At 45.3% G+C, this 144,179-nt stretch overlaps 1 protein-coding gene and 1 pseudogene across 2 annotated transcripts; both read left to right on the forward strand.

The window, feature by feature from the left end:
* Nucleotides 1–47,890: 47,890 nt before the first annotated feature.
* LOC142446037 (THO complex subunit 3 pseudogene) lies at nucleotides 47,891–49,554 on the forward strand (annotated as a pseudogene).
* Nucleotides 49,555–61,302: 11,748 nt separating this feature from the next.
* Nucleotides 61,303–119,646, forward strand: RET (ret proto-oncogene). Of its 2 annotated transcripts, XM_075546755.1 has the most exons (20): nucleotides 61,303–61,519; nucleotides 91,074–91,337; nucleotides 93,244–93,531; nucleotides 95,275–95,516; nucleotides 96,440–96,635; nucleotides 97,367–97,566; nucleotides 100,455–100,713; nucleotides 101,509–101,634; nucleotides 102,161–102,271; nucleotides 102,716–102,835; nucleotides 103,433–103,689; nucleotides 106,308–106,455; nucleotides 108,024–108,131; nucleotides 109,249–109,463; nucleotides 109,561–109,683; nucleotides 111,426–111,496; nucleotides 112,907–113,044; nucleotides 114,185–114,284; nucleotides 116,021–116,168; nucleotides 117,470–119,646. In XM_075546755.1, exons 1-20 carry the CDS (start codon nucleotides 61,384–61,386, stop codon nucleotides 117,625–117,627), a joined length of 3,408 nt encoding a protein of 1,135 aa, XP_075402870.1. In that variant the 5' UTR covers nucleotides 61,303–61,383; the 3' UTR covers nucleotides 117,628–119,646. The 2 variants fall into 2 exon arrangements, with proteins under 2 accessions (XP_075402870.1, XP_075402869.1); XM_075546754.1 differs by lacking the exon at nucleotides 117,470–119,646 and having other exon boundaries at nucleotides 116,021–117,469.
* The last annotated feature ends 24,533 nt before the right edge of the window (nucleotides 119,647–144,179 follow it).

The raw sequence follows: 144,179 nt of genomic DNA on the forward strand, positions 1-144,179 counted from the left end.
GTAGTTTTCTTTTTATGTATTGTTTTCTTGCTTGCTATTGTTGTTTGTTTTGGATATCTCCTCTTTTTGTGGAGAAAGCAATCTTGCACACATTTCCCAGCCACATCTAAATCTCATGAAGCCCCACCCATCATACAAAAGCCACCAACCATCCCTGCATAACCTAGTCAATGATTGACAGCAGCTAACAATAGCCTAACTTTCCTTCTGTGATATAAAACACCACACATAAACTGTGTGCACACTACCATCCTCTATCACACCCACCAGGAAATAGGAGATGAGCACATAAGAACACACCAACATACAATGGTGCTTCAAAAACTTTGTGGAAAAGACTATTATCTTTCCATTGCATTTTCCCCGTGAGCTTTTGGAAACACAATAATAACTTAGAAACAATAGACCATTTACGTTCTCATATAGAAATAAGACAGTGTGGCTCAAGAAAGTGAACAAAATGCAAAGACAGAAGACCTTCTTGAAGAAGAAATGGCATTGAAACATGTAAAGGAATTTGAAAAGGATGGTTTTTAGGTCCCTTCAAGGAATTGAAAAACACTTCAGAAAATCAAGAAAAACACGGACAAAACTTTATAATAATTCATGAAAACACTACAAAAAAGTTACCAGCCAAGAACTATAGATCCAGAAAAATAGTCCTTCAAATATGGTCACATTAGGACATTTTCAGACAAACACAAGTTAAAGGAATTTGTAAAACTAGACCAACTTGATAATAGGTGTAGTTCTTAAAACAGTGAACCAGAAATGGTAGAAAAATAATTTGTGATTAACATACGTGGCAATATCACCCAGAAGTAAACCCAGACACAAAAGTATTCAAATGGGAAAAAATTAAGATATTCAAAACTAAAAATATGGAGCCACAGATAACAGTTGGTAGATTAAGAAAATTACAAAATAAAAAGGGAAATATAAAGTTAGGAAAATCATATGCACATTTTAAAAATAAATGGTAACCTTAAGAAGTAATCAGTAATATTAGAAAAAGATAATTACATTTAAGAATTCATTGTATAACTATCTTATGTCAAGCAATAGATTGATCTTTAAGAGGATCAATAGCACTAGGGAGGTACACGATTTTTATGCAATTAGCGTTTGAGGCAAATAAAGATAGAATTTATCTAAGGGTAAAATTTTTTTTTAATTAGGGAAAAAGAAAGAATGGAAACAAGAAAATCAGGAAAAAAAGATAAATTATGTTACATTTTAAAGATTGCAATCAGTAACATGAAACAAAATGTGTATGAATTATTGAATAGAAAAATTATTTTCTCTGTCAACCTTCACCCAATTCACAATAAAAAGTTTGTTTTTGAATCTTTTACATGGACTATGTGGTTTCTCCTAGCAATTTATAATTAAATATTATAGTAAATAGATTTAACTTGAAAATAAACTATGCAAAATGAAAGCTTTCAAGTCTTGGAAAATGCTGTTGTACAAATTAAGGACACGTCCCAAATATCCATTAATAATGTGTTATATAATCTTTTGTTAATGCGATTAAGCCTATGGATGCCAACGGCAGTCTAAAATCCATTTTCAGGGTCCCCATGTGGATTAGGACTCTGGTGAATCCCTTCAGACAGGGTCGTGCAATCTTTATGCATTAGGCTGTGATCTACAAAGGCAGCAATTCAAAACACCAGTCACCCCAGGGGAGAAAGACTGAGCTTTCTACTCCCCTGAAGAATTACAACCTCAGAAACCCCCGGGCACTCGTCTACCCTTCTCCTATGGTTGGCATCAACTAGATGGCGGTGAGAATTATCAGAGAGCAATGTAAATTCATATACGGAAACACAGTTTAAAATGTAACACCTTATCATTTGCTCTCCCTTATGACCCATTTTAAAGTTGTTTCAATATGTAATACTTTCTACTTTCATTTTGATTGAAACCTTTCTGTTTCACTTGGTCGTTGTTGGGTTCTTGTTATTCCTTCTGAATTTTTTCTATGATAATCTGTACATGAAATCCAGGATAGATAGATCTACAGAGACAGTAACTGGATTAATAATTACTGAAAGGCATAGGAGGAGAGTCTGGGGAGAAATGAAGAGCTAACCACAATAAATATGAGAAAAAGGAAAATGGTATAAAATTGATATGGTGATGATTGTATAACTCTTCTTAATATGATTGATCTATTAAATTCTATGATACTTGAATTATATTCAACAAAACATTTTAAATGAGAGATAAAGCCTGAAATTAATAGATTTAGACAACCACCCCAGCAGAAAATGAGCCTGTTGGCTTAGACTGGCAGGGACATAGAAAATGAAAGGAAAAGATGCTATCAGCCTCTTGGAATTGTAAAGCTGAAATGAGGCCAAAGTGCTACGTCTCTTTCGCTCCAAGAAAAGATAATAATCATTTCATTCCAATGTATTCCATCCATCAAGCGGCACGTGTATTTAATGTTATTGAAAAAAAGCATTCTCAATGAAAAAGTTGTTGGTCTTGTGAAACTCTATCGTTTCAACCACCAAAGTCATGTCTACCAAGATTCGTTACTTCCAGTGTTCTCATTCCAATTACCAGCTATTATCAAAGCATCATGGTTACACATTTAAACAATTTCAGACTGCAGAAGTTGGCAAAAATTTCTTCAATTTCAATTTCATCATCTTTAGCATTAGTGGTTGGTGTGTGAGTTTGAATAATGTTATTACTTGGTCTTCTTTGTAGGGATGTAGATATCTTAAAATATTCAAATTATATACACATATATTTGAAAATATTTGATTGGCATAATTCACATATCATCTAGCTTAATCATCCAATCATATTAAGAAGAGTTGTGTAGTCATGACCACAATCAGAATCAGAACATTTTATGCTCATACTCATTGTTGTTAGCAACCTTAACCTCCCTACCAGTTAGTGTCTCTATAGATTTACCTATCCTGGATTTCACATACAGAAAAGCATACCAAAAACTTACAAAAGAGAGAAAAATATCAATTCCAAAGAAAGCAGAAAGCACTAAAACCGGAAAGAACTTTAAAATGGATCACAATGAAGATTGAATGATAAGGTGTTACATTTTAACCTAACAACATCTGCCATACTTGACAGTGCTTGCTGTCTGACGCAGCAGCTATTCACATCCCTGGTCAATGATCAGAGGGAACTCACAGGACATTTAACCCATGGGGGACCCTGCAAATGCATTTTGGCCTTCCACTATCATCCATAACTTTCTGCAAACCAGCAGTTCAGAATTTAAGCTCTGACACCATTCCCCACCCTTTGCTTTTGGCTTTTGTTATTTGATTATTAATAATTCTTGGCTCACATGGGCTAGTGTGCTTCTTCCATGTGGACTTAGTTCATACTTCACTTAGATGGCTGATTATTTGAAGACCTGCCTTTAAGAAATTAGATGCAATTCTTTCTGATAGCTGGGCACCAGCAGGCTTCTTCACCACACTTTGCTATAGCACTCATATGTTCAGTGCTCACGTCATGAGGGCAAGTATTAAGTAGGGCTAATTAATGGAGCTAATTAATGGAGCTAGAATTAAGTACAAGCCCCAAATCCTTTGATATGTTTCATGTATGTCTCTGGGTCACTTTTAAAATATCATTATTATTTTATGATAGAAAACTTTATAAAGCATGTCCCTGGGGAATAAGATGGTTCTATTGATATTGTCATTAATTTGGTCAATGCAATAGAATTTTAAAACACTGGTAAGGAAAGGACATTCTACATTTATAGGAAAACCTTTAAATGGTAATACATGAACTGTTGACTTGTACAGTTTAAAGTTTTACATGACTGAACACTATTTACATGAACAATGGGAATTAGTGGTAGGGAAAACTTTCAAAAACACTCATTCCCAGACGCAGAATCATGCCTATCAGACTAATATGTTACATAATACAACAAGGAGGGCACTTTCAGCATACAGCATTTCAGTCTTAAGTCCAAGGGAGTATACCAAGTCCATAACGCTGCTACAAGTGAGTTTGAGATGAAGTCCAGGTTGTTAACTGGGGTTTCCTTGTTATGATGTGGCCTAAGAAGGATGCTACATGTTCAGACTTGAAAGGACAGATTCTAAAGTCCCAGTAGTTTCTAGCACAAGAATACTTCAAAGAGCTCCTATATTATTTACCCCATTGATGAAACTGTTCACATTTTGCCACATTTGTATTATTTTCTCTGTAGATGATATAGATGGGTGATGGATGAACAGATAGGAATGCAAGGTAGATAGTAGGTAGATAGCTAGGTAGCTCGGTAGATACCAATTGCTATTCACTCTGACTCATAGAAATCCTGTGTGTCCAAGTACAACTGTGTTAGAGTTCTCAGTGACTCATTTTTTTCAAAAGTAGATCACTAGGTCATCCTCCTGAGTCACCTCTAGGTGAATTTAAACCATCATTTTCAATTAGCAAGTAGATGAGTACATTAACTGTGACTCTCAGGAACTACAGATAGATTTTTTTTCTAGGCCACTGGACAATGTTTCCATATTCTTAAATTCTTACACCTTTGTCTTCTAGTAGCAGGAACATTTTCTATTTACCCATAGTACATCTATCAAGTACAAGAAAATAAACATTGATATAAATACTACTGTCCAATGTTTGGTCAAGGAGCCCTGATGGTGGCGTGGTTACGTGTTGGGCTGAGATCTGCATGATTGGCAATTTGAAACCACCAGCAGTTCCAAGGGAGAAAGAGTGGACTTTCTACACCCGGAAACAGTTATAGTCTCAGAAAGTCAAGGGGTCACTGTGAGTTAGCATTGCCTGGATGACAACTAGTTTGTCTTTTTGTTGTTTAATGATTGGTCATATACCAATTGTGTCAACTGCCCTGATGTTTTTGCTACTTATCATCAAGTTGGTTCTAAATCATGGCAACCCTATATATACAGAATATAATTACTCCATAGAGTTGTCAAGGTTGTGATGTTTCTGAAGCAGATTGTCAGACTTGTCTTCCAAAGCACCTCCAGGTGGTATGAATTGCCAATATTTTGGCTACTCGTCTAGTATTTAATTGTTTTGTCACCCAACGATTCCTAATTAAGCTAATAGTGTTTCTTAAAATCATTTTTTCCACTCTGGGATCATGTTGTATATCTGGTTACCAAGCCCTCTTAGTCCCCTTGATATGGCATAATCGCCATCTTTCATTTATTTCATGACATTGACAATGGCAAAGGGAACCAGGCTACGGAATATACCTCAAATTGTTTTACTGATGCTTCCTGGTAGACAGATTAAATGATACATTGTTGACTAGAAAATCTCAGAGTATCTTACCCAATACATTACTCAATATACAAATCAGTTTGTTCCATTATGGATGATAAGAACTTACCGTATATACTCGAGTATAAGTTGAATTGAATAACAACCAAGGCACCTAATTTTATCACAAAACTGCACTTAAAATGTGCTGAAAAAATTTGATTTATGCACAAGAATATATAGCAGATCATTGGATTAGGTTGATAGTTACAAATTATATCAATTGTATAATTGATACATTTTTCTGTTTTATAATTAAAAAATAGTTCTGTGTGTAGAAAGTTTTGACTCTATGATTCAACTGGTTTTTTAAATCATTTTATTAGGGGCTCATACAACTCTTATCACAATACATACATACATCAATTGTGTAAAGCACATTTGTACATTCATTGCCCTCATCATTCTCAAAACATTTGCTGTCCACTTAAGCCGCTGACATCAGCTCCTCATTTTCCCCTCCCTATCCATTCCCCCTCCCTCATGAACCCTTGATAATTTATAAATTATTATTTAGTCATATCTTGCACTGTCCACCATCTCCCTTCACCCATTTTTTTTTTGTCCATCCCCAGGGAAGAGGTTATATGTAGATCCTTGTAATCGGTTGGTCCATTCCACCCCACCCTCCCAGGATTGCCACTCACACCACTGGTACTGAAGGGATCATCCGCTCTGGATTCCCTGTGTTTCCAGTTCCTATCTGTACCAGTGTACATCCTCTGATCAAGTCAGATTTCTAAGGTAGAATTGTAATCATGATAGTGGGGTGGGAGGAAGCATTTAGGAACTAGAGGAAAGTTGTATGTTTCATTGCTACTACATTGCACCATGACTGGCTCATCTCCTCCCAAAGACCCTTCTGCAAGGGGATCTCTAATGGCCTACAAATGGGTTTTGGGTCTCCACTCCGCACTCCCCCCTCATTCACAATGATATGATTTTTGTTCTGATGATGCCTGATACCTGATCCCTTCGACACCTCGTGATCACACAGGCTGGTGTGCTTCTTCCATGTGGACTTTGTTGCTTCTGATCTAGATGGCAGCTTGTTTACCTTCAAGCCTTTAAGACCGCAGATGCTATATCTTTTGATAGCCGGGCACCATCAGCTTTCTTCATCACATTTGCTTATGCACCCATTCATCTTCAGCAATTGTATCAAGGAGGTGAGCACACAATGAGATGATTTTTTTATTCTTTGATGTCTGATAACTGATCCCTTTGGCACCTCATGATCACGCAAGCTGGTGTAGTTCTTCCATTTGGGGTTTCTTGCTTCTGAGCTAGATGGCCTCTTGTTTACCTTCAAGTCTTTAAGACCCCAGATGCTATATCTTTTGATAGCTGAGCACCATCAGCTTTCTTCACCACATTTGCTTATACACTTGCTTTGTCTTCCGCGATTGTGTAGGGAAGGTGAGCATCATAGAATACCAGTTTAATAGAACAAAGTATTCTTGCATTGAGGGAGTACTTGAGTGGAGGCCCAATGTCCATCTGCTACCTTAATACTAAACCTATAAATATATGCACATAGATCTATTTCCCCATTGTTACATATATATATATATATATATATATATATATATATATATATATGTACATGCCTTTATTTAGATCTCTGTAAAGTCCCTTTGACTACTAGTTCTTTCTTCTATTTCCATTGGCTTTCCTCTTGTACCACTATTATGCTTAGCTCTCATCTGGATTTCAGTAATTCATCTTGGCTACATTACCCTTGAGTCCACTGAGGTAAGCTTTAAAAAAAATGCAAAAGTGGAATAGGGAAAAAGTTACTATATACAAACATTCCTGGGGTGAGGACCAGGTAGCATGGCAGGGGCCAGACTAAATCCAGGGATTCATATGGTAGCCAACTAAAAATGAGGTGGGGAAAGGGGAAAAACTAAAAAAGAAATGGGTATTGGGGCACAGGGCACTAACCCACCCAAGGGGAGGAGGATATTGTTTATATCTCTACAGAGAAAGGGGGGCCAGACTTCAACCCAGTGCTCCAAGATGTGACTACAACATACCAGCGTGGAGTAGGAAACCAGTGGAGAGGTCTATGGGGCTGTGCCCAATCCCAACTACATGGACACCTGCTCTTCAACCCAGAAGAATTTATTTCAGAGGATAGCACTGAATCTGTAGCTCTGAGCGAGGGACATGTCTGATCAGAGCATATGGGAGCAAATAAAGGGGAGGAAGAGAGAGTCGAGTACATCCCTGGCCCACCAAGCCATGAGGACAATATTCCCACTCAGAGCAGCCAATCCACAGAGAAGATCACATGGCCAGACCCACTATGAGACATGACATCCCTCACTGACCCATAGCCCTACAAGGGACAACACTAGAGACACAGTGTGGGTTCTGCCCAATCTGATCCCACCACGCCGAGGTAAAACACTAAGGGAATGCAACAGAACAGCAAAGGAACAGAGCAATGAAGTCCTCATGGAATACCAAAATTAGACTTTGGGGCCAGGGCTTGGTGCCCCAAAAGACTCGACTGGAAAATACTCCTAAAGGCCAACAAACAGTCCTTGAACTAACTACAAGCTTTTCTTTCTTGTGTTTTGTTTTGTGTTTGGTCATTGGTTTGTTGTTGTTGTAGTTTTGTTTGATTTTGTGCTTAGTTTTTCTCTGTCTTGTTTTTGTGCATGTTATTATCTTCACGGTCTGTCTAAATAAGATAGGCTGGATGAACAATCTGGAGGAGAAAACAACGGGACCGACAGTTCCAGGGGAACATGGGAGAGAGGGAGGTGAGTGGAAAGGTAGTGGTATTAACAAACCCAGGGACAAGGGAACAACAAGTGATCCAAATCGGTGGTGAGGAGGGTGATTCTACTGTTCTTGATTAAATTTTCATCCACAAATTTAGTGTATGTTGATGGTTCATATCAAAGTTGGTTCTTCTCATAATTGTTGCCAAATGAAGATTTTTCTAAATTCCATCTATATTTATTAGCTACTTTTTTTATTAGCTATTTTAAGAGCAAACTTTTTTCATTAGCTATTTTAAGAGCAAACTTTTTTCTTCTTTTTATGTAGTTCAGATCATATGGATTCTTGTTTTTTTAATTTTATCAAGTGGTTATGGTTCATTACTGCTGTTATCCACTTTGATGATCAAATTATCCTTCGGAGTGTACTCATCATTCTTTAAGCACTTTCTTATTTTTGTCACAAGCCATCCTAAAAAGTTTATTTTGTCCTTCTCTATCTTTTTTCTGGAATCAGTCATTTTCCCAAGGAGTTTTAGTTTCTTGTAGTGGAGGCAGTATTTATAAGCAAGAATTTGACACTGTAGATATACAATTGTTACTGAGATATTGGTGATTATGTTAAAAGATTGAAATTTTGCAGAATCTATGCCACTTGAAGAAAGTCTCATTCTTAGCTATAGGAAAGTAACTGTTCAGAGAATATGAAGGAAACTTTGGTCAAGTCAATCAAATGTTTGAATGTGCCGAATAGAGCAAAACTGTGGGTTGTGACCCTATATGGGGTCTCATAATGTAACATGAGGGTCATGGAACATTTGGTAGCAGCAATAGATTTCTGACCAAACAGTAACTAAAATTTAATTCAAAAGAAAACGTGTAATGAATCCAAGGTGTTTCTTGCACCACATGACTTCACTGCAGTCTTGCTTCTGAATACACAACCTGTGTAATTTGCATTGTGCATACCAGCATGCCACATAGCACCAACAAATGCTGACAGAAACACCTTGGCTCAGACTCAGGACTATTGTATAATGTGAATTATTGTGTTTTACTCTACAGTTAAATTTGCTACTCTTACAGATACATAATAGTTTAGTAAAAGAAAGTAAAAACTTAATATTTTCCTACCATATTCCTCTGCATATAGAAGATTGGTTTATTTTTAGATTGTAGTGTGCTGGCAAGTTCAAATTTTAAATTTGCTGAGATTTCCTTCTTTTACAGAAGCATAAGTGTTCAATTCAGCACATAAAGACAAAAGCCTTGAGGGCAACACGCCTGCATGAAGCAGCTAACGAACAGAGAGGTCTGTGGGGCTGGTCCCAATCCCGGGTCTGTTGACCCCTCCTCAGAAGATTGCAATACAGAGGACAGTACTGAAGATACAGTCCAGGGAGAGTGGCAAAGTAAGATGCAGCCTCGGGACCAAAATGAGAGGGAGGGAGAGAGACCCATGGAAGAAACTCCTGCTCAGAGAGGACTGAAGGGTCAACCCCACCAAGAGGCTCAGGTCGGGTCTCCTCACTGACCCACAACTCTGCAGGGGCCAGCACTGGAGACACAGTGTGGGAATTGTGCCCAGTCTGGCTGTGGTAGTTATATAATCTGGTGTCAATTTGAGGATCAAGAGTGTAGGGGTGGAGTGTAGCATGTCAATCAGGATATAGCCAATGAGCCCTCTGTGTGGGCATCACCTTCTCCTGAGGATTCTGGGAACTCCTGTAATTCCTGCCTGAAGGTGAGAGACACACTCTTTCTCTGCTCACTCCTTGGGAGACAGCCCTGTCAAGAAGATACATGGAGAGATGCTGAGGGAGCCAGACCTCTGGAGCCTAAGAAGCCAAATGGAGACCACTGCTGGTACTGAGATGCTTACAATGCCACTGGATCCACAAGACTTCCCACCCACTGGCCTGTGATCTTCCTGCAGTTGGCATCATTACATGTGTTTGGTGAGTGTAAAGAGGACTTTATAGATTGGTATCAGACATATGCGCTAATATTGGACATATGGACTTGATCTGGACTGGGCTGGGATGTTTTCTCAATATTCAACTGCTCTTGTATATAAAGCTCTTTCTTATACATATTCTTGGATGTCTCTGGATTTGTTTCTCTAGTCAACCCAGACTAACACACCAACCCCCACCACACACACACACACACACACACACACACACACACACACACACACCAGGGCAAAACAAAAAGGGAATGCAACAGAGAAGCAAGGGAAGCAAAGCAAGAAAGTCTCCAAGGAATCCTGAAAATAGATTTCATACTCGGAGGGCAGTGTGTGACACCTCATCAGGCTCAATCCGAAAACATACAGAAGGGTCAGCAGAGAAACCTGGAACTATTTATAGGCTTCTTCTTCTTCTTCTTCCCCATGCTCATCCTTCTTCTCTATATATGCTAGGCAAGATAAACAATCCTGAGGAGAACACAATGGGACCAACAATTCCAGGGGGTAAAGGGGAGATGGGAAGAGTACAAAGGGAGAGGGGAGCCAACAAAGCCAGGGACAAGAGACCAACAAGAAATCTAAAATCAATGGTAGGGAGTGTGTACACCCAGTGAGGTTTGATCAAGTGCAATGTAACCAAGAAGAATTACTGAGAGCAGAATGAAGGTTGAACATGATAGTGTGTCAGGAGGAAAGTAAAGGGAAATAGAGGGAAGAATTAGGAGGCAAAACTTTTATAGAGGTATAAATATAGGTGAGTATATATGTAAATATATGAATAAATAATGATAGGGATATAGGTCTATGTACACATATTTATATGTTAAGTACCAAGGTAGCATATGGACATTGGGCCTCTACTCAAGTCCTCCCTCAAGGCAAGAGCACTTTGTTCTAAAAACCTGGAATTCTGTGACACTCACCTTCCCAACACAATCACTGAAGTTAAAATGGGTGTAAAAGCAAATGTGGTGAAGAAAGCTGATGGTGCCCAGCTATTAAAGATATAATGTCTGGGGTCTTAAAGGCTTGAAGGTAAATAAATGACCATCTAGCAGAGAAGCAACAAAGCCCACAAGGAAGAAGCACACCAGCCTGTGTGATCACAAGGTGTCAATTGGATCAGGTATCAGACATCAGAAGACCCAAACAAACAATCATATTAATGCAAATGAAAGTGTCAGAATGGAGGCTCAAAGCCCATCTGTAGACAATTAGAAACCCCCTCACAGAAGGGTCACAAGGAAGGGATGAGCCACCCAGGGTGCTGTATAGCACTGACAAAACGCACTACATTCCTCTCGTTCTTTAATGCTTCCTCCCCACCCACCCCCACTATCATGACCCCAAGCTCTTACAAATATGACTAGACTGGAGCATGTACACTGGTACAGATAAGAGCTCTCGACACATGGAATCCAGGACAGACAAAAAACTCAAGAACAATAATGGGACTAGCAATATCCTGAGGCTCGGGGGAAGGTCGGGGGAGAAAGGGAGAACAAATCACAATGATGTCCAACAGAAACGTGGGTGAAGGGAGACAATGGTCGGTGTAAGATATGAAAATAAAAATTATTTTCATATCTCAAGGGTTCAGGAGGGCAGGAGGGTGGGGGAGGGAAGGAAAGAAAAAAGAGGAGCTGATACCAAGGGCTCGTGTAGAAAGACATGTTCTGAAAAAGATGATGGCAACATATGTATAAATGTGTTTGATACAATTGATGTATGAATTGTGTAAGAGCTGTAAGAGCCCCAATAAAATGATTTATTAAAAAAAGTCCTTTAATATTTCGCTACCATCATTGCGGTATGTATTCACAAGTGTGAACATCATTTTTAAATTTAAGTACCAGCAAATGTAAGTTCATAAACTTAAGCTAGTATTTATTTGAGAGATTATTAACAATATTTATTCATATTTTAAGTAACATATTTTTCAGTTGTGGGTAAGCACTAAATTTAGATTGAAAATATAAAAGTACTGATGATAATGGGATAGAATTTTGCTTCCAAGTTACAGTACACCTAGTTTGACAAGAAAGATAAAATAGGTCTCATCATTTCTGCAATGTTGATCTCCTTCAAATATGATGGTGTCAAAAACCTTTTTCTTAATTTGGAAAGAAGATTTGGCTACAGAGAGCCTGAAACCAGCCAAACTAAAATACCAAGTATGCACTATATTGCAATAAACCAAAGGAATGTTTTGAATGACTTTTAAAATCTTAAAATAAGGAAATACAATGTTTTGAGAAATTTGTTACTATCAATAAAAAGTATTTTCTTTCATTTTATGAAACTTTGTGTTTAATCACAAAAATTGAAAAGCCCTCTATACATGAGGAGAAAAATCTCATGTTACCACTGTAATTAAAATGTCAGAAACAGTTCATGGGAAAACTATGGGGGTGAAATTCATCATAATTTTTTTACCAATGATACTGCTTCCAAAAGAATTTCTGAGATTAGTAATTACCAATTTCAGCATTTATTACCAGGCTTAAGGGCAGCCAAAGTTTGAGATTCAGATGAAACAACTTGTATTTCTAACATGGCACAGAGTTGTTACTTTATATAAGATATGTTTATGAAGGAGGCAACACAAACAATTGTTGGTCACCCTTTGGAAGGGCACTCAAGAGAATAAGTAATATGTCTTAAAACTGATTTCCCCCCACATTGCATTGCACTCTGTACAGACAGTGCTGGGTCAATGATTAACAAGAATGTTGGCCCTGCAACAAAAGTTGCAGCTGGTGGAAATGAATGTCTCACTTTTCCGAACTGCATAATCAGTTGGGATGTACCTAGAGCCTCACGCGCCCCCCAGGCCTGCCAAAAAAATGACCATGGTTAGATACTGTGCTTCACTATATTATCAAAATCTTTAACTTTATTAAAAGCTGTGTTCATAATAGTGACTTGCTTTTTAAACTTTTGCAAAGACACGGATTCCAATTACAGAAGTTTTTAGTGCATCCCAAGGTAAGGTGGCTCTCAAGGGGATAAAGATTAAACAGATTAGTGAAATTTTAAAATGAAGTTGTTATATTTTTGAATGAGTAGAAAGCCAGTTTTGTTCATTTTTTCATAATGATTTATGGTTTTCAAAGCTGTGCTTTTTCCCAGACATATTTTAAAATCTTGATTTAAGCATGTTTCTTCAAGGAAAAATTTGTCACATACAAGGGGGTCCCTACCCCCCAAAATGGAATAAAGCTCGGCTGGGCCAAGCTTTCATAGTATACATTTTTCCCGCTAGGTGAGCATCAAGCAACTTGCTCTGAGTTAGTGCACACAGTGGCATCACCACAGTGAATTTTTTTTCATAAAAACAGTTTCTCTGGAACCTTGTTTTTCGTGATGGCTGATTTAAGAGTAGTGAGTAGCTGTGAAATTTTGTTTTCTATTTAGGAAAAATGTCACAGAAACTGTTGTGGTGTTGAACACAGCTTACAAGGACAGTGCTATGGGAAAAGCTCAAGTGTATCAGTGGTTTTCTCATTGCAAAAAAGGTAATGTGTCGATTGATGATAAACCTCATTCAGGACATCGATCAACTTCCTAAACAGATGAAAATGTCAACTCATAGTGCATTTGGAGTTCATTCCACCAGGCCACACTGTTAATCAAGCTTTCTACTTAGAGGTTAAAAAAGATTGTGTAACATTGTGTGACAAGAAAGGCCTGATTTGTGCCACGTGGGGGACTGGGCTTGCCACTGAGACAATGCTTTCTTTCCTCTCTTGCCCCACATTTCTTACTCACCTGACCTTAGGCCTTGCGATTTCTTTTTGTTTCCACGAATAAAGAGAGACATGAAAGGATCACGATTTGATATTGTAGAAGAGGTAAAGTGAAAAACAGGGGAGGTGCTGTCAGCCATCCAAACAGATAAATTTGAAAACTGTTTCCAAGAATGGAATGGCAGATTTGACAAATGTATTAAAGTGTAATGGAGAGTACTTTGAAAGTTCTAAAGTTTTTCGCAGAAAAGAAAATTAGTACATAGCTTTGAAAAAATCAATTTTAGGTACCCCCTCGTATTTATGTTCAAAGATAAAATTGAAAGTTTTACTAGAAGAGTTAATATACAGAAAGATAGAATGTTCACACTATACCCTCAATGGTTGGATTAACCATTGTCAGACTTCAAAGAATAGAGAAGCATTTTCTCCCTCTGGTCCAGATATCTGGATGCTGCCCATGGGTCTCAGGGTTGAACCCATCATGTGAAGGTGCCTTATAGGGAATCCCATAAGGCAACACTGTAACAACCAATGGACTCTTGTGGGAGGGAATATTATGCCCAGAATAAATAACCCCACACTCAAAAGAGTATAAGTGATGACCAGAGAAGTGACATTTTCTGGATGCCCTATCTTCAAGCAGCACACAGACTCATTATGCAGTATCGCTAATTCTTCTGTCTCAGAAACACACCAGTGAAAAAAGATTCCATTCCAGCGTGTGAATTGGACACCCCCTATCGCACCTATCTATTTATCCTGAATTTTGGCAGTTTTATATGTATTTTACCTACCCTATAGTATATACATGAAAAATGTTTTGTGTTTATTGGGGAGTGGGGTGGATACTTGATGATTCATTTATTTAAGATACTAATTATTTAATATATTACCCTTAGGATACTGCAGAGATATATCCATTAGGGTATCTGTCTCTTTGAGCATTGGCAAGGAGCCCTGGTGTCTTACTTGGTTACACATTGCACTGCCAACTGCAAGGCCAGCAGTGGGAGACCACCAGCTGTTCCATGCAAGAAGGATAAAGATTTCTGTCCCCATGGAGACACACAGTTCTGCCCTGTCCTATGGGGTTGCTATGAGTCAGAGTCGACTTGATGGCTACAGCCAGAAGTCATTATGAAAGAAATGTGAGACCATATCTCAGGTTACTTTCCACATCAGGTTTGGGGATGGAGTAGTTTTACTTTATGGGTCTTATGGGAATTTTACAACCCTATAATGATCATCTTTATTGGACTAACAATTTTCATAAATAGCAGAAGCCGTGCAAGAAAATCAAGGAGCGTCTTCACTCTAGCATAAAACAGGATTCCAAGGCTGCCTTTCCTGGTGGGATCTCTGGAGGGTCAGGAACTGGCATGAGTGAAAGGGGTATTTGACAACACATTTCCATGGATCCTTGGTGACTCCAGAGGGATGAGCACTCTTAGAATGATGAGCCTATGAGCATAGGCTTTATGGCAGCAATCCCCCCTCCTTTGACTCCTACACCTGCAGGGAATTTAGCAATCATCAGGAGCTAACAGCTTTTAGTGTCTGAAGAGTGAGGGAGAAGCCACCCAAAGGGAGAGTTTATTCGAGGTATGGAAAGATTTTCACTTTGAGCAGATATGTTTTGGCCTCATGAGAAGTGGGATGAAGTATGGTATGGGTTGGTATACACAGAGACTGGATAATTATGAAAATTCAGGCTTGGAGAAGGTACGCCTTCTCTGAACAGGCTTATGACATGGATAAAGGAACAGAGGACATGCAGACCTCTGTGCCACACTGTCCTTGGCTCTCTTTCAGTTGGGAAACCAAAATTCAATACCTTTGGACATACTTCTGGGATTCATCCTTAAAAACTAGGACAAGTTTGATCTTCAGATCCCAAAAGGAAAATTATTAATATTCTTTTTGCAACACGGCTTGGCCTCAGTAAAATTTAAGCAGTGGGGAAATATGGCTTGAAAATAGTCATCTAAATTATGATATCATCTTACAACTAGATTTGTTTTGCAAAAGGCAAGGAAAGTGAACAGATGTACCCTATGTGCATGCTTTCATGGTTCTGTGGAATGCTCACCAATTATGCAGGGATTATAAAATTAACCCTGCCTTCTTGCAGATCTTGGGGCAAAATAAAACATAACTGGAATGCATAGATGCCTGTTCCCAGTCTCCCTCCATGGGACCCCAGGAGCCAATGGCTCCATCATTCCCAGAGCCAATAACTCCTAATTCAGAACCTCTATGCCCCACTAAGAACCAGGTGGGAAGGTAGATGGAGCCTAAACCAATGCCCAAGACCAGGTGCCCTCAACTCTTTCATGTACAAGAAAATCCAGAGCCAGGTGGCATAATCAGGGTCCCAGCTCCATTTGTCATACAGATCTTAATAAGAATTAAAGATAAATTAAGGAATTTTACAGATTATCCCAGCCAATTCATTAAGGAATGAATAAAGATAACTCTTACTTTTGACTGTCTTGGAAAGATGTCAATCTGATCTTCCAGGAGGTTTTAACCATCTCCAAGAGTAAGGGTATTAAGGGAAAGACCTTGACACACACCAATAAAGTACATATTCAAAAAGATAACTATCATGCAGGGAAAGAAGCAATATAATTTGCATATTCCCACCAGGATTATGATTCAACAAACAGGAAGTAGTCAAAAGACCACAAGCTCTTCTGTCTTTTATAAGGAATGAACAATGTCCAACCGAAACCAATCAATTATAACAACCTAGCAACCATCGACCAAGGGCTTCAAGAGAATCTAACTGGCTTCTTAGAAATGATATGGGAAATGATAGTTCAACATACTGACCTAAACACTGAGTCCCATGGGAACAATAGTATTAAAACATAAGTTTACAACTCAATCTTCCCCAGACATCAGGAAGAAATTTTAAAAGTTAGGAATGGGTTCAGTGACCCCCATGAAAGATAGATTAAAAGCAACTTCCTCGATGGACTCTAATAGGGATACAGAGGAGGAAGAAACGGCACTGGAGAAGGAGAGGCATGAGGAGAAAAGACATACCCAGTTAATATCTTCCCTACAGGGATAGCAACCTCAAGGCTTATTAAAGAGAACATTCAGAGATGCCCCCATTGGGGACTGCTACCAATGAGGGAAGCCCAAACACTGCAGTGAGACTATCCGGGGTCAAGGAATTCCCAGAATCCCTGCCCCCTATGCCAGAAGTTTGGCCACTGCAAGAGGGACTAACCTATGGGCCAGTAGGACTTTGTGTCAGCAACTTCAAACAAAGCGCTGGCCTTGGTGGAACCTGTCACTCCAATTAGCACCTGCTAATCACATCCCCATCAATGGGACAGGGTCTAGGGCAAACCGTGAAGTAGTCAGGAGGCTGGTTAATTTTCTCTTGAACACAGGAATTGCATTTTCAGTTTTGACCTTATATATTGGACCTCTCTCCCCTCAAAATAACACTAACCCCAAAGTTGAGTCTGTACCCCCTCGAAATATCAATAACCCAAAAGTTGAGTCTGTAGTTCAAGCCCACCAACCGATCCACAAGAGAAAGGAGAGACTGTCTATTCCCAGAAAGATTTAAAGTCTCCACAATTAAAGGGACAATTGTATCTTGCCCTTCTAGGGTTCTTACGAGTTGAAATTGGCTAGGTGGCAGTGAGTGAGTCTGGTTATCAGAATACATACAAGTTCATGACCAAAAAGGACCTCACCTATCCTGTTGTGAGACTGGCTTATACTGGGCCCTCTTTGTTTTCATTTCCCTGCTTTCACTGAGGGTGTCCAGTAAGAGCCGTGAGCTACTCATCTCACAAGATTATAGTAGATGTGCATTTTGTCAACAGGAAATTTTCCCTCCTCCTAGATCTTCCTTCAGGAAAAATTTAACAGCTTCTCCCCTCCCCCAAATATTTTCAATTTCCCAGAGACTAAATTGCGTGGAAGAGTTTTGTCAAGGGAGGGCTCCGGGAGGAATGGGCAGGCACACATTTTCCCTTAATAGCAAACTGTAATAGGGAGGTATAACAGACAAGTTTCCCCTAAGTTCTAGTAGCTTAGGGGAGGGGGGAAGAAGCCTTTATTCACACTATTAGAGAGTTCACATTTGGGAAGATTTGCATGAGACAACTACATTCATAACACCACATCCAGTTTCAACCCTATAACTGCAACTTCCTTTGCTAACACTTATTTTTGAAAATATATGTCTGGATGGAGTGAAACAATTAAGCAGCACTTAGCAACATACCACACATCAGAATGTCTCCCTTTTTAAAAGGGAATTTATTTTTTCTGCAGAATGTCAATTATATCAGTGTTTACCAACCAAGTGGACAGGGCTTTGCATTCTGGGATATGTTGGCCTCTAGAATTGGTGGGGCCTAGACATGCTGGCAGCAAACTAAGGCGAAATTTGTGCCATTTAGCTAAACAAAACAGGCCAAGTTTACAATCACATCTGCCAGTTCCTGAATAAGAGAACTACAGGCTCAAGCAACACGTGGCTGGAGCTCCTAGTCCGATGTTTTGTCATACGGCTCCTTGGTCACTACCCTTCCTGGGCCACTTGGCATCTATTATTCACCTCTGTCTTTTTTAACCTTATTTTTTTATTTCCCTTGTTTTGTTTCTTCTAAGTTGGAAGCTTTGTGACTACAAATGATTGTCCAGCAAATATACTCTAAACTTCCCCTTATACCCCTAGATTTGTATGCTACCCAATTCTATTCAGATGCTTTCCCCTCAACCTTTTGCCTAGTTCCCTAGATAGGGACTAAAAGTGGTGCCATCCAAACCATCTCTAAGTTTCTGCCCAGCAGGAACTAGTTCCAAATGAATAATCTTTATCCTTCAATTTTCAAGAGTTCAGATAGTGTTTCTTGGTGGGGGAATGGGAGAGTAAGGCAGGGGAAATGCCAGCTAGACAAAACCAGATAAGGGGAAAAGGTTGACATTGGAAGGAATTTTTAGCACAAAAGTGCAATGGATAGTAGTAACCAGGGAGCCCCAGGAGCAAACATCAGAACAGCAGCTCCATTGACTTTCAGCTTGAACTTCTAGTTCTTTTGCTCAGTCTATGAACTGGCAGATATGTTTTTTGAGATTGGCCTGTTTGATTGACCAGAAACAGCACAAAGGAAGTTGAGCTGATAAGACATATTTCCTTATCAATGGAAAAGACAGAAGGTAGTGAAAAAGCGTGGTCAGGGAAAGATGCGCTGTTCACACTACCCTCTCAATGGTTAAATTTGACCCTGGTTTCAAGGTTTCAGTTTTAAAGACACAACAGAAACGCCAGGGTGCATGTACCTGAAAGAGGAATTACACTATAGAAAGACAGCCAATAGCAAAAGACCCACCGGAAAGCCAACCAATGGTGAAAGATGCACTGCCATTAGTAGAATGAAAACTTGGCTTCTGATTCCACGGCACCCTCAGATTAGCTGGGGGTCCCTTGGATGTTTCTTACTGAAGTACCTCCATAATAAACACCTTGTTAGGTTCAAACTTTTTCTCTTACTCTGGTCTGCCTCTTGTATGAATATTTTCTTGCAAGTGAGATAAGAACCCAGAAAGTAGAAGCTTAAAACCTTAAGCTTCCTCTCAGTAACATGCTGATAATCTCCTTCATACAGATTAGTTTTTCTTTGTCTTGTGTGTGTCCTTGTTTCAGACTTAATAAAGGGATCTCTATAAAATATATTTTAATTGGAGATCTTGTCCCCTTAGAATGCAGGAACAACTAGGAAGACACATTCTGATTGCCTAAGCAATGCTTTTTTTCTGAGTTAGGGGCTAGAGGGTGGTGGAAGTTGAGAAAATGAGAATATAAAATCATAATTTTTATTTTATATACTTCGGAACTATAGGGTAGTAAATTATGTGTTAGGCTGATAACCACAAGATCATCTATTCAAAACCACCAGTAACTCCTCAGGAGAAAGATGAAGCTTTCTGCATCTGTAAAGATTTACAGACTCAGAAACATACAGGGGCAGTTCTACTCTATCTTACAGAGTTGCTATTAGTCAGAATTTACTGACTGGTAGTGAATATTTTGAGTTATTAAGCACTTTGAAGGTTTTGCAGTGCTGCATACAGCACTTCACCTACACCAGTCATCTCCAGGGATTCACACTGCTGGGGGAAATCTCTGCCTGACGTCCATGATGATCTTGCCGATGAGGGAAATCCGTAGGGTTATACACCAAGGCAGGCACACTCACCTGCCACCTTGGGGCAGGGTTTAAATCTCACCAGCACCCCAGTCAGGAGATCGGGACTCAGCTATCTCTTTACTTTTTTTTCTTTCTTTCTTCTCTATCCCCTCTCTCTTCCCCACCAAACAGTCTCAACAGGCCCAATTGTTGTTGTCGTTTTGCTTACTTTCTCTTTCTTTTCTTTTTCTCCTTTTCCCCTACCTTTCACATGCCACTGCCAGCCTACAGGCCACTCCCCTCTGCCTAGGGCAATGCTGCCTACCCAGGTTGGGAAGCTCCCACCCATCCATGGTGGCCTTACATGTGGCTGGGGAAATCCTGTCCACCTTCCATTGCACCCTAAATGGCTGGGAGATCTCCCCTTCTAATTCCTGGGGGGAATTCCTGCCTGCCCCCAAGGCATTATAAGTGGCTGGGAGAACTCCTGCCCACCCTTTGTGTTGCTCCACTATGCTGATGAAACCTCAACCCAACCTCCGCAGTGATCTCGCCAACTAGGGTAGTCCCTGATGCCAAGTGTGGTGTTCTACAGCATTCCTGTTGCAGTGGGAACCACAACACACCCTCCACGGTGCTCCAAGCCACCGTGGACCCCACCACCATGGTTTCATGGGAGATAAGCCAGTAAAGCACCATCCTCATGGGTCCACAACCAACTGACCAGCATCCCCTGAGAGGACCATCCAACTTGCCCTCCAAATGACAGAATACTGGTTGACAAAAGTAAGAGTGAAAACACAGGAGGATAAACTGGTAACCTGACACACACACCCCTCCCAGTTCAGTTAACTGCAGATAGTTTGAAGAAGCACTCCTGGGAGTCTCCCAAAGAGAGAGCCCAGTGCTCTTTGACTCTCTGGAAAATGGTGCCAGATCTATAAAAAACAACACATAAACACTAACCAGCCACAACAAACTCAATGAAAAAGTAGGAGAAACAAAAGACAATTCAGGAAGAAATCGTGAACCTATACATGTGCTTAGAAGAAGCAGATATTGACCTGCCACAGAAAGAAATCTTCAGAAGGCTGCTTGGAGTCATACGGGATATGAAGGAAGCAATACAAAGAAAGGATGAAATGATAGAGGAAATAAAGGCCACACACCAAAGGGAAACACAAGACCTAAGGGCTGAAATAACAAAATCTAGTAGCAAATTCACAGACTTCACCAACAGACTTGAAGAGGCAAGAGAATCAGGACAGTGACGTAGAGGATAACCAGGCATATTTTAACAAACGCAAGAGGCAGTCAAATAATGTAATCAGAGAAGCTAAAGAAAACTGAGAGCCATGTCTGATGTGATGAACAGGAACAATGTTAGAATAATTGGACTACTGGAACAAGACACAATGAAGACAATGGCAAAATAGTGAGGGAGATCTTATAGAAAAATTTCCCCAGCTAAACAAATGAAAATCAGGAGGCTGAAGGAACACCAGCTAGACAGAATCCGAAGAAGTTACTACAGCATATAAATAGTTAAATTATGCAACTTTGAAGAAAAGGAGAAAATCATAAGAGCGGTAGGGAAAACAAGCAGTCATCTATAAATTTGCCCAAATAAGGATACGTTCAGACATATCAGCAGACAGGATGAAGAAAAAAAGAGAGTAACATATTCCAAAAATTGAAGTAAATAATAAAAACCCAAGAATACTCTATCCAGCCAAATTATCTATTAAAATAGATGGAGAAGTAAGAGTCTTCCAAGACAAGGTAAGACTCAAAGAATACACAAAAAGAAACCCAGCTGTATAAAAGATCCTTGCCAACACAGAATGGACAGAAGAACAACACTCACCAAGCACAAATAAGAGACTGCCACTTAGAACAACTCCATCCAGAGGGCAAAAATGAGAAAACAGTCCACACGATAATAATAGCTTAATGGTGGGAAGAAGGCAAGAATTAACCAACACACACACACTAACACACACGTACAACACACTGCAAGAAAAGGAGGCAAGAAAACACCCAACACAAAAGGTACACGATGATATCACAGAATCCACAAATGGATGTACTAACCCTGAATATCAATGGACTGAACGGAGATATTAAAAGGCAGAGGCTAGCGGACTGGCTTAGAAAACATAACCTATTGATCTGCTGTCTACAGGAGACATAGCTCAAGATTACAGACAAAAACAGGCTGAGAATCAAAGGCTTTAGGAAAATATATGAACTAAAGGGCAATTCAAAAAAAAGGAGGGATTTCAAACCTAATCTCCGAAAAAATAGATTTCAAGGTACAAGTCATAACAAGAGATAAGGAGGGGAACTATACAATGCTCAAGGGAACAGTAGACCATGAACCAGTGTCCATAGTAAATATATACACACCCAATGAGAGACCTGCGAATTTTGTAAATCAAACACTCCAAAAGATGAAAAAGAAATCACAGACTCAACAATTAAGTCGACTTTAATACATTAAAAGACAGATCACAGGGAAAGAAACTTAACAAGGATTCTATAGATCTAAACATTACAATTGGACAACTTGACCTGATACTTTCGGAAATCTCAAGCTGAATGCAATGAAGTTGACATTCTTTTCAAGTTCACATGGTACATACTCGAAGATAGACAACATGTGAGGGCACAAGTTGAATCTGTGTAAATTCATACTCATAGAGATCATGCAGACTACCTTATCCAACTACTATGAAGTTGTGTCCCAATTCCCTGATTAATGGTTTAACAACAAAAGGGTGATTAAGAAAGCAAGGAAAATCATTAGAAAATGAATAACTCTATATTGCAAAAGGAGTGAATATTGACCAAGATAATAGATGAAATTACTAAGTTTCTAGAAACAAACAAGAATGAAAATATGACATACCCAAAACTTTGGGACACAGCAAAGGCTGTTATCGGAGGAATTTTAATAACAATACATGCACACATGAAAAAGGAAGAGAGACTTATGGTTGATGTGCTGGTACAAAACTTACAGAAATTAGAGCAGAGTCAACAGGACAATCCTACTAATATCAAAAGAAAAGAAATTATAAAAATCAGGGCTGAGATACAGGAGAGGGAAAACAAGAAAACTATGGACAAAATGCAGCTAAAAGTTGGTTCTTTGACAGGATTAAAAGAATCGACAGCCCGCTAGCGAACCTAACCAAAGAAAGGAAGGAACCAATTTGAACAGCAAGGATGAGGGATGAAAAGGGGACATTACAACAGACCCCAATGAAATCAAAAGGATAATAACACAATATTAATAAGGCCTGTACTCCAATGAATTCAACAAGTTGGAAGATGGAAAAATATCTGGAAAAACAATCCCTCCCTAGACTATCCTAGACGGATGTCAAGAGTCTCAACAGACCCATAGCAATAAAAGAAATAGACCACGTTATCCAGGCATTACCAACAAATAAAAGTTCCCCAGGCCAGATGGCTTCACAGGAGAATTCTACCAAGCAATCAGAGAAGAACTGACACCAATCCTGCACAAACTCTTCCAGGACATTGAAAAAGACGGCAGACTCCTGAACTCTTTTGATGAAGCTAATATATTTCTGATACCTAAAGTGGGCACAGATCCCAGAAGAATTGAGAGCTATAGACCAATATCCCTAATGAATATTGATGCAAAAATCCTTAACAAAACACTGGCCAATAGAATGCAAAAGTATATAAAACAAATAACTCATCATGACCAAGTGGTGTTCATACCAGGGATGCAGGGATGTTTCAACATACAAAAGACCATTAGTATTATTCACCACATTGACATGAACAATTAAAAGAACCACATGATAATTCAATAGATGTGGAAAAAGCATTTGAAAACATCCAACGCCCATTCCTGTTTAAGACACTCAAGAAGATAGGAAGGGAAGGGAAATTCCTCAATATTATACATGCTATATATGAAAGACCAACAGCCAATGTGGCAGTCAATGGAGAAAAAAAAGAAACTGAAATAGGGAACCAAAGAAGGACCAGCCTGTTACCATTCCTATTTAACCCTGGAGGTAATCCCAAGTGTGGCTTGGGGTAAATGTTAACTGTCAGAAGAAGTTTATCATACCTGGAATGTCTACTAGAGAGATTAAAATGAGTAATTTCTTAAGAATTACAGGCCTACAATATAAAACAACAAATTTTATGTAAAACAATGTACCACTTTAGGTACAAAATTACTGACATAATTAGACTGCCAGGGAGGTTTTAACATTGTATTAGAGGTCCTAGCTAATAACATAAGGCAAAGAAAATACATCAAAGGTATTCATTTGTGGAAGAGGTAAAACTAGCGTTATTCACAGATGATATGATTTTATATATTGAAAATCAAAAAAACTCCATAAGTGGAGTTTTGAAAGTGATAGAGGAATATGGCAGAGTGGCAGGACACAAGATCAAAAAGTGGAAGTCTATTGGTCTGCTATACACATCAGACAAGATCACAAAAGAGGCCATCAAAATGGTAGTAGCCTTCACAATAGTCAAGCACAAATTTAAATATCTAGGGATATATCTGACTAAAAACCAAAATATTTGCAAGAGGAAAACTACAGAACACTATTACAAGAAACCAAGAGTGACACCAACAGAAAAATATCCCATAGTCGTGGATCAGAAGACTAAATATAGTAAAAATGTCAGTTCTACCCAAAGCACTATATTGGTTTAATGCTATCTCAATACAAATACCATTATCTTTCTTCAAAGAATTGGAAAAACTGATTCCCAACTTCATATTGAGAGGGAAGAAGCCTAGAATTAACTGAAAACTCCTCAAGAAGGACAAAGTGGGAGAGCTTGTTTTACCCGACTTTAGCATCTATTATACAGCCACAGTGATCAAAACAGTGTGATACTGGTATAAAGACAGATACTCAGACAAATGGAAAAGAACTAAAAACCTTGAAATAAAAGCATCAGCATACAGACAATGATATTTGTTTTGATAAGGGCCCCAAAAATATCAGATGGGAAGCAGGTGCCCTCTTCAATGAGTGTTGTTGGGAAAAATGGATATCTACCTGCAGAAAAATGAAGCAAGACCTCACTGCATGCACAAGAAGAAACTCAAGGTGGATCACAGACCTTGAAGTAAAATCCAAAACTATTAGCATCATCAATGAGGGAATTGGACAACCCTGACAACTTTGGCACAGGGAATACGTAGGTTATTAGAAATAGGGACGGACACAAATCCAGAGGAGGTATATACTGACAAATGGGATATACTGAAGATAAAACACTGTATACATTGAAAGAATTCACCAAGAGAGTAGGAAGAGAGTCCACAGACTGGGAAAACATCTTTAGCAATGACACATCAGACAAAGGCCTTATTACTAAAGTCTACAATATTTTGTTAGCTTACAATAAGAAGAAAACTAATTGCCCTCCAAGGAGGTAGGAAAAGAACCTGAACAGAATTTTCACAGGGGCAGAAATCCAAATGGTCAATAAACATGAGAAAATGTTCCTGATCACTAGCCATAGAGAAATTCAAATTAAAACAACTATGAGATAACACCTAACACCCTCAAAGATTGCCCAATTCAAAAAATGAAAAAGTAACAACTGTTGGAGGGGTTGTGGTGAGATAGGAACACTCGTCCACTGTTGATAGACCTGAAAGTATGTACAACCAATATGGAAATCGATTTGGCTATATCTAAAACTCTTGGAAATCAAGCTGCCACATGTCCCAGCAATCCCCCTTCTGGACATATACCCAGAAGAGGCAAGAAACAAACCATGGCCAGGTATTTGTCCAATGTTCATTGTGGAGCAGTTCACAATCATGAGGAGTTGGAAACAACCCAAATTTCCATCAATGGACAAATGGATCAAAAATGTGGTGATTATATACAATGGAGTACTATACATCCCTTAGAAACAGCAATGAACACATGAAGCAGATTGGCATGTGGGAAGAACTGGAGGAGATCATGCTTAGTGAATAAGCCAAGCACAGCATGAGTCCACTGAGGTAAGCTTAAAAAATACAAAGGGGACATAGAAGAAACGCTACTATGTGTACACATTCCTGGGGTGAGGTACAGGTTTATGGCAGGGACCAAACCCAATCAAGGGATACATATGACAGCCAACTAAATAGAAGGGGAAAAGAAAGCGAGGGAACAAAAAAGACATGGGTAGCGGGGAGCAGGGCACTAACCTACCCAAAGGGAGGGTATGTTTTTATCTCCACAGGAGAGGGAGAGAGAGACCAGGCTTCAAACCAGTGTGCCAAGACATAAATACAACATACTAGCATGTAGCAGGAAACCAATAGAGAAGTCTGCGGGTCCGGCCCCAATCCTGACTACATGCCCACCTCCTGCCCTCCACCCCCTGACCTGAAGAATGCACATAAGAGGGGACAGCACTGAAGCTACAGTTTGGGCAGAGGGGCATGTCTGATCATTGAACACAGGAGCAAACAAAGAAGGAAAGAGCAAGAATGGGACACATCCTGGTCCACCAAGGCTGCGGACAATATTCCTGCTCAGAGCATCCAATGCACAGAGAGGACCATAGGGCAGGCCCCACCATGAGACACAACATCCCTCACTGATCCATAGCAGTATGGAGGACACACTGGAAACACAGTGTGGAAATTGTGCCTGATCTGACCCCATCACACTGGGGTGAAACACTAAGGGCATGCAACAGAGCAGCAAGGGGAGCAAAGCAATGAATTCCCCAGGGAATAACAAAAATACACTTTGGGGCCACAGCATGGCATCTCATCAGACTTGGCTTGAAAACACTCCTAAAGGACAACAAACAGAACTGGTACTATTTATAGACTTTTCTTTTTTTGTCATTCTGTTGTTATTTTGGGGTTTTTGTTTTATCTTCTTTTGTTGTTTTCTTAGGCTTTGTCTTGTTCTTGTGCTTATGATTATTATGTCTATCTAAATAAGATAGGCAGGATAAAAACCATATGGAGGAGAAAACAACGGAGCTAATGGTTCCAGGGGGACACAGGATAGAGGGAGAAGGGAGAAAGGAAGGCAGGATGTCAACTAACCCAGGGACAAGGGAACAACAATTAATCTAAAATCGATGGGAAAAGGGCATCGGATGTTTGGTGGGGCTTAATCGAGGGCAATGTAGCAGGGAGGAATTACTGAAACCCAATAGAAGGCCAAACATGATAGTTGTGCAAGAGGAAAGTAAAAGGAAATAGAGGAAAAAAAGTAGGAGGCAAAGGACATTTATAGAGGTCTAAATACAGGCATTTATGTATGCAAATATATTTATGTATAATCATAGGAAAATAGATCTATGAACTCATATTTATATAAGTATTAAGGTAGCAGACAGACATCGGGCCTCTACTCAAGTACTTCTTCAACACGAGAACACTTGGTTCTAATAATCTGGCATTCTGTGATGCACACCTTCCCGACATGATCGCTGAAGACAAAATGGGTGAATAAGCAAATGTGGTGAAGAAATCTAATGGTGCCTGGCTATCAAAATATACAGCATCTGGGGTCTTAAAGGCTTGAAGATAAACCAGCAGCCATCTAGTTGAGAAGCAACAAAACCTACATCGAAGAAGCACACCAGCCTGTGTGATCACCAGTTGTCGATGGGATAAGGTACAGATCCAGAACAAAAATCATATCATTGTGAATGAGGGGGAGCAGAGTGGAGACTCGAAGCCCATCTGCAGACAATTGTACATCCCTTTACAGAAGGGTCACAAGGAAGAGATGAGCCAGTCAGGGTGCACTATAGCACCAATGAAACATGCAACTTTCCTCTAGTTCTTCAATACTTCCCTCCACCCCCACTATCATGACCTCAATTCTACCTTACCTGACTAGACCAGAGCATGTACACTGCTACAGATAAGACTCATGACATAAAGAATCCAGGACAGATAAACCCCTTGGGACCAATAATGAGACTAGAGATGCCAGAAGGGTAAGATGAAGGTGGGGGGAGAAAGGGGGAACCGATCACAATGATCTACATATAACCCCTCCCTAGGGGGATGGACAATAGAAAAGTGGGTGAAGGGAGACAGCGGCCAGTATAAGACTTGGGGGGAATTTTAAAAATAAATTATCAAGGGTTCATGGGGGAGGGAGGAAATGAGGAGCTGATATCAAGGCCTCAAGTAGATACAAGATGTTTGAAAATGATGATGGCAACATATATACAAATGTGCTTGACACATAGGATGTTTGTATGGATTGTGATAAGAGTTATAAGAGCCCCCAATAAAATAATTTTTAATTAAGTGCTAAGAAATAAGAGGCTAAAAAGAGACATTATAACTCCTGCAAACTCTACCAGTATTGTTGAACTATGCTAAAGTAACTTTAAAAGTTAAAGGGTCAATCAGATTTGGAAGCAGGGACAAAGAGAAGAGTACCCATTCATACATGCCTTAGAACAGAGGAGCAGCCTACGGCCAAGGTCTTAACTCTGTGGCAGGCACTTCCATCCTAAGGATTTGGAATATTCCAGGCATTGAGTTCCCTGCTGTGACCACGGGGTCTGCTCCCTCCAAGGTTGATTGGATTTCCCTTCGTGGTAGATAGGCGATAAACTACTATAGTTGCAATGAGTAAAGTTAAAAACAAAAAATCAAACCCACTGTCCCCAAGAGATCCTCAAATATAGTGCGAAATGAGTTCCTTCATGTGGCATTTTGAGAGATCTTACCCTTGACTTCGTTTTCTCCCTAGAGAGTTTGTTAGTGTTGTCCAAATGGATCGTCATTTCTTGGGTAGGTCAGTTTAATATTTTGATATGCATATACAGAGATTAAAAATATGCTATGCAAATTAAGTGTCTGTAGGGCATTGAATCCGTTTGTGCGCTCCCTACAGCAGGGGCCATGCCTTGAAATTATCAAGTTGTATATATGAGAGTTAGTGTAAAAAAAATGTTACTAGTGTTCCAGTTCATACATGCTCGTGTTTATTCCAAACAAAACATGTTTACACATGCCTTTGTTATATGTGAATAGCTGCAGACATGTACTCTCAAAATTAAAAGTTTCAAAAAGTTTGTGGAAAATTCCATTTTTCCCATGAAAATTTTGAAGCCACTTTGAACACTTATCTTGGTTTTATATCTTGGTTGAAGTCACTCTGAACACTTATCTTCAAAAAAATTCAACATTCCCTTTATAATTTATAGATGCCATATAGTTAGCCTCATGGCTGTGAATCTGATGGCCACTTTTGGCTTCGTGTTCATGGTCTCCCTCATCTGCATGATTTGTCTTTATCCTATCTTTGTCATTTTTAAGTGGTCTCTACAAGATTAAATAACCAAAAAAGACCCCATCAAAACAGTGACTTCCAAGGCAGCTGCTCTGTTAGTTCAATTCAAGGCAGAGAGCGGGAGGGTAGCAGGGAACTAACAACTAAGCACGAAAAGAAAATGTGCTGCAATTGATCGTGGTGAAGACTGCAGAACTCTTTTTCTATGGCTGAATGATTAAATGTATATGTGAAGCACATGTCAATAAGATTTTTTAAAGTTATGACAATGGTTTTTGAGGACGCCAAAGGCGTCATCTTGTTCAATTTTCTCACAGGGCAGGGGACACTCACAGGGGCTCATTATGACGAAGGCTTGAGAAAATTGGAAACTGCCTGGGTGAGAAAAAGACAAGAGAATTGTGTTGAGGAACTTTTCTATCACAACAGTACAGCTTAGCATTCTTTGAGGGTAGCAAGGAATATCCTATGAGAGCTTTGTTGGAAAATCTTACCCAACCCATCCTACAATCCCCATCTTGCCTCTTCAGACTTCTTTTTGTTCCCCAAACACAAAGAACATTTCAAAGGAGCATGATTTCAGTACTCAGAGATAATAAAACTGCCTTGTTGACAAGAGATATATCAAAGAATATAGGATTCTTTGAGCAAGGGTTAGAGATGGGAAGTGTCTCCAGAAGTGTATAGACCTAGATGGAAGATATGTTAAGAAACAGTAGGTTCACATTTTGAGAATTTTGTTTATAACATTTATTTTCACTTACCCTCATATGTGCAGCCAGTCCCATGGAGTTGTTTCAAACAGAACAAAACGAGAAGAAGCGCAGCAGAAAGAAGCAAAAGGGAAAAAAAGAACACAAGGCAAGAAGCAGAGGAGAAGAGGCGAGAAACTTCCAAAGAGAGCTGTCACATAAGACAAGGGCTGTACACCGAAGACAGCATCCGGCCTGAAAGCAGCCCGGCAGCAGCGCCATTCCTAACTGATGGCACAGCCAAGAGCCGGCCTCCTGTCGCCAGGGGGCTGAAAGGAGGCAACGAACCCAAGAAGAGCTGGGAAAACTGTCCTGATCCTATTTGTAGCTTGTTGATCTTGATCCTGGGTGGTGTAAACAGGTAAGCAATGGAATTACTAGCTGAAAGGTTGGCAGTCAACTGCACCAGAGACACCTCAGAATAGAGACCTGACAATGTTTCTGAAAAGTTTAGTCTTTAAAATCCTATGGAGCAGTTTCGAGCTACAGATGCGGAGACACCCTAAGTCAGAATCAGCTGGATAACATCTAAGGACAGCAACAATGATCAAGAAAACAAAGCTTCTCTAAATCGCCAGATGACTTCCAGGTATGTCTCACTGACCAGACTGTGACATTTATCATAATGATCTCTAGGCTGGCTTGGAATACGTATATCAAGAGAAAGGAGATTGAGAATGACCTCATAGAGCCTGTCCCATTAAGGAAAAATTCATATGACCTGTGTTTTATTGCATCAGGAGTGGGTAGTAGAGTTCACCAAACACATCTTTAGTAATATGAAGTCATTCTTGGAGCCCTTATGATGTAGATACCTGCATATGACGAAAGAACAACACAATGTCAGATATTGGTACCAGGTGGAAGCTAGCATCCTGTTGGGGACTTGGCAAATCTGAGAGTTTTGATATAGATTCAGAGCTTCCAGAACCCCTGGATGATCCAACTTCCAAACTCAGTCACCTATTTTTGTCCCAAACAGTCCACTGCTGCCAGCTCTGAGCCTTAGGGGTCGGGGATGAGGAATGGGAGGGACAGAAGTCGTCAGTTTGCTAGACTCAGCCCTCAGCAACAAAGGCATCTTAGGTTATTTCCTCCTGCACTATTTAATCAGTTTTCTAACTTCCCAGTCCTGAAATCACTGGACAGGGTGGGTGGGGATCAAGCGGTTCCTGTCTGTAACTCTTACCTTCTGGGCGGGCTGGCCTGATGGTATCTAGTTCCTGAGACCCTGCAGTGAACTCAGACACCAGATATTCATTCTTGATAACAGCTTTTCCTTTTCATTCTCTTTAACAATACCAACTCCTGGCTTAAACCCAAAAGTTCCTTTGCTGCTTCCCCGAAATGAGCTGGCAAAATGAAATAGAAGGGAGAGCAGGCACTGTGCCAACTACTTACTGTGTGCCCTGGGCAATTGGATGTCCTTCCCAGTGTCCCACGCACCAGAAAAGCTTCCGGTCCTTCCTCTCCTCAATGTGTGCCTGCCCTCTCTCCCCCTAGATCATCCACTTATCATGGAGCCTGGGCTCTACATTGCTGGAAACTGCTCCCAGGACCAGTACACTTATACTGCCTTTGGTAGGCAGGTTCATGTTATGGCTTCACAAACATGTTTCTGACACAGCAGACTGAGTGCATGCTGTCCTGGACCTTGCAGAAAAGCTATAGGATTATGTCTGATTTTGTGAGAAGTGTACATTTGTATTAGTGGAGGAAATCATAGCTCCCCTAAGAAAAGAGAAAATTCAATTTACTGAAACATCAAGTCACAGAATCTTGTCTTTAACCACCTGAGTTTCTCAGTCATCAAGGCAAGAAATCCTCCTGGGACCAGCTGATGTGGGAGAGAACTGAAAGCTGTATCAAATAAGGGTCGTTTCCTCTTCAACTCAGACCACGTGGATGGTGTCAGAGTAATTGTGGGTTCTGCATACGGAAAGATACCTTGGCAACCGAGGCACTCTTTGTGGTGTTGGTGCTACTGTGTACCCTGTCTCGGCACACTCTCTTCGGAATCTGTGAGATGGTCACGATCAGCCCAACAAGGCAAATGGCCGTACCTCTCGCGCTGCTCCTCATGCAGTCTGTGAGGGTGTGCTGGCTCCACTGACAGGGCGAGGGACCGCAGGTTAGAGAGGCCTTCATTGCCTGGGGCCTACAACTGAAGCCTGGACCCAAGCCCGGTCTTCAACAGTGACTGGCGACTGTGCCTGAGTGCATGCCCTGCCTGGCCCATGGAGAGCCCATCAAGAGTGTTTCCAGCGGGCATGCCCTCCCCTATCTAAATCGTATCACTCCCAAAGGAAACAACACCGTAACTGCAGCATGAGGTTAAAGGTGAACCTCATCTTAATCAGGAAGTACTACGTGTCGTCTCCCAGCATAACAACTCTCATGTTCACCCCCCAGGTGCCCTCCAAGGAGCTCAGTTCTAGCAGCCCTGCACCTGGAGAGGATGTGCAGGGGACCAGCACAGTGTAAGATGCCTGCAGGCCCTGGGACTTCCTGAGGACCAAAGCAAGGATTGAGAGAAATGCTTTGATGTCCCAGCCCTATTTGGCTCAAGCCCCCTGTTCCTACAGCTCTACCCTCTCCTGCACCAGGGCATTCCCTCCCCAACTCACTCAGCATTCATTGGCACATTTTTCATTCTTCCTGTTTTTAAATTCCTTCAGCAGACACATATCTCTTCAGCAGACTCATATTTCCCTCTAGCTTTTGCCCAGTTGCTTATTCCTCTTTGCTGTAAATATATTTCCAACATGTATCACTCTTTTTTCCTCCCCTTGCACTCTCCGAGCCCAGCATAGATATGCCCCACTTCACAATAGTCTTTGTGGGTCTATGTTTAGCCTTCACAGTGCTACAACCAAGATTTACTCTGGATTTTATCCCACTTGACCCCCAGCAGCTCCATTTATGACTCGACAGCCCAGTCCTTCCTCCTGCAAATACTTTTCATGTCTGTATCCTAGAGGCTTAGAGTGCCCTGCTTCCTGTGAGAGCTGCTCTCACCTCCCTACGCAATCCCCACCCTAGTGCTGGAGGCCACTGTGTGCCCTTGGTACTGGTTCCCTCTGAGAGGTGAGGAGGAGATACTGATGACCTGGTCATTTTCTAACACAGTTGGAAGCTGTGAGAAGGTGGAGGAAAAGGAAGCCAAAGCAAAGGCAGGTCTAGAAAGGGTAGCAGCCTTGGGCCAGGTTGCTGTGCTAGAGGAAGAAGTAGGTGAGGTCCTGAAGAGAAAAACCAGCAGAATTTGCTCTTGGGTCATATTTAAGGATTGGGTGACAGAAAGCAACTGCATATGACTCATTTTGTCCAGAATAAATGACTGAATGAATATATAGATTTTACTAAAATGGGAAAACCAGAAGATAAGTAAGATATGGAGAAATTAAGTTTTGGAGACATTAAACATGAGGTACCTACCATGTGTCAGGTGGCAGGTTTTAAGGGCAGCATTTCCATAGCAGAGCTAGAAAGAGAAATGGGTTGACCCAGGAGGACAGGCCATATGTAAAGTCAAGGGTCTAGATGACGTGGATGGGAGTGGGCATGGGTTAAGATAAGGAAGAAGCCATACAAATGAGCAAAGAAAAGCAGGGGAGGGTGTGCCCAACGATTGGAAAGGCCCAGATGTGGGAAGGTGCCCGTGTCAAATGCTATGGAGAGTAGGGGTGGCTGGAGATGTAACCTCAGGTCCAGCCAGGCAGAGGTCCTAAGTGGCATTGGCAAGGTGGAGTCCAGAAGGAAGACCAGCACAGGTTGGAAGGCGGGGTGAGAAAAAGAAGTCAATGAAGACAGCATCATTACAATTATCTATAAAGAAAAAAATAGGTGACGTCAAGAAAAACCAAGGGTCTTGGGTGTCAATATGATGTTTTCAGATGAGTAGTTACAGCACATTCATTTTCTGTAAAGATACTTACAAGAGCCCAGCCAGTGAGGAAACCTGTGCCTGGGGCACAAGGAGGAGATTCTGGTCAGACAGTTGCTCAGGAGCAGTGGCTGAATGTGGCACACACATTAGTGGACAACGAATTTCACGGGACATACCAAGTCCTCTTCTTCCAAATTCTCTGTTTCCAGGAGGTGACTAGGGTCTTTGAGAGGAGGTGAGGGTCATGGGGTTGGCAAAGTTTCTAAGACGCAAGAGTGGAGAAAACAGCAAGAGAGAGAGAATTACAATGGTAGCTGTAGTGTTGGAATCCTGAGCAGGCCAGAGAGGATGGAGAAAGCATGGTGAGTAAAGACAGACTGAGAAAGAACATAGCTGAGTGTATAATCTGTGAGAGAGAGATTGGAGAAAGAAGGCATATCTGCTGAACATCCCTGTGACCATTTAAATCTGAAACACTTGCCAAAGTGAGTGTCACCTTGTATTGTCTGACGGCCTTCTAACCTAACCAAACATCCTGGCCTCCAGGGGAAGAGGACCAGTTTCCCTTTGGGGCAAGTGGGTTTTGAGAGACCCCTCTCAGGGAGTGGAGAACAAGCACAACCACACTTCCATCCATATGTGATCTTTATCATATCACCTTTTATCAGAACATCAGGACTGATGATAGGATATCCCTCCTGCTGTCTAGCTGTTACCAATGTGATTAGAGTTTCCTAGGCATTGGAGAAAAGATTTAAATGCCTCAGGCATAACAAAGACACTTTTTGAGTAGGTCACCTCCTAAAGGAGAATCCACTATGGCTAATAATGGTTGAGTCCTGACATCATAATTTTTCCAAGCTGAAGGAGTTTTGAGACAGGCTCAGATCATCTCCATCTATGTTGGCGGGAACAGGAGAACATAACCAGAGGAACATGTACGGGCTATGCTGGTGGGCAGGCACAGAACGGTTGCCCTCATTTGGGGGTTTTGTTCCTGACTCCTGATGGTAAATTACATTTGAGACTGGCTCCTCTGCCCACTGCTTGTCTTTTAATTTGTCATACTGTGATGACTTGTGTGTTGCTGTGGTGCTGGAAGTTATATCACTGGTATCTCAAATCCCAGCATGTCACCCAAAGTGAACAGGTTTCAGTGGAAATTCCAGACTAAGAACAAACTATGAAGAAGAACTTGGCTCCTGATTTCAGAGGAAGAAGCTACTGAAACCCTTATACACAGCTTCTAAACATTGTCAGATACTAACAGCCTAAATTATGGAAGCAGAACCTTGTCAGAGTTACTACCAGAAGATGGGGCCCTAAGGTACAAAGTACAAGGGCACTCAAAATGTGACTGAGGAGGAGCTGATTTCTTGAAATGGAGTCAACCAAGGCAACTTGAACCAGGTAAAACATTTGGGAGTGGACCTTTGGGGTCTTCGTTTGCTGAAGGCGTACAATTCAATTTAAGGTGAAACTGCTGCAAATGTCTGCTAATGATCAAAACTTGAATGTGTGAAGTATGAATATAAGAAAATTGTGGACTGGTATTAACCATTTTAAATCAGGAAATCAAACTATTAATGACAGGATCGATACAATCGAGAGGCAAGGTGTGGCATTCATTGTAAATAAAAAGTACATTACAAAATCAATCATGAAGCACAATTGTCTGTGATAGGATTATATCTATCCACCTTCAAGGAAATCCAATCCATAAAACTATTATTCAAGATTATGCACCAAACACAAAAACTAGTGATGAAGAATTGAAGAATTCTACCAAAAACTTCAGTTGGAAATTGATCAAACATGCAAATGAAGATGCATTGATAATTACTGGAATGCAAAATTTGCAAGCAAAGGAGAAGGAGCAATAGTTGGAAAATATGAACTTGGTGAGAGAAAATAAGCTGACGCTCTCATGATAGAATTTTGCAAAACCAACGATTTGTTCATAGAAAATACCTTTTTTTAACAACACAAAAGGTGACTATAGACATGGACTTCCCCAGATGGAATACACAAAAAATCAAATTGACTACATCTGTGGGAAGACGTGATGAAGAAGCTCAATATCTGCAGCCCAAACCAGACCAACGGCCATCTGTGGAACAGACCATCAATTGCTCATATGTAAGTTCAGAATAAAGCTGAAGAAAACTAAAGCATATCTGCAAGAGCCAAAATATGACCTTGAGTCTATCCCACCTGAATTTTGAGAATATCTCAAGAACAGATTTGCTGCACTGAACACTAATGACAGAAGACCTGATGTGCTGCAGGAAGACACCAAGACCATCATCCATGAGGAAGCTGGAGAAATCAAAGGGTCACTAAAAGGATAGGAAAAAAGAAGAGAGCAAAGTGGATCTCAGAAGAAAATTCGAAACTTGCCATTAGTCATAGAGTAGCTGAGGCAAGTTGATAAAATGATGAAGTCAAGAACTGAACAGAAATTTTCAGAGCAACTTGAGAGAACAAAGTCAAATATTATAATGGAATGTGAAAAGATGTAGGATTAGGAAGGAAGACCACTCTTAGCATATCTGCAACAGAAAGAACTCAAGAAAAAATGTAAAGCTTCAAGTTGCAATATTGAAAAATTGTACAGACAAAATATTGAATGATGCAGAAAGTATCAAGAGAAGATGGAAGAATATACACAGTTACTGTATTAAAAATAACTAGGCAACATTCCACCATTCCAGAAAGTAGTATATGAGCAAGAACCAATGGTACTGAAGGAAGAAGTGCAAGTTTTACTAACAGCATTTGGCAAAAACAGGCCCCAGGAATTGACGGAACACCAAGTGATATGTTTCAACAAGCTGATGAAGCACTGGCATCACTCATAGTCTACGCTAGGAAACTTGGAAAACAGCTAGTGGGTCAGCTGACTGGAAGAGCTCCATATCTGTACCTATTCAAAAGAAAAGTTAACCCAACAGAATGTTCAAATATAGAACAACACCATTGGTATCCCGCGCAAATAAAGAGATTCTCTAATTGCAGCAGTCCATTGAAAGACCATAGGTTCAGATCACATTCAGAAGACGACCTGGAACAAGGGATAACATTGCTGATGTCAGATAAATCTTGGCTGTAAGCAGAGAATACCAGAAAGCTATTTACTTCTGTTTCATTGCCTCCGCCAAGGCATTCAGCCATATGGACCATTATAAACTATGACTACCCTGGAGAAGAATGGGATTTCTGAACACTTCGTTGTGCTCATAAGGAATGTATGCATCGATCAACATGTGAAAAGAACCCGGGAATGTCGCACGACTAAACCAGGAAAGGTGCACAGCAGATTGTTTCTCCTCCGACACTTGTTCAATCCACATGCTGTGCAAATCATCAGAAGAGGGGGATTATATTAAGAAGAATGCAGTATCAGGATTAGAGGAAGGTTTATGAACAACCTGAGATATGTAGACAACAGGAGGACTTAAAGCTCTTGCACACGAAGATCAAGGTTTCCAGCCTTCAGTGTGGATTCTGACTCAATGAAAAGAAGACCAAAATCCTCACGCCTAGACCAATTATGTTCGCTGGGGAAGATATTGAAGTTGTCAAGGGTTTTGTGTTGCTTGGATGCACCATCAATGTTCATGAAAGCAACAGCCATGAGAGCAAAAGATGTATTGCATTCGTAAATCTGCAGCACAAAACCTCTTTAGAGTCTTGAAAAGCAAGAATATTACTTTGAGGACTGAGGTGGGCCTTACCAAGCCATGGTATTTCTCATTGTCTCTTATGCATGTGAAAGTTAGACACTGAATAAGGAAGCCCAAAGAAGAATCAGTGCATTTGAACTGTGGTGCTGGAGAAGAATATTGAAAGAACTATGGACTGCTAAAAGGAAAAATCAATCTATGTTGAAAGAAGTATGTCCAGAGTGCTCCTTAGAGGTAAGGATTGTTAGGCCAGGTTGACTAGAGAAGCAAACCCAGTGACTCTCATATAAGTGTAAGAAAGAGCTTTAGGTCAAGAAGCAATTGTACATTAGGAAAACACCCCAGCTCAGTCCAGATCAAGTCCTTAAATCCAATACTAGTCCATACATCTTACACTAGTCCATAAATCCCTCTTCAGACTCAAGCAACCACACCTGAAGATCAGCAGCCGGTGAGTGCTATGTCTTGTGGACCCAATGGCAGAGGACACATCTCAGGGTTCTGAAAGGTCTCTGAGTGACCCGATGGCAGGAAGGTGAGGGCAGAGAGAGAGGGGGAGTTTACCAGTACTCTCCTTATGAGGAAGTCACACCCACGAGGAGGTACCATCAGGCTATGACCTGATTGACATGCTAGACGCCACCACCACAGTTCAAGTTAACAAGAAATTATGTAAGTACCAAAAATGGCAAGACTTTGTCTTACATATTTTGGACATGTTGTCATCAGAGGCCAGTCCCTGGAGAAGGACATCATGTTTAGTAAAGTGAGGGAGCTGTGAGAAAGAGGAAAGCCCTCAACAAGACGGACTGACACCATGGCTGCAGCAATGGGCTCGAGCATAGGGATAATTTTAAGCATGGTGCAGGACCACGCAGTGTTTCCTTATGTTGTGTGTAGGGTTTCTATAGAACAGAACTGATTTGATGTCACCTAACAGCAACAAAAACCTCTGGCCCATATCTCATGGTGTGACCTCTGGCCCTGGCGTGTCAAATTGGATTTTCCAAAGGTAATCACAGCAATTTCCCCAGTCCTACATGTTTATTAGAAGCTTGCTATTCTCCATCAAAATGTGGAGTCTACTTCTCCCCTTCTTGAAACTGAGCAGGTCTTTGCAACAGCTTGACAATCGGAATATGGCAGAAAGAATGCAGTTTGACTTGAGGCGGGGTCATAAAATAACCACCTGTTCTCTCTCTCTCTCTCTCTCTCTCTCTCTCTCTCAGACACAGCTGTCATCTTGTTAGAAAATATCAGTCATGTGGATAGGCCAGGTAAGGTCTCAACTGACAATCAGCATCGCGTGCCAGCTGTGTGAGTAAATGAGCTTTTGGGGTAATGCCATTCCCCAAGCTTCAATCTATCCTAATTGATGTAATATGGAGCAGAGCAGAGCTACCCCAACTGAATGCTACCTAAGCTGTACACTCAGGAGCAAAACATTATCCTCATTTTAAGACATCCACTTTGGTGTTGGTTTGCTATTCAGCAATAGATAACCAGAACAGTGTCATTCTTTGGCCTTTGTCTGGAAATTATGTGTTCCAGAATTAGTCATGGAAGAATTCTTGTGCTCTGCTGGTAATTGACTGATGACCTCAGGGGAAAGACAGGTCTTGAGATGGAGGATGTGGATGGTTCCTCATCCTGGATTAACTCAAGTCTAATTGGAATTGTACCCTGCAAACCACAGATTTGTCAATAGATGATGTCTTCTTGACGGAGATCTATAGGGCATATGAGGAGGGGAAGTGCTACCTGCGAGGCAGCACTTTGGGGGTTTCTTGTTTAACGAGGATTGTTGCACACGGGCCTTCTAGGAGGAGGAACTGACTCAGTGGCACCTGACAACAGCAACAACTTTCACAGCAGAAGAATGGTAACTATTAGCATTCCAAAATTAGGGAAATTACATCTTCCTAAAAGCAGTGAGGTCCTTGTATCCTTCCTGTGAATTTGTAGAAAGCAGAATTCGGGCTTGTGGAGAAACATTTTTTTTTAACTCTCCATTGGAAAAGCTGCAGTAATAAGGATACTATGAGAGCAACTTGGCACTGAGCCAGGAGATCCATAGGACATTAAATAATACAGTAGCTTTGTCTGGGATCATCTTTGTCTTGGGATTTCATTTAAAATATGTGTTTAATGTTTTCCCCTAAACAAACACAAGTAATGCTCACAAAGATGTTTTTTTTTTTTTGGTTCTTCATTTTGGTGACAGAACAAAGCAATGCATGACAGTCCTTTCCCTATCTCTTTGCAGGGTAGTGATGCCCTAGTTGGCCACCAAGAGTGTTCCTGAACAACACCATTGCCATCAACAGGGACAGAAAAATCTCAACCTCCCATTCTCCGAGATGAGACAACTGGCTGCAGCAACGTGGTTTCTGCGGCAACCTTGTCCTCAGTGGGAGACAGGGCTGTCATATCCTGAAGCCCAACCCAGAGCTAGCTCGCATACTCCTCTCCAGGAGCTGGGACAAAGCCCCCGTTGAAAAGTTCCTCCTGTACCCAGATCTGAGCAGCGCTCCCCACACTATCCACCCTGCCCCAGCCTCTCCTTTTAAAACGAACACAAATCCCAATTTGTATATTTGCCAAAACAAAAGAAACTAAAAGCACGAATGTTATCAGAGACACCATCTGTAGTGTCATGAGTTTTTCCTTTTGTATGTTTTTTTCTGGTTCTGGGTTAATAGTTCTACCAAAGTAATTTACTAGACCAAAATCTAACAAAGGGTTACATCATTTACTGTCGGAATAAAATACACCAAAACCTTTCGGGGATTTGAAAGTTTACTTTGCAAATAAGGTGACTGTGGCCTACCAACAATAGTGCTCAGGTTATGGTCACGGTGGGAGGAGTAAACCCGTCAGAGTCCCAATCTCACAAAGGTTGAGGAGGACCTCACTATTCTCAAGAAAAAGAATTGGGAATGGAGTGTGTGCTTTGGATCTGGACCCGTGCACTGGGAACCCAGGAGACAGATTCACTCTATTGAAGATAGTGAGGGAAGGCAGGACAGCAGCATAAGCAGTAATGGGGAGGGAAAGTGGAAACCAAGACACACACCAGCACAAGACGGAGATGGTGGGCTTTCTGACCCAGGGACACAGCGCGGGACACCTGCCAGCAAGAGGCTAGCTGGTGGAGTGAGCACATAACGAAAGAGTCAATAACACTGTAGCATTTGCCTGACAGCAGTAAAGGTCAGATAAAATTGGGCCCAACAACAAAGCCTGAATCCTGACTAACAAGCACAGCCAAGAAGCTTAAAGCTGTCTGGGGTGAAAGTTGCCCTGATTAACAAACTGTACTCTGTCTGCTGAGTTGGTCCTGTTACTTCCACACTGATCTTAGTTAATACTGAATGGTAGCCTGCTAGTTCTTTGATAAAGCACATTATCATGAGTGTGGTCTGTGTCATCGGGAGGTCAGCTGCTGTCAGAATTGGTAAAAAAATTGGAGAGTGGAAGTATGTCTGACCTTCACATCATGGGAATCAGCTTTCGGTGGATGATGCTTTTTCTGTTCCTTCCCTTGGTACTCTAAGTTAACAAGGGGGTAGCCAAAAATTATTTTTCCCTGAAGCTATGTATTTAATTTTTTTTTTTACAAAACAACCTTATCACCTTCAAAATACCCTCCATTGCACTTAATACATTTGTCAAATCTGCCGTTCCATTCTTGGAAACATTTTTCAAACTCATCTGTTTGGCTGGCACCTCCCTTGTTTATTTCTTCACCTCTTCTAGTGGCTAAATCTCTGTCTTTTTTTAAAATTTTTTTTTATTTTAACAATTTATTGGGGCTGATACAATTCTTTTCACAGTTCATACATATACATACATCAATTGTATAAAGCACATCTGTACAGTCTTTGCCCTAATCATTTTTTTCTCTTTTCTTCTTTTACATTTTATTAGGGACTCAAACAACTCTTACCAGAATCCATACATATACATACATCAATTGTATAAAGCACATCCATACATTCCCTGCCCCAATCATTCTCAAGGCATTTGCTCTCCACTTAAGCCCCTTGCATCAGGTCCTCTTTCCCCCCCACTCCCTCCCCATTCCCCCCTCCCTCATATGCCCTTGGTAATTTATACATCGTTATTTTGTCATATCTTGCCCTATCCGGGGTCTCCCTTCCCCCCTTCTCTGCTGTCCCTCTCCCAGGGAAGAGGTCACATGTGGATCCTTGTAATCAGTTCCCCCTTTCCAACCCACTCACCCCCCACTCTCCCAGCATCGTCCCTCACACCCTTGGTCCTGAAGGTATCATCCACCCTGGATTCCCTGTGCCTCCAGCCCTCATATGCACCAGTGTACAACCTCTGTCCTATCCAGCCCTGCAAGGTAGAATTCGGATCATGGTAGTTGGGGGGAGGAAGCATCCAGGATCCGGGGGAAAGCTGTGTTCTTCATCGATACTACCTCACACCCTAATTAACCCATCTCCTCTCCTAAACCCCTCTATGAGGGGATCTCCATTGGTCGACACTTGGGCCTTGGGTCTCCACTCTGCACTTCCCCCTTCATTTAATATGATATATATATATATACATACATACACATATACACATACATACACACACTTATATCTTTTTTTTTTTTTTTTGCATGATGCCTTATACCTGGTCCCTTGGGCACCTCGTGATCGCACTGGCCGGTGTGCTTCTTCCATGTGGGCTTATTTGCTTCTGAGCTAGATGGCCACTTGTTCACCTTCAAGCCTTTAAGACCCCAGACACTATCTCTTTTGATAGCCGGGCACCATCAGCTTTCTTCACCACATTTGCTTATGCACCCATTTGTCTTCAGCGATCCTATCATGGAGGTGTGCAGTCAATGATATGATTTTTTGTTCTTTGATGCCTGGTAACTGATCCCTTTGGGACCACTCGATCACACAGGCTGGTGTGTTCTTCCATGTGGACTTTGTTGCTTCTGAGCTAGATGGTCGCTTGTTTGTCTTCAAGCCTTTAAGACCCCAGTCACTATCTCTTTTGATAGCCGGGCACCATCAGCTTTCTTCACCACATTTACTTGTTCACCCACTTTGGCTCCAGCCGTTGTGTTGGGAGAGTGAGCATCATAGAGTTCCAATTTAATAAAAGAAGGTTTTCATGCATTGAGGGAGTGTTTGAGTAGAGGCCCAAGGTCCTTCCGCCACCTTAATACTTGACCTATAAATATAGACACATAGATCTATTTCCCCATCCTCCTATATATATTTGCATGTACATGTCTTTGTCTAGACCTCCATGAATGCCCTTTGACTCCTAGCTCTTTCCTCCATCTCCCTTGACTTTCCTCCTGCCCTACTACCATGCTTCATCGCCACCTGGGCTAGAGTATACCTCTTCTCTAAGCAACCTTACCCTTGATCATTTCCCACCAGGCCTGCCACTCCCCCTTCTCTACCATTTGGGGTCCCATGTTTTTCCCTTGTCCCTGGGTTTGTTAACACCACTTCCTTACCCCCCCTACCCCCCCACCCCAAGTGCCCCCGGAACTGTCGGTCCTGTTGTTTTTCCTCCAGATAGTTCATCCAGCCTGTCCTATTCAGACAGACCTGTGGAGTCACTAACATGCACGAAAACTAGACAGAGGAAAACAAAGCAACAGTATACAACCAGACAACAAAACAACAAAAACAAACCACTGACAAAGAACAGAACAAAACAGTTCACAAGAGAAAAGCTTGTAGTTAGTTCAGGGATCGTTTGCTGGCCCTTAGGAGCGTTTTCCAGTCCATTCTGTTGGGGCACCACGCCCTGGCCCCAAAGTCCACTTTCAGCATTCCCTGGGGACCTTGCCACTCCATTCCCTTGCTGTTCCACTGCACTCCCCCAGTGCTTTGCCTCGGTGTGGTGGGATCAGGTCAGGTGCAATTCCCACACTGTGTCTCCGGTGCTGTCCCCTGTATCGCCCTTAGTCACTGAGGGGCATCCATCATGTCTCATAGTGGGGCCAGCCATGTTGTTCTCTCTGTTGACTGGCTGCTCTACTCAGGAACATCATCATCACGGCCTGGTGGGCCAGGCTGTGCTCCACTCTCTCCTCCTGCCCCTTCATCTGCTCCCGTGTGCTCTGATCAAATATGTCCATCTCCCAGAGCTGCAGAGTCAAACAACCTTATCACCTTCAAAATACTCTCCATTGCACTTAATACATTTGTCAAATCTGCCATTCCATTCTTGGAAACATTTTTCAAACTCACATGTTTGGCTGGCACCTCCCTTGTTTTTTTCTTCACCTCTTCTAGTGGCTAAATCTCTGTCTTTTCATGTCCCTCTTCATTCACAGATACAAAAAGAAGTTGCAAGGAGGGAGGCCAAGTGAGTAAGGTGCATGGAGCAAGAGAGGCATGCTGTTTATTGCCAAAAACTGGTACACCGAGATGCCTGCATGAGCAGGTGCATTGTCACGGTGGCAAAACCAGTCCCCCATCAGCCACAAGTCTAACCTTTTTGTCACACACTATTACACTATCTTTTCAGAACTGCTAAATAGAAAGCTTGGTTAAGTCTGACCTGGTGGAACAAACTCCAAATGCACTATAAGTTGACATTTTCGTGCATTTGGGAAGTTGACATACATCCAGAACAAGGTTTGTCCTCAATCGACATTTAACCACTTTTGCAATGAGAAAACCACTCATACACTTGAGCTTTTCCCATAGCACTGTCTTTGTAAGCTGTGTTCAACATCAGAACATTTACTGTGGCATTTTTCCTAAGCAGGAAACAAAATTTCACAGCTGCACTGTGTTCTCTTAAATCGGCCATCACAAAAAATGAGGTTCAAGCAAAACTACTTGCATGACAAAACTCCCTGTGACCGTAGAGAACCTTCCCAGGTGACGCCACTGGGTGCACTACCTCAGAGCGAGCTGCTTGATTCTTGCCTAGTGGGAAAAATGCATACTATGAAAGCTCCACCCTGCCTAGCACAATTCCAGTTTGTTTGGGGTACCCCCTTGTATTTTACTTAATCTGTTTGTGGTTCGAAGGATATTTGGGTCTGTGTTTATTTCTTAGAACGATTCATAATGACTCTATCTGAGCCCGGACCAACATTATCAGCAGCCTATGACCAGGTCCAAGTGCCTGAAGAAAGTGAGCATGGTCTTGTTCTGTGATGTTGACTAGACTTTGAGTCTGTTTCTCTATCTACATTGGGGCTTGGACTGGGTATCCCTCTGAGATGACTCAGAGTCCATATGCAAATTGTCCTTGGCTTTAGGCCATAACTACCAAGAGTCTTCCCTGAGGGCTGCTTAGATTGGGTGTGTGGCTACCAGAATCAGAGGGCCATGGGCTCCTTTCCAAAGACTGCTCAGTATAAGACATACAATGGAGACACCATCTGAGCTTCAGAAGGGTCAGGATCCTCAAAATAGAGGATGAATCCTCTCCACATGTCATCACATATACTAGTTCTACTTGTATGGTCAGAGTCTGGCAGAAGCCAAGGGACACCCGGAGGGTGATTCCCAGAGTTCAGTGTAGGAACAAACTATGGGCAGGAGGTAAGAACCCCATAGGAGGGTAAGAGGACAGTAATAAACGGGAGCTGTTACTATCCTACCCTGATGAAACTCAAGAACTGGGAAAGCCATGGCGGTGGGGAGGGCTGGCTGACAGAACCAGGTCTTGGGAGGGAAAGGGCTCAGGAAAAGTACCCAGTCCAACCTCCTCTCATCAACTCCAGGTCCTCCAGGGGATCAAGGACTGAATGACAGCAAGTTCTTGGGCCTTTTAGGGGTAAGTGGGAACAGTGTGGAATAGGGTCAATGGATTAGGAAGAGCTTATAGGAAGCCAGAGACATAAGTTTAAGCTGGGAGTCATGTACACAATTAGGTTGGTTTCACTATAGCCTTGGTGCTGGTGGCTTATCCCCCTCTGATTAGGGGCTGGGTGGGTACCACTCTGCTCCCTCCTTTGAAAGAACCTTCTAAAGTGTGGAACATGAAGGTAGGAAGCCAAATGTCAGGGCCACCAAGCCAGCCTCTGTGTGCCCAGCCCTAATGTTGGTCTTACCAGAAATAGCAATGTCAAGACTCTTATGCCACAGAAGTTGGAGCTACTGAAAATCTAATTCTTGGTGCCCACAGAAGTCACCTGGAAAGATGGGGACCTGTGGGTCTTATTTCAGTTCCTCCCTGAAATTGCTACTAAGTCTAGCATACTGATGGATTGGAGCATCTCTGCCTCCTGCCCGCCAGAATAGTGCAGCTACCCTGCCCTTCTCTTCCAGCGCCCAGTCCCAACTCTGCTGGCAGGTACACGAGACTCCTTTCACTTCAGCCCGCATGCTTTCTGTGGTGAGCCTTCCTACTCCTGTCTGACGTGCCTGTGGCCCTACCCAGTCATATCGTGCTCAAAGGAAAACTTGTTCCAACCACCCTGATCTGGTAATGCCTACCTAGGGATGCCCACTGTCATCCCTCACCCCCACCCCTGATTCCCAGATTTGTAGCACAGGGAACCTAGTGTGTTAAGTGCTGGCTTTCTGTGAGCATGGAGTTTCAATTCAAGGGAGATATAACAAATCTCTAATAGCCCAGTCCCTGTATGGAGGTATAGCGCTCAGGGTAAAGCAGCACATATGTGAGAAGTGGAACCAATTCCATGCTACTCCGGCCAGAACTGTGCAGGGGGCTACAGGACCCCTGGGGTCCTTGGAGGTCCTAAGCAACAAGTCCTTGTGGAGGCGGAGTCCAGGACAAGGAGGTGGGAGCCTGTCTCAACGCAGAAAGGACAAGTTTCCAGACATGATTGCATCTGACCTTCTCCTCATATCTCCTCGCTCTGGCTTGGAGCCCATAATGAGCTCAGCTCTTTCATGCTTCTGGGCTTAAGCTTGAGGAACTTTGTAAAGTTTTCAGTCTGTAGGAAACAGCCAACTACCGAAGGCCTCAAAAGTTTGTCCTTTCAGGAGCCAACACAGTTCAGGTCCTCTACAGGGGCCAGAGGACATCAGGTGGTGGCTTTAAGCAGAAATCCTTCAATGTCAAGTTCCTAAGAGGTCTCTCTATTTGGTCTAGAGCCATGAGGTTTTCAGAACCTTTCTGGACATTTCTCAGTTGAGCAATCCTAGCCCTGAGAAAATCACAAGGGAACCTGGAGATGGAATCCCTGTTTGCTGGGGGGATCTTATATCCTTATGTTGAAAGGACCACAGGGAAGAGATACTGAGATTTTTAGAGAAAGTCTCTTAAAAAATACACTTCCTGGTGCTTGTTAGACAATGAAAACTTATTAAAATCATAAGCTTCTACTGCAGAACACATCTCAAAAGTGCATTTCTCTAAAGGGCATTCATGTTTGGTCTCAAATTCCAGCATTCCAAATGTCAAGCCCCAAGTGATGTATTCAAGGCTCCCTTTTCTATCCCTGTGAGTTGCTCTCTAGCTCAAACCCCTTTATCATGTCACTCCTCCTGCTGAATTTTAGAAATGGCTTAAGTTCACAATGAGAAAAACAGCCTTGAGGATGACAAAATACGGAAGCATTTAGGGATGTAAGCATGTGTGCATGGGTATGTGTGTGTGTGAGCATATGTGTATGCATGAGAATTGAGTGAGCATGTGTCAATAATATGTGCATGCACATATGTGGGCCTCTGTATGCACATGCACTTGTACGTGTGTGAGGGCATGGGCATGTGGCTATATGTATGTGAACATGTGTGAATGTGTCAATGGGTATATATATGAGTGTGGGGTGTGTATACACGTATAAGTGTGTGAGCATAAGTGTGTATGCGCAGGTATGTATCTGTGTGCGCATATGAAGTGTGTGTATGTGTGAGTGTGTCTGTGCTCCAATCTTAAAGGCGGGGAGAAAGCTTGCTGGTAAGCAGGTGGCTGGGGTTCCTACTCCTCCTATTGTTCTGGCTCCTTTGGAGCTGAAGCGCTGTTGTGGAATGCCGTCAGTCGGACTTATACCCCATTATCCTGAGATGAAGACCACACAGTAGCTGTGTCCGTGTAGGAGTGGGGAAAGGGCGGGAGACTATGAAGCAGGGAGGAAACAAGTATTAATGGTTTCTCAGCAGGTGACCTCACCCCTGCTGGTATTCCAGAGTCTATGTCCTTGTCTTTGCCCAGACTATTCTCTGCTGCAAGCACAATTTCTCAAACTAGGACATTTGACAAATATCTTGTGAACCTTTACTGTTTCCCAACACTGCACCACTTTCGAGAACTTCAGCAGTAAACAATCCAATCCGCTGGCCACCAGACCTGCAGATCAGGAAAGGAGACTGACAAGTCCATGAAATGGCAAGAAGACTGAGAGTCAACGAGGCATGTGGAAGGTCACCCGCTCAACTCGAATAGGCAACTGGGATCACTTCTACATGGATATTGGAGCATCGGTCAGGAGAAGGGATGATTTCTTAGTGTTACACAATGGGTACACAGCAGGGGAAATAGAAAGTCCAGGCAGAAGAAGTAGCAGATGGAGAATGCCTAGGAGTCCAGGATCTCCGGAACTTGGAGCTAATGTTAAGGGTAAGACTCCAAGAGAGATCTTGAACTGAAATCCAATCTTAAAAGCAGGCCCTTGACTCTCAGGGGCAGAAGAGTCTCCTGACAGCCTGTTAACACTGCCTCTGAATATGAATGAGTCTCTCAGGCCCTTTCCAAAGAGGCCGCAGGGAGCAGGCTCCTGTGGGAATTGAGCCCTGCTTGACTCTGCCAGCAAACTTCCATCAGGGAGCAGGACTTCAGGAGCATAGTGAGGCAGGGGCTTGAAGTCTAGACAAGCAACAAAAGATCCCAAGGACAAAGGTGGGGTGCCAGGCTGTACCCCAGCTATGCACGTTTCTGCTCAAGCTATCAACCACACACAAGTAGGAAGTCGAGGAGCAGAGTGAGATTTCATTGAGATGGCAGGTGTACCCCGGTTCCTGACCCAGAGCTCAGGGACAGCAGCCCCTAAGGTGGCCTTGGGGCCTCAGTGCTGGGCCAGCGCAGGCCTGGTTCTGTGGCTTCCTGGTGCACAGTGTCCAGGGGCCATCACACTACACAGTCAGCACGCAGGAACTTTTCCAGGGCCACAGCAAGACTCGTGACCACCCAGCACACAGAGCTAAAGGGCATTTGGTGGCCTGGAGTTGAGCAGGGTGACTTCTGGCATTCCGCTTTTTGGCAAGATGGCAAGCATCTTCTTGCTAGAGAAAGAGTTGTTGGTTAAAAAATATATATATTATTATCAGGGACATGGGGACAGTGTGAACCAGCTTCGTTAGCATCTCTGTCATTGCGTCTGGAGACGAAACCATTTGTCTCTGGAATGGGAGGACTAGGAACGGTATTGCCCCTGGACACTAGTGGGGAGAACCTGAGTATCTGCTGGAGTTCTGATGGGCAGACCATTGCCGTAGGCAACAAGGACGATGCGGTGACCTTCACTGATGCCAAGACACGCCGATCCAAAACAGAAGAGCAGTTCAACTTTGAGGTCATAGAACTGTCCTGGAGCAATGACGAGAACATGGTCTTCCTGACAAATGGTAATGATTGACTCAGCATTCTCGGTTACCCAGAGCTGACGCCTGCGCAGTCTATCACGACCTGATTAGCCTGAAAGGAAAGTGGTATGTATACTTTCTTAACTAGATTGGCCTGTGGGGATCCTCACTTTCAGCCCTGATGAGAAAATGCTGGCAGTATCAGAAGACAATTTTATTGACATTGCTGAAGGAGAGACAGGAAACAAGCTATGGGATGGGGCAGTGTGAGTCCCAGCTTTCCCCAAGGCGTGGCACCCCAAAAGGCCACTGCTGGCTTCGCCTGTGATGATGAAGATGGCAAATATGGCAGCAGTGAGCGAGCAGGGCCTGTGAAGCTGTTGGGGCTCCTCATGAGGCCTAGGAGGAGGTCCTGGAGAGGGGAGGAGGCGCTGGGGGGGGGAGGGGTTGCTGTCGGGAGTGAGTTTGGCCTGTGCCTTATAGCGTATTCAGGTTAAGAGCATAGGAGTTTTTTGCTTGTAGTCAATGGGCTTCTGGTGTATTTGTAAACTGATAGAAACTATAGAAGTCTTTTCTCCAGCCACCCATCCCAGATACCTTCCTGTGTGGGACAGCAGGAGCCTGCTTGCCTCCTCCCCAGCCCTCCAGTTTGAGAAAGGTGGCATAGTTACAACTGGCCAGTGGCCTCTGAAGACCCCACTTTGTGTGGCCTTTGGATATTCTGGACTTCTTGAGATTTCTAGAACCCAGGGCTTTGAGAGTAGTTCCCCTCTCAGCTCATGTTCATGGCCCTAAACTCTTTCAGAGGTGGTGGTCCACAGACAGATTTGTCCCTGCTGCCAGGGGTTCCCTGGCATCAAGAAGCCTCTGGGGTGGGAAACCAACATCCCACCATGTTCTCTGAGGACTTCCTGGCTCCCCTGCTCCTGGGTCTACAGGGACTTTGTCAGACTTGCTACTATTAGAATAATAATAAGTTGAAGGAGTGGGCAAGGCAGGGTGAGGTGGGAATGGAAATTTTTAAAAATGAGAAATATATATAATTTTGAGAATGGGCCATTTAATAAAACTAGCTTTTTGCTCATGGAATTTAAGTTTTTAGGTTTTTTTATTATATTTCTTTGTCAATGTTATTATAAGGAGATGCTTCCATTTTCTTTTTTTTTTTTTGAAACTAAAAACCTTTAAAAGAAAAAAGAAGAAGGAGGAAATTTGATTTAATTTGACACAAAGCCCTTTGGGGACAGGCAGGGCCTGAACAGGCCCCAGGATGTGGCTTCCAACACTCTTGGCTCCCATCTCATTTTTGGAACAGGGGAGGGGAGGGAGTACATGAGTCTCCTCCCCCAGGAGTCCAAGGAGGGGCTTGGGAGCTATTTCTTAGAGCTTCACTGCCCAACCAGTCTCCTGATCACATGTGGCTATTTAAATGTGCGTTATTCTATGCTAAGTAAAATGAAATCTTCAGTTGCCCATTCACATGGCACATTTCCAGTGCTCAATTGACTAATGGCCATCCAACTAGATAGCCCTGAGCTGAGCATTTTCCTCGCGATAGGGAGTTCCAACGTGATGTGCCAGGTCAGTGGCTTGGTAGGCAGTTTCAGTGAGTAGAGTGAGGGGCCTTAGCCGAGCTGGGAAGCCCCTCCCAGACCCGAGGTTGATGGCTCTGGGAGTCAGATGAACGTCTGTGGTACTACCAGTTTCGGGCCTCAGCGATGCTCGAGAGGGGACATGGAGGACTCCTGTGATTTCCCAACAAAATAAGCCAAATTGGTTGCAATCAACTGAGTTGATTTAGACGCAGGAGGACAGTGTAGATCTGTGTTCCATAAGGTTGGTTGTTTCTTTTTTTCTTTCCAAGTAAATTTTATTTTATTTTTTAATTGTGTTATTAGGGGCTCATACAACTCTTAGCACAATCCATCCGTCCACCCATCAATTGTATAAAGCACATTTGTACATTCATTAAAACCATAAGGTTTTTAAGAAGCAGATCACCAGGCTTTTACTTGCAAAATGACTCAGGTTAAGTTCCAGCTGCCAACCTTTACTTGGTAGTCAAGTACTTAACCATTTGTGCCACGCCAAGGCAGCGCAGGGCTTCCAAAAGCAGTGGTGTAAGAGCTGCATGGGGGCTGCGGGCCTGTCGTTGGCAAATGGGGAGGGAGTGTGACAGGCTGAGTACTTGCTCTGTTACTGGACTTGTCTGCACACATGATGTGTCCTATGCTCTGTATCTGTGATCAGTTACCCTTTCCTCTCCAGTTGTGGACAGCAGCTGCCCGCAAATGGAACCTGCAAGACCTGCACCTCCAGGTTCAGGCTGGCACCACCCAGCCCAGACGGGAGGAAGAGTAGCCTGCAGAAGCCATCACCATTGGGCATCTTTTCCATTCAGTACCCCACAAGCACAGCAGGTCTGCTCAACTCCAAATGCCCAGCCCAGATCATACATAAATCCTCTCCAGGACAAAGCTGGGCCTTCGCCTGGGCGGGGGAGGGGGGAACTGGCGCAGACAAGCTGCTGAGGCAGCTTTCAGGGGAAACATAAAGGATGCCTGCACTGGGGCAGTAGAGAAACAATGAGTTTCTCTGCTGCCCTGGTGTCTCTAGAAGCCCTGCCCCAGGCCTTCCTGCCCCCTGCTTCCCTCACCAGCTGTCTCTAGTCACTCTCTGATGCCTGCCTGGGTGCTTCTGTTTTAGTGAGTTTCTATGAGGAACACCACAGGGAAGAGGCTGCTGTTTTGTTCACTGTAGCAGCTCCATTGTTGAAAGCGACGCACAGTACATGGACAGTAAATTAAATGAGCGAACCTCTTAAGAAGAGCAAAGGGGAAATGTGTAGATTGGTTGGAATGCAAGCTAACGTGTGTAATTGGGGATCAAGTTACCCTGGACTTAAGTCTCAGTCGATAACTTTAGTTCCCAGATTGGGGTGGTGAAACCAGGTCTGTTGTACCCCTCTTTCTCAGCCACAGTGTCGTTCCTTCCAAGCAACCCCTCCAAGCAACCCCGCAGGTCTTCTCTGACCTTGTGGTTCTGCTGCCTCTTACCCGTTCCCTGCCACCCACACACTGCACGGCCGGCCCTCCACCAGTGACCTCACTGTGGGCCAGAGACCAAAAGGAGATGCATCATCCATTCCACCAGGAGGCTTGGTCATTTGAGTCTTAAAACGAGAGAAGTTGTAAATAGGCTTTATGATAGCAAAGGCAAGCTGTATGTTCCATTCACCTCTGGTTAATAACTGATAGGAGGTGTTCCTCTCCTTCCAGAAGTAAAACAAAAAAGAAAGGGCTTCCTCCCGACAGGATAATTTGTCAGGAAGTTACGAGTGAGCACGGCAGAGCTGTGTAGGAAGTGTATATTGAACAGTATGACACATCAGCTTCTAATTGCTACTGCCGCTCTGATCAATAATACATGTTTTCAAAAAGCCTTCTGTTTGCATTTACACAATGGACTGTAACTACTGCAAAGGATCCATTAAGATCTATTTTTAAAAATGCATTCGTAAAAAAATTGTCTAAATCTGCATTACAAAGCAGATTATGAGATTGCCCTGGGAGATGTCTTTCTAAAAGCATTCAGGCCACATTAGCTGGACATCCTGGTTCCAGCTCCTGCTGTTTCCCAGCTTGCTTATGAACCAGAGGACAAGCCTTCTCCGTAACACTCAAATGCAGGTGCTTTTAGGCTGGCGAGAGGCCACACTACACCTCAGCCGGCTGCTGTGTGAGCAAAGCCCCAGGAACCTCACCGCTGCCAAGTGTGTAATTACAAACTCGGAAATGCACTCTGCTGCGTGTACCCCACCCAAAAGGGTGCTATGCAGTTCAAGGTACTCTATTCCACAAAGAAGCTCATGGCCCAGGCCTGGGGCACAGAGTCGGGTATGTGTTCTGGTGTTGTTGTTGTTGTTAAGTGCCATCAAGTTGGTTCCAGCACATAACAGCCCTGTGCACAGCAGAATGAAATGCTGCCGGGTCTAGTGCCAGCCTCACAATGGTTCTGTCCTGAGTCCATTGTTATAACCACTGTGTCAATGCATCTTATCAAAGGTCTTCTTCTTGTTCACTTCCCTTCTGCTTTATGAAATATGATATCCTTTTCCAGGGACAAGTCCCTCTTGATAACATATCCAAAATATGGGAGACAGAGTCTCACCATCCTTGCTTCTAGGGAGCATACTGGCTGTACTTCTTCCAAGACAGATTTGGTTGTTCTTCTGACAGTCAACATTCTTCATCAATTCTTCTGTGGTCTTCCATACTCAATGTCCACCTTCCACGTGCATTGAAGCAATTGAAGGTTCAAGCATACCTCAGTCCTCAAAATGACCTTCTTGTTCTTCAGCACTCTAAACAGTTCTTGTGCAGCAGATTTGCCCCAAGCACCATGTTGTTTCATTTCCGAATTGATGCTTCTATGGACACTGATTGAGGATTCAAGTAAAATGAAATCCTCAGCAAGTCAATCTTTCCTCCATCTTACATGGTGTTATCTATTGGTCCAGATATGAGAATTTGTGTTCTCTTTACATTGAGTTGCAATCCATTCTGAAGGCTTTACTCCTTGATCTTCATCAGCAAGTGCTTCGAGTCCTCCTCATGTTGACTAAGCAAAGTTGTGTCATCTGCCGCCTATCTCCGGTTGTTAATAAACCCTCCAATCCTGGTACCACACTCTGCTTCATGTGGTCCAGCTTCTCTAATTATTTGCTCAGCGTAAAGATTGAGTGAGTGCGATGCAAGAATGAAAGTCTGATGCACACCCTCCTGATTTAGACCACACACTGGTCCCTTGTTCTGCTCCAATGATGCTTCTTAGTCATGCAGCAGTCCCACAGGAGCACATTGAGTGCTCTGGAATCCCCTTTCTCCTCAATATCTAAAGCTATGCTTTTAGTCATTACATAGTCCATAAAAGATAAGTAAACTTTGTTTTGTTTTGTTTTCAGCCAAGATTCATCCAAAGTCATCAATAATATCCCTCATTCCACATGCTCTTCTGAGTCTGGCTTGAATTTCTGGCAGCTTCCTGTCAATGTACTGCTGCCACCATTGTTGAATGATCTTCAGCACAATTCTACACTTGAGATTAAGTGTATTGTTCTATTTTTGAGCATTCTATTGGATCACCTTTCTTTATAGTGGTCACAAATATCAATCTCGTCCAGTGGGCTGGCCAGATAACTGTCTGCCAGATTTCTTGGTTTAGGCAAGTGAAAGCTTCTAGTGCATCATCAGCTGGGTAAAACATTTCCATTGGGATCCCATCCATTCCTGGAGCCTTGTTTGTGGCTAATGCCATCAGGGAATCTTGGACTTCTGTCTTTAGTAGCATCAGTCCATGATTATATGTTAACTCTTAAATGGTTGCCTGTCAACCGGCTTTTTCTGATACAGTGACTTTGTGTATTATTTCCATCTTCTTTTGATGCTCTTCCTGTATTACTCAATGTGTTGCCCATAAAATCTTTCAATATTGCAAATCAAGGCTTGAATTCTTCTTCTGTGCTTTCAGCTTGATGTATACTGTGTTCTCCCCCCCCCCCCGCCCCAGTGAACCAACTAAATAAACTAGTAGATCCTTTCTTAACCTCTCAAACTGAAACAGCGAAAAAGAACCTGTACTTAGTGGGACCGTATTTAAAAACACAGACTTATCCAGCTTCATATTCCTTACCATTATCCTGCATCCTAAAAAGCCATGCTCACATATATTTTCCAGGTTTCTGTTTGTATATATTAGAAAAATCAAACAGGTATTTTGTAAAGGGTACTTCTTCCAGGGTCACACTTTATATGTCATTTTGGAGACTCGCTGGGATTTAAGTTTATTTATAAGTCTAGAAACAAAAATAGGTGGCAGGTCATGGCCTGGAAACATTCAACCATATTTGCTGAGGCGTGTGCCTCAGGAATGTCCCAGACAATGCCAGATCAGCCAGCACGCACTCACTGCCACCAAGGCAATTTCGACTCCGAGTAGAACCGTCATATGGGTTCCTCAGACTTCAAATCTTTACAAGAGCAGACTACCCAATATCTCCCAAGGAGTGGCTAGTGAGTTCAAATAGCTGAACTTGCGGTTAGCAGTTCAATGCATAGCCCACTACAATGCTGGAGCTCCTCAGCAGGCACCGATGGGTTAATTTCATCCAATGGCCATGGAAGGGATACTGGTTTTACTGGTAATGGGTTGACAGACAAGAATAATGTCTTCCAATGGGAACAGTGGTACAGTTGGAAGGAATTACTTGACAGAACTTATGGGCCGAATGTCTTCATTTGTCTATCTGGGTTTCCATATGTCCCCATCCTAAGTTTCAGGATCCTATTTCTTCCCAATCAATGGCCTTTCTTTAACTTCAGACATTGTTGGATTCAATTAGTATTGCAATTTAGTCACTTTTATATTAAGACTGAGTGCAATTTCCAGCAACATCAGCTCCATTACTACAAGAAATAAGGCATTCTTCCAAAGCACAAGTCGAACCTTGCAGATACTTTGTGTGGTGGCTGAGCTGTGACTCTGACGGTCTGAGCTCATCTCTTCCTTCCACCACTGAATGTAGTGAAAGCAGGACCAACCAACCAGCTTGCTTTTATTTCTCATTCTGACAAAATGTAGAAAAGCATTCAATCTGCAATCACCTGAAGCCTTGTTTATCACAAATATTTGAACTATTGATAGTGATATTTTGCATATTGGTATTGTCACCTCATGCCATGGAATAGCAATGCTTTCTTTACTACTGGAATGAGCCTTGGTGGTGGTGTGTGATTGGTACCGTGGGCTTTCTAACCATGAATTCAGCAGTTCAAACATACTAATCACTCTGTCTTAGAAAGATGAGACTCTATGCTTCCAAAAAGAAGCTCAATGACCATGGGTTGTTTTTTGGGGTTTTTTTGTTTGTTTGTTTGTTTGTTTATACTGGGGGAAGAGTCACAGTGCCTTTAAGTCTACCCAGACATGAAAAACAAGTTAGTCAACTTTACTAATTTTTGTATGTAGAACCACTCTTGATACCATGTGTGTGTGTGTGTGTGTGTGTGTTTGTGTGTGTGTTGGTTGTTTAAAGGAAATTGTTCACTTGGCTGTAGAGGCTGGTAATCTCAAGTCTATGGATCAGCTATTAGGCTGGAGACTTCTCCTGTCTCACATGGCTGCAGGGACTTACAAACCTAAGGTCAGCAAATCAGACAGTAGCTGCTAAATGACAAACAAGTCAGATGATGAGATCCAGATGCAAGATCCAGAGCAAGCAAAAGGCTGGAAAGCTTTGCCAGCATGCCCATATAGATTGGATACAGGTTACCCCCAAGAAAATTCTCTTCCAAATGATTAGCTGTTCAGAGAATAGTTCATTATAGGGGATGGCTACATCATAACTGCCAAACCAGAAAAGCATGGCCCAGTCAAGCTGACATGTACCCAACCATAACAGTGTTGAGTGGCAATGGTGCTAAGGCTCCCAATGCACCATTTGACTTTATCCTTAAAACCACAATGATGTGCAACCATTGTGGAATGAAATCTGATGACACCTAAAGCAACTGGCAATCTATACCACAGGCCCTAGAAATACCTCTGCTGGGCACACACCCCAAGGAAATAAGGTAGAACATGAAGAGCTGTATGCTTCCCCATGTTCACTGCAGCACAGTTCACAAGAGCAAGAAGCTGGAAATGGCCCATATGCCCATCAGTAGAATGGACAAAGAAATGATGGTACACACACACCATACAATTCTATACACCCCTCAAAAACAGCTTTGACGGGACCCAGAAATCATTACGCTGAGTGAAGTAAACCACTTCCACAAAGGAGTGGGGTCACGTTAGCTGGGGTCAGTTTTTTAAGATGTGGGAGGGAGAAGATCTTTCAGTGGCTGCCATCCAAATTTATGCTAAGGTCACCCCAATTCAACAGACACTCCTGCCAAAATGATATGGACACCTTACTGGATATTCAAGCCAAGATAGAGGCATGGTATGTTTCTATTGGTAGGAAAACAGGGAGGAACAATCTCCCATCAGGAAAAAATACTTACAGAGAACTCAAGGGGAGTCTATGCCTGGTACGAAGTTCCTCATTGAACACTTTTGACTTAGTTTCTATGCAGCTCTTGGTTTCCCACTCCATGTGATACAGACTTCTGACTCTGCTCTTCTGAGGCGCACGTCCTTCATAGGCCACACCTATGAAGGAGGACTCAGTGTGGAAATCCCACTAAGAGAACTGGGCCTTACCTCAATCTCACCTGTACCCACTTGACTTACGACTGAAATCTCCTGGTGTAAGAAGAAGCAGATGACTCCCAGCCCAAGGGCATAGAACTGGCAGACATCTGACTTGGTTCAAATATCTTACCTTGAGGGGGGAGGACCACTGAGTGGTGGCCCAGAACTGCCATATACTGACTAGTTTAATGCCCTCCTTGTTTCATTATGACATATATTTGTGTGGTAGGTGGGACTCTGCCATTTTGAATTAATGTTATTAAAAGATTTGCGCTATCACCAACCTCCGTTTATTATGAAAAGAGTTGCCCTATCACCAACCTCCATTTTTGTGTGTAAATAGTGTCCAGTCACTTAGGAGTTTAATCTGTAAAAGTCAACAATTCATGTCTTGTGATTCATACTGCCCTATACTTGTATAATTTCCTTTTCTCAACAGTGTTTTAAATTCTATACCAGTGGTTAAATTAGTGATACTACCAATGCATAGGGTTAGGCATTGGGCTGCTAACTTCAGCGTCAGCATTTCGAAACCAGCAGCCAGCTCCTCGGGAGTAAAATGAGGATTTCTATTCCTATAAAGATTTATAGTCCCAGAAACTCATGGGTGCAGTTCTACCCTGTCCAGTAGAGTCACTTTGAGTCAGCATTGAATCGATGGCAATGGTACTGCTCCAAGGGAATGATTGATAATGTTCATAAAATGATATTGATGTTTCTAAGTTGAGTCAGAGACATATATAAATCTGGATCTATTAATGAACTTGGGGCTTGCACTTAATTCTAGCCCCATTCTCTGAACAATTCTAACAAGGCTCTGCCTGATGCTCGTGCTCATGAAGAGATCACTGAATATATGGGTGCTATAGCAAAGTGTGGTGAAGGCACTAGATGGTGTCAGAAGGAATAGTGTCTGGTGCCTTAAAGTCTTGTCTTCAAACAAGCAGCCATCTAAGGGAGGCATCACTAAGTCCACATGGGAGAAGCACTCCAGTCTGTGTGATCCAAGGATTACAAATAATAAATTCCAAATCTGAAGGAAGGAATGGTATCAAAGCTTAAATTGTGAACACCTGGTTTGCTGGCTTTGGATGATAGTGGAATCCTAAAACCTATCTGCTGGGTCAAAACAGGGATTAAGCCTAGTGAACCCCTGGACTATAGTAGAGAGATGTGAATAGTCTTATAATCAAACAGAGAATATTGTAAAATCAATTATGGCAGATGTAGTTACATTAAAATGTAAATCTTATCATTTGATCTCCTTTTGACCCATTTTAGAGTTGTTTCAGTTTTTTGTTTGTTTTTGTTGTTGTTGTTGTTTTCAAGGAGAGGGGAAATACTTGTGGATTTAGCCTCTAGTGAATCCCTCTAACAACAGACCGGGACTGTAGCTACCCTTTCTGTCACGCAGAGGGCATTGGAAAGTGAATTATTGCAGACGCAGTTAGGTTAAAATTTAGTACCTTATCATTTGATCTTCATTTTGATCTATCTAAATTTGTTCATTTTTAATATTTTCTTCTTTGTTTTCAAAGTTTCCCTTTGTTATTGTCATCAGTTATCTTATTCGTGTTTTTCGGTATGTCATATCGAGGATAGGTAACTCTAGAGAGACAGTAACTAATGGTTCCTTGGGAGTGTGTCAGGGGAGGTTGAAGGGAAATGGAGAGCTAATCGCAATGAGTACAAGATAGAAGAACGTGTTCTAAAACTGATGGTGGTGATGATTGTACAACTCTTCTTGATGTGGCTGGACTATTGAATTGTATGCTATGTGAGTGAGATGCCAATAAAACTGTTAACAAACAAACATTATAAACATCAGTCTCCACAACCTTGAGACTGGAAGAACTACCAACTGCTCTGAAAAGCATTGCATTGGAAGAGCTCGACAGAGTAGAGCAGGAGAAAATTCACAATCATCAAAAAAGACCGGGCTTGGATAGACACAGATGGGATCCCTGATTCAGTGGCTCTCAGTGGCCCTTCAAGGCTGGACTTTAAGTCAATCCTGTGGTCGAATAATCAATCATTTAAGATCCAAAGGGCACCATTTGGCCAACTACAAAGTTCAGAATACTAGAAAAGAAGGAAGAAAGGAAACCGGGAGAAAGTGGAAGAAAAAGGGGATTGTAGTGGATGAATCAAAACCATGTGTATGAATTGTTGAATGTAAAACTCATGATCAGCTCTGTGAACCTTCTCCTGAATCACAATATAAAGTTGTTTTAAATGTTGCAAGGCAGCTTAAGGAAAACAAAACAAAGAAACATCACTATCAAGTCAAGTCAAAGCTGACCTTTACTAAACACTACTCTGGTCATGTTCCTGGGTTGCAGGTGTGGGAAGGTCACACTGTAGGCATGTTTTGCACATCTTTGAAAGTCACATAAGTGTGTGGGGGGTGGTGGTGTAGAGGGGTACCACATATAAGCACCCTCCAGCCCCAGACCTTTTTCCAGGGAGAGAAAGGATAGTGACTCACCATGGTGGTAGGAGGCACTGTGCGACCATCACACAGAAGCCAGCCAGGCAACAAGCCAAGGCTGGATCAAAGTTGTCCTGGGAGTGGTGAGGGTAGTGTTGTTGGAGCTTGAACCAGGACATCCCATCCCTCTGCCTTTTCCCTGGCAGGCAGCCCCTGGAGTCTGTCTGTAACCCAAAAGTGGTCCCACCCCAGCCCTCCTGGCAATCCATCTTTAGGGTATTTCCTGTGCAGGAATGTGAAGAGCACTCAGTATAGGGTCCTGCCGGCAGCCAGCACACCGGGGTCAACGCCAGGCTCCTATACCCCTAGACCCAGGGTCCTTAGGGTGGGCAGCAGGTAGCACAGGCTCCGGGGGAAGCAGGGTGGCCCTCTTGGGCTAGCACTCCCTATGTCTTGGCCTCCCATCAGCAGGTCAGCTCTAGTCATCTCCGTTGGCCAAGCCTCAGAGTCAATCTCTGTTTTGTCAGCTTTCTTCTGTGCACGGGAGTGACTTCACTTTGATGTCATATCTGCAGAGTGATGGGCATATTGCTTATTCTGCCTGAGTGCAGCCACGCTCCGCAGACAGTCCATCGAGAAGCAGGAACAGGGACACTGCTTCTGAGGCTTCTGAGACACCTAATTCTACCACCGCTCTTGGGGGGGGGGGCTCCAAGCAATCCCCCAAATCTTTCATCCTTTTGGATTCCACCCCTTTCCTCCATCTCTCCGTGCCTGGATGGGAAGGCCGGACCACTAAAGCTGAGGGGAGGGGGAAGAACTCTGGAGCTAGAACCTATGCTCACCTTTACCTCTGACTCAATCTTTCCCGCTTTAAAGGTGGGTATGTTCCTGGAAAAGAGGTCCTGGCGGCGCAGTGGTTAAGAGCACAGCTGTTAATCAATGGTCATTAGTTCGAACGCACCAGATCCTCTTGCCCTTGGCAAGCATCGTCGTTTCCCACCTCGGGCTCAAAGAAAGGCAGAACTCGCCCACCGCCTCTGCGGCTGAGGAATGGCGCGAGCTCCCTCAGCACCTACGTTCTGTAGGCTAGGTGCCCGCCTGGCTTCCAGGTCGACTTAAGCACACCCCTGGGAAGTCCGCTTAGATGCTGCACAGCGCACCGCCTGCCTTCCCTCCAGGCCAGAGGAAAGTGAGGCGCGGGGAACGTGAGCTGGCGCGCACGGTGCCTGCGAAGCAGACTTCGGGTGCCGGTGCTCAGCTCCCCGTCGTGCCCCGCCTCCCGACCTTCTCCAGCCCACACTCTGCCCCATTCTAAGCCTCACTTGGGGAGCGCTCTGGCCCGTGCCGGCCAGCAACCCGCTCCGCTGAGGTCCACCTCCAGCTTCCACCTACACCCGGCTTCCACCACTCCGGGTCCGCACCCTGCAGTTCTCCAGCCGGCACCCTGCCCCAGAACCGGCCTATCGCCCCGCCCCCGGCCCCGCCCCGCCCCGCGCCCCATTCCTACCCCACCCGGCATCTGCACCCGCCTCGCCTCAGTCCGGGGTAGCGGGCGGCCCAGCGCCTGTCCTCGCCCGAGTCCGCGGTGTCTGCCTCGTCCGAAGCGCCTCGCGCCGGCATGGGGCGGCCCAGCTGAATGCTACCCCCGCGGCCGCAACTCGCCCGCCCGGCACTCCCTCCAGCCCCAACCCGGGAGCGCACGGCGATGGCGAAGGCGCCGGGCAGCGCCGGCCGATGGTGGATGCTGCTGCTGCTGTCGCTGCTGGGCGAAGGTAAGTCTTGCCACGGCGGGCAGACGCCGGCACGAAGTTGGCGCTGCGCGCTGAGCGGGCGCTCGGGAACGGCTTGCCGCCGGCGGGGACCGGCGCTCCCACCTCCAGCCGCTGGGTCTCGCTGCGAGGCGGCGGCGGGCGGGCGCCTAGGGCGCGGCGCGGCGGGGCCCGGGCGGCTGGAACGGCGCTCGGGAGAGGGGGCCAGCTTCCAGAACCGGAGCTGGGGACGCGGGCTGGATCAGGGTCCCGATCCAGGAAGCCGCAGCCCAGCGTTCCAGCCTGAGGCGCTTCGAGCCGCGTGGGTGCCCCGGAGCGAACAGTTCGCATCTTGCGGTTGCGGCGCTGGCGGCGGGTTCGGCAGAATGGGGTCCTGAAAACGGGGACTTGGATTTCTGCACAAGATTTCGCCCTCTTGGACGCCTTTTTGCGCGCCAGGTCTTTGAAGTCCTTCCTCCATTTGGACGCCCTGGCCGCCTAGGGTGCCGAGGGGAATCAGCTCCTCACAGAAGGTTGGTTTTCTGTGATCTGCCTTCCCATTCTTTCTGTAAAAATAGAAAACCTGGGTTACTGGAGAAAGCTCTCGAGGGTCCGCTCGCACTAGTCAGGTCTTCTCGCCAAGGCCAGAGTGTGGTCCGAGCCCCACCCAGCATCCTTAGGGGCCTGAGGAAGGCTCTGGGCCAACCTGATTAAAAAAAAATTCTTCATCAGGTTATGGAGGGGCGGAAATCTGCTGGGCTTTGTGAAATCGAGGGTAAGGATCCAGCATTAGGTGTGGCCCTGCAAAGGCTAGTCACCGCCCCCTCCCTCATACTACGGATGGCTGGATGAACCCCGAAGCTGTACATCCCCTGGCCATGTATTTAAGTGACTCTCAGATTTGCCACCCTCTTTTTCTCTTCAGCGCTTATGTGCTCTCCAAGTTTCCTTCAGGAGTGAGGAGCAGGTCACCCTCCCCCACTTCTTACAAAGGATTTTCTTTTCCTGGGGCTTTTGGGATCTCAAGAGATCACCTTCCTTCTAGTTCTGGTCTCTGCGCCAGCTCTGGGCTCACAGGCCTGCCAGGGTAGCGACTGGAGCGGGAGTAGAGAGGAGATGAGGACAGTGAGTCACATTTGGGGATAAACTCTTTCCTTGCTGTCTAGGAGAATGGGAATAGAGGGTGCCCGCCTAGTCCCAGGTCACAGCCCTGTAGAGGGAAGACAGACGCAAGCTGGCTTCATGTGGTGCAATTCGGGCTTTGGAAGCTCCGTTGTGACTCTAGCTTATAACTTTATAGATTTTGAATCTGGTTACTGCCCTAGACAGCCTTCCAGCCCCATTAGACCTTAAAGCTGTGGTACCAGACAGCCTTGGCAAGAATGCAATTGGCATCCTGACCCGAGAACCCTGGCCGGTGGAGTTGGGTGACAGCAGGCAGCCTCTGTCATCCAGGAAAGCTGAGCCCAAATGACCCAAGAAGTCAGGTTTAGTTGTGGTGATGCTACACACGCTGGACACATGGGCGCTGGATAGGTTTTCAGCGTTACATTGAACTGCTCTCCTTGGATCACTCCAGAGAGCAAAACCCTCCGCCTAGTGCCAATGCAAGAGCCAGGGCTGGGCCTCAGGAAACCCAGTGGTGGATGCAGCCTCCAGTGGCAGACACTGCAGGGCTGCTTCCTGGGGCCTGGGCTGGGTCTCCAGAGGATGAGAATCCTCCCTAGTTAGATGCAGACCGCTCCCCAGGGTGGGACGTTCCTTTTTAAACTGGGTCCTAAGTGAGGAAGAGGGAGAGGACAGCTCAGATGAAGAGGTAATGACCTAGACTAGAGTGCATTGGAAGAAACGGCTGGCCTCAGAGCAGGGCCATGAACCAAACAGAATGAGCATGTTTCATATCCATACCCAGCCATGATCACAAGAATACGCCCATGGATGCAAGAAGGCCTGGGATTCACACAAGCACACATTCCCATTTCTGAGCCCTGAGGCTCACCCTCAACGGGCACACACAATGAACCCAGTCAATTCCCTACCCACTCATCCACAGACTGCCCCTTTCCACCGCCCCTCCCCCCCCAACCACCCAGGAACTGCACTTCAATGATCTGACCCTCCCTGTCTTGTAACTCAGGGTAAGGCCTTTTCACACAGGGGATCTCGACTTAAAAGTTGTCCTTAGGACAGATGAAGCCTTCAGGACCAGTGGTGCGAGTGGCGGTACCGGGAGGGTGGAGGGAAGGTGGGGTAGAAAGGGGGAACCAGTTACAAGGATCTACATATTACTCCCTCCCTGGATATTACTCCTTTTCTGGATACCAGAAAAGTGGGCGAAGGGAGACATTGGGCAGTGTAAGATATGACAAAATAATAATAATTTATAAATTATCAAGGGTTCATGAGGTTGAGGGGGCGGGAAGGGAGGGGAAATGAGCTGATATCAAGGGCACAAGCAGAAAGCAAATGTTTAGAGGATGATGGCAGCACATGTACAGATGTGCTCGGCGCAGTGGATGGAGGGATGGATTGTGAGAAGAGCTGTACGAGCCCCAGTACAATGATTTTTTAAGTTGTCCTTAGGAATTCCCAGCTTTGTTTCTCAACACATGCACAGCCTTTCAGGTAAGGAAGCAGCTTTGGCTTTGGGGTTCGCCCTGTAGTCCTAGCCTGAACCTCCACTCTCTGACCGCCACAGCACCTCCTAGGGCTTCACTGCTGTCAGCTTCAGGGCCAGGCATCTTGGAGTCCATTGCACCTAGTGCTTCTGGATGCCGGGACAGCTCTGCCTCTCTGCCCACAGATTCTGGGGCCCTCCCCTAGGAGGACTTGTCATGCCCTGGCAGTGCATCCACTACTGCGGGTCCTGGGATGCCTGCTTCTGCCGGTATTACAGTCTGAGTCATCAAGAAGCTCCTCAAGTGTGGCTTCTTCCTTCTCTTATGACTCTTCCTTTTTCCTTGGGTCAGGGGCAAGTGGACGACATGGTCTCTTTCTCAAGCAGGGCCTGGCCCTAGTCTTTCTTCTCTACAACCCACTGAGCCTCCCCTGGCACCAGGAGCCTCTCAGGGACAGGGCCTACTCCAACTGGGAGGCTCCTGAGGGTGGGGCCTTTGAACCCAGAGCAGCAACTGGGGACATTTACTGAGCTCCTTCACCAAATTGCCTTTATTCCACAGAATTGCTTTAGGGATGCCTAAGTAAAGCATGGTTTCCTTGGTTGTATAAAGAAAGTGGGATGCATCCACCTAATGGGGAGCTAATGGCCTTTTAGGCAGGAGAGGAGAAAATGAATTAAAATATATGCTATCTGTTAAAATGGAGCCTGAGGTGCCAGGGGAAGGGAAGGCCCAGCATTTGCATCCTCCTCTGGTGCCTTCCGGAAGGTGCCTATTGAGCCCCTTTTACAGCCTGGATCCCCCTGTCCTGATGTCTGCAGCAGTCGGCCCACAAATCGCTGTCCATCCTGGCAGTGCTGGGCAAGCTTATCTTCTTCTTGACAACGCTGCAAAGGTCCTTAATGCTGACTACCAGGCTTGCGGGCACCTCGCGCAGTGGTAGGTACCAGGCTTGTGGGTTGGTGGTTGGAGGGTGCCTTGGGCACCCCCACTGCTCACCTTCCCTCAGCACCGTATCTGTGGAAAACACCACCGGTGGCAGTTACGTTGTGGAATCATTTCTCGCTGCAGGAAAATGAAACTGCAGTGGCTAGTAGAAACTGATCCTTGACAGTTTCCTGCCTTAAGTGGTACTCAGAACGCGTACCCCACCTTAGACTGGCCTCTGCTTGCCCTGCTCCTTGGTGTTTATGTGCCTGGTGTAGCGCTATCCAGACCAGTGAGAGACTTGTAACCCTATGCTCTGAGGCCCGCTGGGTCCTAGCGTCTTCCTATGTCGATCATGATGTTACGGCACCAGCAAGGCCATAGGCCTGTTGGGCTGTCTCTGGTGTTTGTAGGTAGAGTCTGCCCTACAGGAAAGGTGGGCTCTACAGATCAGGGGCCTGGTGGGTGTGGCTGGGCCTCTGCAGTGCTGCAGGAGGAGAAAGATCAGAGCTGTGTGTGTGTGTGTGTGTGTGTGTGTGTGTGTTGGGGGCTGGGGCTGGGGCTGGGGCAGAGCCCTGTGCTGGTGGTGGAGCATGTGGGTGACCAGAACACCCCATATAAGTACCCAGTGTCTCAGGTTACTACCAGACACAGAGAGGAAGCAGGATAGGGCTAGACTCAGAGAAGGTGTTAAAAATAACATTTTGTCAGTATTACATTTGTGTGTCAACTCTTAAGCTTTACGCTTTGATTCGCGAATTGGGGAATGCGTGAGCTGTGGGTCAGACGACCATTCAGAAGAGCAGACAAAGAGAGCGTGCTTGTAAGCACTGCTACACAGGAAGGAAGCGATTTCAGATTGGTCAGCGGACATTTTCTTTACTTGGGATCAAGGGGAAATTTTGAATAGGTCAAACCAAGTAGGCAAATCCTAGTTGATTAACTTAGGTTTCTGTTGTTTGACTTAGGTTTCAGCTACTAGGAAGGTCGGGCATTATTGGAACTAGAAACTAGCTAGGTGCTAGTTTATTGACATGGAGCTTAACGCAAATGACTTCATCTCAGGTCTCGCAAAGTCAAGGTAACAGGAGGCAGTCACATTCCCTTACCATCACCACCCACCCCCATCATCCACTCCCATCTCCAATGCTCGGGCTCCCCCAAGAAACCCTTCTGGCCCATGGTAGTGACTACAGTGTGTTGCTTGCTCCTTTCTGTGAATATAAGGAGGACATGGGGGCTTGGTGCCAACAGGCTGACTGCAGTGTTTGCTAGTAGTGTTGGCTCACATGGTTCCCGAACTGGCAGTTTAGCTCAGACTTAGCTTATTTCCTCAATTAATTGTCTTGTTAATTGAATTAATAGTAACAACAGTTAACCCCCAGACACTCAGTGTGACTGCCTATAGTCCCAGACACTTCTCTGGGAGCACATGCTTCCATAGGGACAAGAAACACTAAATATACAATTTAACCTGTGTGGGGGTTCAGAGGTTGGGAAGAATTCTCGAAGAGGCAAGGCAAGAGACCTGTCCACGTGGCAGAAGGGGCCTTCCAAGTGGAGGTCAGGCAGCCAGCTGGAAGTACTGGCAGAAAGGGTAACACTGTGAGTGGGAGGGTCCCTCCAGGCATTTTCCGAGTCTAACTCTGTAAATAGCCTTATGTTTTGTGAGGCAACTGTGAGTCATCCAGGCCGGGGTCTGTTCAATTCAAATATGCTGTGACCTGGCAGGTTTGTCTGGTGGCCTGGGGCCTGAGTAGCTCTTGTGTTACATGGTCTTGCTGCTTCCTTAGGCACTGGACTCAGGTAGCATGGGATGGGAGTTGGGGTGGGGTGGGTATTCTGGATATTTGGAGAATTAAAAAGCCCTCCTTCACTCCTGGGACTCCAAGGGTCTAACTGACCTGCCTCCCCACCTGCTCCTTCCACCAGGTCACATGGGCTACGCAGTTGTGGGAGACCTCAAGGACCCCTCAGTCCCATCCCCTAGGCCCAAGGCTGTAAAGCCAGTAGATTCTTGACTGTCCACTGAAGAGATCACTGCGCCCTTAGCAACTCCTTGCCGGAGCTGGTGCTGCAGAAAGCCTGGCACAGGATACGTGAAGGATGGTAGGTTCTGGGAGGCACAGTGGTGGCTGACATACCTGCTTCTCTCTCAGGCCTTTCTTGCAGCCTCAGGGAGGGCAAGTGGCTGAACGATGCAAACACCTCTGTTTGTGCCTCATGATGGTTCCACCAAGTGCCACTGCCCCAGAAAGGTCAGCTGTGCACCTGGTCCCAAGAATATGCTCAAGGGAGCTGCCTGGGCTCCTCAGGGCCTAGTCCTAGGATAAGGTGCTCATGCCATCTTCCACTACTCTGCGCCCTACGGTGCTGGGCATCTGGTTCCTGCAGAAGTACACTTTGCAGGGAAGTGCTCAGAGGCAGGGAGTGGAGACAGAGAAGCAGCGTGCTGTGGTGAAGCGAGAGGGAGGGAGACAAGGCCGTCAGCCTAGCCTCCCTTGCCCCAACCTTACTCCCTGAGGTGCTCCTGCTGGAAAAAGCCAAAATCTCTGGCAGTGTCGCCAGAACTCTCTCCAGTTTCCTCTTAAGTCTATGATGGCTGGAAAATTCTAATGGTTCTCAACCCTGTGTTCCAGGAAGGAAAAAGTGGAGGAGGGCGGGGGGAATGTCCTTTCCTAAAATTCAGTGATTGTCTGGAAGAAGCTGGGAAAGATGTGTGCTGGGCCTGAAGTGGTGGGGTGTACAGTGGGGGCATGGGAGTGTGACTGAAGGTGTCCTTAAGTGAGAGTAGGGTGAAGGAGGGGCACAGAAACAAGGGTGTGGTGGAAGAGGTGCTCAAGGGAGAGTGAGCAACATAGGAGGAAGTGGGAGAGGCACAGAGTGAAAGTGGGGGTGATGAGGGCCACAAAGTGGGGATGGGTGACTAGATGTGCCCAAGGAGCAATTGATTAAAGGGCACTGAGTGGAGGGGGGGAGAAGGAAATGCAGACTAAAGCTGGGGGTCAGTGAGGGACAAAGGGGAAGGAGAAGTGGGGGTGAAAGGGTACAGTGGATGGATGGAAGTGAGTAGTGGAGTACAGAGAGGCATAAAGTGTCCGAGGGTTAGAATTAGGGGTGCCAAGTGGGAGGTGAGGGGTTATTGAGCTTCTTCCTCACAGGTTTGTGACCAGTGAAGTTTGACGGTCTTAGCAATGGGAATGGGTTCTCCCTGTGGCTCTGCCTAGGTCTCCTACCATGCCCTGGAGCTCTGCTACTTTCTTTGGAGGCTGAAGAGGTTGGCAGAAGGTCCAGTTAGTGCTCCGAACCAAGAGCTAAGGATCCATTTCCGCCCACCTCTGAGGAGCTCACTACTGATGACTGGGCAGGTACCTGAGAAGCGTCCTTGGTTCCTTAACTGTGTTTACTTCCCCTGTCCTAAAATGGTTGACAGTTGTTGTGCAAACCAGTGAATGTTCTTTCAAGACACCCATCCATTGTAACCCTACAGAACTGAGAAAGCCATGCAAGGGTGAACAAAGAACTACTGGGATCTTCTGTCTTCTCCAGCCTATGGCCAGGAAAGGCAAGACTCTGGTTGGTTACAGAGCACCCTACGTCAGTGACTTAACACAGTCGTTCTCCTCCTCGCCAGGCTGGGGGGCGTCTGAGATGCTGCTTCCGTCCCGTCACTTCTGAGTGCTGGTAGGATCTGAGGGGTGCAGATTTCTGAGGCACTAGGCTTGAGGTTGGTGGACATCACTTTGTCCTTGTTTCTTGATCACATATCTGGAAGTACTGAGGATCCAGCGGGAGGAGCACACTCTTTCTTGGAAGACTTCCCTCTCTCCAGGCCCTCCACATTCCCTAGACGCACTCCAGCCCAGTCCATGCTCTGCACCTCAGGGGCCTGTGGTGGCCAACAGCTGGTGGAGATGGAGGAATGACAATTGCAATAGACTCTTCACAGAGAAGTTCTAATTCTAATAAATAATGAGACTGAGTTTATTTTAATGGCGCTTGATGATCATTTTATATCTTTGAAAAAATGTCTATTTAAGTCCTTTGTCCATTTAGAATAAATGTTTCTTTTATTTTCACATGCTTTACTTTTGCTTCACTGTCCCTTCACTCTGTATTGCAAAGAAGTGTTTTATCCAGTGCTGTTGCTGTCAGTACTTCAACCCTAGGTTTTATTGAGGAGAACAGAAGTTCCCCAAGTGCCCTTGTCTGTCAATTAAGTCAGCAATGACCCTATTGGGACACTGAGGATGTCCTTGAAAGTTCTGGATCCTAACGCCACATTGAGCACAAACCTCCCTGAGGCAAGTCCTCTATCAAATGCCCAGGAGGTGCCCCCAGGAAGAACAGGAGGTGTTGGGGGCACAGTGACCCACCTGGCAAACCGGGTCCGTCCAGCACTGGAATCCAGGTGCTGCATCCTCTTGCTCCTCACAGTCCAGACTCTAAAAATGACCCGGCAGACAATGTGTAACTCGATTACTGTAATCACAACTGCATGATGTCATGCTGCTGGCCCTTAGAGCCATTTTCTGAGGACACGCAGGCAAACTGTAGACAGACTCTCCTCCCTCCCCCACCCTCCAAAACAGGACTTCCCTCTCCTTGCCCCCCCATTCTCAGACACTCCCAGTGGCTTATGCAGGCCCGAGTGTTTGCCACGCTACGTCCTTCCAGGCATGTGAGGGTGCTGGGACGCCCCACTGGCCCTGCATCTGTGCACTGGGTTGGATGGTGGAAACACAGTAGCAGCAGCAGGTCTCACTGCTGAACATCTTGGCTCTGGCCTGAACTTAACACCCGGAGTTGCGGGTAAGCCAGCGCTTGCCTGAGGGCAGAGGTCAACATAGAGGCAGTGAAAGCATCGGCAAGCCCCGGGGAAGATAAGGCACCTTGCCCTCAGCCTGGATCCTAATTCCCTATTGGGAGGAAGGTGAGCAGAGAAGACTGTTATTCATAAGAACTATTCTGTACTCGGCAGTGGGGAGTTTCTCTCTTCAGTCTCGATTAGTACTCACATGCCTGACCACACAGCTGGCAAGGAAAGAGATGGGGAGAGCCCAGCTCTGTCCTTGTCTTTGATCTCTCTTATCACATCCCGCTGAACCTCCTCATTTGGATCGAGGCTTGTGACCTCCTTGTGATAGGGTCCCCCCAAGCAGGAGAGGCTCGGTGCTGTCAAACGTCTTTCTGTGACTGGGGGTGGGGGGGGGGTTGGGGAGGAGGTTGCCTACTGCTGGGCCACAGTCCCTTCCTCATTCTCCAAACTCCCCACTTCTGTTTATTCCAATGACTTGCTAAAGGCCAAGTTTGTGCCAGGAAATGAAGGGTACCTGCTGCTACCTGGGCTGAGGAAGTCTGCTGATGGGTTTTCAGGGACATTTTAGGCCTGACCTGCCAGCAGGTGGGCATGTTTTGATCCTCTTTTGGGAAGGAACCTTTGCTTTGGACAGAAAAGCACAGACATCTATTCTAGTCTGACTCAGACCATGGCCCAGGCTTAAAGTCCCAGCCCTTGTCTGTGCAGCTGTGAGCAGACAGTGTACCTCTTTTCTGCCTTTGTTTCTGTTGGAGGATGAGGGCTTGGCCTTGCTACTGTCATACAAGTGTCATGGTGACACCTGTTTCCAGCGAAATGGGACAATGCCTATTAAGAACGCCATGGCCCAGACAAACTTCCCTTGGTTGGTATAGACACAGGCAGGCAGGGTGCTGGAAATGCTGAAGTGGTCAGGATGATCTCTCTTCCTGGAGCTTCTGAGATGAGGGTAAAGAGTCCTGCAGACAAACTCTAGGTCAGGGTGCCTGCTTGCATTCATGGGGGTGGTCGATGAGGCCAGAAACACGACTCACATCTCATCTGCGTGGTCATATGTCCCACAGACTCAGGGAGGCTCACAGGACAGTTGATGAGGGTCTTGGGCCCTGGACCCCAGGGGCCTGGTGAGCCTCACACCACCAGCAGGCCACTTGGGTGGCCTGTCATTTTACAGCCAGGCCTTGCCCTGGGAAAGAAAATTAATTATAACCCTAATTGGCAGTTTCCTTTGCAAAGAAGCCGGAAGGAACTGCCCGCAAGGCTGGTGATTAACTCAGCAGCAGCTGGGAAATCACAGTGGGCAGGAGCGTCCATCATTCCTGCAATGAGGTTGCTGCAGCTGGTCCGGTGGGGGTTGAGTGAGTTAGTGGGCTCTGAGGCGTTCGGGGTGCAAAGGACTAGCGTCTACTGTGGAAGGCCAGCTCTGGAGTGGTGGATCTGGAACAATCATCTCACTCCCCAGACCCTCAGCTGCACCACCACCTATGCCCCCCTGGCAGAGAATCACACCATTTCAGGAGTATCATAAAACCTGTAGCCTGGCTATCCCAGAATGAAGTAGGGATAGTAATATACCTCTGTCCTACATTGGGAAATCAAGAGAGAGCTGCATATCAGAATCTGAATGGAATCAGAAGGTGTGACTGCAGGGATGAAAGCTCTGTGCTGGCCTTCCCCCATCTGTCCTCCCTCCACCTCTGGCCCAGGTCGAAGCCCAGCAAGACAGCTCTTGGGTGACACTCTACCCACATTGGGACCCCTCCCCTGCCCTGGGTCACACAGCAGGTATTGAAGCAGATGATTAAGGATGGGAAGATCCTGAAAGCAGAGCAGGTATGGACCAACTAGACTCTTCGAGGACATTTTCTGGACGGTTCACAAAATTGAACCCATGAAAATAACCAGGGAAGGTGTGACAAGAAGAGTGAGATTGTGCAGGTGTTTAATGTGGAGAGTGACCATTGAGTTCTGAGATGTTGGAAGCAAAAGTCAGTGAGGTCACCCTTCAGAGATGGGGGTGGGTGCTGAATTTGGAAGGCAGACAAAAAGAACGACATTCATTGTTTGCAAGCTAATACCAGGCATCTGTCCCAGGGGCGCCACCTGTTTGTGAAGGTGCTGTGACCCACTGTGGCCCAACTCTCTACTTACCTCCCATCCGGCAACAAGGGTAAACTATGAACAGAAACAGACTGGCCTCAAGTTGGCTTCTGCCTGCTATGGCCTTGAAGGGTCGCTGCTTCCACTAATGGGGTTTGATCCGAGGTCAGATGGGCATGACGAGGAGCCCCGTCTTTCAGGGGGTGGGGTGGGGGGGGTGGTAGGCATTTGTGCTGTGATGACTGTGGAGCCAGGGTCGCAGTGTGACTTTTATGGTCCCAGGCACTCCTCCTTCACAGAACCTTCTTCCATAAAATAAAATGATATATATTTTGCATGTGTTAGTTTAAAAAGAAATGTAACCTAGCCTCTATTCACTACTCCTTATTATTATATTTGCTCTTTCCTTCTCATTTTAAAAGAAACTACGTGAAAGCGCTTTTGTGGACCACACAATGTTCAGGCCTCAGATGCGGTCCCTACTGTATATTTAGTGGCTGTCACAACTGAGTCTTCCACCTCCATGGGCTCTTGATCCTTTCCACTCTGGCACGAGGGTTGGCACAGGTGGCCAGGTTTATCTATCCCATAGCCGTTCCTATCCTGACCCTGCTGGATGGTGGCTTTTCTGGCCATTCAGGGCTTTCTATCCCTGGATGTCAGTATCCCTGACTTGATGACAGCTGGGAATTACATACGTGCAAAAACAGCTGTGCGCAGGTATTTACTCCCCTCCCATCAAGCACCGGGGACAGCACTGAGGGAATGTCAGATGGTGTCAAGAGCTTAGTGACTCCGTGTTTCTGCTTGGCCTTGACTCTGGCTAAAGATTTAGCTGTGGGCACATCTTTTCAACTGCGATTTTCCCCTAAAACATCCCCAATTTCTTATTCGCAGTAGAACTTCCCTTAATCTGCATTTCCTCCTAAAAAGATCATTAAATCACAGTCTTATAGCTTTCTTCTGTGACAAAGGAACAATCGTAAGGTCTAGAGACTGATTGTAGGTGATCCCACTTGTTTAATAATGTTCCTCAGCCCCTGAGGGAATTGGTTTCCTGAGCCCAATTCATGGCTTTGTGCTCAGTCTAATGACTTGTTTGTTCAGCTGTGAGCAACCAGCATCTCTGAGCCTGTCATGTCCGTGTCCGGGAAGACACTGAGGGCCCCTACATGGTTTGTGAGTATACAAGGGTGACCAACACGACTCTGCCCCTCTGGTCCTGCTACTCTTAGCCCACTGCAATCCCAGGGTCTATAATGTGTATCCGAGGCGATATAGCCTGAGCTGACCCCTCTGGCCTCAGCAGCTCCCTGTTCCCCATTATTGACCATCTCGCTGCCCTGCACATCAAACAAAAAGAAAAACCAAACTCACTACCATGTGGTCAATGCCAACTCATAGTGACCCTATAGGACAGGGAGGACTACCCGCTGTGAGTGTCTGAGACCTGTAACTGTTAACGGGATTAGTAAACCCCGTCTTTCTCCTGCGCACCACTGCACATAAGATTATTTACAAATCCGGCTAGCCCAGAGGATGGACACTGGTACAGATAAGAACTGGGAACACAGGGAATCCAGGATAGATGATCCCTTCAGGACCAGTGGTGAGAGTGGTGATACCGGGAGGGTGAAGGGAGGATGGGGTGGAAAGGGATTGCCAATTACAAGGATCTACATATAACCTCCTCCCTTGGGGATAGACAACAGAAAAGTGGGTGAATGGTGAAGGTAGACATCGGGCAGTGTAAGATATGACAACATAATAATAATTTATAAATTATCAAGGGTTATTACGGAGGGGGAGTGGGGAGGGAGAGGGAAAATGAGGAGCTGATACCAAGGACCCAAGTAGAAAGCAAGTGTTTTCAGAATGATGATGGCAACAAATGTACAAATGTGCTTGACACAATGAATGGATGGATGGATTGTGATAAGAGTTGTACCAGCCACCGATAAAATAATTTTTTTAATGATTTATTAATTAGTGTATTTATTCATTGGTGCATTCATTAATTTACTCCTTCTTTCCACTCATTCCATGAGTTGCGGGGTGACAGTGACACCTAAAGGAAACGTGGAGCTGAGGTTGGGAAACTTACCCTTGCAGTTTCTAGAGGATAATGGTGCTTTAGTCTACAAGCAAGGAAATGAAGACGAAGCAAAGGGTGACGATCTGACACTGTTGTTGTTGTTGTTGCTTTCAAGTAGCCTGTGGGGGCAAACATGAACTGGGAGACTGGTGGAGAGACAGACCATGGAGGTGGTCCAAGTAAGAAAGGATGGGGGCCTGTGCTGTGGGGGCCGATAGAGAGTCAGTGAACGAGGGGTGAGGAGGCAAGAAGGGAAGCATTCAGGCTTATTGGGGTGTTTCGCCTGATCCCTGGAAGGGATGGGGAAAAGTAGGAGAAGCAGAGTAAAGCATGGGAGTAAATGTAGCAAGGAGCGTGATGGTATGCTAAGAACACAATTACACTCTAAGTCCTGTGTCCCAGGAAACTATTCACGCTCAGGTAAAGCAGAACAGCTTGTGACTCTACATATTAAAGTCTTTTAGAGGGGAAGGGATGCATATTACTATAGTTGTACGCAATGAATTTGTTATTATGTCCAAGCTGTAGTCCTGCCTGGAATGTCTTTCTTTTCCAATCTACCTGGTACCTCTTGTTTTCCGAGCTTCCTTTAGGATTGAGCTCAAATAGCATCCTCTCAGTGAAGTTCCTTTTGCCCTCTCCAAGCATAGAAATCACAAAACGAATGAACAAGTATTATTTTCAAGGCTATTAAGAATATTGACCATTAGATCCGTGAAACAGAGACATCTTCTTTGTCGGTGCCTCCCTCATGCTAGTGTGCTATGTAGGAAGCCATCAGAAATTGCTCGCTGACTGAATGAAAGAACGGATGGGCATCATTCATACTTTCCTCAATTCCCATAGTTGGACCTGAATCTCTGTCTTTACCTTGCCCTCTTTGGACTTGCTTATCTTATTTCTTTTAGGAATTCTTAGTGAGAGTGCTCAGGAGGTGAATGAGCATATGACTAGAATTGTATTGTTAAAATGCAGATTCTGATTGAGTTGCCCTGCCGGTGCGTCTGCATTTCTAGCAAGCTTCTTGGTGATGCTGACACAGCTGGTCCAGGACTTTAGAAGCACTTCGGAGAAAGTGTTCCAAGTGAATGGCCAGCGTTGGTGCTTCCTACATCAAAATATTAGAGAAATTAATCAATCGTTTCTTGTAAAAAGTGGATAATAAGGAGCGGAAGATATTTACTTCCCAGAAGAATGGCAGTGTTCTGAGCCCTTGGAAAGTATCAGATGTTGCAAGCAAAAGATACAGTGGAAGAAGAGGGCAACCTCATCTGGACAGTTGAAGATGGTTTGGAAATAATGGGGAAGGGAGTCAGGTTCACACCTCCATCAAAGTCCTGACGCCCCTTCCTCAGACTCCCCTTTTTCATTCTAATGCCTGGTCCTTTGTCCCACACTCAGTCCCAGAACTTCACCCAGCAAAGACTTATCTCTCTTTCTCTGAAACTGTTTGAGAGTGCCTGACATGCATTGCGCATTCTTAAATGATTTGCATGTGTTAGTCTTGTTGCTCTAATTACACTGCCAGGTTGTTTTGGTTTGTTTGTGTTTTTTTTAAGCATAGACAGTAATAAGAGTTGGAACTCTGAATAGTTTCATTAGATTCTCACATTTAAGGACCAACTTTGGTGGGGCGGGGGAATATTTTGCTGGTGGGTTTTTAAAATCAAATACTTTGGTGTTGAGACAGTGTCAGATTGCTGTAAAAAGTTTCTCAACTTAAAAAAAAGAGAGCCCAGTGTGATGTGCACCCCGGCCTCATATGCACAGAGAAGTATCCAGGGCTGCCTGCAGCTTCCTGAGAGAGAACACAGGCAGAGAAAGGGCTCAAGACGAGCCCAGAGAGCTGAGGATACGGACACCAGCAAAGGGGGTTGAAGAGTCTGTTAGAGAGCTGTTCTGAAACTCTTGAACACCAAAGACAGGAAATCTAAATGAGCCAGAGAGAGAACACGGAGAAACAGTGACACGAAGAGGAAGCAGAGCCGCACAGTAGCCGCAGCCATGGAAGCAAAGGACAATGGGGTCGTGCTAGTGATAGGATGCAAATCATTTCAGAACCGGCGCATGACCCTCATGACCGCTTTAAGTATAAGATATGACAGGCGGTTTATGATGGCATACAGGTGATACGCAAATAAAAACAGTAAAGGAGGTACACGTTAAAAAAGAATAAAGAATATAAAATTGTGATTTCCACATCAGGCGGCTGCCCATCCACCCACCTTAAAGAGAATCCTGATTGCAAGTGTGATTTTAACACTTTGACCAGATCATCTCCCAGCAAAACTGCCTCCAGAGAATGAGATAACAATGAAACATAAGAGAAGAATCGACCTTCCCAAGTTAGAGTGTGTGGGACAGGAGGGGGCAGCGAAGTTGAATAATGGAGCCCCAGGGGCTGGCCTATTATAACACTGCTCCATGTTGCTGACCATGAATTCTGACTCATGGGGTCCTCAGATGTTGCAGAACAGGTTTTCTTGGCTGTTATCAAAATGGACCACCACTTGTCTGTCAGTTTGCCAGACTGTGGTGGCTTGTATGTAACTGTGATGCTGGGGTGATGTCACTGGTATTTCAAACGCCGAAAGTGAACTGGTTTCAGCAAAGCTTCCAGACTAAGAACAGACGATGGAGGAAGGACGGAACTCCCCACTTCAACTGAAGGAGCCCCTGAAAACAGAATGGAAAAGAACATCGTTGGAGAGAGAGCCTGAGGATGAGCCCCGCAGGGCTGAGGGCACTTGAACTGAGGAGAGCTGGTTTCTCAGAGTGGAGTTGACCACCCGAGATGTGAGTCAAGGAAAGTCTGTGCGAGAGAGCCGCTTGTATCTTCACTTGCTGACTGGACTTGACTCAAGATAAGGAGACACAGAGGCAAAACTCTGCTAATGAGCCATCTGAACTCGAAATGCGCAAAGTACAAATCTAGGAAAATTAGAAGTGGTCAAAAATGCAACGAAACACAAAAAGGTCTATATCCTAGACATTAGCTAAAATGGACTGGCAGTGAACATTTTGAATCAGAAAAATCATATGATTTACCAGGCCTGCTATAACACTGTCAAGAGGGATGGCGTGGCATTCATTGTAAAAAAAAAAAGGACATTGCGAAACCCATCATGAAGTTCGTGCTATCTATCACTATATCTATCCACCTTCAAGGAAATCCAGGCACTACAACAATTATGCAAATTTATGCAGCAACCACCATGGTTTCACTCAGAAATTGATCAGACATGGGATCAAGATTCATTAATGACTACTGGTAATTGGAATGTTGCAACGGCCCGTTGCAAACAAAGAGGAAGGACTAGTAGTTGGAAAATATGGTCTTGGTGATAGAACAAAAGCTGGATAGAATTTCACAAAATTTTGCAAAAATGACTTGTTCATAGAAAATACCTTGTTTCCACAACCCAAAAGGCAACTCTACACATGGACTAACCAGGTGGAATACACAAAAATCAAATTCACTACCTCTGTAGGAAGACATAATGGAGAAGCTCAATATCAGTAGATAAAACCAGAATAAGGGCCAACTGTGGAACAGACCATTAATTGCTCACATGTAAGTTAAGGATAAAGCTGGAGAAAATTAAAACAAATCCACAAGAGCCCAAATATGACCTTGAGTCTATCCCATCTGAATTTTGAGAACAGCTCAAGAACAAATTTGATACACTGGACACTAATGGCAGAAGACCTGATGAGCTGTGGGAGGACATCATGCTCATCATTCATGAAGAAGAAGAAGGTCATTAAAAAGACAGGAAAGAGATGAAAGTGGTTGTCAGAAGTGATTCTGAAACTTGATCTTAATCATAGACAAGCTAAGGCAAATGGAAAAAAGGATGAAGTCAAAGAGCTGAATAGAAAATTTCAATGGGAAGCTCAAGAAGACTAAGCCAAATATTATAATGAAATGTGCAGAGGCCTAGAATTAGAAAGAAACAAGGGAGAAGAGCACACTCAGCATTTCTGAAACTGAAAGAACTAAAGGGAAAATTCAAGCATCGAGTTGAAATATTGAAAGATGCTATGGACAAGATATTGAATGATGCAGGGAGCATCAAGAGAAGATGGAAAGAATTCAGAGTCACTGTACCAAAAAGAACTTGTTGACATCCCACCTGCAATGGAAGTAGTCTATGAGCAAGAACCAGTGGCAGTGAAGGAAGAAATTCAAGTGGCACTGGACGCATGGAACACCAATGGAAATGTTTCAGCAAGATGATGAAGCACTGGAAGCACTCGCTCATTTATGCCAAGAAATTTGGAAGACAGCTGCTTGACTGACTGGAAGAGATCCCTATTTGTACCCATTCCACAGAAAGGTGACCCAACAGAATGCTCAAACTATAGAATAATACCATTGATTTTGCACACAAATAACATTTTGCTGAAGATCATCATAGAATGAGTGCAGCAGCACATTGACAGGGAACTTCAGGCCTGATTCAGAAAAGGATGTGGACTGAGGGATATCATTGCTGATGTCAGATGGTTCTTGGCTCAGAGCAGACAATACCAAGAAGATGTTTATTTGTGTTTTATTGACTATGCAAAGGCATTTGACTGTGCGGTTGTGAACAAACTATGAATAACCTTGAGAAGAAAAGGACTTCCAGAACACTTCCTTGTGCTCACGAAGAACTTGTACCTGGATCAGGAGGCGGTTATGCAAAAGGAACAAGAGACTGCTGCAGGGTTTAACATCAGGAAAGGTGTGTGCCAAGGTTGAATCCTCACACCATACTTGTTCAATCTGTATACTGAGCAAATACTCAGAGAAGCAGGATTATATGAAGAACAGCGCAGCATCAGGAGTGGAGGAAGGCTTATTGGCAGCCTGAGATATGTAGATGACACAACCTTACTTGCTGAAAGTGGGGAGCACCTACTGATGAAGATCAGTGATTGCAGCTTTCAGTGTGGGTTCCTGCTAAATGTAAAGAAGACCAAGAGCCTCACACGCAGACCAGTAAGTGACATCATGATAAATGGAGAAAAGGTTGAAGGTGTCAGGATTTTGGGTTGCTTGGATCCACAATCAATGCTCATGGAAACAGCTGTCGAAAGATCAAAAGACGCATCGCATTAGCTAAATCTGCTGCACAAGACTTCTTTAATTGAAAAGCAAGGTAGGCTTGACCCAAGCCATGGTATTTTCCGTGGCCTCCTTTGCATGTGAACATTGGACATTGAATAAGGAAAACTAAAGAATTGAAGCATTTGGATTGTGGTGCTGGAGAAGAATATTGAAAGTGCCACGGACTGCTGAAAAGACAAAGCAATCTGTTTGTCAGAGTGTTCATTAGAGGCAAGGAATGTAAGACTTCATCTTCCAAACTTTGGACATGTTGTCAGGAGAGACCAGGCCCTGCAGAAGCACACCACACTTGGCAAATGGAGGAGTCATGAGAACCAGAGGAAAGCCTGAGGTGGTGCCTACAACAAGGGGTTCGCCATGGGAACAACTGCGAGGATGCAGCAGGAGTGCGCACTGCTTCGTGTTCTGTCATGCCTACAGTCGTTATGGACCAGAATCAGCTCCATGGCACCTAACAACAGTAATAATCATTGTAATGGAATCAGATTACCAAATCCATCTTCTGTGGTACCTCTGGGTATATGTAAACGACCAACCTTTAGGTTCAAAGTCAATTGCAAACTGTGTCGCATCGGGACCTGTATGTGAAAAAGGTATGGTTTGTATGTTGTCCATTCTGACTCATGGTGACATATGGATGCACAAGAGAACTGCTCCAAATGGGTTTCCAGACTGTGACCTTTCAGAAACTGATCACCAGGCTTGTCTTTCAAGGAGCCTCTGGGTAGGTTCCAACTGCCAAACTTCCTTTAATAGCCAAGCCCTTAAATGTTGGCATCGCTCAACCAGTAAACCCTAATAGGGGAATCAAGATTGCTGCTGGGTCACACAAGGAGGACAGTCGGGGTGGATGGGTCACATCCTTAGACGTATACTTGTCCCTACCAAGGCCTCGAGGCCTCGTGTCTGGCCTGGGTTTGAGTTGGAGGACCATGGACAGCTGGCTTGGTGGGGGTAGGGAGCAGGGCCGCCTCCCCAGCCTCAGTCCCTGGGGAAGAATCAGCAGGTCTGTTTCCCATTTCCAGTGAAGATGATTGCATTAGGAAATCATCTGTTAAGGAGATTCTGCAGGTCATAATAGAAATGTCATCTGCATCCCCGCCGCTGGTGAAGTGCAGGAGCCATGACGGTGCCTTTTAAAGCTGGTTCTGCTGGGAAGGCCCTGCCCCACAGGCAAGATGCTAGTGCTGCTGCTGACACCAGGGTCTCTTAGCGATTACTGTGCTTAGCACGTTTCCTTTCTTTGAAATCCAGAATCCTGGGTTTCATATAGTTGTTGGTAGTCATCCGCTTTCTCTTTGGGGCTCATTTGCATTTCTGTGGCTGGTTTCATGGGGGGGCGGGTCAGGTCAGGAGGGAGGGGGGCTGTATAAGGAGAGTGAATATGGCCTCAGCTACCCTCTGGCTGAATGTGACAGACCAAGGACACACAGACAGTAAGCCTTTGGATCCGAACTGAGATCTCCAGCTGATAGTATGTCAACCACAGAGAATTAAGGATGAAGTCTAAGGAATCTCAGATGAGTTCCATATTCCCTTAACAGCCAGGTGAGCCCCACCTCAGGACAGCCCAGCTATACCCAGTGTGAGAAAGTGTGTGTCCTTGTGTGTAACCGTGTGTACAAGATGGAGTGTCTATGCAAGAGAGAATGGGTGGGCTTGTGAGATGTGTGTCAGACAAGGGCTTGTGTGTGAATATAATAATGTGTGTGGTAAAGAATGTGTTTGAGAGCAAGAGTGTCACAGTGTTTCAGGTAGAATGATGTGTGAGGGAAAGAATACATGTAAGAGTTGTATGCATCAGTGTGCACCTAGTCAAGAGAAAGATACCATGCAATAATTTGAGCAGGAGAAGCATAAAATAAAGAATGATTCAGCTGGGAGCAGAGTGTGTAAGGTGGAAGAAAACACCGTGATATGTCAAAATCAAAAACAAACAAACACTACAAGGCCCTAATAGCTGAGGACACAGACCAGAATCTATGGTAGGAGAAAACCTGCTAGGTTTGAAACTTGCTGACTTTCCTGGGCCAGAACTGGTCCAAAGTTTCTAGCCAACTAGGAGGCAACTTGTAGGCACAGGGAGTTGGGGGTGTCTGCACCTGGGAGACTGCTACAAGATGATTGCTGGCCATGGCATGAGCCCATGCCAGTCCCAGAGGGACTGTAATCTTTTAGCCTGCAGCCAAAGCAGAGCAGAACTCTGAACGGCCTGTGGGCAGGGATGATGCTGGGAATCCTGCCTCAATTCCTAGCAAGAGGGACCCACCATGTGCATGGTGTAGGTAGTTGTGGTGTGTGCAGGCCAGGGGATGGCTGCAAGGTGCAAATGTGCAGGATAGGGACAGCCATAAGGACATAGCCTTCTCAGGTAGAAACGTGGATAGAAGTAGAGCGAGTAGTTGGTAAGCAATGGCAGAGGGTGGGAAAAGCTTTTTATGTTCTGCATCAAATGGTGCAGGCAGCAGGTCTCATCCACCTGGCCACAACCAGACATGGGTCTGAGTTCTTGGGCCATGCAGCGCTCCTGGGCAGACGGGTGCTGGCAGTGTGAGCCCCCAGCTGCCCATGGCCACAGCATCTGTTCTTTGCATGGTGACCAGCTCCAGCTTTGTTAGCCATCGAGCCAAGCCCCACTATGACCCAGCTCTTGGACTCGAAGGGTCCTTACATGCTGTGTGGCACAGTGATGAAGCCAGCACACACAGGCATGAAGCTGATCTGAAAGATTCTTATTGCCCAACACCTGCACAAACTCAAGAACCCGCGCTCACCTGCAGTGGATTCTCCTCTGCTTCCCAGTATCTGTGTCCTTGTTTCACAGACGGGAAAGCAGAGGCCCAGAAAAGGCCAGAGCTCTGTAGAGGCTTCATATCCAATGCAATCAAATTTCAAATAGTTCCTCCCAGGCTCCGCCCATACACCCATCTGGGGCAGGCTGAATAGTTTATCAGACCTAGTGAACTATGAAGAAGTGGAACCCCTTGTTCAAGAATGAAGATGAACTTCAGACTGGTGATATTGGACTTTTAACTGGGCCCAGGCCCTGTGCTGCTGTTGTTTCTGTGTGCATGAGGTTGGCCCTGCACCCACCTCCTAGGTTTTCTCCTGTGATGAGGAGGAGCGTTAAAGCTACTGTGCCCCGTTATGAGGACCATCGGGGAGATATCTGTGTTAAATCTATTTCGGCTCATAATCATTGGCCAACCACAAATCTCCCCTGACAGCCTCGAATCTGGCCTCTAATTGTGTTTCATAAGCTAGGCTGTCCTGCCTGAGATGATAAGGGAACTGTCAAGGAATCTGTCCCATCTTCCCATCCGGGACCATTGGGTGATTTGTATATGGCATGAAGGCCTCTTTGAAAAAGAGTCTTGCAGGAGCCCTGCACAGACATACAGTCCCTTTCTGGGTCTAGAGTATGCAGGTGGAGGCTCTGGACAGGATGGAGTGGCCACAGGTGGGCCTGCCAGCTCCTCTGAGGCATGTATGCACCCCACCAGCAGCAGCAGCAGCAGATGCTCCAATAGGCTTGAGGCATCACAATTGCTGGGGTCCAATGTGTGTGTGACCCCTCACCCCATGGACCTCCACAGCACAGTGGCTCCAAGGGAAAACCAGGGTCCAATATGAGTTCCCTGAGACAGACTATGGCGGAGTCCACGCCACACGATAAGTTGGGATAGAGATTGGTGCAGCCATCATTGGGAGATATGATCCACCCTGATCTGCGCGCCTTCTCCTCACCTTGGAACTCCTCTGAGCTGTGTGTCCTGATTTGCAGCGAACCAGGATTTGGTGGCAGCACCCAGGTTACCAGTTGTCGATGTGCGTGAGCTCCTATTTGGAGCTGGTGAGTCCTTCACTCCACATGGTGGCCCACACTGGGGTTCCTTCCCCAGGGCCATTGTTAAAGGGAAGCCATTCATCATTTCTGTGACCAATGCTTCAGCTCCCCTGAAATAAAAGGATCTCCAGGGGTTGCCTAATACCACAGAGGCTCCGGGAGAGGTGGCTTTAATCTCCAGTGAGTACTGCCCAGACATTATGCCAAAGGGAGTGGGTGGTGACTCTGCTCAGCACCAGGCTCCAGTAGGTACTGACATGACACCGGAAGTAATCATTCCATGATTCAGCTCATGTATGATTGGGAGTGTGGCTCTTAAGAGGCCACTGCACAAATCCTTGTTCTCCTTCTTTCTCTGTGTTTGAATGATAGCAGGTGACTTCAACTTATTCTGCAAAAGTGTAGCTCAGGACAGCACCAGAGTGGGGAAACATGAAGGGTGTTCTCAGGTACTCCCAGTGGACCCAATGTGAGCCATCTTTTAGTTTGCTCTCACAAAGAGTATATTGTGATGGAACTGGGCAGGGGTGATGCTGCGCATTGGGGACCCTCTAATTCCTGTGAGCCAGGCTAGGGGGCTGCAATTTCTGCCTAGAAGCACAAGTGAAGTTTGGCTCAGTACCAAATATGGGAGATTGTGAATCCCATCAAGGACCCACACCATGGTGCAGGATGTGCAGCAGCAGGAAGTGGGCTTGCAACACCCAAGAACCTAAAGCTGAAAGTGGCCTAAGGCCAGCTTTATGTTCACGGGCTGTTGGATTATGTGACTTCCTCCTGGCAATGGGTCCCGGGTCTGTGGTGACTGATACAAACCCACTGCACACTGAGGCCTGCTTTGAGCCAGAAGCACATGACTGACCTGGAACAGGTCCTGCCTCTGGTTGAGTGTTCATGTGCCTTATGGAACAGGAGACCAGCCTGGAGCAAATGGTCCTTTGGTGTTGACATAACCTCTAAGCTCCTGGTCCAAATTCGTGGTGAAATTTAGAAGATCAAGCCATGATGAGGCATCTGGAGGGAAGCCTTTGCCCTTCTAGACCAAGTAGAACATGTGAGAAAGAAGGATGAATTTCCATCTTCCCATATGTGGGGATACATCCTGCCTGTGTCGCTGCAGTGAGACCCCAGGCAAGGTCATGCTGCTGGTGCTCCCTTCCCAGAATTCTCTATTGTAATTTCCTCATGGGGCTCAAGGCCTAATCGAGGTTCTTGATAGTGAGCTATGCACTGAGCTCACCGCAAGGTCAGCAGTTCAAACCAACCAGCTGTTCGCAGGGGGAAAGATGAGGTTGTCTGCTCCTCTAATGTTTGAAGGCTAGGAAACCCAAAGGAGCAGGCCTACCCTGCCTTGTAGCATCACTGAGAGTCAGAATAACCGCAATAGCAGTGCATTTGTTTTTGTTTTTTTTTTAAGGATCATAGATAGTAGGGTGATTCTCTATGGTGAATCTCTTCCAAAAGTCTACGGAGAGCAAGAGGGCTGAGACATTTCAGATTCCCCTCCAGAGCCAGTTATTTTTCTTAAAAAAGGGTTTTCACGGTATCTGGTACATCAGCAGTGTAGGTCTAACAGCTTTCCTGCCACCTCTCTGGTGCGTCTGGCTTGTATACACCTGCCCAGGTTATTTCCCTCTCTCCTCTTTTCTTCCCTCTCTCTCTGACCTTCTTGGTCTAGAACAGTTCTCAACCTGTGGGTCGCGACCCCTTTGGGTGTACAATGACCTTTCACAGGGGTCGCCCGATTCATAACAGTAGCAAAATTACAGTGATGAAGTAGCAACTGTGTTGTGGGTGGTCACCACAACATGAGGAATTGTATTAAAGAGTCATGGTGTTAGGAAGGTTGAAACCAATCGCTACTGGTCTAGAACATCTGGTGGAGGCAGCCCCCACATTTGAGGGAACCAGTACACAAGTACTTGAAGCAAGTACCATGTTGCTGCTCCTAATCAAGATGCATTGAAAGGGCCTTGAGGGAGAGATGCCTTCTCTTATCCTCAGTTCATCCCAAGTGATCTGAACTGTTCTCTTCACCTGACTCCACTTGGCATCTGATTGTTTGCTGAACCCATATCTGGGCTGACGTGTGTGTGTGTGTGTGTGTGTGTGTGTTTCCATGTTGTCTTCAGTTCGTGCTGCAGCTGGTATAAGACAGCCCCTTACAAATTAGAAAGGTAAATTCATTCCTACTATTGACTTTGTGTTCGAATTTTTGTGTGCGTACATTTGAGTGTACTTGCAAGTTTTAAAGTGTGGTTTTGACTAATTATCCATCTTTTAAACAATCCTAATTAAAAACATTTTATGAAGGAGAATGTTGAGCACTGTTCCATCATGAAAGTACACACATACAGGCACACGCACATATGGTGCAGTTACTCTGTCTGCACACAGGGACATCGTTTGTTTCTAAAACAAGCGACTCAATGCCAGTTGGTTACAATAAGGCTTTTATAGAGAAGAAGAGGAAGCAGTTGAAATTTAACCATTGCCTACTCTCAACCCTGATTGATTGAATCATGCCTTCCCTTCTGAGTCAGCCAACATAAGGTGACTTAGTGGTCTTTGGGGCCCACAATCATTTGCACAAGTCCTCAGGGTAGTCTAGAGGTTTAAAAGTAATAAACACAGGGAATGCCAAGAGTTATCTCAGAGAAAGGATGGAAAAATATCCAAGTTAAAATCTGTGCACAACTGGTCCCTTCTACACCTCATAGTCAGCCAAGCTGGTGTGCTTCTTCCATGTGGGCTTTGATGCTTCTCAGCTAGATGGCTGCTTGTTTATCTTCAAGCCTTTAAGATCCCAGATGCTATATCTTTTGATAGCCGGGCACCATCAGCTTTCTTCACCACATTTGCTTATGCACACATTTTTATTCAGCAATCGTGTCAGGAAGGTGTGCATCCTGGAATGCCAATTTAATAAAACAAAGTGTTCTTGCACTGAGTAAGTGCTTGAGTGGAGGCCCAATGTCCATCTGCTGTCTTAGTACTTAACCTATAGATATATGCACTTAGCTCTGTTTTCCTACTCTCATATAAATATATTTACATATGTACATTCCAGTCTTTGACTTCTATAAATACCCTTTGTCACCTAGTTCTTTCCTCTATTTCCTTTTACATTCCTCTTGTCCCACTATCATGCTCAGCCTTCATTTGAGTTTCAGTAATTTCTCTCGGTTACCTTGTCCTTGCTGAATCCCTACCAGGCCTCTCACACCCTCTTGCTACTGATTTTGGATCACTTATTGTTCCCCCATCCCTAAAAATCACATCAGTGGGTGCCCACCTTCGTGATACGATCACTGAAGACAAATGTGTGCATAAGTAAATGTGGTGAAGAAAGCTAATGGTGCCCGACTATCAAAAGATATAGCGTCTGAGGTCTTAAAGGCTTGAAGATAAACAAGTGACCATCTAGCTCAGAAGCAACAAAGCCCACATGGAAGAAACACACCAACCTGTGTGACCACGAGCTGTTGAAGGGACCAGTTATCAGACATCAAAGAACTAAAAATCATATCAATGGGTGCCTGATATGATCAATGAAGACAAATGTGTGCATAAGCAAATGTAGTGAAGAAAGCTGATTGTGCCCACCTATCAAAAGATATAGTGTCTGGGGTCTTAAAGGCTTAAAGATAAACAAGTGGCCATCTCGCTCAGAAGCAACAAATCCCACATGGAAGAAACACACCAACCTGTGTGACCACAAGCTGTTGAAGGGATCAGGTATCAAGCATCAAGGAACAAAAATTCATGTCATTGAAAATGTGGGTGAGTGCAGAGTGGAGAGTCAAAGCCCATTGGTAGCCAACCAGACACCCCTTACTGAAGGGTTGTGGGGAGGAGATGAACCAGTCAGGGTTCAGGGTAGCAACAATGAAACATATAACTTTCCTCTAGTTCTTAAACGCTTTCTCCCCTTACCCCCTCACTATCATGATCCCAATTCTACCTTACAAATCTGGCTAGACCAGAGGATGTACATAGGTACAGAGAGCAACTGGAAACACAGGGAATCAGGACAGATGACTCCTTCAGGACCAGTGGTGAGAGTCGCAATGCCTGGAGGGTGGAGAGAATGTGGGGTAGAAAGGGGGAACCAATTACAAGAATCTACGTATAGCCTCCTCGCTGGGGGAGGGACAGCAGAGAAGAAGGCAGGGGGAGACATCGGACAGTGTAATATATGACAAAATAATAATAATTTTATGAATTATGTAGGGTTCATGAGGTAGGGGACATTTGGGAGGGAGAGGGAAATGAGCAGCAGATATTAAGGGCTCAAGTAGAAGGCAAATGTTTTGAGAATGATGATGGCAACAAATGTACATATGTTCTTGACACAATGGATGTACGTATGGATTGTGATAAGAATTGTATGATCCCCCAATAAAATGATTAAATAAAAAAATATCTGTGCACAAGATTAACCTTGAACCTGTTTATGATTAACAATGGCTTTGTCACCAAGGGACAGTTTGATTTCATGGTCACTGTGTTCATGGCTATCTATTTTGGACTACATTTTACTATAGTTTGTAAATTCAGAGAAATCCATCAATTTGGACTTTGGTTTCCCTATAGCATATTTAAGGTACAAAGTAGTACCAGTTTATAACAAGGTGTATTGCTTATACCTCTTACATGACCCTCTGTGACTGTTTGGTCATTTTTCTGAAGTAAAGTTTAAGTGGCTGAAATACACAAAGATTAGCTATGCCGAACAGTGGGTCCTTGTGGCCTACACTCCATCAAAAGATGGGCAGTCTCCCAGCTCCCTGCTGCTCTTTCCTTTTTCTTGTGTTTTGTTTGTTTGTTTGAAATGAACTTCTTTGTCACTAAAGAATCCAGCTCCATTTCAATTTTATGTTCCTTCTTTTCTCTAAGTCACTCAGACCAGTGCATAGGTTTAAGGGATTAAAAAAAAATCTGGAAGGATTTTTTTGGGGGGTGGCAGTTTGTTTTCCAAAGTACATACTGTACATATGCATTCATACAGCCCATCTCAGGAAATGAAACCAACAATATCCCGTTAAACCCTCCGTATATGTGGTTCTCCCACTGTCTCCCACCATCCTTCCTCCCTTCGTCCTCAGTATCCTCCTGCTCTTTCCAGTCTCATTCCTACCCCTCCAGGCAGCTCTTAAGATCAGTCTGGGGTCATGCCTCAGCATTCTTCTTGTGTGACGGTTCCTTCCAGTTGGCCTGATGTAACATGAGTCGAGTTGCTACAGGTTTTTCCTCTTTCATGATGGGAATAAACGACTATTTGTTTAGCCATCGCCATGGGAGGGCATCTGCACCCTGTTCATGTTCAGCTATTGTGACTAATTGCCTTTTTTATTAAATAGCTTGATAGATACACATTTTTATTCCTCCTAAATGAACGCAATAGGACTGCAGGGCCTTGTAGTGGTTCATTGATCATGTTCTCACCTTCCACATGGGGACCCAGGTTGGATTCCTGGACAGTGCACCTCATGGGCAGCTGCCACCCATCTGCCAGTGGAAGCTACTACAACGCGGAACAGGTTTCAGCTGAACTTCCGAATTAAGATGGACCGGAAAGAGAAGAAAGTCAGCCATTAACAACCCCAGGGATCCATAACCCATCGTGAGAATGGCGTGCAGGACCAGGGAGCATTGGTGTCGGACATATGGGTTAATGGGTTAATGTTGGACTTGTGGGCTTGGGCAGCACTGGGTAGGGATGTTTTCTTGATGTGCACATAATCTTTATCTAAAACTCTCTCTTATACATGAGTTTCTGTGGATTTGTTTCCCTAATGTGCCCAGACTAATACAGGCTGTGCAATCCCCACTGCCACCACACACCTGAGTAAATTGTCTTGAGCATATGTGACCTCCAGTCCATGCATGACTGAAGTGTGTTTATCAAACATATGAGTGTGTTTATTATATGTTTATCAAACTTGCATAATTTAAAATGATTTGCAACCATCTTATAATTCCCACACATACCCATTTTATTTTTCTCCTATAATAACACAATTTTGGTGCATTTTCAGGCAGGATTTACTTATACAAGTACTGTAATTATATTTTAATGTACTGCAGATGCAGTGAAGTTAAATTTTAATACATTACCATTTGACCCACTTTAAATTTGTTCTAGTTTTTAATCCTTTCTGCTTCTCTTCAATTTAGGTTTTACTGCTGTTGTTTAAGGTTTTGTGTATATGAAATTCAGGAAAGGTAAATCTGTAGAGACAGTAACTAGAATAATGGTTCCTTGGGGTGTGGAAAGGGAGATTTGGGGGTAGGGAAAGAGAGCGAATGACGACGAGTACAAGAACAAAGCAAATGACGAGGAGGGTGTAGGAAGCCTGGTACGGCTTGATCAAGGGCAAGGTGACTAAGAAGAATTACTGAAACCCAAATGAAGGCTGAACATGACAGTGGGACAAGAGGAAAGTTAAAGGAAAGAACTAGGAGGCAAAGGGCATGTATAGAGGTCTAAATACAGGCATGTACATATGCAAATACATTTTATATGGCAATGGGGAAATAGATCTATGTGCATATATTTATAGGTTTAGTATTAAGGAAACAGATGGACATTGGGCCTCCACCCAAGTACTCCTTCAACACAAGAACACTTTGTTCTAATAATCTAGCATTCTGAGATGCTCACCTTCCTGACACTTTCGCTGAAGATAAATGGGTGTATAAGCAAATGTGATGAAGAAAGCTGATAGTGCCCAGCTATCAAAAGATCTCGGTATGGGGTCTTAAATACTTGAAGACAAACAAGTGGTCATCTAGCTCAGAAGCAACAAAGCCCACATGGAAGAAGCACAACAGCCTGTGTGATCATAAGGTGTCGACAGGATCAGGTATCAGGCTTCAAAGACCCAGAACAAAATATCATGTCAGTGTGAATTGGCAAGGGGCGGGTGGATGGGGGGAGTGTGGAGTGGAGACCCAAAACCAATCTGTAGGCAATTGAACATCCACTTACAGAAGGGTCATGGGGAGAAGACAGGCCAATCAAGGTGCAGTATAACCACAACAAAATATACACCTTTCCTCTGGTTCTTTAATACTTCCTCCCCCCTCCCCCCAATCATGACCCTAATTCTACCTCACAAACCCGGCTAGATCAGAGCATGTACATGGGTACAGATAAGAGCTGTAAACACAGAGAATACAGGACAGATACACTCAGGACCAATAGTAGCCATACCAGGAGGATAAGGGGAATTTGGGGGGAGAAAAGGGAAACCAATCACAATGACCTATTTATAACCCCTCCCAGAGGAATGGACAACAGATAAGGAGGTAAGGGGAGACATCGGATAGTGCAAGGCATGGACAAATAATAATAATTTATAAATTATCTAGGGTTCATGGGTGGGGGAGGAGGTGGAAAAAATGAGGAGTTGATACCAAGTAGTAAGAAAATGTTTTGAAAATGATGATGACAACAAATGTACAAATGTGCTTGACACAATGGATGGATGTATGGATTGTGATAAGAGTTGTATGAGCCCCCAATAAAATGATTTTTTAAAAGAAAATGTTCTAAAATGGATTGTTTTGATGATTGTACGTCTTGATGTGATTGAACCATTGAATTATATGCTAATAAAACTTTTTTTTAAAGAAAGACTTAGATGAGAAAGTCCTATTGGGATTACAGTTTTAAATCAAGGAGTTCTTTGCCCAAGAAGTCTTGGACTTTAACTTACAGGACTGGTGAATCATCTCACCAGCCACTCCTCAAAAGACTGGTGCCACGGTCTGCTCCTATAAAGATTTCCAGTCTCGGAAACCCTATGGAGCAGTGCTACTTTGTTCTATAGGATTGCTATGAGTTGGAATTAACTCCATAGCAATGGGTTTGTTTTTGGTTTAGTGGTTAAGAAAGAAACCTCAGTCGTGGTGTGAAATAAAGCTTCCATGGGAATGGTAGTCTGGCTGGGAGGCTGATCAAGTCAGGATTCTCCCAGAGGATGCACCGTGGCTCCAGGTGGGACATTGCTCTCATCTCCCACCCCTCTTGTTGCTCCTGCCTTTGCAGCTCCACTGGGCCTCTACTTCTCAAGGGATACCTACTGGGAGAAGCTGTACATAGATCAACCTGCCGGCACGCCGCTGCTCTATGTCCACACACTGCAAGACTCGCCCGGTGAGGTGCCCAGCTTCCACTTGGGCCAGCACCTTTATGGTGCCTACCGCTCTCGACTCCATGAGAACACCTGGATCCACATCCAGAAGGACAAGGGTCTCCTTTACCTGAACCAAAGTCTGGACCAGAGCACTTGGGAGAAGCTCAGCTCTCGCAGTGAGTTAGCAGCTTTCAGCTCATCCTGCTCACCCCCACTGCCTTACCCTCCATTCCCACCCTGCCCTACTCCACCTCTATCACACTCCTCTCTCCTGCTTATCCTCACCTTTCTCTACCTCTGTCTCATCCCCATCCCTTCCACAAACGCAGGTGAGGCAGCACAGCCCATGTTGCAGCATTTCCTCTACAAGCTTGCATGTAAGGGACCAAATGAAGTTGACCTAACAGTACCCATTGGGCTGTGGGAGCCAGGATGAGTCTAGGGGGCCATGATGACCCTTGGCTCTCAGAGTATTGAAATTTTGGGAAAATCATGTGCAAGGTTTAGGGACTCTCCGTATGTCGAATCTAGTGGCCTTTTAAGAGTGATTTGGGGATTGTGAGAATGGAGTTATGAAGAGCTAGGAAAATTCTAGAGTTTGAATTTAGCATGTGACCTTGAACATGATGGGGAAAAGGCAGCTCCCGTGAAAACTCACCAACTTTGTTGCCACGGGAACATGCACAAGAGGCCGAGCAAGAGTTGACCATGCTGAGATGCCCAGGCAGGGAAGAAAGGGAAGACCAGGGGCTGGGAAAGGGGCCTAGGCAGAGTCCTGCCGTTTGGCTCGACAGAGTGCTGGTATAAGCAGTGTCTTTTACCTCCTATGTCCCTTCTCTACCTACTGTGGCCTCGCCTAGCCCTCACAGCCATCTGGAGAAGAGAGGCAGCATGCTATGAACACAAGGGAAGCAACATGCCTTACTAGGCAACATTACTGCTCTCTGTACCAACCAAAGTTGGGGCCACCACAGTGGCCCGTGGAGGGACAGCCCCCACCTCTAGGGGCTTGCCAGAGAGGTACCACCTGAATTGGGTCTCAGCACCTTAGTCCCTGCCGCCCTCCCCTAAGCTCCCAGGGGGGTGCATATGGAACGAAACATTGCTGGGTGGGTGCTCTAGTAGGTGCTTGCTGTGAGACAGAGTGTGTGGGTCTGTGTTTCCTGGGAGCCCGAGTCTATGGCTGTGAACTGATAAAAGCCTCTATTTTCTTCAGGGTTCAGTCAGGAGAAAAATACACATTGAATTTGAACGGAGGCTATTTACGTAAAGAACTGTTAGTTACAGCTGAGGACTGAGGAAATGAAGCAGCGGCTAAGGAGAATCAAAGCGGAATGTAGAAGCAGCAGCTGTGAGAGCAACGCGCCCCCCCCACCCCCACCCCGGGCTGAGATAGTGGGCCAAGCCAGAGCCCTCTAGTGGAGTGCCAGGCTTCCTCAGAGAGGAAGGTACTGTGATGTGGCTCTCATGGAACCACCTGGAAAGCCCCCCTCTCAGAACTGGGGTGTCTGCCCGTGGGGCCGTGTGTCAGCAGAGCCTCTACAATAGAGACAGCCAGGGAAGGAGCCGTGGGCAGGGCACCATGCACAGTAGGATCCGGCGCTGGAGGAGCTGTCCCTCTGCGGGAGCTGAGGGGCTTGTTCTGGGGAGCTCCCGGGGGCACACTGATGTGATGGAGGTAGCGAGATGCAGAACTCTCGCCCTATCTTCGAAGGCAGTGATGCGATGGGCGGTATGGAATGCTCAGGGTGGCGTTCTTGGAGGGGCACTGGCTTAATGGGGGTGGGGGGAAGACGCTCAGGGTGGCCGCCTTAGGGAACACTTGAGCAAAGTCTGATTGACGAGAAAAGGTGTCCTGGGAGTTACTGATGCTCACTCAGATGGACCAGGGTCTCAGGCCTTGAAGGTCCTGAGGTGCAGGGCGGGCGCAGATGATGATGAGAGGGGGGTTAGGAGTGCTAGGATGGGGTGACTGGCTCAGCAGAACACGTAGGCCGCCCTAAGGACTGAATCTTACAGCAACTCATAGCCTGCCCTCCATTGGCATGGTGCCCACAGGCCCTCCTGGCTCTTTCTCTGCAGATGGCGGCTTCCCCCTGCTCACCGTCCACCTCCAGGTCTTCCTCTCACCAGCTGCCCTTCGAGAGGGCGAGTGTCAGTGGCCAGGCTGTGCCCGGGTGTACTTTTCCTTCATCAATGCCTCCTTCCCAGCCTGTGGGTTCCTGAAACCCAGGGACCTCTGCTTCCCAGAGAAGGGCCTGTCCTTCCGCATCCGGGAGAACAAGCCCCCTGGCACCTTCCATCAGTTCGGCCTGCTGCCTGTGAAGTATCTCTGCCCCAACATCAGTGTGGTCTACCAGCTCCTGGGGGGTGAGTATGGCCTGCTGGCGAGGCCTGCCCTGCACATTCATTCCAACAACACACCACCCCTTCCCCGGATAGGCCAGAACGATCTCTCTTGTGCCTGCCATGGGCGAAGGATACAACCATGAGCATACCAGCCAGAGACCCTGCCTGCTAGAGCCTCTTTGCTTGGGGAGTGGGGAGTGGGGGGACAAGGGGACTCCGTCATGGGGAGGATATAAGAAAAATGGAGAGCCTGTTTCCAGTGGGAGTCCGGGAAAGGGGTAGCAAAGGTGGAGACATTCCGAAAGAAGGCAGGCTTTAATAACTTAATGAAGCACATGTGGACTACGGCGGGTCTCAGGAGGAAGCAGGGAGGCATTTAGGAGGCTTCTGAGAAATTAGATTTGAGATAACAAAGAAACCAGAAGGGGAACTGAGACAGCAGCCTCCGGTAAATGTTGAAGGGGGAGCCAGCCGGGTTTCAGGCTGGGTCAGATGCTGGGTGCTACGAGGAAAAAGTTCTGCCTGAGCAGCTGCAGGGAGGAGAAGGATGGAGGGTTGGGGGGGGGGCGAGGGACTGGGGGGTACGGTTTCACAGTTAAACGGAGTGGAGGTGGAGAGGAAACAGCAGAGGGTCTGCAACTGAAAGGGATAAGAGGGCGAACTGCTAGTCAGCAGTCGAAAGCGGTCCACAGCAGGCTGATTGCCCGAGAACTGGGTGATGGCTTGGCAGACATTCTGAGAGCAGGCGGAAGCTCACTTGCCCACATGCCCTTCACCCTCCCTCCTTTCCCCTGGTTCAGGTCCTTTGTGCCAAACTGGCGGCACAGCAAGTGGCTCTGCATGCGGCCCTTTTCGCTGAAATGCACACATTTAAATTGTACTAAACTGTGTTTTGTGTCCAGGCAAAGGAAAGGAAAGCTCTGAACGGTAAGCATCCCCAGGTTGCTTTGTAATTTGTTCCTGTGGAAAGTTTGGGCTGTGCCAGGGAGCCAGCTGAGCTGTGTCCCCGATGTCACCTCCAAGTGTCCAAAAGTGCACCTTGCTGGGGCTTTCCCCTGAGGGTAGATTCTGGGCCGTTCTCTGGTAGAAGAATGCTGTGCTTTCTGAACATTGACTGGAGTCCCTGATGTCAGCAGGCAGAGCATGGCTGGCCCAAACGGGGCACCGTGACTACCATCACCCCAGTGTATGGCAAGGAAACTGAGACACGAATCCACCACACCGCAGGAGCTAGTGGCACGGGACATGTGATGAATGTGTGTGAGCTTTGTCGGAGAGTACACACCCATCCACTGTGTTTCTTTTACATCAATGGGATTGTGGATGATTTCCTTATTTCTCACATTATCTAAAATGGGCAGCTAGTAGGTTTCTAAGTTTAAAAATACCCAACAATGTATTTTATGACTTGGTAAAGGACCATACCTAGATGTCTGGGTCTTCACCCTGGCCAGGCTGGAGCCTCTCCCAAACAGTGTCCTCGTCATTGTTGCCGGTCCTCAACACCCAAGTGTCTAGGGAAACCTCGAGCACCAGCGTCAGTTGATAAAAGAGGCCCCTTGGCCCCTTTTCATGGTTGTTTAGCACAGGCCTCTGTTCTGCCTTTCTAATAGCACAAGTGGGCCTGAGGAGGCAGGTGCAGGGCCAGATGGCCCACGTGCCAGAGAACTGGTCCATCCCCGTTGGACTCCACACTCTTCCCCACAAGGAAGGCGGCTCACTTGGTCTGCTTTGGTCACCAGATCCTGCTCTGCTTTGTCCCAGGTGAGCACCTGCCCTTCCACTGCAGCCCAGACACCCTGGAGGTGAGCACACTCTGGGCTCTGGACCGAGAGCAGCAGGAAAAGTATGAGCTGGTGGCCGCATGCACAGTGCGAGCTGGCACAAGAGAGGAGGAAGTGAGGGTACCTTTCCCTGTGACTGTGTATGATGAAGACGACTCGCCGCCCACTTTCCTTGGGGGACTTGATACTGCCAGCACAGTGGTGGAGTTCAAACGGAAGGAGGTGCCTATCCATCCTGACATCTGTCTGCCTGCCTTTGTGGATGTCTAGCTCTTCATCTGTCCTTTTATTTCTCTGTTCAGTTGTCCATCTAGCTGTGTGTCTATCTGGCTATTTGTCTGTCTGTCCATCTACCCATCTGTCTGTCAGTATTTACTGCAGGCCTTTAGGGCAAGGAAGTAGAATGGGGCGAGAAGAAGACCTTTGGGCCGGCCTGTGTGTACCTGACCTCACACAGCCCAGCCCTGTTGTCTGAGTGCTTCCATCCTTGCAGTCTTCCCCTCAAAGGGGAAGGGCCAGGGATTGGATAGAGACAGGGATCTACGGGGACCTCTTAGACTGTGCAGGCCCTATTCTGGCCCGCAAAAGAGCATGGCTGCCCTCTGTTGGGCCTTGGGTTGTCCTGCAGCCAGGCCCATGATTTAGTGTAGCAGGTGGCCCCGTGCACTGTGTGACCTCTGTCTGTTTCTCTGGGCGCCCAGGGGCAGGCTTGGTAGGTGAGGAGGTGGAAGTAATGCACATTTTGTTAAGAGGAGGGTATTCTAGGGGTCACGTGGACTTAGGTCCTGCTGCTCTGTGATCTCAGGCAGACCCTTCCCACTTGGCCCAGTTCCCTCAGTTAGAGCCCCTGGTACGACGTATAAACAAAGCTCCATGGCATCTGCCACAGTAAGTCCCGGAAAGTCTGCTGTACTCCTGACCTATCTTTATACAGGGAAGACCATTGCGATCGAAGCCCAAGTCAATCTGTCCCCAGAGGAGGCAGTGACTGCCGCATGTTCAGGTCCCCTGTGGACGTGGCCAGGATGCAGAACACCCTGGAAAGATCTCAGGGCTAGTAGGGTAGGGATCCCATATGCAGACAGGGGGTAGTGCTCCAAGGAGGCCCTGCCACCCACCCTGATGTGGTACCCTGCCCTCCGTAGGGCACTGTGGTGGCCACGCTTCGGGTCTTCGATGCGGATGTGGTGCCAGCATCTGGGGAGCTCCTGAGGCGGTATGCGAGCACGATGCTCTCGGGGGATGCCTGGGCACGCCAGACCTTCCGTATGGAACACACACCCAATGAGACGTTGACCTCACGCAACGGCAGCTTTGTGCGGGCCACAGTGCATGAATATAGTAAGAGGGGCTATTTTCTTGGGTGCATAGCTCCCTGCCTGTCTGTCCTAGTCCTTCCTGGGTCTGTGGGATCTCACATGTTGCTCTCTTGCCTCAACTTCCCACAGTAGACTCAGTGGACCTCACCACCCCACCCATGCAGGCATGCATACTGGAAGCTACCGAGTCACCCACAGTTGGCCTGAATGCGCACACACATGAACCCACATGTGCACCTGCTGTCAGCAGCTCCCTACTAATTGGAGGTGGTGGATAGTGGCCATCTCCCATGCCTCGAGTAGGGGAGTCTGAGATGGTTGTCATGACCAGGCTTCCAGAATCTAGGGGGTGAATTTCCTGTGCTCACAGAGCTGGTGTACTTGATGAATAGCTGATGTACAATGGCCTTTCCTTCTGTCTCTACCCTGCCTGTGTGCCCTGGGACTGCCTCCCAGATATTAACCACTCGCACTTGGGTCCTTGCTTTGAGATCTGCTTTAGTTTGGTCCCATAAGTACATGCACACTTCCTTACACACACTCACACACACCAGTCACTTCCCCACTGACAGGGTTCTTTGGGTGCACAGGTCAGCATGTTTGAAATGTACATAGTGGTGATTTGGCATCTGGGGACGGGGCTGCATGTGAACACAGGGGGTCTGTCTGGGAGAACAGAAACAGTGGGCAGGAGGAGTGGCCCATGGCCCAGTGCCAGCTCTACAACCCTCACTCCCATCCACTCACCCACAGGGCTTGTGCTCAACCGGAGCCTTCCCATCACAGAGAGCCGCACCCTGCAACTGGCTGTACTGGTGAATGACTCGGCCTTCCAGGGCCCCGGGGAAGGTGTCCTGCTCCTCCACTTTAATGTCTCTGTGTTACCTGTCAGCCTGCACTTCCCGAGCACCTACTCCTTCACAGTGAACAGGAGAGCCCAGCAATTTGCCCAGGTGAGCCCTTGCCATGCTGCCCACCTGGGGATCCTGGAGAGCTAGGGTACCGATGGTTGCTCGGTGATGTTCAATTTGCAGGTTGAAAGAAGAGGTGGAATGTGGATCATACCGCCACTTTTCCTGAACTTCACACCGAGCTGACCCAAGGCATAGCTTGACCACAGGCTGGGGAGGTAGGCAGTGGGCAGAGAAGGCCTGGAAAGATTGCAGCCGAAGCTCTGGTGCGGCCCTCGGGTCTAACGCTTCCTTTGCTCCCTCCTTTTTTGCATTTTTAAGACATGTTTTGTACTAATACAAGAGCAAGGCCAGTCAAGCTACCTATCCTTACTTGAAAAGATATTCCTTGGGAGAAAAAGTGATTTGCAGCACTATCGGCCTCACATGTCTCCATTTGCCAAGATAGACAAGAATTGGGAAAACCAGGAGCATCTATTTGTTTACCTTCTGATATATATATCTTACATTGTATTTTTCACTGGAAAATAACAGAAGTGGAAAATGTTTAAAGGAATAAATGTCCATTAAAGAAAATAACTATGAAGGAATCCCCAGTATTGAGCATGTGAGTACAGTTCTTTCCAGACTCTTAGCATTTTCCCGCTTGGCTTCGATCAGTGTACACATAGTCTAACACCCTACGTTTTCTTCATGGAGTCTCACGTGGATCAGTTCTCTTCTGAACACCACATATACTGGCTGTGCCTTGGTCCCTGTATGTGGTTCCCACCATCCATCCACTGCTGGTAGCTACCTGTGTCCAGTCCATAAAGAGCTCAGTGCTGCCCCAGCCCCATTCCCTTTCAAAAAGCTCTGGATACTCCCAGGGATAGGTCAGGAGTGGTGGGTCAAGTGCCCGAGATTGACAAGACAGGGGTGTGGGGTGCGCCACAGAAAGATAGTGATTGTTCACGCACCCCCTAAATTTAAGTTGTGCATTAAGTACCTTGGACAGTACTCACAATTAGCTGAGGGAATGTAAAGGCTCTGGGTGATGTGGTGCCTATGTGTTGGGTTTCGATCTCCAAAACCAGCAGTTTGAAGTCCCCAGCTGCCCCTTGGGAGAAAGATGAGACTCTCTACTCTCGGGCATAGTTACAGCCTCGGAAACACAGGACCAGTTCTACCCTGTCCTACCCTATAGGCATTGACTCGAGTTGGCATTGACTCAATGGCAGTTCTGGCTTCATGCAGGGGGGAGTGCTATGTTCCCAGCCATTCATTTTTTGTTAACATGTGGTGCTTGAAAGAGCCTAGCTCTGCTTTGGGGTGGGCTCATGCCGAGCTTACTAAGAACAGGCTGGGCTAGCTGCAGGCTAGGGCCCTCTCTCCTTGCTTGGCTGTGATTCCCAGCATACAGCCTCATTTTAGAGTGGCTGAAGTTAAGAGCAGAGCTCCCAGACCTGTAAAGTGGACCCTCGTTTCTCCAGCCCCACTGAACAAAGTCAGTAGAGAAGGACTCTCCTGCAGTGGTAGTCCATCTGGCAGCCCCAGGATGAGAGACCCAAGTCCTGCAACCCTTCTTGGTACAGAATGGGAGAAAAGACCATGCTGGAGGTCAACTCCCATGGTCAAAGGGCAGATCTCTGAGTGACTGGACTGAGCAGCTCTGAGAGAACTGGACCCACCAAAGCTGGTAGCCAGAAGGAGCAAGGAAGGACCAGCGGCAAGAAGCCACCGTGGCTCAGAGACTCTGGGGTCAAAAGCACCGGGAGGGCGGGGATTTTCTAGGATTTCATCCTATGCTGTTCGGCTCCAAGTTCCTACCTGTCAGCACCTACATCAGTCCAAAACCTCTATCCCAATGACAGGTCCTTCCTTAGAGCCTCTCAGATACTTAGACACTCCGTAGGTCCACAATATGACCAGGCAACCACGTACACATGCACGTACACGCACGCACGCACACACACGCCACACACACACTGCTGTATCAAGGTTGCCTGGACATGTCTGGATTTTCTAGTATCACTTGATCACAAATTGCCATGAATTATTGTAAAGTTGAAGGACTCCTGGTGGCACAGCAGGTTAAGCATGGGGCTGCTAATTGAAAAGGTGGTGGTGGGAACCCCCCAGCTACTCGACAGGAAGATGAGGCGATCTGGTTCCCTAAAGATTTACAGCCTCACAAGTCCTATGGAGCACTTCTCTGCCCTGAGCTATTGGGCTCCGGCCAGACTTTGTGTCTTCCACCAACTGGACAAGACAGGGGGAAAGGCTGAAGCAAAAAGCAAATGGGGCCCTGTATGGGGCATTTTTCTCTTTCTCAGATACTTTCAGCCATCCCTCCCTGCTACTTTTGCACTTGCTGTTTCTGCCACCTGGAAAGCTTTTGCCCACAGAATTGGCTCTTTCAGAATTTTACTTTATCTTCACAGAGCTGCTTCCCTGATCGCCTTCTCTAAAGTTCGCCCACCCATCAGTTTCTACCCTTGGCTGGCATGGGGATAGATTTACTTGTTGATGTGCTTATAGAGGGCTTGGGTGTGCATTACCAGGAACTCCAGGTTTTGATTGCTGTATCCAGCACTGAACACATCCCTGAGAGCAGGGGCTCTAGCATAGGGCGTGTGCATCTTTTGATTGAAGGAAGGAAAGCCAGAAGAGGGAAGGGAGCAGCGTCTTGTTAGAGGACCTGCCTGGGTCATTGCCTGCCACCAAACCTGCTCCCCTTACTCCATACTGGAAGCATGTGGTTCCTAGGTCAGGGGTGGGTGATGCTAGGACCTGAGCAGCATGGTCAGCCTGTGCATTAAGTGGGCAGAGGGACAGAGGATAGAATTTCTAAGGGAGCTACTGACCACTGGTTTAGGCCAGGGGCTGTCAGTCAATTCAACTGCCGTGGAGCCTTTGCACATGGCTGAAACACCTGTACCTCTGCCTAGGTCGGGAAGGTATGCGTGGAACACTGCCCAGAGTTCAGTGGCATCCCCATCCAGTATAAACTGCAGCCCCCTGTGCCCAACTGCAGCACCCTGGGGGTGGTCACCTCAACAGAAGACACCACTGGGACCCTGTTTGTGAGCGACCCGGAGAGCCTGCGGCAACCCGAGTGTGCTGAGCTCCAGTACGTGGTGGTGGCCACTGACAAACAGACCCGCAGTCAAGCCCAGGTGCAGCTATTCATCACAGTGGAGGGGACATGTGAGTGCCAAGGGCGTGGGTATCTGGGCGGGGCCTGGGCCTGGGGTCTAGGACAGGGACTCCAAAAGGACAAGCACAGGTGGGTGTAGAGCAGCTGCCTTCTGTAGTCCCGGCTCCCCTGCACATGCTTGGAGACTCCTCCGCACCAAGTCTGTCCCCTGTACATCCCCACCTCCGAGCCATGCAGGAAAGATTGGATGGGAAGACTGTGAAGTAGCATCACCCCTACCTTAGCACTAGCTGCTGCTTCCCACCAGCACCACTGCCTTTGACGTAATCCCCACATGCACTTGACTTAGGGTGGCCAGACCAAACCTTGGGATGGAGTTAAATGTGACTTTCAGGTAAACAGCAGAGAGTTTAAATATATCCCATGCAGCATTTGCAGATACCCTAGTTTGTCTTCCTTTGGAAAACAATTTTCTAAGCAGGCCCCTTGCGCTATTATTGCTCATAGTTTATCTGAAGTTCAGAGTTAATCAGAGAACTTTTGTGTTGCTCTGCTGAGTCCCTGCTTCCCTATCTTTGCTTCATTCCTCCCACCCCCTGCCCACACATATATCCCAGAGTGTGCTTAGCCCAGAAGCAGTCCTTTGTCTGTGGTTGTGTGATACACGGGGCAGGTTCCACTACACTTGGAGAGCTCTCCGCCCCATCCTCCATCACTGCCCTGTGCCCTACCCCCATACCAGCTCAGCTGCCCTGGTACTGAGTTGTGCCTCCCCCTGACTGCTGAGTAGCCTAGCCTGTCTGTACTGGCCAGCTTCATGTGACACTGCTTGTCTACCCTCACAGACACGGCGGAGGCGGCTGGCTGCCCTCTGTCCTGTGCAGTCAGCAAGCGGCGCCCTGAATGTGAGGAATGCAGTGGCCTAGGCTCCTTGACCGGCAGGTGCGAGTGGAGACAGGGTGAAGGCAAAGGTAGGCCCCCTGCAGTGGCAGCCTGGGTGGGGCCCAGCGGCCAAGGGTTATTTGGAGTTGGGGTCCACATGAGCCCACAACCTCCATATGGGACCTTCTCCGTTCTGTGCTCTCTGGGTGCCCCCGCCCTCCTGTGGCTCCTGATATCCCCTGCTCAGCAGCAGAGGCTCGCACATTAGTCCCGGTCCAGGCGGGGCCATGGCTACATGGCTCCCATGCCCCGGGAGGCCTTGGGAGGCTCCTGCAGGACTTGGTGGCCTCTCCTGGAAGGACACTCAGCACAGTCCCTGGACCGTGTGTCCAATCCTCGTTTCCTGGCCAGCATGTGCTCAGGGTCACACCCTGTGCCTGCCCACGTGCAGGCTTCAGCTCTTCCTCCCTAGTGGGCACCACTGGCTAACAAGTGCCCGGGCCAACCCCGACCCTGGGCGTTTGACCAGGCCATCGGGGAGCATACAACGGGGCTCCCACCAGGGAGGGAGGGAGCGTGCTGCCATAGCACTGAGCAGCCCGCTGTGTATCGCAGGGATCACCAGGAACTTTTCAACATGCTCCCCCAACATCAGGACCTGCCCTGATGGCCACTGCGATGCTGTGGAAAGCAAGGACTTGCACATTTGTCCTCAGGATTGCCTCCGTAAGAGCCCACAGGGATATGGTCAAGGTGGGAGGAGGCAGATGTGGGCCCAGCCAGTAGACACCCCTGTGCTGTATATGGCAGGCCCTATCTCTCACTGAGGTCAAAGATTCTGCCCAAGCGCAGGGTCTGCTACCTGGCCAGGGTGCTCCACACCTTCCTGCAAGCTGATTGGACACAGCCCTCCTGCCCTGCTAGCTTGCTTGGTCCATGCTTCCCCACCTAGTCATCCTTCTATTCCTCCTCGGGGAACCTGCAAGGCCTGCTCTCAGCAGCCTGTGCCTCACCCCCTTGGACACACCCACCCAGCTCCCCTGGCCTGCCGTATTCCACACATTGCTCCCTTCTGACCTACTGTGCTGCTCGGTGCCACAGACTTGAGGTCATGGGGCCTAGGGCTGGCAAGCCTTGTTGGGAAGCTGAAGTGACTGCCTGCATCCCTAGGGGGCAGCATCATTGGTGGCCATGAACCAGGGGAGCGTCGGGGAATTAAAGCTGGCCATGGCATCTGCAACTGTTTTCCTGAGGAAAAGAAGTGCTTCTGTGAGCCAGAAGACAGCCAGGGTGAGTAGCAGGCTGCTACAGGCTGGGCCCTCGACCAGGGTGGATTCGGGCAAGGCCCCCATCGTGTGCTACTGCATCTTCCTCAACCCCAGGCAGGATTCCTCTCAGCAATTGTGAGGTCCCAGGAAAGGAAGGGATCCTCAGACTGGGAGACTAGGCTTCAGTTTCTCTCTCTATGCAACAAGAAGTTGGTCCAGGTTTTCATTTTTTTGGTTTTCCTTGTGTTGTTGTTGTTTTAAACAAAGCGAGTACCCGAGGTATTTGGAAGAGAGAGAAAAGCTTAGGTCACCCGCCCATCCTCCATGTCCTGGTAGGGAGCATGGCCAAAACGGTTTGGTTGTGATCTGGAGTGGGCAGCATCTCTGTGCCTCTCAGCCATGTGTGGCCAATTGGCACCGTGCGGCCATCACAAGTGGGTGCACGTGGTACACGCCCTCTGTCAGCTTCATTGGGATGGTTACATTGTTCTCACCACCTTCAAGTTAGTACTCACTCACCAGGCTGCTGAGAACCTCTCCCGGCAGCCCCCGCCATCGCCTGGCTCATGCAGGTGCCCATGGGCCCCTGGCCACAGGCTCACACAGGCCTTGCCCACAGAGGCACTGTGTGATGAGCTCTGCCGTACAGTCATCGCGGCCGCCGTCCTCTTCTCCTTCATCGTCTCCGTCCTGCTCTCCTCCTTCTGCATCCACCGCTACCACAAGAATGCCCACAAGCCACCCATTGCCTCTGCTGAGATGACTTTCCGCCGGCCTGCCCAGGCCTTCCCAGTCAGCTATTCCTCATCTGGTGCCCGCCGACCCTCACTGGACTCCATGGAGAACCAGGTTGCAGTGGACACCTTCAAGATTCCGGTAAGCCACCCCCCATTTCTCACCCCGCCACCCAGAAGGAAAGATCTAGGTACCATAGTGGGCCTGCAGCAGAGGCGGCTTCTTCTTGGCTGCGGGGCCCCCTGCCACATGGACCTATTCTCCGGGTCCTCAGACAACCAGGCTTCCTGAGGAGCCTACTCAGGGCCAGCGTGCAGTGCCAACTCTCGGAGCTCTGGGGGATTGGAGGCAATTTGGAGTGAAGTTTAGGCACACTGAGATTTGAGGAAAGCTTCACACACACACACACACCTGCCGCCAGATACAGAGACGCCTGGAAGGGTCCTGGGGAGATCTCTCCAAGGCTGGAAGAAAAGAATGCATGGTGTCAAGGCCTGAGGGGGGTTGGGATTGTAATCTCCAGGGAGTTGGGGCCCAAGTAGCAGAGGAGGGACCCATCCCCCCATTTCAATAGTCAATTCTGCCAAGGAGAGAATGGCATTGGTGTGGCAATTGGGACCCCTGTCCTGGTGCAGGCAAGAGCTAGTGCCAAGGGCTTCACCATGGCCGTGTTCATGGGCAGGGCAGCCTGTGGTGGGTGCCGCTCCAACTCAGAGGTTGCCTGCAACCTGAAGAAATCATGAACGGCCTCAAGGGCAGCTGAGGCAACGCAAGCCTGCGGGAAGAGAAAGCCGTGGCGTCTAATGCCTGCCTCCTCTCTGGACATGCCAAGGTCTTAGTAGGAAAGGGTTGGCCCTTCTGGTTAGCCCCGACTCCGCCGGGGGAGCACCTCCCATGGGCCTGCGCATCTTCCATGGTCATGCTGCAGTCCTATGGCTGGGCAGCCTCTGCCTTCAGCACCGATAGCCCTGCACCTTAAGGCTGTCTGAGGAAATGCACCTTGGTTTCTGAAGGGAACGTAGGAATGTGCTCAGAGACTAGGGTGTGTGTGTGTGTGTGTGTGTGTGTGTGTGTGTGTATACATGTATGTGTGTGAGCATGCGTGCATTTTGTGTGTGTGCGTGTCTAGAGTGTGCATATGTGTGCATATGTGTGGTGTGCACACTTGCCCTTGAGCTGTGCTATATGGGAGCTGGGGGGAGGCTGAAGACTTGCAGGTACTACACCCAGTGGGCTCACCTGGAGTCACTGGCTTTGTTTGGTGGGGCCACTCTATGGCCTGGCTTGGGTGATACACCAAGCCTTGGTGAGGGTCTAGGTCCTAGTGGGATGTCAGGGGCCACTGTGGTCCTCAGACTTCATGGTTTGCTCTGGTTGCTCTGGGACTGTGGGCCTCCTGGGAGGCAGGTTGGCCTGTACAGCAGGCCTGCTGGATGTGTGCTTGGTTCTCTCAGGAAACTAGCAGTGTTCTGTGTGACTGCTCAGAAGGGATGGTGCTGGAGGAGGCTGACATGGGTGGAAGTGCAACCCCACCAGGCCCCCATGTGGCTCCCTCTCAGAGCTCTGGCTGGTACAAATTGCTGACACTTTCTGACTCTGAAGTTGTAGACACGTGAATTAGCTTCTCAGCCTGTGCTATCTTACATAAAGCAGGGAGCATTAAAAGAATTTAGCTGATGTCCCTGCCCCTGCTTAGTGTACATATGGTACAGAATGTGGGTTATTAAATTTTAATGGCAGTGGGGGTGACAAGGGCAACATTTCAGTACCAACTCATGGTTAGTGCCCTACCTAGGTTCTTGGGAATGTCAGGGATGAATTGGCACGATACTTCTGCCAACAGGCGGCACAAGCAGGTAACAGTATCTTGTCTTAAGTCTGCATTTGTACCATCTCTGTGGCAGTAATCGACTGATAGAAATCATGGTGGGGTGAACTTTGACACTGCACCTACACTGGGTGGTAGGCCCAGAAGGGAAACTCACTTCTGACAGGTGTTGGCACACAAGTGGGAATTTCAAAAGTGCGGAGTTTGGATTTGGGAGGGCTTCAAGTACAATTCTAAGCAGGCCTGAAGTATAGACTAGATTTTGGCAAGAGAGCAGGACGTCTAGAAGAACATGGTATGTGCCAGCATGTGGAAGAAAAACCTCACCCGCACTGGGAAAAGTTTCCACTCAGACACACAGGGACGCCTCCACCACTGGACCTGGATGCAGACTCGGTCCTCCCAGAGGCCTGGACAGGAGGGAGGCGGTCTATACTACTGTGGCCTGGTGTCCAGTGAGGCCAGTCAAGGTCTCAGTAAGGGGACAGAAATTCTATGTTGGGAAGGAGTGACAGTAATGTGAGATATACAACTTCTAGTGTGCCTGAGCCCCCTGCACTGAGCACAGTTGGTGTAACTGCCAGAGTGACCAGAAGTGGGCAGGAGTGGCCCAAGGTAGGTTCAGTCCACCTCAGCATGTGGGAGGTGGGGCTGAGGGTCAAGCCTGCAACTGGTCCCCGAGTTCGTGTTGTTCTGCCTGGCGCCTGCCTTCTACTCAGGATGGCCTTCCTGTAGCGCTGACGTGGGACTGGTTGCAGGCCCCACCATCTGCAGAGATGGCGGTCACTGTGTGCTAGCTGTGATTGTGACCGGTTAGCTCCCTGGACCTGGGTACCTGTGCTTTTACAAGGTTTGCCTTCTTCCTGTTTTGTTACATGCGCTCACCCACTCTCCTTTCTACCCGTGAACTTTTCTTTCATTCCCAATGTAGGAGGACCCAAAGTGGGAATTTCCTAGGAAAAACTTGGTCCTTGGAAAAACTCTGGGAGAAGGTGAATTTGGAAAAGTGGTGAAGGCCACAGCCTTCCGACTCAAAGGCAAAGCAGGCTACACGACCGTGGCTGTGAAGATGCTGAAAGGTGCTCATTGCATCGTGGGTGGACATTCGGGGCTCCTCGTGCTCATCTCTCCTAGCACAAACATGCGTGCAGGGTCCCCCCAGCACCCCTGTTGCAAGCGGGTGTAGGGCTCTGGCATGCACACTTGTCCCATGTGGGAACAGTCATGGGGGCTTCCTTGTGCACACCTGGATTGTCATAGCCTATTTAACTGGTGCATTTAAGTGAGGTCCTATAATAAGGCCAGCGGTCCCTGTTGCATGCTAGGGGACTTTGTGAAGACCCTTTCTGCTCTTTTAGGTAGCTAAAGTCTAGGGACACCCCAGCCAGTCACACTTCACAGATGAGGAGACCAGGTCCTCAGACAAGTAGCTGAGGATGCTTCCCTTCTCCTTAGAAGACTTTTAAGTGACACTTATTTGCCACCAACACTGGATGAAGACTTGAGTTTAACAAAATGTAAACCTTTTTCTACTTGGACCAGTATTGCCCTTAAACTCTCTCTACCACTTTTCACAACTCTTGGGTCTGGTAGAAAGACCAAGGTCTCTGAGTAGAGTTCAGACGGGCCTACCGGCACACTGCCAGCCTACACATGGCATCCACCCGCGTGCCAGTGTCGCTGTGGCTGTGAGGCTAACCTCAATACAGCGCGGCTAGTGAGGACAGCTGGTGGTAACGCAGGTCCCCATAGTGGAGTGCCCCATGCCTGTCAAGTCCCCCAGATGCCCCAAGCACCAGCATCAAAGGAGCCCTGATCCCAGCTGTCCCCTAGCTTTCAGATTAAAAAATCTGTGAGGCATAAATAGTGTGGGACAGGACCGGGGCCATGAGGGGGGAAGTGACCATGAGCCAAAAAGGGAGCAGCCCGCTCAACTGTGATGAGTGACAGAGCACACGTGGGTTCCCTCAGCAACAGTGCAATTGCGTGGTAAGATGCCCACACTCACCTTCATGACGTGCCAAATACACTGATGCTTTCCAGAGTGATGGTGTTCTCGCCCAAATCCTCAAACCAAAGCAGCCTACTGGCTCCTTGCTTTGTGTCAAGAGTTCAAATGTGAGATTTTCTGTGCCAGTGACCTGAAGAAAGCCGAGCTGAGTGTGGCACAAACATGACAGGCAGGTGTGGGCGTCCCTGGACCCTCCACAGGTGCCTTATAGAGGCTACAGGAAACTCTAGATGACCTCATGGGTGCGGGAGCCCATGGCCGGGCTGTGTGGTCTCCTCCCTCAGGGCCCGTCTCACTGCTGATCCTTGGTCAGTGGGTGTTGGGGTTGGTGAGGGAGATCTCTGAGGACTTCGGTCTGCCTAGAAACACTGACACATTTACACACACAGCCCTGTCCCCCCCACACCCCCCACCAGGAGGTTGTTTTTCCCCCGGGAAGGCAAGATAGGGTCCCAGTTAACTAGCTCCAGGAATTAGGAGGAGCCTCAGGAGCCAGATCTTTAGGGCCTTCTGCATGGAGCTGCATGGGGATCTTGCGACAGAAATAGCCAAGATTCTGTCCCAAGCCTGGGGTGATGGCAGATGGGAATCTAGAGGGACCCCTGAGAAACCAACTGTGTGTGTGCTGCATTTCAGAGAATGCCTCCCCAAGTGAGCTGCGGGACCTGCTGTCAGAGTTCAACCTCCTAAAGCAGGTCAACCACCCCCACGTCATCAAGCTGCATGGGGCCTGCAGCCAGGACGGTAGGCTGGGATCCCCCTCCTCCTCGCACCTGTCCCTGCCTCTCACCTGTCATTTTAGCTGAAGTTCCTCACCAGACTTGACTCCCCTGGTGTCACTGGGCAGTCCGCTCCTCCTCCTCCCCGAGGTGGCTTCTGCAGGTGGCCTTTCTCACTTGGTGTTTTGGTGTGCTTTCATGAGACGTATGGAGAGGGCTGTGTATGGTCCTTTTACAGTGATGCGTGGTCACCATCAGAGCAGTGCCCTGGGCTCATTACCCTAAACAAGGGAGCTCCATGAATGGGCATGCGCCCTAAGCACCCACTATGTCCGGAACCTGCTGTGAATTCCAAAAGACAACTCTCCTTCCCAGGTCCAAGACCTGCATGGTGGAGTCTTGTCACTGTTGGCTAGCAATGCCGCAGGACTCCAGTGAACCTGCAACAGGACGCTACTGACCTAGGGCAGCCTAGAGAGAGCCCCCAGAGCTGGAAAGCGCAGAGAACCTGATGTTGGGGACATGGGAGCAGGCCTCACACAGAGACCCCAGCTGTATGGACTCTGGGCAGGGCCTTCAGGTCTTCGAGCCCCTTAAAGGTTCAGCACCTGTAATCTTCCTTTCTCCTCTGGCAGTTCAAGCATCCACCAAGGGTAGGATGAATCATAGGGAGTACTGACCACAGATGGGCCCCTTCCTTGGGGTATCCTAGAGAAGGCTGGGCTCTCTGCCCGGGGCACCAATTCCACAGTTGAAGATGGAATGCAAGTGAGTTAAGAGCAATGGTGACTCTTACTTCCTTGAAGGGGGCAGTTGTATGAGCCCCTAATAAAACGATTTAAAAAATTGTCTGCTACTAACGAAAAGGTTTGCAGGTCCGATCTATGTGGAAGGAAGACCTGGTGGTCAACTTCCAAATGATCCCATGCAATTCTCACACGTGTGCTTTCATGGTGCCTTAAGTCTCTCAGTGCGTAGGATGGCTGCGTCCATCTGTCCCTTCCCCGGGATGGCCCTGTGTTCCCCGGGGCCCAACCCCCTGGGCTTCCAGTGCCACTTTCCCCACAGCTGTTTGACGCCCTCCTGGGAGACCAGCTGGCTTTGCTGCAGGCCGCACACTGCTTTCCCTGTCTTCTCCCCAGGGCCGCTCTTGCTCATCGTGGAGTATGCCAAGTATGGCTCCTTGCGGGGCTTCCTCCGAGAAAGCCGTAAGGTGGGGCCCAGCTATGTGGGCAGCGGCAGCAGCCGAAACTCCAGCTACCTAGACAACCCTGATGAGAGAGCCCTGACCATGGGCGACCTCATTTCCTTCGCCTGGCAGATTTCTCGTGGGATGCAATACCTGGCTGAGATGAAGGTGCGTGCAGCCACGGGGCTTGCTACCTTCCTTCTCCTGTGGACACCTTGCTGGGTCCTAGCTGCGAAGATCCTGTGATTGCTTCTCTCCCGTACAGCTTGTTCACCGTGACCTGGCAGCTAGAAATGTCCTGGTAGCTGAGGGGAGGAAAATGAAGATTTCAGATTTTGGATTGTCCCGTGATGTCTATGAAGAGGATTCCTACGTCAAAAGGAGCAAGGTACATGGTCCCCTTTTTCGAGGTAGGGTCCCGGCAGGGCCAGGCAGAGGCAGAGGCTAGACAGCCGTTCTGAGCCTTGGCCAGTCATGTCTCTGAGCAGACACTGCTGTATTGGCAAGATGGCGGCCCCAACAGCCACCCGAAACACTGTGACTTTGTACAATTCAGCTGTCCTCTAAGGGAAGCCGTTTGTGTTGCCACAAATTATAAGAATAGCATCTCATTTCTTTGGTGGTTTCTGTTTTTGTGATTACAAAATTTAGCATTGCAAAAGGGGAAGTAAAGGGAGATCGCTGCCCTCATCCCTACCCAGGAAGCTCTACGGGCAACCCATTCTCTGTGTCAAACCATGAAGTCATCGCTCAAGACTCACCACCACCGGGTCCCTGAGGACTCAGAGTGACCCCAAAGGATAGGGTAGAACTGCCCCCTGTGAGTTTCTGAGACTGTAACTCGATTGGAGTAGAAAACATCCTCTTTCTCCCATGGAGCAGCTGGTGGTTTTGAACTGCTGAATTTACAATTAGCAGCTCAACACATAACCCAGTGTGGCACCAGAGCTTCGACATGGTCATTCAAAGAGCCTCTGTAGCCCCATGGTGCTGCATACCGCGCGGAGAGACTGCCACATGGCGCGACGTAGACAAACACATTTTTTTAGCAAAAGGAAGTACAGTGGATATCATTCTGATGTGTGTATATTTTTACTGATTTGCATCTGAAAACTTTTTGAAAAGCTATTTTCCAGTTGCATTGGGAAGGACTTATAAAGACTGATTTAGCATTTAAACCAAACACCACCCCATCCCCCAAAAAACCCAAAATCCATCATTTAGTAAAGTGTGGCCAGTAGTGACTCTCTATAGGATGTCTGAGCCTATAAACCCTTACAGAAGTATAAAGTCTCAGCTTTCTCCCTCGGAGCAACTGGTGGGCTTGAAGTACCCACCTTGTGTTCAGCCTAATGCTTAACACACAGCACCACCGGGCACCTTAGAACCTTCGACCAAAATCAAAATGCCAAACTCCCTGGCGTCAAGACAAGACTGGCTCACAGTGCCCTGCAGGGTGCGGTCGGCCTGCCAGTCAAGTGTCAGTGCGGGCAACTGCATGCGGGGATCGAAAGCACCATCTCTCTCCCGAGGAGCTTGCCGGTGAGCTGAACTGCTCGCCTTGCCCGTAACAGCCAAACACGTAGCTACTACGCCACCGGGGTTCCGTATGGAACATCCACCTCGTTAGGGCTGAACCAGTGGGCCAAGCCAGCTGCAGGCCCCAGGGCCTCTCAGCAGAGCCAATGTTGGTGCCTTGACTCAGAAGTCTCTAGGATGGACACAGAGGAGGCGGAGGTTTCCCAACACATCTGCCCCGAGTCCTGGGGGATGATCTGGTTGGGCGGGTGAGTCTGGCTGGGATGAGAAGCTCTGTGTGGCCGGTGTTCAGTTCTCCCACCTGGAGGACTTGCGGCTGCTTCCCAGCAGAGGGTGACTCCTCAGGCTTCCCTCACTGCCCCGTGAAGCCGCCTTTCCCACCGTCTCCTGCTGCCCTCGCTCTCCTGCCATCCCAGGGAAGCCACAACTATTGTTGTGCTCTGGAGCATGTCGGCCACTGGAAGTCAGCCCCGCTGAGGCAGGTGTGCACTGTTCCAGGCAGTCGCCTGCCACTCTCCGGTGGCTCCTGGACACTCTGATTTGGTCAAAGCAGCCTGAGTGGCTTTTCTTTTACTCTTTCTGTCTGTGTAGGGGCGTATTCCAGTCAAATGGATGGCGATCGAGTCCCTTTTTGATCATATCTACACCACGCAAAGTGATGTGTAAGTGTGGGCATGGACTGCTCGACTCAGGGGAGGTCTCGGAGGTGCAGCGCACGTGGAAGAGGGTTAAGTCTGTGTGTGTGTGTGTGTGTGTGTGTGTGTGTGTGTGTACAGCTTAACTGTGGGGCAGTTCCGGCCCTAGGCACCATTAACTCAGCCTCCATTCCCAGGGACTCTGAAGCCTAGGGAGATTTGTGTAGCATGTGGTCAGGGTCCAGGCAGGAGGGGGATGTGTGGTCTCAAATCTGTCCTCCCCCCACGACTTTGGACATTTCACAACCCACTCTGGGGGAGCCTTGTCTCTGGAGACAGCCCGTCCACAAGTGAGGCCCTAACCACGTGAGAGCTGGACGAGAACTTGGTTTTCAAGGTTGAGTGACTAGACCTGACATTTTCGAAATCACAGGTGACCCGCCCCTAAATGTTCTGCAATCCACACACGTGTGCATTTTGAATGATGTGGCTGTGAGATTTCTTCAATGGAACCAGTTGGTAAACTGCGTACTGAGTGTGTACATAGACTGTATGGATATGGAAAACTGCGGGGAAAGCGCCGGGACAAAACCAAATCCATTGCCATCAAGTCGACCTCCACTTGTGACGGACCTGTAGGATAGAGTAGAACTCGCTCTATTTGGTTTCGAAAGCCTCATCTTTCTCCCATGGAGTCGCTGGTAGGTTCAAACCACTAACCTTGTGGTTCGCAGCTCCATGCATCACTATGCCACCCGTGTGCCTTGGAGAAAAGCACAGAGGAAACTAGACCGTGCTCGAGTCACGTGACACATGAGTAAGACTGCTGGTATACCGGTAGACTTTCATTACCATCCGGGGCCTGTTCACGCAGACTGTTTTGTAACAGTTTGTTTCCTCTTAGCAGGAAATGTCACCTCAGAGTTAATTATTGTCCATAGTACTGCTTTATTTTCTTCTAAAAGTTTACGAAATGATTCAAACACACAAAAAAGACAAAAGACTTGTACCCGGAACCCCTTTGGCCCCTCACCTGGATTCTACGTGTGGCCCTTAACTGTCGTGACGTCCTCATAGGTTCCCCAGCCTCTACCCACTTCCATCCGAGCCTGGGTTCCATCATCTTCGGAGCCCGCTCCCTATTGTGCCCCTGGTGTGTGCCGAGGCCGTGCTCAGGGGACGAGGTCTGCACAGAGGCCTCCAGAATATGCCTCCTGGCTCTCACAGGAGAGGTTGGAGGGGTGAGAGGAGACCCTCCATCCTGCAGCCACCCAGGCTTAGCTTCTCAAAGGCGTCTACATTTAGGAGACAGGCTCGTGGTACCCTGCCCACTGATCTCTACTAAGGGTCAGACCAGGAGGTGGAGGGGGTCGTGTCTCATCAGCAGAGAGCACATGGGCCTGGGAAAAGCTGCTCACTCTGCTGTGCTCTCCACAGGTGGTCTTTTGGTGTCCTGCTGTGGGAAATTGTGACCCTGGGCGGAAACCCCTATCCTGGGATCCCTCCAGAGAGGCTCTTTAACCTCCTGAAGACGGGCTACCGGATGGAGAGGCCTGACAACTGCAGCGAGGAGATGTGAGCAGAGCCTGCCATGGGCCAGCCTGGGGCTGGGATTGGGGGAGGCATGCGCTCACATGCTTCACTTGCGGAGGTAGCACCTGGGGGGCCGGGCAGGGGGTGGTTCGGAATGTGAGGAGGACCTGGGAGTAAGGCTGTGAGGGCACTAGAGAGTGACCCTGATGGGCTGGTGGTTCAGAATGACCCGCCTGTTGGGTTGTGCCAGAGCTAAGACACAAGGCCAGCAGAACATGGGCGCTCCTGCTGAGCAGTGGCAGAGAATGACAGAGACTTTGCACAGAGTGATTCTATCTGATGGTACAAGTTTGAGAGCAGGTTAGAAGGGGCCCCTTAGAGACTAAGAATGGGTCCTTCATTCCACGAGGTCTAGACCAGGGCTGGGCAAGGCAGTGCAAAGATGGGAAAGGCTGTGGTGGGACCACAGAGTTCAAGGCCAGATGACCCCTCACACATCCACACATCAGCCTGGAAGACCACTGGGCTATGCCAGGAAACCTCGTAAGCAAAAATGCCAAACAGAGTTGTGATTTACAAAGGTCTTTGGGGGTTTGCTTTGTTTGCTTTTTATGTACACACTGCCTTCCTAAGGACGAGCATTTTCACCTCAGCCACGATCAGTCGCCAACAATGTCTTTGAAAGGGAATTAAAACAGACGCCTCTTAGAGCGGTGGTTCTCAACCTTCTAATGCCGTGACCCTTTCATACAGTTCCTCACATTGTGCTGACCCCCCAACCATAACATGATTTTTGTTGCTGCTTCCTCACTGTCATTGTGCTACTGCTGTGAATTGGGCGACCCTGTGAAAGGGTTGCTCGACTCCCAAAGGGGTCGTGACCCACAGGTTGAGAACCGCTGTCTTAGAGGAAACGCTCTGACAGGTGAGGTGGTTTTCAGTTAATGGAGTGAATGTGAGAAAGTGGAGGTGAAGCAAACCTCTTACATTTGTGGGACACTTTGAGAGAGCAGGCTGGATGGTGCATATTTAAGGAGTGGACATTTAGCCCTCGGAGCCTGAGCAGATGCCTACCCAGTGGTTCTGAAAGGGGGCCATCAACAGGGCAGAAACTGTGCTGGGTCCAGCCCAGGGTCATGGCTGGGTGGGCCTTGCCTAACCCTCCCCCTGCTCTCCCCTCAGGTATGGCCTGATGCTACAGTGCTGGAAGCAGGAGCCAGACAAGAGGCCGGTGTTTGCTGACATAAGCAAAGACCTAGAGAAGATGATGGTGAAGAGCAGAGTGAGTTCTGGAGTCAGCCTTCTGTGAGCTGAATGTGGCGCTCCGGGGACTTCAACCTCGGCGGGTGTGCTGGGCAGTGGGTTTAAGCCCCTGGAGTGGACAGTGCCAAGGCTTCGCACCATTCTTGCCGAGGGGGCTACTGGGCTGCTCCCTGAGGCCGGGCCGCAGATGGAGCCCTTCACCGAGAGCACAGTACTTAACCCTTAGGGAGAGCAAGTTGCACACAGGTGGGCGAGGAAGGCCCCAGTCAGGTGAAGTGGTTTTCAGTTAATGGAGTGAATTCGAGAAAGTGGAGGTGAAGCAAGCCTCTTACATTTGTGGGACACTTTGAGAGAGCAGGCTGGGATGGTGCATATTTAAGGAGTGGACATTTAGCCAGATGTGACCAGGTAAAGGTGAGTCCCATGATGTCACATCTTCTGAACTTTAAGAGCTGTTTATGCTAAGTCTCCCAGTTCAGAATGTTAGCAACTCGTTTAACAATGTAAAAGCACAGTAGTGGGCCAGATAAAGCTTATTTAGGGCCACACACGCCTCTAACCTCCAGTTCACAGCCCTATAAAAAATGTGAAAGCCAATATATTTTTGACTAATATTTATTGAGCACTTGTTATATACTTTACCTTATCTTAAACTCTGGTAGTACAAGTAAACAAGATAAATGAGACTGGCCCTTGTGGCATTCAATAACAGCCCGGTCGTACATTGGCATATTGACTAAAATATCTCATTTTCCCAAACAGAAAAAGCAAGAAGCGTACTCACGGCCCACTTATACTTTAATGTGTGCAAATTTAGGAGGGTGGGGAGGGACCTACACATCCTGGAAATGCAGGATTGCTCTAAAGAAAAAAAAATAGGCAATGCTAAGAAGCCAACTTTGGGAATGTTACTGAGAACAGCTGGGAAAATGCTGAGACCGTTCTGTGCAGACTGAACCAGAGCCGTGTGAGTGATAGCGTATGAGAAAGCCCATGTGCTTGGAAACGCGAAGTCGTCACTGTGCCAGGTATAGAACCAACAACCTCCCTTATTTCGCTGATCTTCCTAGGACCTGCCAGTGTTCTAGATGGCAGGGTCCTGGCTTGGAGGGAAGCCAAATGTCCCACAGAGCTGCGGCGTTTGCCATGTGCTTCTCTCCAAGCTATGTTTCAGCGTGAGTTGTAGGACGCAATGAGCTCCCCCTTAAATAGCTACCAGGTGTTGGTAAGGCTGGGCCATGCTGACCATGGGGCCAGTCATGGCTGTTCCCCACCCACCCCCTCCCACCGCTTAGTCAATGTTTTGGGGGACCTGCACAGGGAAGTGAGCCCTGTATGGCGCAATTAACATGGTTGAGTATACCCCAAATGCGCCTCAGAAGAAAGGCCTGGTGGTATACTTCTGAAAAGTCAGCCATTGCAAACCTTGTGGAGCGTAGTCGCACTCCATCAAAGACGGGGTGCAGTGGATTGGAATCAACTTTGCAACAATTGGCGTGTGTGTTTTATTTTGGCCAGGGGATGGGGTGCATTGCTGCCTTTCCAGCAGAAGAGACAGAGTCGAGAAGCACAAAGAGTGATAGGGTCTAGGGCAAGGGCACAGGGACTATTGGGCCTCACGGCCTGGACTTGGAGAAGACGCTGGAAGGCAGCTAGGCAGGAAGGAGTGGAGATTGAAGAGCAGGGCCCCCACCTAGGGACACCACCAAGAATGGCCCGAGGTAGTCACAGTGACCCGCGCCCCTCTCTTCACAGGATTACTTGGATCTTGCAGCGTCTACCCCATCTGATGCGCTGCTCTATGATGATGGCCTCTCGGAAGAGGAGACCCCCCTCGTGGACTGTAATAATGCTCCCCTCCCTCGAACCCTCCCTTCCACATGGATTGAAAACAAACTCTATGGTAGAATTTCACATGCATTTACTAGATTCTAGCAACACCAAACTCGATTTGTTTTCCCTTTGCACTATCTTTATACTCTGTGATGCTTTTGAGAGTATTTCTGGTCTGAATGAAGCCAAAGTCAACTCTGAAGCTTTTTTTATTTGTAAATGTTTGACTTTGCATCAGGTTTATATTTAGGGATGTTGCAAGTTTTCTTTTTAAAAAGGATGTGAAAATAAGTGTAAATGCTACGATACCCAGAAACGTAAGATGAGAAGGGGCCAGAGAGGTAAGGAATGCCTGAGAGCTGAATCACTTCTGGGTGGCTGTGCAGTGCCCACACTTCTAATGAAATTGCCGGAATAAATTGGCCAAATTTAAGGAGGCATTTTATTTACAAAAGAAGCAACCACTGTTACCTGGCCTGCAATGAGGACACTATGCCAGGTGGGCAAGGGCCTAGTCTAAGCTCGTGTCCTCTGTAAGACAGTGAGTGAGGTGTCGAGAATACGGTCACACTGCCATTTTCACATCCTTTGATTCACCCAGTCCCGATGGTTGTCACATCTCTGCGATCACTGCTGACAGCTGGAACCGATGCTTTTTCAAGCATGTATTCTGTGGTGTTGTGGTAATGAGATGGACAGTAAATATGGTTCTTGCCAAAACTCCTCCTTTTGTCTTCAATTACATATTTGAACTTTTTTTTAAATCTCATCATCAGTTGCTTTAAGATCTTGGGATTGAAAGCATTTTTCAGCAGAGATTGCTCCTTTCTGCATGCCTCCTGAAGCAATGACTACTTACTGGCAATGGGTCTAGCGCTTATATTGCATTTGTCGCAATGAGACCGTGAGTCCATCCGTATAGGCCCTCCATTTGGAAGGTTGTCTCCACCATGGTAGACTTTGACAGCAGATGATTAGGCTCCTTTCAGTTAAGGTGTTGGCTTTTGTTTTTTAATAGTGCAGAGCTTCCTGTTGCAGTCACCCTGTTAGCATAGCAGTGTGCTGAAACTTTACGCTGCCTTAGAAACGGAAGTAAATAATTCAACAAAGAGATAACAGATCTGAGAGTTTAAGTCCATGAAATTCAAATTTGGCAGGTCCTGTGAAGTTTACACTTTTAATAAGAAGGCACTTGCTATTTCCCCTGAATATAAAAGTGTTTTGGAAACCTGAATCACACCCGTTAATATCATTGACACGGAAACCAGAAGTTTGGTTTGGACATCAAAGGGAGTTTTGCCAAGGCCTTACTGTCTGCACATGGAGTTTGGATTCTTCAGTGCAGAACAAATGATCTGTTTTCATTTTTAGGCATGTCAGACCCGAACTGGCCTGAAGAGAGTCCTGTACCACTCACAAGATTCGATGGCACTAACACTGTGTTCCCAAGATATGCAAATGATAGTGTATATGCTAACTGGATGGTTTCACCCTCAGCGGCAAAATTAATGGACAGGTTTGATAGTTAATATTTCCTTGTAAGAGATGGGGGACTCATAAGGGAAGGCAACGTGCCAGGAGTGGAGAAGCCACGGCTGCTTCTTCGTGAAATTCAGACTGGCTAAGCCAACATTAATTTCCAAGGTGGCAAACTCTTTTACAATAGTTTGTTTTAACTGCCCTTCAATGTAGCTTGACTTATGATAATTGGTGATTTCCCCCCCCCCAGGGAAACATATCACACTGGATAAGAGTTAGAAGTCAAGTGTTTATTTATTCTTTCTTATTCAGTACCCTGCCAAATCCAGGGTTGGGATGTGTTTATCAGTAGTAACTATACATTTTATGCATACAGTGTTTAGGCTCCTCCCTTATCTAAAAAACTGTACCTGACCTGTTTGATTTTTCTTGTTGCCCCTAAACAAGGCAATGAGATGTAACCATGAAGCACACTCACAAAAAGGCAGCAGAAAAAAAAAAAAACCAAACCAGACAAAATGACCTGCACTTGTTTCAGAAACAGAGCCCAGAAAGATCTGAGTAGTGATATAAAACGTCCCACCAAGACTGGAGAGGGGAAGGGGACCCTTTGACCAGGCCTCATCTTAGCATTTAATCTCCTAAAGGTGGATGTTTAAAATCAGGTCTCTGTTTCTTAGGAAGACACTTGCTTTTGATCATGTTTAAAAGGATTCACAGATGTAGCACAATGGAGAGAATGAAAACTATTTAGACAACGGATGTGAGGAGAAAGGGACCATAAGAGAGATCTGTCTCCATTACATCGCTGCAGCATCCTTCTCTGTTCAGCACTGAGTGCATATTTACTCATGAACAGGACCAGCATGGAGGAGGTGGGTATGTGAGTGGAGTGACCTTTGGTCTGTGAGTTACCGACAACAGAGATTTCACTGCTGTGGGTTTCATCCCCATCAGTTTTCCACTTACTGTCTGTCAACCTCCAAAAGCAGGAGCACATCCTATGCCTGGGAGTATGTGAAGCCTGTGCTCCGTTTAATATTTATTTTATCCACTTCTTTATAAAAGAGATATTTCAGCCTGTTATGTTAGACGTACTATTAACAGTAACCAAAGACTGCTACACCTGTGATCACAGTATTGATGTGGGAAAAAACTATGTTCTGGCTCTTATAGAGCTTGTATGAGAACGCATATGTAGTACCTTCTTGTGTTTGTAATTCACTCTTGCTATAGCCAAAGGGTTTTGTTTCTGACATTCTGACTATGGCCAGATGCTTCGTGTTACTCTTTAGGGCTTGCTAGTGGTCACACATATTCAAAACACACCCTCAATCTTGTGGGCTGGCTTTCAGGAAGTCCTGGGGGCTCTGCCACTGTCACCGCTCACCCTCCTCTCTGTAAGTTTGCAGGAAAGAGTCAGGTTGCCAAAACACTGCCTGGTCTTCAGATTTAAAGCACTGTGTTCAGACTTACAATGATGTTATTGAAATACTGTATCTTATAGATGTTTCACATGTGTAAGCTTATTTCAGAAAAACAGGAAGTCATATATGTGGTGGAGACTCGTGTAGGTGCTTGTGCAAGCCCAGCCAGAGAGGGAGAAACTACTTACTGGATATGTGCTGGGGCTCTAGTTTCAGCCACTTTCCAGATACACTGTGATAGTTCTTTTATAAGTCTCTCCAGTTATTGTCAGTGCTTTGTTTTCATAAGTGTTTAATGGTAGTCTCATTAAATGCAGAAATAATGATAAACTCCCTGAAATTATTTGAAATGCCTACTAAGTAAGTGTGAATTGCTATAGCAGGTTTGTTCTTGGTGAGGGGAGAACGCCACTTCTAAATGGCTGACCCAGTGCCAGGGAGTTAGCCCTCACTGATAATCTAATGATCTATTCCTGACTTGTCAACAGACCCATATGTATCAGCCCTATCAGGAAGACTTTTCATAGGCATATACGTAGAAGGTATTAAGCATTAAGCATTACTGAATATTAAGTCGTAATTATAAAAATTTATAAAAATCTATCTATAGAAGGCAATTTGTTTTTGTAATCAAGGTGACTAAAAAAGCAATTTCAGTTATGTAAATAAAGCCATGTATCATGAAATGTGTAAATTTATTTCCTTAACTTCCTAGTTGTAAACATCAGATTTCAAATTTTGACATTTCAATACAAAAATTAAAATATCACAAACAAATGTACCATGCTACCACTTGGGAATTAATAGAGATAGAAGGGCTAGAAAACTTTTGGTGATATTACTGACTTGCCTTGCGAAAAAAATTAAGTGTGTGTGTGTGTGTTTATTTTTATAAATATTTATAGTGACTATTAAAAACTTAAAGAGCCCTCATGGTGTAAGTAGACTACACATCACGATGCCAACCACAAGGTTTTAACCCACCAGCCACTCCTCAGGAAAAAGATATGGCCATCTGCTCTTGCAGAAATGTAAGCCTTGGAAACCCAGAGTGGCTGTCCTACTCTATTCCACAGGATCACTGTGGATCTAAATCAACTCGGTGACAGTGAGCTTTGTTTTTGGTTTTTATTAAAAACTTAATCCTGTAAACCAAGGAATTCCACCCTTCAAGGTCAAGTGTTCACAGTTCCCTAGTACTTGTAATCTGCTTGTTATTTACTTCTTGAAGGTAGAGTTAGATAGTCATGGAGGAGAGAATATAAAATGGACAGTTATGAGTAAAGGTATAAATTACAAATTTGGGGAATTTTTTTACCCTGAACTCCAGTGAAACTTATAATTTTAAATACAAATTATTATTTCTTCCTGTTAGGTTATATTGTTATTCCTGGGATATCTTGAGAATGAGTAGGGGGGAGTCCAGTAGTGAAGACAACTCCCACCAATGTAAGGTGACAGAAGGTGGCATTTGAATTGCTTGTGTCACCTTGTGGGCATGTACATGGCAATGCCACACCTGCTGACCTGTGGTATTGGGTCTGTTTGGTATCTTCCTCTTTCTAAGTGAATTGCAGAAGGAGGAAATAAACAGAATTTCTAGAGTCAGATATTTTCTTCATACTTGAATTCCATATGTTTAGAAAACCATGCCAAGAAAAATAAGCAAAGTCCCTTTCCAAAGGTATTTGCTCCTTTGGGGAGTGTTTTTGTTTTGTTTTGTTGCTGTTGTTTATCCTTAAAAAGCACATTCTTGAACAACCTCTACAATGCATTCCTGCACACTCCAAGACCAGTTGATTTGAGTAGAAATTTAGTTAAGTATACTGTCTAAGTCTAGGGCCTGGACATATACTGTATACTTTCCCTTCTACCTTTCTTCTAAATATAATTTTCTATGAGCATATTTACCTCACTGGTTGAATCTATTCCAAATCATAGTGAAACCTCAGTAAAAAATGGAACTGCTCCAAAGGGTTTCTGAGGCTCTAAATCTTTATGGAGGCAGACTGCCTCACCTTTCTTTCACAGAGCGGCCAATAGGTTTGAACCACCAACCTATCAGTTATCATCCTAACATCTAGGTGGCTCTACCAGGGCTCCTAAGCATAATCACATACAGTATATTTAGCTACCCCTGCAATGAGAGGGCTGCTCAAGTAGTGCCTTAGATATTCTGACTTCTTACAGCAAGATGGTGGACTGAACAGACAGGCTATCCTAGCCCACTCCAAAAAAAAAAAAAAGGCTCAAAAATAAAAGTCACTGCAACCAAGTCAATTCTGATTCATAGCAACCATGCAGGACATGGTAGAACTACCCGTAGGGGTTTTGGAGACAGGAACACTACAGGAGTAGAAAGCCATATCTTTCTCCTGAGGCGTGACTGGTGTTCAAAAGGGCTCAGCATACTATCAGCCCAACATGTAACCCACTCTATCACCAGGGCTCTTGTCCAAAGAAAAAGACACACGAGACCCAATAAAGCATAAACTAACGATAAGGCTGGATCTCTGAGTTAAAATAAAAAGGATAGCGAAGTTGTCATATGCTGACCAGAAGAAGTTGGAAAAAATGGCAAATAAGGTGACAATAGCTATGAATTGGTCTGACACCGCCAGGCCATTTTACAAGTAGCATTCCAGCTGAGACAGAGACCTACCTGATCATTGGTTTCACTCAACCAGGGACACACAAGCAACCACATCATTGTCTTGCAACTAGATCTTCCTTTTGTTCTGCATGCCCTCCCTGGAGAAGAACATCATGGTTAGTAAAGTGGAAGGCCAGGAAAAAAGAGCAAGACCTTCGATGAGATGGAATGACACAGTGACTGTATCAATGGGCTCAGGTATAGGAACAATTATGTGCATGGTGCAGGACTGGGCATTGTTTCCTTCTGTTGTGCATAGGGTCACTAAAGCTTGGAGCTGACTCTGGCACATAACAAGAACAACAACCCTCCCTGGTGACCAGAAATGTGGTTAGCCCTGACCACAACCCACTTGGGGGCAGGGGGCACACATACTCCACCCCTTCCGTAGCCCCTGCTCTGCAATTGGAGGCTTTCCCTAATGGATTGGTACATGCCAACCCTGTGTTTAAAGGGATACAGAACACTCAATCACCCTGTGGGTTTTCAGGGAATGTTTCCAGGACCAGATGCCCTACCCTCCGCTAGCCTCTGAGCCAACAGGAATTTGTTCTGAGACCAGACATCCTAACTCCCGCCACATTCTAGACTAACAGGAACGCCCCCAGAATGAGGCATTCTCTAGCCCGTGACCTCTGCAGCAAACAACCTGCCAATCAAACCAGCTAACCTGTCAGCAGAAGGGCCACCTGGGAGCCATGCCCCACTCAACCCCAGGTCTTTATTTACTTGATTTTGTTTTTCTTCTTCAGTTTTTCTTGTCTTACTTTTCATATTTTTTTTCTTTTTGGCTGCTCCTTTTATTTTTATTTACTAGTCTCATTTTCTTCGTCTATAGTTTTTTATTTATTTTCTCTCTCTTTTTACGTATTTACTTTTTGCCTTGTGCTTTCCATCTCTCTTCTTTTCATTCTAGTTATTCTTTATTATTTTATTTCGGGGGATTTTGTTTTTCACCACTTGGCAGGAGACAGTAACTGGGCTCACATTGCCCACCATGCCTACAACTACGACAACCCCACTCAGTGAATGAGGGCCACCAATTGCTCTTGCACCATCTCAACAATGGTAGACTGCAGTCAACCCGCTTTGAACCTACTCTAAACATAATGAATAGAGAAGTGTGTACACAGTTCCATCTCTATTACAGCCATGTGAGCAGAAAATGACACCCACTCCATGTATTCTAATTCTTTTTTAAAAAATCCTAGATAAAACATACCAACATAAAATACAGAGCCAAAAACCATCCTTAGGAAGAAATGGCATGTGAACCAACAGAAAATGAATTCAAAAGAATATGTATGTACCTTCAACAACAGGAGAGAAATATTAAAGCAATTGCAGATAAAAGGAAATAAAAAAACATTGCAAAACAGAGTACATGGAAACCATACATTAACAACAAATAGATATTCAAAGATTAATATGAAAATTTGAAAATCAATAATGCAGTGAAAGGGCAACATAGGACTAGATCAAAAGAAGATAAAATTAGCAAAATTGAAGACAAGTATCTCATTACTACCTTGTTAGAGTAACAATCAGAAAAGAATGGGAAAAGTATGAGAATTACATTGATGATCACTTCTTGGCCTTTTCACTAAGATCAAATGTAAGAATTACATTGACATCACCAAGACAAATAAAATGTGGATCAGAATTCTAGAACAGAAAAAGATCTCTCTAAAAGGTCAGAGAATTGTTGAAAATTTGTTAGAACAAAATTTCTTTAATATTATGAAATCTGAGAACATATGTATTCAAGCAGCTGAACAACTCCAAACAAGAGTAACTATAAAAGAAAACCCCCAAGTCACATCAGGACCAAATTTTCCAATAACAAAGGCAAAGAATTCTGAAAGCAGCTCAGAAAATGGAAAATTACTGACAAAGGAGAACCAATAAAACTAACTTATCATTTCATGGCAGAAACCATATAGACAAAAAGACAGTGAGATAGCATATATAACACTGAAACAAAATAATTACCAACCCAGAAATCTATACCCAGAAAAACTGTCCCTCAAAGATAATGATAAAATTAGAACATTCCCAGATAAACAGAAATTAAAGGGATTTGTAAAAACCTGACCAACCCTACAAGAAACAAAAAGAGATTTTCTTCAGACAGAACCAATAATGACAGGCAACATCTTGAGACTAGCATGTGACAGCATCACCCAGAAGTCAGCACAAATATAGAAGTATTTGCATTAGTCTGGCTTGCCTAGAAAACAAATCCAGAGACAATCATATATGTGTAGGAGAGACTTTAGGTCCAAGAGTAATTGTGTGTTAAGAAAACATCCCAGCCAAGTCCAGATCAAGTCCATAAGTTTGATATTAACTCAGAAGGCCAATATTAGCCCATATGTCCCATACTAGTCCATAAATTATTCTACAGATTCACGCAGGATAGGCTATGATGCCAAAAGCAGGAAGATCACAGGTCAGTGGGTGAAAAGTCTTGTGTAGACATCTCAGCACTGGCACAGCTCTCCATGTAGCTCCTCCAGCTTCAGGGCTCAGGCTGCCCTCAGCGTAGCTCCATGTGGTTTGTCATCAGGAATGCAAAATAGACAGAGAGTGTATCCCACCTGCAGGGAGGAACACAGGAGTTCCCAGAATCCTCAGGAGGAGGTCATGCCCACACAGTCATCATTGGCGACGACCTGAGACAGGCTAGACTCCACCCCTTAACTCATGTTGATGAAACCACTGCTATAAAATTAGAAATCAGCAGTAAAAAAATGCAGGGCAACAATATAACACATGGGAACTCAATAGAATTCTGCTTAAAACTACCAGGTAATAGAAAAATTAAATGAAAAATTCCTTAAATCAAGTGAGAATGAAAACATAAATCAAAACATTCAGAACATACCAAAAGTAGTGCTTTCAGGCAGTTTATAGCACTAAATGCAAACATCCAAAAAGAACAAGCCAAAATAAGCACCTTCACCGACTCCTCCAAAAATTAGAAAAGGAACAGCCGAATAAGCCTGTGGGCACCAAAAGAATGCAGCTTTCCTCCAGTTTCTAAATGCTCGCCCCCACCCCCACCCACTACCATGATCCGAATCCTACCTCGCAAGTCTGGGTAGAGCAGAGGCTGTACACTGGTGCAGATAGGAGCGGGAGGCACAGGGAATCCAGGGCGGATGGTCCCTTCAGGACCAGCGGGGTGAGTGGCAATACTGGGAGGGTAGAGGGAGAGTGAGTTGGAAAGAGGGAACCGATTACAAAGATCTACATGTGACCTCCTCCTGGGGGACGAACAACAGAAAAGGGGGTGAAGGGAGATGTGGGACAGGGCAAGATATGACAAAAGAATAATTTATAAATTATCAAGAGCTCATGAGGGAGAGGGGAGCGGGAAAGGAGGGGGAATAAAAAGAGGACCTGATGCAAGTGGAGAGCGAATGCTTTGAAATTGATGAGGGCAAAGAATGTACAGATGTGCTTTACACAATTGATATATGTGTATGTATGGATTGTGATAAGAGTTGTATGAGTCCCTAATAAAATGTTTTAAAAAAAAGAAAGAAAGAAAGAAAATACTAAACAGTAGAGCAGGGAAAACAATGCAACATAAAGCAGATAAATGATAGAAAGAATTAACAAGATTAGAAGTTGGTTCTTTGAAAGGATTAATAATATTGACAAACTATTGGGAAGTATAAGAAAGGAAAATAAAATACAAATAAGATGAATAAATGAAGTGGGTGGTATCACACAGAACCTAAGTCAAACTCCCTGTCATGTAGTTGATTCCAACTCATGGTGATCCTAAAGAAGAGGGTAGAATTGCCCTTGTGGGTTTCTAAGACTAATTCTTCACAGGAAAAAGAAGTCTCATCTTGCTTGCCAAAAGCGGCTGGTGGTTTCAAACTGCTAATTTTGTCATTAGCAGCTCAACACATAGCCACTGTGCCACCAGGGATCCTACAGCAGAACCTATTAAAATTAAAAGGATAATAAAACAATCTATGATGCCTACAAATTTGAAAACCAGAAAAAATGGTGAAATGTCTGGACACAGACTATATACCTAAGCTAACAACGACTGGTAGAAATTTTAAATAGGTTTTATAACAAAAGAAGAAACTGAACAAGTCATTTAAAGACTTTCAACATTAATAATAGAAAATCCAGGTCCAGCAACACTAGAGGCACAGAGCGGGAATTGAGGCCTATCTGACCCCACCACACTGGGGCAAAGTTCTAAGGACATGCAACAGAGCAGCAAGAGAAGCAAAGCAGACCCAAGGCCCAAGTGTCGGCCAATGGAGATCCCCTCATAGAGGGGTTTAGGAGAGGAGATGGGTACCAATGAAGAACACAGCTTTCCCCCAGATCCTGGATGCTTCCTCCCCCCAACTACCATGATCTGAATTCTACCTTGCAGGGCTGGATAGGACAGAGGCTGTACACTGGTACATATGAGGGCTGGAGGTACAGGGAATCCAGGATGGATGATACCTTCAGGACCAAGGGTGTGAGGGATGATGCTGGGAGAGTGGAGGGTGAGTGGGTTGGAAAGGGGGAACTGATTACAAGGATCCACATGTGACCTCTTCCCTGGGGGAGGGACAGCAGAGAAGGTGGGAAGGGAGACTCCGGATAGGGCAAGATATGACAAAATAACGATGTATAAATTACCAAGGGCACATGAGGGAGGGGGGAGAGGGGAGGGAGGGGAAAAAAAAAGAGGACCTGATGCAAGGGGCTTAAGTGGAGAGCAAATGCCTTGAGAATGATTGGGGCAGGGAATGTATGGATGTGCTTTATAAAATTGATGTATGTATATGTATGGATTGTGATAAGAGTTGTATGAGTCCCTAATAAAATGTAAAAAAAGAAAAGAGAAAAAAATGATTAGGGCAAAGACTGTACAGATGTGCTTTATACAATTGATGTATGTATATGTATGAACTGTGATAAGAATTGTATGAGCCCCAATAAATTGTTAGAAAAAAAAAGAGGAGCAAAGCAATGAAGTCCCCAGGGAATACCAAAAATAGACTTGGGGCCAGGGCATGACACCCCATCAGACTAGACCGGAAAACACTCCTAAAGGTCAACAAACAGACCTTGAACTATTTATAGGCTTTTCTTCTTTTGTCGTTGTTTGTTGTTGTGGGGTTTTGTTGTTGTTGTCTTCTGTTGCTTCATTTTGCTCTGTCTTGTTTTGTGCTTATTAGTGTCTCTGCATGTCTATCTAGATAAGATAGGCGGGATAAACAATCCAGAGGAGAAAACAATGGGACCGATGGTTCCAGGAGGATACAGGGATGGGGAAGCAGGGGAAAGGAATGGAGGTGTCAATCAACCCAGGGACAAAGGAACAAGTGTTCTAAAATAGATGGCAGTAGGGTATAGGATGCCTGGTGGGGCTTGATCAAGGGCAATGTAGCCGAGAGAAATTACTGAACCCCGAATGAAGGCTAAACATCATAATGGGACCAGAGGAAAGTAAAATGAAATAGAGGAAAGAAGGAGGAGGCAAAGGACATATGTAGAGGTCTAACTACAGGCATGTACATATGTAAATATATTTATATATAAGGAAATAGATCTTCATTTATATTTATATAATACATGTACATATATTTATACATTAAGTATTAAGGTGCAGACAGACATTTGGCCTCTACTCAAGTACTCCCTCAGTGCAAGAACACTTTGTTCTAATAACCTGGCATTCTATGATGCTTAGCTTCCCGACATAATCAATGAAGACAAAATAGATGTATAAGCAAATGTCGTGAAGAAAGCTGATGGTGTCCAGCTACCAAAAGAGATAACATTTGGGGTCTTAAGGGCTTGAAGATAAACCAGTGGCCATCTAGCTGAGAAGCAACAAAACCCACATGGGAGAAGCACACCAGCCTGTGTGATCACCAGGTGTATATGGGATCAGGTATCAAGCATCAAAGACCCAGGACAAAAGTTCATATCAACGTGATTGAGAGGGGACATAGAGTGAGACCCAAAGCCCATCTGTAGACAATTGGACATCCCCTTACAAAAGCAATCACAAGGAAGAGACGAACCACTCAGGGTGCACTCTAGAACCGATGAAATATACAACTTTCCTCTAGTTCTTTAATGCTTCCTCTCCCCGCCCCACCCTCCACTATCACGACCTCAATTCTACCTTACCTGACTAGACCAGAGCATGTACACTGCTACAGATAAGAGCCACAACACAGGGAATCCAGGATAGATAAACCCCTCGGGATCATATGATTGACATATACCCCCCCCCTCCCAGGGTGATAGACAACAGAAAAGTGGTGAAGGGAGACATCGGTCAGTGTAAAACATGAAAAAATAATGATAATTTATAAATTATCAAAGTATCATGAGGAAGGGAAGGTACGGAAGAGAGTGAAACAAAAATGAGGAGCTGATATCAAGGGTTCAAGTAGAAAGAAAATGTTTTGAAAATGATGGCAACATATGTACAAATGTGTTTGACACAATTGATGGATGTATGGATTGTGATAAGATCTGTACGAGCCTCCAATAAAATGATTTTTTTTAATCTAGGTCCAGATAGCAACATTGATGAGTTTGATCAAACATTCTGAGAAGAGTTGACACAAATTCTATGCAAACAATTCCAGAATATAAAAACGAATGAATTTCAAATCTATTTTACAAAATGAGAATAATCCTAATGCCCAAACAAGCAAAAGACATTACTAAAAAATAATGCTATAGGCCAATGTCCCACACAAACATATATACAAAACTTCTCAACAAAATCCTAGCTAATAAAGCCCAACATATTTTTTTAAAAAGAATACATCATAACCAAATTGCTTTCATACTATGTACACAAGGATCATTCAAGACCAAAATAACAATCAAATAATTGACCACATGTATAAAAGAAAGGAAAAGAGCCACCTGATCACATTAACTGAAGAAGAAAAGGAATTTGACAAAAATCCAACAACCATTCCTGATAAAATACTTAACAAAGTAAAAAATAGAAGGGAAATGCCTTAACATAGTTAAGGGCATAGAGACAAAATCGATAGGCAACATTAATCTCATTGGAAAGAAATGAAGCATTCCCCTTACGAACAGGAACCAGACAAATGTGCCCTAATCACCACTCCTATTCAACATGGTACTGGAACTCTTAGCTCCTTAGGACCTAATTGACAAATTCAACAAAATGGTAGAGTACCAGATCAACTCACAAAAATCAATAGAATTTCTTTACACTATCAAGGAGAACACTGAAAAAAACTGATTCAGGAAAACAATACCATTTAAAATATTTTGGAATAAATTTAACCTGAACAACTTATACAAAGAAATCTGAAAAGCATGAACACAAGAAACATAGATTTATATAAATTAAGGAATATACCATGACCATGGATTAGAAGACTTAACATTGTGAAAATTTCAATACTAAACAAATTGATCCACAAATATAATACAATTCCAATCCAGACTTATTCAACATCCTTCAAAGAGATGGAAAACTTAATTGCCAACAATATATGGGAAAAGAAAGAAATACACAAAGTACTACTAAAAAGGAACAAAGTAGAAGACCTCACACTTCACAATCTTAAAATATAATCTGAATATTCAAAACAACCTGGTACTGATACAATACATGCATGGAATGGTGAGACAGAATTGACAAACAGCTAAAACTCAATGGATGAGGATGAAGTAGTGTCTTACAAATGGCACTGGCTAAACTGGATATCTATTTGCATAAAATGAAACGACATATACAAAAATGAACTTCATCTTGGGTCAAATACTCAATACCCTAAAAACCATCAAAGAAAACATAGAACAAATTTAGGGACCCTTCAATACACAGACATAACTGAAAATACACAAACAACAGAAGCAAAGCAACTGTCACTTCCTAAAAATTAGACACATATGCATCAAAAAAGTTCACCAAAAGAGTAAAGAAAAGTCATAGACCAGGGGGAAACTTTGGGCAAGGATATATCAGATAAAGAACTAATCTCTAAAATTTATTGAAAACTTCACATGAACAACAAAAACACAAACTATCAAATTTTTAAATGAATAAAGGACTTGAAAAAAGACTAAAGAAGACGTACAGCCAACAAACACATGAAGACATTCTTGCAATCATTAGCCATTATTGTTATTGTTGTTAGGTGCTATCTAATAGGTTCCAATTCACAGTGACCCTATAGAATGAAACACTGTGGTTTTTGTAACAGGTGTACATCCTCTGGTCTAGCTGGATTTGTAAGGTAGAATTAGGATCATGATAGTGGCAAAGATGGGTAGGGGGAAGCATTTAAGAACTAGAGGAAAGTTGTATGTTTCACTGTTGCTACTCTACACCCTGACTGGCTTGTCTCCGCCCCACAACCCTTCTGTAAGGCGATGCCCAGTTGCCTACAGATGGACTTTGGGTCCCCAAACTGCACCACCCCTCATTCACAATGACATTTTTCTGTTCCTTGATGCCTAATACCTGATCCCGTTGACACCTCATGTTCACACAGACTGGTGTGCTTTTCATGTGGGCTTTGTTGCTTCTGAGCTAGATGGCTGCTTGTTTACCTTCAAGCCTTTAAGACCCCAGACACTATATCTTTTGATAGCCAAGCACCATCAGCTTTCTACACCACATTTGCTTATGCACCCATTTTTTTTCAGTGATTGTGTCAGGAAGGTGAGCATCATGGAATGGTAATTTAATAGAACAAAGTGTTCTTGCATTGAAGGAGTACTTGAGTGGAGGCCCAGTGTCCATCTGCTACCTTAATACTAAACTATAAATATGTGCACATAGATCTATTTCATCCTCATCATATATAAATATATTTACATATGCACATACTTATATTTACACCTCTATAAATGCTCTTCGCCTCCTAGTTCTTTCCTCTATTTCCCTCTACTTTCCCCATGTCCCACTATCATACTCAGCCTTCATTTGGGTTTCAGTATTTCCTCTTGGCTACATTACCCTTGATCAAGCCCTACCAGGCCTCTTACACCCTCCTTGCCACTGATTTTGGATCGCCTGTTGTTCCTTTGTTCCTGGGTTTATTAACACCACTTTCCCCCTCTCCCCCTTGCCCATGTCCCCCGGAACCATAGGTTGGTTGTTTTCTCCTCCAGATTGTTTATCCAGCCTATCTTTTATACATAGACCTGCAGAGATAATAATATGCACAAAAAAAGAAAGAACAAAAGAAAACGAAACAAAAAAGCAAAGAGCAAAACAAAACAACAAAAAGGCAATGAGGAAAAAAAAGAAAAGCCTGTAAATAGTTCAAGGTCTGTTTGTTGACTTTTAGTAGTATTTTCCAGTCAAGTCTAATGGGGTGCCACGCTCTGGCCCCAAAGTCTGTTTTTGGTACTCCTTTGGGACTCCCTTGCTCTGCTCTCCTTGCTGTTCTGATGCACACCCTTAGTGTTTTGCCTCAATGAGGTGGGGACACATCGGGTGCAATTCCCACACTGTCTCCAGTGTTGTCCTTTGTAGGGATATGGGACAGTGAGGAATATAAGACGAGCTTTATAAAAAATCCTAAGGGGAAGTCTGTGGATAGAAAATCAATAACAGCAGATAGAAAATTTGGAACCAGAGATTTCAATCTGCAATGAAGATCACCACACACACACAAAAAAAAAACAGTGTGAAAATTGCATATACAATACATTTGAATGGAAAGAAAGACAGATAACTATCAATAGACAATATATTGTATTAAATATGGGAAGAAAATAATTAATAAAAGGATAATCTCAAAGAAAATGGAAAAACTTATCAAAATAACAAAGAAGAAAATCTTAATAAGGTTTAAACTTAATAAGAAAGGAAACATATAAAAGAAAAATATAAAAGCAAGATCAAGAAATAAAGGGAATTTGGGGGGGAAACAAAGAAACCAATAACACCACATCAAACACAGCTAAACGACAGAAAATCCTAGACATATTGATAATGACATTGAATATTAATGGATTAAACTCACCAGTCAAGAAGTAGAGAGTAGTATACATATGGATAAGAAAACTGGACTGTTCAATATGCTGCTTACAGGAGACACACCTTAGCAGAAAGACAAAAGTAGACCAAAAGTCAAAAGATGAAAAAGTTCTAGATCTTTGATGCCTGATACTTTATCCCATTGACACCTCATGATCACACAAACTGGTGTGCTTTTTCCATGTGGGCTTTGTTGCTTCTGAGCTAGATGGCTGCTTGTTTATCTTCAAGCCTTTAAGACCCCAGATGTTATATTTTTTGATAATTGGGCATCATCAGCTTTCTTCACCACATTTTGCTTATGCTCCCATTTTGTCTTCAGCGATCATGTCAGGAAGGTGAGCATCACAGAATGCCACATTATTAGAATAAAGTGTTTTTGTGTTAAAGTAGTACTTGAGTAGAGGCCCAATGTCTATCTGCTACCTTAATACTTAACATATACATGTATGTACATAGGTCTATTTCCCTATCATTATGGGCAGATTGGAGACCCAAAGCCCATCTGTAGACAATTGGACATCCCCTTACAGAAGGGTCATAAGGAAGAGATGAGCCCGCCAGGGTTCAGTATGGCACCGATGAAACATACAATTTTCTGCTAGTTTTTAATTCTTCCTCTCCCCCACTATCATGACCCCAATTCTACCTTACAAGTACAGCTAGACCAGAGAATGTACACTGGGACTATAAGAGCTGGAAACAGGGAATCCAGCACAGATAAACCCCTCAGAACCAATAATGAGAGTAGTGATACCATGAGGTAAAGGAGAAGGTAGGGGGAGAAAGGGAGAATCTATCACAATGAATCTATCTACATATAACCCCCTCCCAGGGAGAAGGACAATAAAAAAGTGGGTGAAGGGAGACAGTGGTCAAAGACTTTGAAAAAAAATTAATAAATTATCAAGGGTTCATGAAGGAGGGTGGGGAGTGAGGGAAAAAATGAGGAGCTAAGTAAAAAAAAAATGAGGAGCTGATACCAAGGATTTAAATAGAAAGAAAAAATGATGATGGCAATATATGCACAAATGTGCTTGCCACAATGGATGTATGTATGGATTGTTATAAAAGCTGTACGAGCCCCCCATTGAAATGATTTTTAACAGAAAAAAACATTAAAAAGTTTATCAAGGTAATGGTAATAAAAATGCAGAAATGACAATATTTATCTCAGATAAAATAGACTTTAAGGCCATGCACACCATAAGAAACAAAAATAGACATTACATAATGATTAAATGAACAATAGAACAAAAAAACATAATCTAATACACAAATGCACCCAATGAAAGATCCTTGAAATGTGTTAATCAAATTCTTTACATAGTTGAAGAGATAAATCAATTATTCAGCAATAATAGTGGGAGCCTTCAATTCATCACTCTCTAGGACAAACAGATAAACCGTTAAGAAACTTATTAAAGATAATGAAGCAATAAATAAAAATTAACCACTCTGACCATCTAGATATACACAGAACATGCCACTCAGCAACACTGCATACATTATTTTCCAGTGTGCATGGAACATTCTCTAGAATAGAGCATATGCTAGGACACGAAAGAATTTAAATAATTTTTTAAATTGTGATTTTATGATCCATTTTCTCAGACCACAGTGCTATAACATTAGAAATCAACAATAGCCAGGGGGGAAATCAAATACATGAAAACAAAAACACACTGCATGAAAACTATCAGTAATTGATGAAATAAGGAATGAAATTTAAACTTTCCTGGAAACAAATGAGAATATAAATATGCTACAAAGTACTCAGAGAGAAATATATAGCGATAAATATACACATGGAAAAAGACTAGAGAACCAAAATCAACACCTTTTCCAGCATCTTCAACAATCAGAACAAGAGCAACAAAATAAACATTTAAGCACCAGGAGAAAATAAAGTAATTGAAAAATGAAAAGAATAGAAAAATTGTGGCAGTTCGATTTTATGTCAACGTGCCCCTGCGTGAATGTATAGGGGTGGAGTCCAGCCTGTCAATCAGGTCACAGCCTGGTGATGCCTTCTGGGAGGTGTGGCCTTTTTATGAGAGACACTGGGTACCTCTCCTCTCTCTGCTCCTTTGACTCTCTGCTTGCTGGGACTCAGTGCCTGCCACCATGGTCAGCCCTGAAATGTGCCTGCACTCTGCCATGTTCCCACTGACTGGATTCGTGCAACTGTGCACTCACAAGCCTGCCACCTTCCTGCATCCCTCTTCATTTTTCTGCAGCATCACCTGCAGCTAAGTGCCTCTAAAGAGGGCAGAACTAAGTTGGACTGGGCTGGGTTACCTTCTTGATATAAAGCGCTCTCTCACTCAATTATTTTATTTGGGGCTTTTATAGCTCTTGTAACAATTCCTACATCATTTGTATCAAGCACATTTACACATATGTTTTCTAAACATTTTCTTTCTAGTTCAGCCCTTAGTACCAAGGCCTCCTTTTTCCCTCCCTCCCCCCACCCTCCCACCGTCGATAACCCTTGATAAATTATAAATTATTATTGTTTTTATATTTTACACTGTCCCCCTTCACCCACATTTCTGTTGTTTGTGCCTCTTGATGTTGGTGGTGATGGTGGTTACATGTTGATCATTGCGATTGGTTCCCCCTTTCTCCCCCTTCTCCTCTGATATTCCCTCTACCTTCATGGTATCACTACTCACATTGCTCTTCCTGGGGGTTTTAATCTGTTCTGGATTCTGGGTGTCCAGAGTCTCATCTGTACCAGTATACATGCTCTGAGCTAGTCTGATTTGTATATTAGAACTTGGGTCATGATAGTGGAGGCAGGGAGGAAGTATTAAAGAAATAGAGGAATGTGTGTGTTTTGTTGGTGCTATACTATACTGCACTCTGATTGACTCATCCCTTTCTTGTGATACTTCTGTGAGATTATGTCCAATTGTCTACAGATGGGCATTGGGTCTCCACTCCGACCCCACTTGTTTGCATTGGTATGATTGTTTTAAGTCTTCTGATGCCTGATACCCAATCCTGTTGACACCTCGTGATCACACAGACTGGTGTGCTTCTTTCATGTGGGCTTTGATTCTTCTCTACTAGATGGCCACTTGTTTAACTTTAAACCTTTATGACCCCAGATGCTTTATCTTTTAATAGCCAGGCACCATCAGCTTTCTTCACCACATCTTGTTTATGCACCTATTTTGTCTTTAGCGATCCTGTCAGGAAGGTGAGTGTCACAGGATGTGAGGTTATTAGAACACAATGTTTTTGTGTTAAGGGAATACTTGAGTAGAGCCCCAGTGTCTGTCTGCTTTCTTAATACTTAACATATAAATATATGTACATAAATCTATATCCATGTTTTACATTAATATATTTACATATATACATGCTTGTATTTACACCACTATAAATGTCTTTTGCCTCCTAGTTCTTTACTCTATTTCCTTTTCTTTCCTCCTGTCCCACTATCATGGCTCTCAGTAAGTTCTCTTGGCTACATTGCCCTTGATCAAACTCCGACAGGCACTCTACATTGTCCTTGCCATCGATTTTAGATCTCTTATTCTTCCTTTGTCCCTGGGTGTGTTGGCTTCCCCCTCCCTTTCCCCCACCTTCCCCTTTTCCCTCATCTCCTGGAACTTTCAGTCCAGTTGTTTTCTCCTCATAATTATTTATCTTGCCTATGATAGATAGATAAAGAAGGAGGAGGAAGAGGAAGAGGAGGAGAAAGACCTATAAATAGTCCCAGGTCAGTCTGCTGACATTTATATGTTTTCGGCTTGAATCTGAGGGGGTGCCACACCTTACCCTCTGAATCTGAGGTCTATTTTCTGGATTCCTTGAGGACTTTGCTACTTTTCTCCCCTTGCTGCTCTGTTGTGCTCCCTTCATGTTTTGCCCCAGTGGGGAGGGGGTCAGACTGCACACAATTCCCACACTGTATCTCCAGTGCTCTTCCCTGCACTGCTGTGGGTCAGTAAGGGGACTTCATGTCTCATGGTGGGGCTGCCCCTACAGTCCTCTCTGTGCATTGCTTGCTCAGAGCAAGAGATTCATTCTCAAAATAAGGTTCTCTCTCTCTCTCTCTCTTTTAATTTGCTCCAGTGTGGTCTGGGCAGACATGTCACTCTCCCCAGGCTGTCTCTCCCCAGTGCTGTCCTCTGTAGTGCAGTCTTCTGGAGAGGGAGCCAACATAGCTGGGATTGGGGTTGGCCCTGCATGTTTCATGCTGGTATTTTGCCCTCAAACCTTGGCGTATCAGAGAAAGCTCTTTCTTATACTTATGTGAATGTCACTGATTTTGTTTTTCTACAACCTAGCCTAACACTTTATGATCCCATGGTTCTAGAAAAACAAATCATAAAGATGGAGAGTGGAGGCTTGCCTGAACTCTGCCTAATGGCATTCAGATGGAGCTAGATTTTCTTTCTTCTTTGGACAGCCAGGTGAGGTCAAAAATGGCCTCCGTTTATTTGGTAGTCATGGGAAAAGAGCATAAGAATTGAAACTTTTGATTCTTAGAAAGATATCTTTGATTATTCCTATCTGAAATAGAGCAAAGCAGTATAATGGGAGTTGGGTTGAAGGTCAGGGAAGCGAAGTGCCTTTGGACTTTCTGGATAAAATGACTAGTAGAGACCAGACCCCAGTCTGCTCTTCCCACTGGGGCCACATTGCATATGCATGGGACAGTCTAAATAAGAAAATATTGACTCTTTTAAAAATAATTGTGTTTAGGATCTGGCTGTACTAGGATTATATTGATTTCCCTTACTTACTTTTATTGATATAACACAATAGAAATTAATATTAAATTATTTTTAGATAGAGCTTTTAAGCCTTCAGCTGTTACAACTGGATCTATTAAAAAGGACATTAGGAGTTTCTCAGACAAGTGGCTTTTTGTGTGAAGCCAACGTAGATGGCTTACAAAAGTTAAGCCCCACACGGTGCCTTGAATGTAAGAACATTTACAACTGGATGTGCAACTAGCTCTGTTGGTGACTGAAGAAAATAAACGATGAGTGACTTTTTACATCTTAAGCAAGCAGTTTGTGTACAGACATACCTGGGCTGGAAAAATGTGAGTCCATGAGGGAACATTCCCCTCTGGGACTGAACATTAAAGAGAGTTTGGGGCAACCTAAAACGTTCAATAACTGACCACCTGGATCCACTTATTGAGTGGAAGTGGAGGAAATGCAACAATGGAGAGATGGGTTGAGTTTGGCCACTGGCCCCCATAGGCTTGGTTCATAAAGACTAGAAGAGAGATGAAAATGGGCTGATCGGTATGAAGTTTACAATTGTGCCCAATCTGAGCCTATTCAATGGCCTACTCTGAGAGTGCTAGGGTTGTTGAGAACTCATGAAGGGCCCAGTGTTCTCAAGCAGGGTATAGTCCTGTGTGTGTGTGTGTGTGGGGGGGGGGTTCTATAGCTTGCTATGGCACCCATTGACCTAGTTTGGAATAACTAGAAATCGATTGGATGAGGAGGATGTTTGACCCTGTGAGCTGTTTGACATTGCTTGCTGACTTGCTGCATGGCTTGCTCTAGATTTGACTTTGTTTATGAATGTGGAACACAGGTTCAAAATGGAATGAAGATTCTCCCCATCAGAAAGCATGCTTATCTCCTCAGAGCACTGGTTAATAGAAATGGACACTCCTAGATAATGGATACCCCAAATTGGGAGAAATAAAGGCATGATGTGGTTGGCTTACAAACTTTCAGAGGTGTGGGAAGATGTTGACAGAATTATAGGGTTAAAATATAACTGTCCAGAATCCTGCAATTGTTAGGCATAGAATAGTTTTGTTTTGTTCACTTATAAAATTTAAAGGTTTATCTGGGGCTGGTGCATTTTCAGTGGGCTAGTTTTATCATGTTAGGTGCAAATATGATTTTGTTATTATCTTTGTTTTAAGATCATGTAAGGTTAAAATGTTGTATAAAGGTATCAAGATGGCAAGGGGTGATCTGTGGTAGTTGGATAATATTATATCAACTAGACATTCCTGACTAGGGGTGGAGTCAAACCTGTCAATCAAGTGGTAGCTTAATGACACCTCCATGGGGGAGTGGCCTTTATAATGAGAGGAGGGACTCTAGGAACTGCCTTTCTCTCTGTCACTTCACCTTCTTCCTTGCTGCGGCTTCACTGAGACTCTGTGTCTGCTGCCAGGGGTAGCCCCATATGGGTCACCCACCCTGAGAGCTGTTCCTGCCCTACCATGCCTTGGATCCATGTGACTCTGCACTCACTGGCCTGCAATTTTCTAGCTTCCTACTTCACTATTCTGTGCCACCCACATGTGACTTGTGAATCTGAAGAGGGACTTATGAACCAATATCAGACTTAAGGACTTGGATTGACTGGGTTGGAATGCCTTATTGATATATATTTACTTCTTGATATAAAGCTCTTTCTTATCCATAGATGAAGGTCACTGGATTTGTTTCTTTAGACAACCCAGTCTAACACAGTCAATAAATACAAGTAAACATCTCTCTGGTCTTCTCTGTTTTCAGGCAAGATCCATCCGATATCAGTGATGATAACCCTGGTTCCATGAATGCTTCTTAATCTCTCGAAGCTCCATGTCAAAGTAATGCTATAACCATTGTGGATGGTCCTCAGCAATATTTTACTTGCATGTGATATTAATGATCTTGTTCTACAGTTTGAGAATTGTTGAGTCACCTTTCTCTGGAATGTGCACAAATATGGATCTCTTCCAGTCAGTTGACCAAGTAGCTGTCTTCCAAATTTTTTGGCATAGATAAGTGAATGCTTCTAGCACTTTATCAGCTTGTTGAAACATTTCAATTGATATTCCATTAATTACTGTTATTAGTTGCCATTAAACACACACACACACACAAACAAGCCCAATTTTGTGCAGTTGATTTTGAGTCATAGTGACCCTGAGGACAGAGGTCCATACGGCTTCTAAAATGATAAAGCCTTATGAATTCAGACTTCTCCTCTGTTCCCGGAACAGAGCTGATGGGTTCGTGTCATCATTACCTTCTGTTTAGCAACAGATTCCTTAACCTCTACACCATTAAGATTCTACAACCACTCACTAAGTACTAAATACTGGAAAATGAAAAAACAAAACACAGTCCTAATTTTCAAGAGTTCAGAGGGCAGTGGAGCCCATTATTAGATGAATTTCGCATTCTTGGGCTAAGTTGTGAGGGAAAGGTGCTGGGATGTTAAATATTCACAGTTGCTCAGCATGACACTAGAGATGAGTGAGAGCTTGGGGACAGGAAAAGAATGGACATGCATCAAGACTGGCTCAGAAGCAGGCTGTCAAGACCCCTTCCGTGCTCTACTACTAACGGAGATGTTGGTGGTTTATATCCTCAAGAGGTACCTCAGTTGACAGGTCTGGCAACCTGCTTTGGAAAGGTCACAATCTTTAAACTGGAGCAGTTATACTCTGCTCACACAAAGTTGACATAAGTAGGAATCTACTCCACAGCAACTCACAACAAAAACAATATGGCAACCCCCATGTATGTTAGAGTAGAACTGTGCTTGACCAGAGGAAAGCATTTGGTTTAAGATCGAACAGTTGTCAGCTAATGAAAAAAGACATCATTAGTATCAAGTTATGCCATGTACCTTTGATAGGATGTACCCAGAGTCACACCACCTCTTGGCTATGACTAAGGCATTGCATTATGATAATTAGCTTCAGACTGCTTGTCACCTGCCAGCCACAGCTCCAATCTTTCAAATACAGAGCTGCAACCTCACAACCACTTTCAAATACATAGCTGCAACCTCACAACCACTCTAGAACACAGCTGCAGAAGCAGGCTTAGAGAGTCTAAAACTAGAGAGCCCTTGGAGAAGTTCAGGAGAACAGACCTAGGCTGAAATAGATGGGCAGGCATTGCACTGTGGACTGTTGGCATTGTTGCACTTTGTCTGGATAGGTTGGGCCTTGTGTTTTTGGGCACCTAAAGGGCAGGGAGAGGATCACCTGGCTCGGTGCATTGGAGATGTCTTGGCAAAAGCAGTTAAATGGAGGAGTTGTCAGCTACAATTCTTTTTCATTTTCCCCACTAATTAAAATCATACAACATCAGAATTCCAAGAAATTTCCTAGAGTATTTATTTCAACTCCGTCATTCAGCAAGTGAAAATCTTAGGTCCAAAGAAATGAAGTGATTGGCTTTATCTGGTGCAGTCTGGGCCTACAATGTAGCCAGCATGCTTGAGGAGACTTGAGCTCTGGAGGCTGGATAGCCTGGTGGACAGGCACCCTCTCAGGTCCCCTCTTGGTGCTACTAGAAGGAAGTTGGCAGTGAACAGTTTCTATTAGCCTTGCAGTTACCATTGCCAGCTGTGAGAGATCATTCACCAAGTGAAAACTAGTCCTTTTATGTTTAAGGATCTCCATGAGTTAATTCGATTGTGTGAACCATAACAAACTGTGGATAGCCTTGAGATAAATGGAATCCCAGAACACTACATTGTGCTCATGTAGAACCTGTACGTGGAGTAAGATGCAGTTGTACAAACAGAAAAAAAAAGCCTTTAAAATCAGGAGAGGTGTGCATCAGGGTAGAGTCCTCTCAACATATTTATTCTGTCTGTATGCTGAGCAAATAATCAGAGGGACTGGATTATATATAGAAGAATTTGGCATCAAGATCAGAAGAAGGCTTATTAATAACCTGTGATATGCAGATAACAAAATTGGTTGCTGAAAATGAGGAGGACTCAAAGCACTTGCCAATGAAGATCAAGGACTGCAGCCTCCAGTAGGAATTGCAGCTCAAGGTAAAAAAGACTTAAATCCTGATGAGGGGGAAGAAAATGGCGATGAGATAGGACTCACCCTTCTGGAGCTAGTGCAGCCAGACCAGAAAATTGGGAGGTAAGGCGAAGGAAACGAGGAGGTGGAGTCCTAAAATTAGAACTAGGGTACAAGAGTTTCTCCTGAACCCCTTTTGTGTGGGATTTCCACTCACAAAGCAAAACAAGAATGCTTTAAAGCCCTCTAGCTTTGTGGAGCTTGCAGGCCCCTGCTATGCCCTTGCCTGGAGCAGCGATTCCTGCAAGCAGATGGCAGAGAGGGGACAGAATCCCAGACATGAGGGGAACCTCTCTCCGGAGCTCTCCGCATGGTTGGCTGCCTTGAGCCCACGGTCAGGGGTGTGATGGCGGGTAGACATAATTTAGAGTAAAAGAAAAAATATAGTATTACCTTAGGAAGATCACGGTGTGGGAAAAAATAAGCAGAAAGTTGGTAGTCCAGGGAGCAAATTTAGTTCCAATTGGCTGAGAAGGAAGCAACCCCCCTAATAAGCTGGATCTCCCCCTCTGGGGGTCAGCCCGACAGCCCCCAAATCCAAGCACATCACAAGCAAAAAAAAAAAAAAGTGAAATATATATTATTGGTTTAAAACTCAAATCCAAGTCTGGTTGCTAATCTCCAAGGAGCACATAGGTGGAAGCCCTTAACATAAATCAGCATAAGAAGCAATTTAGCTAAGGAATGCCAGAACTCAGCTACCGGGCCTGGCAGCTTTTAGCATAACAAAGACCCACTGTAGCAAGAGTCAACTTTAAACAGCTAGGAGCTGCAGCCCAGCGACTGAGAAACAATCACATTTGAGTATACTCTAACTGGTGAGGTAGATAAAAAATAAAATCCTCAGGCTCAGCGGGCTAGCTTTATAACTTTTTTGTCTCCTCTTTGCCTCTTTCTTGGTCTCTCACACTCTACTGCTAACTTCCAGACCACTCCCCTTAGCCTAGGACATTTCCACCTCGGCCACACTCAGCTAGATGAGCTCCACACTTTGTAGCTAGCTAGTTTGGGAAAAGCCCTGCTGACTCCCACCAGGGGGTACTCTGCTCAACTTCTTACTGGGCAATTCCTACCTGTTGGCAACTCTGCCAACACTCCTCAATGCCCCAAGCTGCAGCAGGAACTTCTGCCCAACCTGCACAAGACCAAACCTGGTAACCCTTCTGGGTCACTCCCCTGAGAGGGAAGCCACAGGAGGATAAAGTGGTAGATTAATTCCATAGTGAAATAAGCTATAGGCAGTTTGAAGAAGTAGTCCTACAAGTCTCCCATAGAGAGCCAGTGCTCTTCGACTCCCAGGAAAGTGGCACCTGGTTCATCTAAAACAACACAATGCAAACAGCCATCAGTCCCAACGACCTCAACGAAAAAATGGGAGAAACAAAGGCAATGCCAGAAGATGGCCTGAACATAATGACATGCATAGAAGAAGCAGACATTCAGCTGCCACAGAAAGAAATTTTCAGAATGCTACTTGGAGTCATAGAGGACATGAGGGAACCAATACAGAAAAAGGATGAAATGATAGAAGAGGCAAAGGCCATATATCAAAGAGAAATACAGGAACTTAGGGAGGAGATAACAAAAACCAGTAGCACACTCATGGACCTGGAGAAGCAACCTGAGGAACCAGAGAACCGCATCAGTGACTTGGAGGACAGCCAAGCAGAATTTAACAAACGCGAACAAAAATCTAATAAGATCATCAGAGAAGCTGAAGAAAACTTAAGAGTTATGTCTGATGCTATGAAGCAGAACAACATTAGAATTATTGACTTACCAGAGGAAGACACAACAAAGAAGTAATCTGCAACAATAGTGAGAGAATTCTTGGAGGAAAGCTTCCCCAGCTGAGTGAATGAAAACCAGGCAACCCATCCAGGAGGCTGAAAGAACCCCAGCAAGATGGGAACCCAAGAAGAAGTCACCAAGTCACATAATAGTTATATTATCCAACTTTGAGGAAAAGGAGAAAAACATGAGAGCAGCTAGGGAAAAACAAGCAATCACATATAAAGGTTCCCAAATAAGAATATGCTGAGACCTATCAGCAGAAACTATGAAGAAGAGGAGAGAGTAGAGTAACATGTTCCAAAATTTAAGGAAAACAAAGCAAAGTCAAGAATACTCTACCCAGCCCAACTATTGATCAAGATAGATGGAGAAGTTAGAGTCTTTCCAGACTAGGAAAAACTCAAAGAATACGTTAGAAGAAACCCAGCCCTTCAAAAGATCCTTCCTGACCCAGTATGGGCAAAAGAACAACACTCACCAAGCATAATAAGAGACCACCACATAGAACGACCTCACCCAGAGGGCAAAAAAAGAGAAAACAGACTTCAAGATAACATTCATTTAGATATAGAAATACTTGAAAGGCTGCTGAAGTAAACTTAAAAAAAAAAAGGGCAAATGGGGCATAGGGAAAAAGCTAGGTACACAAATATTCCTGGGGCAAAGACCAGGTAATATGGCAGGGACCAGACCAAATATAGGGATACACATGGTAAACAACTAAAAAAGGAGGTGGGGAAAGGAAAAAAATAATAATAATAAAAAAGAAAAGGGTAGAGGGGGCACAGGGCACTAACCCACCCAAGGGGAGGGCATTGTTTGTGTCTCCACAGGGAAAGAGGGACCAGACTTCAACCCAATGCCCCAAGTTGTGAGTGCAACATTCCGGCATGTAATAGGGAACCAGTGGAGAGCTCTGGGGAGCTGTCCCCAACCCCAACTATTAAGGGAACATCTGCCCCTCCCCTCAGAAGAATTTATATCAAAGGATGGCACTGAATCTACAGCTCTGGAAAAGGGACATATCTGATTGGAGAACACGGGAGCAGATGAAGGGGTAGGAGGAGAGAGTGGAGCACATCGTGGTTCACCAGGCCATGAGGTTGATGTTCCAATTAGAACAGCCCATCGCCAGAGAGGACCACATGGCCGGCCCCACTATGAGACATGACATACCTCACTGACTCATAGCCCGACAGGCAACAACACCGGAGACACAGTGAAGGAATTGCACCCGATCGGATATGCCACACTGAGGTAAAACATATAGGGGGTGCAACAGAACAAGGGAATGGAGTGGTGAGGTCCCCAAGGAAAGCTGAAGGTGGACTTTGGGGTCAGAGCATGGTGTTCCAACAGGCTAGTCTGGAAAACACTCCTAAAAGCCAACAAACAATCTTTGAGCTAACTATAAGCTTTTCTTTCTTGTTGTGTTTTGTTTTGTTTTTTTCATTGGTTTGTTGTTGCTTTGTTGTATATTGTTGCTTGGTTGTGCTGTGTCTTGTTTTTGTGCATGTTACCATCTCCGCAGGTCTGTCAAAATAAGATAGGCTGAATGTACAATTGGAGGAGAAAACAATGGGACCGATAGTTCCGTGGGGACATGGGAGACAGGGAGGTGGGGGGAAAGGTAGTGGTGTTAATAAACCCAGGGGCAAGGGAACAACAAGCGATCCAAATTGGTGGTGAGAAGGGTGTGGGAGGTCTTGTTGGGCATGATCAAGGGCAACGTAACTAAGAGGATTGCTGAAACCCTGGTGGGGACTGAGCATGATAGTGGGACAAGAGGGAAGTCAAAAGAAATAGGGGAAAGAGCTGGGAGGCAGAGGGCATTTATAGAGGTCTAGATAAAGATACGTACATATGCAAATATA

The sequence above is a fragment of the Tenrec ecaudatus genome, chromosome 4 (genome assembly GCF_050624435.1).
Source record: "Tenrec ecaudatus isolate mTenEca1 chromosome 4, mTenEca1.hap1, whole genome shotgun sequence".
In the NCBI taxonomy this organism is placed as follows: Eukaryota; Metazoa; Chordata; class Mammalia; order Afrosoricida; family Tenrecidae; genus Tenrec; species Tenrec ecaudatus.

What these genes read in the sequence shown, in the direction of transcription:
- RET (XM_075546755.1), top strand. Translation starts at nt 61,384, where the DNA reads ATGCTACCCCCGCGGCCGCAACTCGCCCGCCCGGCACTCCCTCCAGCC. An exon ending in CATCACAGTGGAGGGGACAT is followed by an intron (nt 100,714 to 101,508) that starts GTGAGTGCCAAG and finishes CTACCCTCACAG; the next exon opens with ACACGGCGGAGGCGGCTGGC. An exon ending in GATTGAAAACAAACTCTATG is followed by an intron (nt 116,169 to 117,469) that starts GTAGAATTTCAC and finishes TTTCATTTTTAG; the next exon opens with GCATGTCAGACCCGAACTGG.